We start from the raw sequence: 144,179 nt of genomic DNA on the forward strand, positions 1-144,179 counted from the left end.
TCAAGCACTTGAGACGTGAATTCTCTGTTGAGGATGTCATTGGTCATCTCAGTGTTGAGCAGAACTCGAGAGCAAAGGACTCACACGTGAAAGGGGCAGAGGGTTCTTCTAGCGCCATGTGGTGCAGAAGAACTTCCACAAGTTCAAGGGAAAGAACTCTGTCCAGCAGAATACTACCTTTAAGAAGAAGGGTAAGAAGAAAGACAAAAAGAGAGATGGCTGCTTTACTTGTGGTTCAGATGAACATTGGGCAAACAAGTGCCCAAACAAGTACAAGAAGCCAGCACAGGACTCCAAGTCTGTGAATGTCACTCTGAGCAACAATGATGCGGCATCTAGGTATGGTAATCTGTTTACCATACTTTCAGTTTGTCAGTCCACCGATTGGTGGATTGACACTGGGGCCAATATTCATGTGTGTGCTGATGTGTCTTTGTTTTCTTCCTACCAGGTCGCACGAGATTGTTCCGTCCTGATAGGGAATGCCTCGCATGCTTCTGTTCATGGTGTTGGCACGGTAGATATGAAGTTTACTTCGGGAAAGACCGTGCAACTGAAGAACGTGCAGCATGTCCCCGCCATAAATAAGAATCTCGTTAGTGGCTCCCTTTTATGTAAAGAAGGGTTTAAGTTAGTATTTGAGTCTAACAAAGTAGTCGTATCTCGATATGGACTATTTGTTGGAAAAAGATATGATTGTGGTGGTTTGTTCCGCCTTTTCCTGGAGGATTTCTGTAATAAAGTCGTGAACCAAATTCATTCTAATGTGAACGAATCTGAGGTTTGGCATTCACGTCTTTGTCACATAAATTTCGGTTGTATGATGCGGCTAGATAAGATGGATTTAATCCCGAGTTTCACTTTAGCTAAAGGCTCTAAGTGCCATGCGTGTGTGCAAGCTAAGCAACCTCGTAAGCCTCACAAGCTTGCGAAGGAGAGACACCTGGCACCTCTAGAGCTCATACATTCAGATCTCTGTGAGATGAATGGTGTGTTGACTAAAGGTGGAAAGAAATACTTCATGGCTCTGATTGATGATTCCACTAGATTCTGCTATGTGTATTTGTTAAATACTAAGGATAAGGCTCTACACTACTTTAAAGTCTATAAGGCTGAAGTTGAGAACCAACTTGAGAAAAAAATAAAACGAGTTCGGTCTGATCATGGTGGAGAGTACTTTTCTAATGAGTTTGATTTATTTTGTGCGGAACATGGTATTATTCATGAGAGGACGCCTCCCTACTCACCCCAGTCAAACGGGGTTGCCGAACAGAAAAACCGTACTCTAACTGATTTGGTTGACGCCATGTTAGATACATCGGGTTTATCCAAGGCATGGAGGGGGAGGCTGTATTGACATCTTGTCATGTCCTGAATAAAGTTCCCACAAAGGATAATGAGACTACTCCCTATGAGCAATGGGAAAAGAAAAGAACTACACTCTCTTACTTGCGCACTTGGGGCTGTTTGGCGAAAGTCAACGTGCCGATAATCAAAAAGCGCAAGTTGGGACCAAAGACCGTGGACTGTGTTTTTCTTGGCTATGCCAAGCATAGCGTTGGCTATAGATTTCTAGTGGTGAAATCTGAGGTACCTGACCAGAAGGTCGGTACAATTATAGAGTCTAGGGATGCTACATTCTTTGAGGATATTTTCCCCATGAGAGATATGCAAAGCAATTCTAGACTGGAATCTGATGAGACTCCTGAACCTGCTATTCCGATGGAATATTATGAACATAAAAGTGATAAGAGTTCCACGGAGGGTGACGAGGAAGCTCTTGTTAGGAGCAAGAGACAGAGGACTGCAAAGTCCTTTGGTGATGATTTCCTCGTGTACCTCGTGGATGATGATACTCCCAGCTCCATTTCAGAAGCTTATGCATCTCCGAATGCTGACTACTGGAAGGATGCGGTCCGTAGTGAGATGGATTCTATCTTGGCTAACGGGACATGGGAGATCACTGATCGTCCTTATGGTTGTCGACCATTAGGATGTAAGTGGGTGTTCAAAAGGAAGCTTAGGCCCGATGGTACTGTTGAGAAGTACAAGGCTAGGCTTGTGGCCAAGGGTTATACCCAGAAAGAAGAAGAAGAGGATTTCTTTGACACTTATTCACCTGTGGCTAGACTGACAACCATTCGAGTGTTACTCACTTTGGCTGCCTCGCATGGTCTTCTCGTTCATCAGATGGGCGTTAAGATGGCTTTCCTTTACGGAGAGCTAGACGAGGAAATTTACATGCAACAGCCGGATGGCTTTGTAGTAAATGGTCAAGAAGGAAAGGTGTGTAAGCTAGTGAAATCTTTGTATGGCCTGAAACAAGTGCTTAAGCAATGGCATGAGAAGTTCAACACTACTCTGACATCTGCTGGCTTTGTTGTGAACGAAGCTGACAAATGTGTATACTATCGCTATGGTGGGGGCGAAGGAGTTATACTGTGTCTGTATGTCGATGACATACTGATATTTGGGACCCACCTCAAGGTCATTGACGAGGCCAAGTCTTTTCTATCTCACAACTTTAAGATGAAGGACCTGGGTGTGGCTGATGTTATCCTGAACATCAAGCTACTGAGAAATTCTGAGGGTGGAATTACACTTTTGCAATCCCACTATGTTGAGAAGATTTTGAGCCGTTTTGGATATTCGGACTGCAAACCTTCTGCAACACCATATGATCCTAGCGTGCGGATTCAAAAGTTCGAAGGCACGGCTGTAGACCAATTGAGATATTCTCAAGTGGTTGGTTCACTGATGTACCTAGCATGTGCTACTCGTCCTGACATCTCATTTGCTGTGTGCAAAATGAGCCGGTTTGTTTCCAATCCGGGAGATGTGCATTGGCATGCTATTGAACGAGTGATGCGTTATTTGCAAGGTACTACGAACCATGGAATTCACTATTCTGGGTACCCGACGGTACTTGAGGGGTATAGTGATTCGAATTGGATATCTGATGCTGATGAGATGAAAGCCACAAGTGGACATGTCTTCACACTTGGTGGTGGTGCTGTTTCCTGAAAGTCTTGCAAGCAGACGATCTTAACCAGATCGGCTATGGAAGCAGAACTCACAGCATCAGACACATCATGTGTCGAAGCAGAATGGCTTCGAGAGCTGTTGATGGATTTGCCGGTGGTTGATAAACCAGTGCCGGCTGTCCTTATGAACTGTGACAATCAAACGGTGATTGCCAAGACTAAGAGTTCAAAGGACAACATGAAATCCACGAAGCACATAAGAAGAAGATTGAAATCTGTCAAAAAATCAAGAAACTCCAGAGTAATAGCGTTGGATTATATCCAGACGGCTAAGAATCTGGCAGACCCTTTTATGAAAGGGCTATCACGGATTGTGATAGAAAATGCATCGAGGGAGATGGGTATGAGACCCACGTAAGTTGACATGGGGGTAACCCAACCTATGTGATCGGAGATCCCGTGAACTAGGCCCTGGGAAAACAATCCAGCGGTCAACCGATGAGAGTATCTTTAATTAACCCACTCCGTTGGAGATACACAATACTCTCAATTCTGTAAGGCAGGATGACTTTTGTCTTAATGTGTTCCAAAGCTTGTGTAAGCAAGATGCTAACCTATAGAGCATTCTTTGGAGGAACACACCTATGTGAGCCCGACTGCTGGTCACAGTCTATGAGATTGGGTAATCTCTATTAAGCTCATGAGAAGGTACGGAGTATGACTAATAAGCTCCACCCGTGGGGTTTAGCCTTCGGCAGCCATGTATCAGCTGACAATAGGCGAAACTTCTGCACGCCAAACTAACAATTCAAGGCATAGTCCATTGTTTCGTTGTGAAGAAGTCTAATCCTATTGCTCTAGGTGGAAGTTCAACTTAACAGTCTCCATTGAAAATTCTGGTATATCAAACATTGTTTGGAATAGTTGACAAACTTATGTGCCTCGAGATCTGGTGGGGGATTGTTGGATTATGGATGGGCTTAGGCCCATATAAGACACTAATCCCTGGTTAATCTTGAGGCCCATGTATGAGATGGCAGGTGGTGGGAAGTTTAGTCCCACCTTGCTAGTTGAGAAGAGTTGAGACCCCTTTATAAGGGCTGCTCTACCACTTGCCATTGGGAGCTTGGGAAGAGGAGCAGTACACGCGCGCTCCTCCTTCTCCGCCGCCTGCCTCGTCACGACGCGCGCGCGCCGCGGGTTGCGGGTTGCGGGAATGACCCGAGCCGAAACTTATTTTTGCCGCTCAGAAATGAATTAATTAATCAGGGATTAATTAACGAGTCGCTAAAATGTGGGCCACTGTCCAAGACGTTGGACGGTGGGCTGACTTGCGTTGCCGGGATTCGTCGACTCCCTTGCCGGGGGTGCGACCTTTGCTGGGACCGCGTATTCGTCGACTCCCTTGCCGGGAGTGCGACTGAGGGAGTCCTGGATTAGGGGGTGTTCGGGTAGCCGGACTATACCTTCAGCCGGACTCCTGGACTATGAAGATACAAGATTGAAGACTTCGTCCCGTGTCCGGATGGGACTTTCCTTGGCGTGGAAGGCAAGGTTGGCGATGCGGATATTCAAGATCTCCTATCATTGTAACCGACTCTATGTAACCCTAACCCTATCCGGTGTCTATATAAACCGGAGGGTTGTAGTCCGTAGGCAATCAACTCCATACACAACAATCATACCATAGGCTAGCTTCTAGGGTTTAGCCTCCTTGATCTTGTGGTAGATCTACTCTTGTACTACCCATATCATCAATATTAATCAAGCAGCACGTAGGGTTTTACCTCCATCAAGAGGGCCCGAACCTGGGTAAAACATCGTGTTCCCTGCCTCCTGTTACCATCCGGCCTAGACGCACAGTTTGGGACCCCCTACCCAAGATCCGCCGGTTTTGACACCGACATTGGTGCTTTCATTGAGAGTTCCCCTGTGTCGTCGCCCTTAGGCCCGATGGCTCCTTTGATCATCAACAATGATACGGTCCAGGGTGAGACTTTTCTCCCCGGACAGATCTTCGTCTTCGGCGGCTTCGCTCTGCGGGCCAATTCGCTCGGCCACCTGGAGCAGATCGAAAGCTACGCCCCTGGCCATCAAGTCAGGTTTGGAAGCTTAAACTACACGGCTGACATCCGCGGAGACTTGATCTTCGACGGGTTCGAGCCACGGCCAAGCGCGCCGCACTATCTCGAGGGGCATGATCTAGCTCTGCCTCCGGACAGTGTCCTGGAGGCCGCACACGCATCGGTTCTGACCCCTAACTCGGAGCCTATTGCGCCAATCGAGGATAAGCGGTTGGACGTCACCTCGGGGGCTTCAATCTCAAAGGCGATCGAGCCGAACGCTAGCCCCGCACTCTGCATGATCCGTGACTCCGAGGATCCGGACTCCTTTCCGAACTCCGAACCCCCCGCGCCCCTGCCGATCGAATCCGATTGGGCGCCGATAATGGAGTTCATCGCCGCAGACATCTTTCAGCACTCGCCTTGTGGCGATATCCTGAACTCTCTCAGGTATCTCTCCTTATCAGGAGAGCCCTGGCCGAACTACGGTCAGCGAGGATGGGATACAGACGATGAAGAAATTCAAAGCCCACCCACCACCCACTTGGTAGCCACTGTCGACAATTTAAACGACGTGCTCAACTTCGACTCCGGAGACATCGACAGCATGGATGACGATGCAGGAGATACCGACGAACCAACGCCCATAGGGCATTGGACAGCCACCTCATCTCACGATGTGTACATGGTGGATACCCCTAGAGGAAGCGACAACGAGGAAAAAGGGGATGGGACGGGAGATCGACCCCCCGAAAAGCAATCAAAGCGTCGGCGTAAACGCCGACCCAAGCCCCGCCTCGACAAAAACCCAGCCGTAGAGCAGGACGAGCCGGTAGACGACGAGCAGGACTTAGAGCAACCGTCCGAACAGGGCAACACGGATAGAGAAACTGAACATCCCTCCTCCGGCGAAAACGGCATTCCGGATGACCTCACGCCGAATAAACCTATGGAGCAGAAGAATCTCCATGAGAGGCTCGTTGCAACTGCACGCAGCCTAAAAAAGCAGAAGCGGAAGCTAAAAACAGCGGAAGATGCACTCCGGATTAGATGGAGCAAAGTAATCAATACCGCAGATAAATACGGTGACAGTCGCCGCACTAAAAGCTATCCGAAAAGAAAGCTACTACCTGAATTCGAAGAAGAGGCCCTAGAGCCCTCGCATTCAAAAAATGAGAAAGCCACACGGTCGGATAGACGACCCCATAAAGCGGCAAGCGGCGCCGCACCTAAATCAGCATGCGACCCACTTAAGGATTCGCATCATGGCCCAGTCAGGTCCATTTATGGGCCAAGAAAGCAAGCTCTCGTAAGCAACGCTATGAAGCCATCATCAGAATCCGGCACACCCAAATACAGGGGCGCCGCACACCCCCTATGTTTCACCGATAAGGTCCTGGACTATGAATTCCCAGAGGGATTCAAACCCGTAAACATAGAGGCATATGATGGGACAACAGACCCTGGAGTTTGGATCGAGGATTATATCCTCCACATACACATGGCTAGAGGAGATGATCTCCACGCCATAAAATATTTACCCCTTAAGCTTAAAGGGCCAGCCCGGCATTGGCTTAAAAGCCTTCCCAAAAACACAATTGGAAGCTGGGAAGAGCTCGAGGATGCTTTCCGAGCAAACTTTCAAGGGACCTATGTCTGCCCTCCGGATGCAGACGATCTTAGTCACATAACTCAACAACCCAGAGAATCAGCTCGGCAGTTCTGGAATAGATTCCTCACTAAAAAGAATCAGATAGTCGACTGTCCAGACGCCGAAGCCTTAGCAGCTTTCAGGCATAACGTCCGAGACGAATGGCTCGCCAGACACCTTGGCCAAGAAAAGCCAAGAACAATGGCCGCACTAACAAGCCTCATGACCCGCTTTTGTGCAGGGGAGGACAGCTGGTTGGCAAGGTGCAGCCCCAGCGACCCAAGTACATCCGAAACTAGGGATGGAAACGGAAAACCGCGACGCAACAAGGACCGTCGCTGGACTAAGGACAAAAGTCCGAAGAGCACGGCAGTCAATGCCGGATTCAAAGGCTCACGACAAAATCAGGCAAAATTGCCCCCCCCAGGATAACAGGGACGATCCATCCAACCTAAATAAAATCCTGGACAGGATATGTCAGATACACAGTACTCCCGGGAAGCCTGCTAACCATACCCACAGAGACTGTTGGGTTTTCAAACAATCCGGCAGACTCAATGCCGAACACAAGGGGCTCGACACACCAAGCGAAGACGAGGACGAACCCCAAAAGCAGAGCACCAAGAAACAAAAGAACTTCCCGCAAGAAGTAAAAACAGTGAACTCACTTCACATAACAAAATGTGCAGCGCCCTTAAAGGTACGCACCACACGGCCCATCCCCAAAGGGTCCTGCCACTGGTTGTCAAAACCGATCATCTTCGATCAGCTAGATTACTCTAGAAATATCAAGAATGTAGGCTAGACTGCCTTGATACTCGATCCAATAATTGGCGGACTCCAGTTTTCAAATGTCCTTATGGACGGCGGCAGTGGACTAAACCTGATATATCAGGATACAATCCAGCACATGGGGATAAACCCAGCAAGAATCCGCCGCAGCAAAACCTCCTTCCAAGGGGTAATACCTGGTCCGGACACCCATAGTATGGGTTTCCTCCGGCTCGAAGTCATATTCGGCTCTGCCGATAACTTCCGCCGCAAAAAGCTGACCTTCCATATCGTCCCGTTCTCAAGTCGCTATCAAGCACTACTGGGACGCGAAGCTTTCGCTCGCTTTAACGCAATACCGCATTATGCATCTCTTACACTTAAGATGCCCGGTCCACGAGGCATCATCTCTTTGAAGGGGAAGCACTAAAGTGCGCCTCCCCAAGCGGAGGACTGTGCGGCCGCCTTGACAGCCCCATAGCAAAATGGCCTCACCGGCCGAAAAACTTCGAAATAGGTCATTCAAGACCACGAACGCGGATAGACGAGTTCGGTGCAAAATCATCATTGATGCAGGCCTAGTGGCCATATAATCCCGCACTAGGGGCTCCACGCATATACAATAAGAGACAATAGAGCTCAATCTTATATATTTTACTTTATACTTTGTTTATTTTTAACTTTTTCGGCATGACCCGTTTTCAACTCAGCTTCTCTCTTTTACAGATGAACGTCGTGCGGCGCCCGTCCAGGATACGGCACAACAGAGACACAGGCGCAGACGTGCAGTAGGGACCCGTCCTAAAGGATTCTTTTTAGATTAAGACCCTGCGTAAACCTTTTTTACTGTCTCTTGTTGCTACACATCCCCTGGTTTTTTCTGATATAACCAAGGAGGAGGCTGGCGTCTTGGCATGTGGCCACGTCAGAATTTTTGCACGTACCTGGACACTAGGGGCTTTTTTAATAAAGAGTGTTGTTTCGCCCGCACTCATAAAGACCAAACACCTTAGGGAGTGTTCGGCGTCGCGAGTTTTGGCATTATATGCATCGGCTCCGAATCATGTCTTTGGTCAAATGTTGGGTTGCCCGGCTCCTAAGTTCGGCTACCTTACGTTCCGCTCTATCGGCTAAGGTAGCACCAGGAGAACTACTACGATTGTTCCCCGGTTCGGCCGGGCGAGCACCTCGGTAGAGAAAGCCAAAAACTGACTGTCATGATGTAGCGTGAGACTGGTCAGCCACTCGATGACCTATCAGAATCTATCAGATTCCTCCGCTTTAACGAAGGGCCGCTTCCCGGTCAGGCACATACGCGCCCCGAACTCGGACGAGCGCAGTTGCCACCAAGGGGCTACCTAAATAGTCTCACTGTCAAACTCCTATGGCTAAGTGAAAGTGTTAAAGCATTATAGTCCGGTTGCCTGGCCCGCTGCGCTATCACCTCCTTTGTAGGACCAAGACGTTGGGTTAAGTGTGAAAATGCGTCTTCTGCGAGCACCCCCGCACTATGTGTGTGGGGGCTGAAGCCAACGACTGCCATCTTTCAGATTTTGTATATATATATATATATCTTAAACGGCCGCACAGGAGGTGTTCCCAATACTTGGAGGCACAAGTATAAAAAATGCCACTACAGTTTACCAAAATATTACTTTATAATTACATATGCTATCATAACATAGCATCTTTCGGGCACTGCGTCTCTATTACACGAGCGCCTTCAAGAACTTCCTGAAAATAGTGCTCGGAGGGCACTCGGCTTTTGTCCGAATCTCGGGATGCAACAACGGTGGTCTCCATCTCTGCCCAGTATGTCTTAACACGGGCAAGAGCCATCCTAGCGCCCTCTATGCATGCTGACCTCTTCATTGCATTTATACGCGGCACCGCATCAAGGAATTGCTGCACTAATCTGAAATAACTCTTCGGCTCCGATCTCCCCGGCCACAGGTGACCCATGACGTACTTCATGGCGAGTCCAGACAACCTATTCAGTTCGGCCCATTGAGCCAAACGATCATCCACTGCCAGTGGACGCTCTGGATTGTGAAACTGCGACCAGAAAAGCTTTTCCACTTCGCGATCTTTCTGATCTCGAAAGTGTTCGGTCGCATCAGCAGCACTCGCTGCCAAGTCCAAATAGGTATCCTCCACACTCCACATCCGGTCCAATGGAGCAAACTTCGGATCGCAAAATTTCCTTCGCAGCATAAAGGGCTTTCCAGGCCTGAGGCAGCTCCTCCTTCGCAGCTCTCATCGCAGAGCGCGCATCCTTGGCATTGGCAACGGCCTTCTCTAAGTCCGTCTGTTTCGCCTGGTCTTCTTTTTCAAGAAGTCTGCAACGGTCTGTAGCGCTTTTTAACTTTTCGGCCATCTCGGCCATCTCTTCCTTGCTTCGGCAAAGAGCAGCCTGTTCGGCTCTCAGCTCTTCAAGGGCTTTCCTGGTGGCCGCATCACTTTCACTGGCTTGTTCTTTAGCTCGGGCAAGTTCTACCCTAAGACTCTCCACGGCAGCCGCACCATCTGCGTCAAAGAGCACACATCGTAAGACACAGGCATAAAACTATTCTTACCTGATGCCGCCCGAGGAATTACATACCTTGAGCCTCATCAAGCCGCTTATTGACAAGCGTGATGTCGGCATCTGCCACGTCCAGTTGCCGCTTTAGTTCGGCAAAATCGTCAGTTCGGCTCGATTCCAGACACCCTGCCGCCTACATTCACAGGCGACATCTTAGACCTGGGATTATGATCCTCCGCGTGCCGTCATTTCTTGACGACGCGCAAAGTCTCAGGGGCTACTATCTACACAGGGCGCATCTTATTCATGCGCAACTGACAAAAGTATGCATTATCTAATGTACCTCGAAACCCGTCAGTAAACTTTTGACGGCCTCATACAATCCGCGCTCTGCGGATGAAATCCTTTCAATCACCGTGCCCATCAATGCGCGGTGCTCCTCTGAGATAGAAGCTCGCCCCAGCAGAATCTTTAGCTCCTCCGGCCGAGCACCAGACGGTGTCGGGCTCGTCCCATGACCTCTTTCGAAGGCCGGACGCGGAGAACCTCGGGGGGCCGCATAGCTACCTTCCGCCCCTGCCGGATTCGGAGAAACCCTCCGCGACGACACCTCAGGGTCGCCTGCCTCGCTAGGCGGCACGGCAGGGGGAGGCGTTCCGCTCTCCATCATCTCCGGAAGGAGATCCCCCGAAGACGAGCTCTGCTGAGAAGGGCTGAGGTCCGAGCTACAAGGTAAAGGTTTGGTTAATCTTCTCAGATATAAATCAAGGATTTCCCTCATCCCTCAAAAGGAAAATCTTTCTCCACTTACGGCTCGCTGGAGGGCTGATCCCCTTGAGGGCATAGTCCGGCCGAGGAACTCCCCGGCGTCGGACCCTCTGACGAGGATTTTCTCCCCCGCTTCAAGGCCATGGTTTCCGGGTCGTCAGAGGCGGCTCTCTTCTTCCCCTTAGGAGAGGAATTGTTGGTTCCTCCCTTCGGAGCAGCCTCCTTCGAGGAGGCCATAGCTTCCTTGTCCTCCCCCTCCAAAGGCATTATCTCCGGCATCCTGACCAGCACGGGATCCGGCCTGGTTTCAGGAAGGGGAGCCGGACACCTGATCAGCTTTGCCTTCGCTATCCACTCCTGTTTAAAAGGACGGCTCTTTTAGGGGCAAGTTTATGACAATTATACGGATGGAAGGTCCGGGCACAAGGTTGCTTACTTGAGTATCCGGGCGATTGCAGCTTAGGCCTGCGTCCTCGGTTAAATCCAGACACATCTCTTGTGATCCGAAGAACAGTCTATACATCTCCGCGGGCGTTGCGCCCATAAAGTTCTGGAGAGCTCATGGTCCCTCTGGATTAAACTCCCACAGGCGAAGGGGGCGATGTTTGCCGGGCAATATTCAGCGAATCAGCATGACCTGCGTCACCTTGACCAAGCTAAGGTCTCCTTCCAAGAGATCCTTAATTTGGCCCTGTAACAAGGGCACGTCTTTGGGCAAACCCCAATCTAACCCTCTGTTAACCCATGACGCTAGCCGTGGTGGGGGACCCGAGCGAAAGGCAGGAAGCGCCACCCACTTGGTGCTCCGGGGAGTGGTGATATAAAACCACTCTCGTTGCCACAAGCCTAGCTCCTCTTGAAAAGAGCCCTCGGGCCATGGAGCATCAACATTTTTGCTTATAACAGCGCCTCCGCACTCTGCGTGCCGTCCCTTGATCATCTTCGGCTCCACTTTGAAAGTCTTGAGCCATAATCCGAAGTGAGGGGTAACACGGAGGAACGCTTCGCATACAACGATAAACGAGGAGATATGGAGAATGGACTCCGGAGCTAAGTCGTGAAATTCCAGCCCGTAATAAAACAGCAGTCCCCTCACAAAGGGATCCATCGGGAAGCCTAACCCCCGAAGGAAGTGAGACACGAACACTACGCTCTCACCGGGCTGGGGACTGGGGATAGCCTGCCTTTGAGCAGGCAACCTGTGCGAAATTTCGGCGGTCAAGAACTTAGCCTCTCTCAACTTTAGCACGTCCTCCTCCGTGACGGAGGAGGGCATCTATAACACCCTCGATGCGACTATATCTCCCACGTGTCGAGGCACGAATTAGAGGCATAATCTGTCAGGACCCCGATTCCAAGTCACATCGATCTAGCCGGTAACACCTCATATCACTTTGCGGCCTCACGCATGGTATCCCACGGGTGTCGCCTTACCATGGCCTGGGACCGTTTGCGCCTTTTGGCTCACGTATATGATAGTGTCGCTAGCATCCATATGACAGAGAACCCGGGCCGACATGGCTAGTCGTGAATCCAAAGCGGCACAGACCTATGGAGACAGGCATACATGAATCACATCGAGCATGTCGGTCATCAACGAGTGATTCCGAGCTGTAGCACCGGGCTAATAGGACTCCGGGGAACCCGGGCTGTAGCAGGCTAGGCAGGACTCCGGAAGTCACCGCGTGACATTTCCCCGAAGGGACAGACATAGGAACGAAGTGAAACACATGCCGGCCAGTCAAGTGTCCTGAACAGTAGTGCTGGGCTAGCAGGACTCCGGTGAACCGGGCTGTAGCGGACTACTATGGCTCGAGGAACACTAGACTACATTTCCCCATAAGAAAGGCTGCCAAGGATAAACAACTAGATTGTCGGATCCCACTCACACCAAGCATTTCAATCATACACACAATATGCCCGATATGAGTACATACAACATGGCATCACAACAAAACTCTACAACTCAAGTACTTTATTTAAAGGCTCCAGAGAGCCATACATAACATGTCATACAGATAGGGGTCACATGACCCGACACTCAAGTCATACAATCATCCAAGCACATGCGGAAGCAACCGGTCTGAGTACAGACACTAGAAAGAAAGAAGGCTTCTCCAAGCCTGCCTATCTACATAGGGCCCTCCATGGCCAGGATCACCGCCTGGGTGGCTAGTCACTCGTCGACATCAAGGTCTACATAAAACCCATCGGAGGGGGCAGTGTTGTCATCTGAAAACAATAAATAAGCAAACATGAGTACAAGGTACTCAGCAAGTCTTACATCAGAACCTACTATACATGCTCATTCTCAAGAAGGTGGAGGGGTTATTGCAGCAAGCCAGCTTTGACTCTTGGCTAAGCTATCCTACGGAACTCCACCAGTAAAATAGTTTTCGCACACGAGTCCACTACTCACCAACACAATACTCCACCGGGGATCCTCCCTCGTCATCCTACGAGAGGGCCATCCTCGGTACTCACACTTATCTTGAGTTTTTTAGTAGTATCCATTAACTTGTCTATGAACTGTATAGGCAACCAAGTAGTCCTTTACCGCGGATGCGGCTATTCGAATAGTTTTATACCCTGCAGGGGTGTACTTCGTCATACACGCTTTCACCACTTACCGCCGTTTACACGACATGTACTCGGCAACCTTCAAGCGGAAGCCCGGCGAGGGTGTCGGCCACGGCCTACCTAAACACTTAAGTCTCTAGTCCAGGTTTATCGCCTATCCAGGTTCCATCCGCAGGGAGTCCGGCCGAGGTTTCCACATACGGACCCGAACGATGTGAACAGGGTCCCGAGACGCCAAACGGGCGCCCGGCATACCCGGCCACGGTGTATCTACCGCAACATAGCCCACCCCTAGGGTCAGCGCTACGCACGGCCGCCAACACATAACCTACAAACACCAGAAACTATTTGCAACTCCTGGACAGAGTACTAGGGTGATTAAGAAGCCGAGAGGGTCAATTAAGGATCCCAATGCATGGTAGTAGCTGAATCTTAAAATCACACATACAGATCTCAGTTCTTAGGGACGGCCTCAATGAAACAACCCACCATGTACTCCTACATGGCCTCTCATCGATACCTTTACCAAAACATGTTCCACACATCCCTCGCATTACCGACATAATCATTTCACTCTAGCCCATCACCCAGATGAACCAGACCTGACACAACTCTAAGCATAGCAGGCATAGCAAGGTAGGAATCACAAAACATGGCTCAATCAACTCCTACACATGCTAGTGGGTTTCATCTAGTTACTGTGGCAATGACAGGTCATGCAGAGGATAAGGGTTCAACTACCGTAGCACACAGCAGTTTGAAACGCGTTGTCTTAATGCAGTAAACAAGAGCAGAAGCAAGAACATGGGTTTGTATCGGAATGATCAATGGGTTGCTTGCCTGATGGAGTGGTAGCGGGATACTGCCCTTCAGTTGGATACTCGTGAATATCCTCGGAGGCAGAACCTACCACGAAGAACACATCGGGACACAATCAACACATGACGATATGCAACAATATGATGCATGCTATGACATGGCAATATGAATGTGTCTTGGCCTAATGCAAGCTAAAATAGAAAGGGATGAACTCATTTGAATCAAAGATTCGAATATTAGCTCATTAAACATGGCCTTAATAGTGCATTTCCTTATTCTGCTTTAAACAGCAAGGTAAACTTGTTTTGTCATGCATGAAACCATTACAGATGGATAGATTGAATTTTTCTGATAATTTTTCATATATAAATTATTTCATTTGGAGTTATGGTTGAATTTCTATGATTTTTAGAAGTTTTAAACATTTTCTGGAATTTCCTGAATAAAAATAAATCCAGAAAATGCATTACTGCGTCAGCATTGCGTCAGGGTGACGTCAGTGGTCAACGGGGACGTCCAGGTCAAACCTGACTGGTGGGTCCCGCGTGTCAGTAGATAATTAAGCTAATTGTCTTTAATTAAAACTAATCTGATTTAGTTAACAGAGGGGGCCCACTTGTCATTGACTCAGGGGAGTCAAACTGGGCCCACCCAGTCCACGTCAGTGGTCAAATCCACCGGTCAACAGGGCTAATCCCGCCGGCGTTGAGTCGCCGGCGAGGCCGAGACGGTGGAGGGCTTCGGAAAACGCCCTCAGGCGACCAAAACGACGGCGGAGATGTGCTACACGTAGCTGGGGCTCGCGCGCATCTAGTGGGGCAAGTGGGAGGAGCTGGGGTGGAGCGAGCTCGCCGGAATCGAGCTCGTGGCGGCGGCCGGAGTTCGGGCGAGGTTGGTTTCGAGGCTACGGTGCACGGGAGAAGGAGCTGGTGGTGGCTACGGGTTCCTGGTGCTGCGCTGAGCACAACTGCGAGCTTGGCCTCGAGCCACTGTGGCTCTGGCCACGACGGCGCCATGGCCGGCGGCGGGGAGCTCTCGGGCTCGAAGATGGCGGCGACTACACGGCGCAAACGAGCAAGGGGGAGGTGGGGATCGAAGGAGAAGCTCACGGGGAGTGCAGCAGTGGTCTTGGGGAGCTCGGGGAAGCAACGGAGCAGGCGCACGGTCACCGGCGATCTCGGCGGACCGAGGTTGAAGAAGACGGGGATGGCGGTGCTGCAGGGCCTCCGGCGAAGCGTGGCTCGGTGGGGAGGGCGAGGGAGTCGAGGCGGAGCTAATGGGCTCATTGGAGGGGCGAGGGGATGTCTCTGGCGGCGACTACGGCGATCGACGGCGAGGTCCGCGCTCGGCCATCGCGGGAGAGGATGAGGGAGACGAGGGGGAGAGTGAGGGAGGATGAGAGGGGGACGTGGGGGTCGCGTGGCGTCCCTGGGCATCTCCCGGGCGTCGGCAGAAGCAGGAGGTGGCCGGCGCGTGGCCGGCGAGCGGCGAGCACGCGCCCCTGCCTCCTGGCGTGAGGTAGGGGGTGACTGGCGCTGGCCAGTCGGCTGGGCCGAGCCAGGTGGGCTGGCCAGCACAGGTAAGGCCCAGGTGGGCTTCCTTCTCTTTTTTTTATTTTGTTTCTATTTTCTATTTAACTGCCAATGTTTAGCTTTATTAAAAATACTAAAACATTTCCAAAAATCCTGAAAATAAATGTGAGCTCTGTTTAGAATATTTCCAACAGGAAACATTTATTCCCAGAATTATTTGAGCATTTAAATTATTTTATGGTATTTAAATGCCCAAATTCAAATACTTATGATTTAATTCAATGACCTTCTGTTGACCTAGAAAATTGTGCACCAATTGTGCCAGAGGTTCTAACCTAAGACAAAGAGGGTGAACTTTTTAGAAGGGCATTTCAGGTTCACTGAAACTAATTTTAGTAAACCCTAGTTGTTTCTAGGGGGGTGTTGGGGGTTTCTGCTTTCCCCATTTCAAATTTAAGAGAAATTTAAACATGATGCACACCCTAATGCTTGAACTAGCTAGGGTGTGACATAATCACATTGAAGGCATATGTCGCAAGTCAGGTAATCATCACAAACATCCCATGTAACATAGAAAATAAAAGGGATAACATAGTTGGCTTACACTCGCCACGTCAATCAAGTACATAAATAACATACATCATCCAAACACTCATGGCCCGACTACGGCGCCAAAATGAAAGATAACCCAACAAGCGACATGGTCCCGATCACCCCCAACTGGGCACCACTACTGATCATCAGGAAAGGAAACATAGTAACATTGAGAGTCCTCGTCGAACTCCCACTTGAGCTCGTACGCGTCACCTGGAGCGGAATCACTTGGACCTACATCTGGTGTAATAGTAATCTGTGAGCCACAGGGACTCAGCAATCTCGCACCCTCGCGATCAAGACTATTTAAGCTTAATAGGAAGGGTAAGGTAAATATATGTGGAGCTGCAGCAAGCGACTAGCATATATGGTGGCTAACTTATTCGCAAAAGAGGGCGAGAAGAGGAGGCAAAGCGCGAGCGAGAAACTAGAGAGCAACCTGCACAAGCATTACTCCAACACCGTGTCCACTTCCCGGACTCCGTCGAGAAGAGGCCATCACGGTAACACACACGGTTGATTTATTTTAATTAAATTAGGGTTCAAGTTATCTACAACCGGACATTAACAAATTCCCATCTGCCCATAACCGCAGGCACGGCTTTCGAAAGTTCAATCCCTGCAGGGGAGTCCCAACTTAGCCCATGACAAGCTCTCACGGTCAACGAAGGAATAGACCTCCTCCCAAGACGTTCCGATCAGACTCGGTATCTCGGTACAACAAGACATTTCGACAGGTTAAAACAAGACCAGCAACACCGCCCGAATGTGCCGATAAATCCCGATAGGAGCTGCACATATCTCTTTCTCAGGGCACACTCAAATTGTCTTAGGTACGGGTAGGCCATCCCAGAGTTGCCCCTGGTGGCCACCGGCAGCTGACAGGTGGACCAACACTCAGAGGAGCACTGGCCCGGGGGGGTTTAAATAAGATGACCCTCGGGCTCCGGAAACCCAAGGGAAAAAGAGGCTAGGTGGCAAATGGTAAAACCAAGGTTGGGCATTGCTGGAAAAGCTTTAATCAAGGCGAACTATCAAGGGGTTCCCATTATAACCCAACCGCGTGAGGAACGCAAAATCCGGGAACATAACACCGATATGACGGAAACTAGGGCGGCAAGAGTGGAACAAAACACTAGGCGAGAGGCCGAGCCTTCCACCCTTTACCAAGTATATAGGTGCATTAAGATAACAAGATAATATGATGATATCCCAACAAGTAAATAAATGTTCCAACAAGGAACGGCCTCCAATCTTCACCTGCAACTAGCAACGCTATAAGAGGGGCTGAGCAAAGCGGTAACATAGCCAATCAATGGTTTGCTAGGACGTGGTGGGTTAGAGGTTTGACATGGCAATTTGGGAGGCTGACAAGCAAATGGTAGGCATCGTAGCATTGGCATAGCAAAAGAGCGAGCAAACTAGCATAGCAAAGATAGTAGTGATTTCGAGGGTATGATCATCTTGCCTGCAAAGCTGTCAAAGTTGACTGGATCCTCGAAAGCAAACTCAACGGGCTCCTCGTTAGCGAACTCGTCTCCCGGCTCTACCCAAACAAGACAAACAAGCAACAAGGATACAATCAACCACGTGCAAACTCAAACAACATGATGCAAAGATGATATGCTATGCGGGATGCGATGCGGGATGCATATGCAAGATATGACAGGAAATGCATGAACCTGGCCTCAACTTGGAAATCCAAGTGTGCCACTAGAAAGATGAGATGAAATCGCTTGAAAACGATATAAAGAACGTCGGAATCAGAGTTACGGTTTGGAAATGGCAAGCGATTCAGATATGACACCGGTGTGCGATTTACAGCAAGTAGGCATCTAAATGCAATGAGATGAACATGCTACAGCACTCAAACATGGCATCAAAATACATGGCAGGGAAGAATTCAAGATGCTTAACAAAAGTCTAGCACTGAGCCATGGCCAATTCATCCATTAACAGGTTCAAACAAGCATGGCAAAAACGCAAATGGTAAACAGATCTCAGACTTAGTGAAATTAACACTTGTCTGGAATTTCAGACCAAGTAGCTCTCTTCGGAGCAACAAAACAACATGCTACATGACCTGAACATGACAAAGTAAAACATGGCATGGAGCTACTCAAATAGCTTAACAAAAGTCCCTTAGTGACCTTGAGCCAAAAGGGATCAGAAAATATACTAACAAGCACACGAACATCGCAAAAACATAATCAGTTTTCAGACTTAGTGAAAACTGGCACATGCTGAAACATAACTCAAGTAGGCATGTTTACGAGCTCGATGCACTCACTACGGTGCAAGTCATGGCAAGACAAGCACACATCCATCAAGAACACATAAAATGCAAGCTAGACATGGCAAGAACAATGGCATAGCATGCACGGATCAACTACAACAACATCGGCAAAATCGCAAACAAGTTGACGATCTGCCCAGATTCACAAAGTAGCAAAAGTAGAGCTCGATTGACTCAAACTAGGGTGCTTCATAATTGCAAACAAAGACATGTATGGATAGAGCACTACAATATTAACAAAACTCCTTTACTGATCATCCTCAAAAGAGGCACGGATCACTAGGAAACAACATGAACATAAGGCATCATGAGATAAACGATCCCAGGACTTAGTGAAATTACTAAGTCCCTGAAAACAGAATTACCGAGTGCACCACTTTGCAAGCTTGCACTAGTCACCACACATATCACAAAAATACATGGGTTGCACCTCTGGAAAGATGACAAAACCCTTAAAAAAACATATGTAGAACTCAGGGCATATCATGCACACAATAATCATGGCAAAAATGACAAATGTCTAAGATGGAGTAGCAGATCTGACAACTAACTCAAGTAGCCTCCTTCTAACAGCATTTCGGGCATCAAGATGAACTCAAATGAAAATGATGCAATGGAATGAAATGATGTACTCTCTGAGACGAACATTTTGATATGCCATATGCATGAATCGGAGCTACGGATGCAAAGTTACGAGGCCTCGAACAGGAGCATATGGACTGAAAATTTAGGGACTTAGAGAAAAAAACAACCCCAGATCGTTTACTGTAGCCGCCGGGTTGCACTGTAGCAGATCGAACGTCGCCGGAGTTCGTCGCCGGAGATGGGGGCGCCGGTGGCCGGACTTGGCGAGGGGGAGGAGGAGGCGGCCGGATCTGGTCCCTGGGACGGCGGAGGAGCTCCGGGCGGGGAGGTGGGGCGGCGCTGGTGCGGTGGAGCGGCGACCGATGCGGCGGAGCGGCTCGCCGGCGACGTGGTTCCCGGGCGGCGCGCGGGCGGCGAGGTGGAGGAGGCGGCGGGGCGACGCGGAAGGAGGCGGCGCGGGCGACTCGGGCCGCGGGGGCTCTCCCCGGGCCGAGCGGGCCGGAGCGGAGGCGGGTGGCGGCGCGCCACGTGGCGCCACGCCACTGGCTACGGGCGGCGGTGGCGATTCGTCCGGTTGGAAACGGACGTGTCCGGTGACGGCGGGGGCGATTTCTAGGGTTTCGGGGGAGAAGGAGATCCGAAATTTCGGGGGTCCTATTTATAGGCATAGGAGGAGCTAGGAGAGTCCAAATGAGGTGCGGTTTTCGGCCACGCGATCGTGATCGAACGCTCTAGATGATGGAGCAGGTTTAGGTGGGTTTTGGGCCAAATTGGAGGGGTGTTGGGCTGCAACACACACGAGGCCTTTACGGTCCCTCGGTTAACCGTTGGAGTATCAAACGAAGTCCAAATGATACGAAACTTGACAGGCGGTCTACCGGTAGTAAACCAAGGCCGCTTGACAAGTCTCGGTCCAATCCAGAAATGTTTAATCCCCACACACGAAAGAAAGGTAGAAATGACCACCGGAGGAGAACGAAGCGCCGGAATGCAAAACGGACAACGGGGAAAATGCTCGAATGCATGAGATGAACACGTATGCAAATGCAATGCACATGATGACATGATATGAGATGCATGACAACGATAACAACACACGGAGACAAAAAACCTGAACCCGAGAAAATAAAATAACTTAACGCCGGAAACGGCAAGAGTTGGAGTACAAATTGGGAAAATCATATCCGGGGTGTTACAGCATCCATCGGCCTTGAAAGTCGAAACCGGACATTGTCGAAGGTCTGAGGCGCTCGGAATCTGGAGCCTAGGGTGTTGGAACTCGAGGCGACGGGCGAACTTGTTTTGGGATTGGAGAAAAGGAGTAAGGCCCTGGTCTCTTTATAAGAGGTTGAATACCAGGAGCCCTCCCCGTAACCGTTTGGGACTCGCCTTTAATCGAGAAAACATGCTAACAGGCACGATTGGGTTACCCACGTCCGTATTGATGAGAATCCCGTAAAAGGGGGGCACACGATCTCTGCTTTGACAAGACGTGCCAAGGAAACCGCCTCGCAAAACACGCTGAGGTGGAAAAGTGAAAACGATTCGAGTGAAGGACTTGGCTGTAGTGTGATGACGCACTGCGGAATACGTCAGCAGATTTGATTTGTGTTAATATTATTCTCTCTACGGCAATATGTGAAAGCTTATTTTGCAGAGCCGGACACTACTCTTGGTGTTTACAATCTTCTATGAAGGACTTGGAGGAGGAACCCGCCTTGCAATGCCGAAGACAATTTGCGCGCCGGACTCGTCGTCATTGAAGCCTGGTTCAGGGGCTACTGAGGGAGTCCTGGATTAGGGGGTGTTCGGGTAGCCGGACTATACCTTCAGCCGGACTCCTGGACTATGAAGATACAAGATTGAAGACTTCGTCCCGTGTCCGGATGGGACTTTCCTTGGCGTGGAAGGCAAGCTTGGCGATGCGGATATTCAAGATCTCCTACCATTGTAACCGACTCTATGCAACCCTAACCCTATCCGGTGTCTATATAAACCGGAGGGTTGTAGTTCGTAGGCAATCAACTCCATACACAACAATCATACCATAGGCTAGCTTCTAGGGTTTAGCCTCCTTGATCTCGTGGTAGATCTACTCTTGTACTACCCATATCATCAATATTAATCAAGCAGGACGTAGGGTTTTACCTCCATCAAGAGGGCCCGAATCTGGGTAAAACATCGTGTTCCCTGCCTCCTGTTACCATCCGGCCTAGACGCACAGTTCGGGACCCCCTACCCGAGATCCGCCGGTTTTGACACCGACAGCGACCCTTGCTGGGAACAACGACTCCCTTGCCGGGAGTGGGCCGACTCGGTCGTGGGCCTCGTCAAGGCCCACGACTTTCTTCCTTACGGACTATATAAGAAGTCTCTGGCCAGCGAAGTAACCTAGTTCGGTTCACTCATTCCCTCTCGCGTGACCTAGCCGTCATCTACTGTTCCTCACTCTGTGCTGCCTCCGGCGATCCCATCCCGACGACCGTGTGCACGGCTGGTCGGGAGAGCAGGTGCCTCCGGAACCCTGTCGTTCGAGATCCTGCCCGGGAGAACGGCAATAAGGTTTTTGGGGAGCGTCTCGACGCGACTGCTCCTGATCCGTCCCCAACTCTGTTCGCCTCTGCTTCCACTACTTCCTCTGCATCGACACCATGGCCGCCGACGATGCCGCTAAGAAGAAGGCCACGAACGACGCTGAGGCTGCTGCTGCAGCCGCCGCGTTGGCCTGGCCAACCGGAGGGTATGATCTGTTCATCCCTCGTTTACTCTTATTTATGCTAGCCGTATATGTGCTGCTCATAGAAGGTTCGGTTCTATGTTCTGCACGCGCTAGTATGCTTAGGTATCGCTGTGAGATGCATACCTTTTATGCCATGCTTACTGTTTACTCGTGGATAAGTCTAATTAGAAAAGTGCTAATATTTTCAACAAATATTTCATGTGTGATAGCTGCATTTGGACCAAACGTCCTCTGATTGATATCCTTGACTACACCTTGGCAGTCGGAGGCAATAACCACGGCCTGAGCTTGAAGATCTTCTGCAAGTGCTATCCCCGGTTGACCTTGGGCATGGCCCGTTTAGGCCCCGTTCGGAGCGAAGGATATTAAAACGTAGGAATTTGACAAACCGTAGGAATGGGAAAGGAGAAGAAGAGCGAAACAGAGGATCTAGAAAGCGTAGGAAGCTTGAGAAAAATGAGTTCGGATCGCTGTAGGGAAAACACAGGAGGCAGCTTATGCATGGGCTGTGAAGCATAGATTAAAGTATATTTTATTCGGCGTACAATGCCTTACCTCCAAACTGAAGCAGGCACACAAAGGTATTACTATATTTTACTTGGATCCTCCATGCCGAACGCAGTTCATGGTATTTCCTTCGTTTTGGATTCCTGTGACTTTTCCTTTAAATTCCCGCAAACCGAACAGGCCCTTAACTTTTTTTTTATCGTTCCCTCAATACGCATGCGTGGCGACTATATCACGCTTAGTGCGAGTGCCTTTCCGTCTAGCAGAAGGTTTTGCCCCTGCGCTGTAGCTACTGGCCTGACCCACTTTCATCGATTTTTTTCCTTCGCTGGGACTCGCTCGATCGAGCTGGTTGGTTCGTTCACCTCTCTGGGTGGGTTGGTTGCTGAATAGTTCGTTCCGTTTTCCTTTTTTTTTCCAAAAAAATAACCTTTTCGTTTTTCTTTGTTAGTTCATGGGTTTTTGGTTTTGTCTTTTCTTTGCTTTTTTTAATCCGTTTTCTTCATTTTTTCTTGGTTTTATTAGGCTTTCTTTTCCTTTCCTTTATTTCTTTCTTAGAAGTTTTTCTTTTTTTCTTAGTTTTCAGCATTTTTCTTTGTTTCTTTCTCAGTTTTCATTTTTTGAATTAGTTCCTTCGGGTTTTGCTTTTTTTTTATATAGAAAGACTGTAAGGGAACCCCCTACAGTATAATTGGTGTAACAAACCTAAATTGCAAGTATCATGCCTTAAATCTGGGTGGGTGGAAAGGCATCAGCCCCTTCCCACCACTAGGCTATGCCTTAGTCTGCGTTTTAGTTTTTTTAGTTTTCTTTGATTTTCTTTTTTTTTGGGGGGGTTCCTTTTTTTAGTTTTCTTTGCTTTTTCTTTTGGGGTTTTTTGTTGAGTTTCTTCATTTTTCTTTGTTTTTATCGTTTTCACAGGTTTCTTTTTAGAACACATGTTTCATTTTTGTCAGTACACATTCAATATTTTTTGTATATATCTAAAACATTTTTCACATGCACGTTAACATTTTGAAATACCCCTCCCCCCTATCCAGAATTACTCTTAGATTTGTCTACATATGAATGTATCTAGACACGTTAGTGTTAGATATATTTGTATCTACACAAATTTAAGACAATTAATTTAGGACATAGGTAATACATGATTAATATCTTTTGAGAACTTCTATTATTTGACCTTTTCCATACACATGGTGCATCTTATGTATATATCAACATATTTTTCTAATACACATTTAACATTTTTGAAATACAAGATTAAGATATTTGTAATACATGGTCAACATTTTTCTATACGCATTTAATATTTTTCAAATGCTTTATGGCCATTTCTCAAATACAAGATTGACATTTTCTTATTATGAGGTCAACATTTCTTCTATTCGCATTTAAAAAAATTCAAGTGCTTGATTTACATTTTTTAGTATACATGAGAAACATTTTCTCTATACACATTTACCATTTTCCAAATGCTTGGTTAACATTTTTAAAAATGTTTATATAAAGTGTTTTTTGTAATATATCTATAATGTTTGGAAGGATAAGTAAAACTAAAATAAAGCAAAAAAAACGAAAATGAGAAAATGAAAAACAAATGAGGTTGCGGCCTCCAGCGCTCCTGGGCTGGCCCATCTTGCGCTCCACCTTCACGTGAGGCTTCCCTACGTCTCGCTCTAACCATAACGCAGTTCTTTTCAGCCAGTCCTACCGGTTTTCGAAAACTTCTTAAAGGTAGAGGTTCCACCGGTTTTTCCTAGAATTATTTCCCTTTGTTTTTCTTCTTCTTATTTGTTCTTTTCTTTTTGTTTTTCATTTTCTCCCTTTTTGTGGATTTCTTTTCTAATTCATGATTTTCCCCCAAATTTATGAACTTTTATTTCAAATTTGTGAATTTTTAGCCCGTGAATTGTTTTTCAGATTCATGAACTTTTTTTGACTGCATTCAATTTTAGGTCTGAATTTTTTTCAACTTCGTGAACTTTGTTTTCAAACTTCATGGTATTTTTCAAAATTCCACAAAGTTTTCTCAAATCTCGTGAACTTTTTCAAATTTCCTGACCTTTACATTTGAACTATTTCCAAATTTGTTAACTTTTTCTATTTCATTTAGTTTCTCCCATTTTTGCAAACTTTTTTCGAATTTGTGAAGTTTTTTCAAATATCGTGATCTTATTTAAAAACAAACTTTTTCCCAATTTTCATGAAATTTTTTAAAATTTTGATTTTTTAATTATTCAAACTTGTTTGTTCAAATTTTTTAGAACTTAATGGTTGGTGATCAACCCATCAATAGGGGGCGGTCAAAGGTTGAGTCAAATCCGTGAATTTTTTTCTTTGTAGAATTTATGATTTTTTATATGTTTACATCTTACGAAACAAGATCCTGTTTTTTCTTTTAGCGAACAGTAATGGGACGGCCTGCAAGCACACACGTGAGCGCCAGGTCGCGCAAGTAGCGCTTAAGGCACTAAAGAGAGGCTCTCTGCGTTCGCACCATATTGCGCTCATCTCGTCTTCTCGAACTCATGAAAAATCGAACACGGCGGCCGACGGGATCCGCGCCACCTTTCCCCGCTGGCATGGCCGGAGAGAATTAGGAATGTTTGGCATCGAGGATGGAACGTGAAGGATTCTAGGATGGCCATGTCAGGCGCATGCCGGTGATGCGCTAATTGGCCTTTTCACTATTTATTTTAGGATGGCCATGTCTGGGTTCAAGTCTTACACTCGATATTGGTGCTTGCATTATTCCTGGATTTATTTTAGGCTTCCGGCGATGTGCATTCAATGGGAGGAGAATTTTCAGTCGACTACGAGACGTCTGTGATGACTTCGTAAAATCTCAAGATGTTATGCCGGCTCAGTCACTTGGAGGTGCTCAACTGCTCATAAGGTAGGGTGTGCATGTGTGCGTTCATAGAGAGTGAATGTATGCTCGTGTATGTCAATGACTTCAATTGTACCGTGTTAAAAAAAAGACTGGTATGAACAACAGTCGGTGAATTGTGCCATTCACACAGGGGAGGGCTTACTCCTACATTTTTCAGAATCCAGCGAAGCAAAGAAGCCCAAAGGTGCAGGTACCCATTTAAAAAGTTAAAAAATATCCAATTTTGTTAATCAATAGTCATTCTTGGATTAGAAGATTTTTCTTCATAGTGAAAAAGTAGAATGAGAAAGCTAATGAACCTTAAATCCACCCTCGGAATTTACAAAGTCGACGGATTTTCCTTTTGCTACGCTCTGCACGTGCAACCTCGGGGATTTTGCTAGTTCAATGTGGAAACAGGGCCTTTATGTCCAACAAAAAAATTTAGACACGATGCAACCGATCCACTGATTCAGCCACGTCATTCAAAACCATGAACATGTGCAGAAACAACCCAATCCATGTGCAGAAACAACGCATTGGATCCTATCTATACAATGGCATCCTTTCCTCCCAAGTTTCTTTCTCAAACAGATCACAGTGCTCTGTCTCCAGTGTACAAACAAAAGCAAATACTCCGGATATGCATCGCAATATAAATAGGCAAGGTGCTTTCCGTTGGAGAAATACATCGACAACTGAAACCAATCAGATATATTTACATTGCATAGCCTGAAACCTCATGTATAAAGTCGACGCATTCAGCACAAGCTTGCTAAGCTGCTGTAAATGATGAGGAAGTGAATGCACTATCTAGTCGACAAAGGACTTGACCAAACACGTATCTGAAACTCGTATCGCAGGCAGAGGTTGCAGATTTGAAGTCCCTCCAATTTAGCGTTCTATATTTTATTACTGGAGCAAGGAGAAATCTTCAGGGATTTACTCTGTTCAGCTTCACCAGTCCAGCGTATTGCACAGAATTTCTGGTAGCAATAGATATCAAACGAAATTTTCAGGAAACTGACCAATACTCATTGACCAGAGATCAATTCAGGGATTATTGTATATCTTCAGGCATAACACTTTTTCCTAAGAGCTGATTTATCAAGTGAGCAATCAAAATCTGCAGTCTCTTCTAAATATCTGTGTTCGATGTGTGTGACCGGTACTCCTCGACCAGCTTGCAAAAGAGAGATCCTTCAGTTTCCATGAGCTTTGTAGGTTTGTCATACTCCACTGCTTTCCCTGGAAGTGTTCATATATAACTCATTAGTATGGGAAAGATCCAGAATACATTTCGCTTCAACTACAGTTTGTACATTCCATATTAATTTCGGGTCAATAAGACGATGAGTTCTACAAACAGGTCACTGTATGTTTCTTATAAATTGCTGGTAAGAGAAACATACCGTCGCTCATTGCAAGTACCATATCGCAGTCCATAACTGTTGGTATACGGTGGGCCACTGTAATAACAGTGGAATATTTGAATTCTGTTCGGATCGTTTTCTGAAGGATAGCATCTGTTGCATTGTCTATAGAGGCTGTCGCTTCATCAAGAACCAAGATGCGGCATCTTCTCAGAAGTGCGCGTCCCAGACAGAAGAGCTGCCTTTGGCCCATACTCCAGTTCGACCCGTCTTGCACAACTATTATGATGAGATCTTGATCAGTACTATGAATGAGACAGTTCCAACACCATGCTAGCAAAAGGATATAGCTAAATATGTCTAGGATTACTAACATTTTGACATATTTATTGTCACATGTATTTTCACACCTATTTTCAGTTTCTAAAATCATTTGTTACAGCAGAGTTTTCTGTTTAGCCAATTTATTGTTTTAAAAAATAAACTACATAAACCAAAAAAAAAGATGAATTGAAGTTTCCTACCATGTGAATCCAATCCATGTTCCTTCTCCCGGACAGCTTCAAGAAGTTGACATTTGTCAAGAACCTGCAGCATAATAACAATTAGAGTAACCACATTAGTGACTCCCTTTGAAATGTACATATGCCATAAACTGAGAAACGGGGGCTCTAATCCTAAGCTCAGCTTCAAGAGGTGTAGCTTTACACTCCTACCAGGCCATCACCCTTGTTTGAGTTCTCCTGAACTAAAATTTGGGTACATATTTCTTCAATCAGTAAAAAATTGTCTAGTTCCTCCTAAGCAATCTAGTTTTACTTTCTGAAAGCGCTAGGTATATCAAAGTAACTGGGCTGAATTCATACTGAATTGCAACAATACTAAAAGAGGACTGCCTCATGATTAAAGATCACATCAGGTTCTTGTCAACGGCCTGTACATATATACATGTACATGTGGTAACTGTGCAGGAAACCACTGGGGAAAATACGCAGGCTATGCATGGAAAGTGATATAACTCTTGACACCCCCAGCCCCTGGCCTTGGATCCATAACACTGAGTTTGGAGAGATAAAATTACTGTTGAAAGCCACGAGCCACAAGACTAGCTTTGTAGCATTCAAGAGAACCATCAGAGAGAGTCTTAACCTTGTAGACCCACTTACAAATGATTGGACAAACATGGGGAGGAAGAGAAACAAGATCCCACGTGTCAGTACGCTTAAGAACAGTAACTCTGCCTTCGCAAGCTGCCATTTGGATGAACACCAACATCATGATAATAAGTTCGCTCTAGAACAACTACGCTAGTGCTAGAAAAAACACACCAGTCATCAGGCGGAAGCAGGCGATGACGTAAGCCACAAGTAGGCTGAGTCAAGGAAGATGGCACATGAGAAGCAGATGGCTTATTAGTAGAATCATCCACAACACATGGACAACGAGTATAATAATGAGAAAAGGAGGGAAGAATAGGAGGAGGAAGAGGTGCATCGATCATCGGCATTCTCAAGAAGATGACGATGCTTACGCTCAGCCACACCATTTTGAGCATGAGCACCAGGATAAGAAAACCGAGAAAGAGTATCCTACTCAGCAAGGACACCACGTAACATCTTGGAGATATATTCTCCAATAGAGTCAGCATGAAACAGGCGAATAGGCATAGAGAACTGATTGTGAACCATGGCAGCAAAACACTTATATAGAGAGATAAACTCACTGCAAGAAGGCATAAACTAAAGCCAAGTATAGCAAGAGAAATCATCTAAAAGATACCAAAGGAGTAATATAGTATTGATGGCCCCCTTTCGAAGCGAAGGGGGACAGACCCCATACATCAGAATGAACTAAATCAAAAGGACGTTGAGCACTGACTCACTAGTATGATAGGCTAATTGAATCTGTTTGCCAAACCTACAAACCTGACACTCTAAAGATATTTCTCCTAAGATAGACCCTAGAAGACCTCGAAGAACTAAAGATGATAGACAAGAACCAAAAAGATGACCTAGTCAGTGATGCCACTGCTGAAAGGAACCAGTAGGTAAAGCGACAGAAGCAAAGGGATTGGCGACAATGGTGGCAACAGAAGGAACGTGAAGCCAGTCTAACTCCGAAAGACCCTGGAAGTCATGGTGGCGACGCCCAACACCAAGCAGGGTACACGCGCGACCATCCTAAACAAAACAAGAATTAACGTTAAGAATGACATGACAACCATAATCAGTAAGTTGACCAATAGAAAACAGGTTCATGGTAAGTCAGGGAACATGAGCAACATCAGTAACAGAAAAAGAAGAAGTGTTTAGAGTTCCTTGACTAGCAACATAAAGAGGAGCACCATCATATGTGATAACATGAACAGGAAAATCGAGGGGTCTAAGAGAGGACAAGGTGTAAGCATCAAAAGACAAATGAAAAGAAGCTCCATAATCCAGAAACTATGGATGTACCTGACCTATGTAGGTGGTGCTCGCGGAGTGCCAGAAGCATTAGTCACAAAACCTATAGTACTCGCCAAAGAAGAACCTGAAGGGGCAAGCAAACGCTTAACTCTCACAATATCCTGCTCAATCAAGACAATGGGTGAGGGTCTCGCAGTAGAAGCACGGTCCCAGAAGAAGATGTGTGTGCTTTGTTGCACTTGTCCCGCTTCTTCGTGAAGCAATCAGACTCGGGGTGACCATCCTTGTTGCAGTAGCCACAATGAGCATGAGAGCTACCCTCACCACCACCCGGAGGAGTTGGCAGGAGTGCCAGAGCATTGGGCGAGAAAGAGCCGATGCACCATACATCATAACAGGAGCATGAACAACAAGCACAAAGGGAGAGCTCAAGTAAACCAGCACCACGTAGGCGAGACTCCTCAGCACGAATCTCAGAAAGCGACTCCACAAGAGAAACACAACCACGAGCAAACAGCTGAGCGTGCATTGTGGAGCCGAGACAAGAACTTGTAGACATGATGAAACTCCTTACTCCTGGTGTGATTGCACAACCTAGCCGCGCTGGAAAGTACCACGACGAGCAGTGCGAAGAGAGTCAAGTTGGCGCTAGATAACAAAACTTTGTGCATAGAAATCATTAACAATGGAGGCACCCTGCTAAAGAGCTAGCATGCTCCTGGCGGACCATAAACAAGTATAAGGCACCACCAGAGGGATGTTAGCGCTGGCGAAAACGGGTCCACATCTCGAAGACGGTAGTGAGGCCCATAAAGTAAGAGGCAAACTGAGGCAGAACACTATATGTGAGAGCAACCACGACATGAGCATCATCATTGAATCACTAAGTATAAGCAGATAGAGCATCATGGTAAGTGGGAAGAGCCTCCTCATATGTCAGCACCTTCTAGTCAAACCGCAACATCAATAGCAACCTTAGTTGCATCCGCGGCAAGAGCCGGTGTCACCGGCGGGGTAGGAGTCACAAGAGGAACCAGGTGCGGCGAACATGGGACCTCACCAGAAAGAACACCCTAGAGAAGAACGCCACGCATATGAATGCACATAAAGGCAACAACTGTTAGCACCACCAATAATTATCGGGCAATGAGGGATGGCAACATAGGCTGACGACGAAGGCATGGTACTTGTTTTTTGCGGGAGGAGTGGGCGACGCATCGAGAGGCCGACAGTTGGTGGCCAGGAGGCACGGCTGTGGACCAGATTGAACTGGGGGCAGAACGGCATGAGGAGGGTTTGGTGCAAAATTAGGAGATGACGAAGGCGGGTGGTGGTGTGTGTCTAGGAAGGCGACGGTGCAAGCCGGTGGGGATAGGGCAGTGCAGATCGAGGAACTGGTGAGATGGACCGGGGCGCGGTTGGCAAGACGGGGCAGATCGAGCAAGACACTTTGGGTCGAGCGAGGCAGGTTGGGTGGAGTTGGTTGAATAGGGGCAGGAAGAGAGGAAGCAGCCACAGAAGAGAACTGCCGCAGCCAGCAGCATAGCCATCGAAGACGAGGAAGCGACGGCGCGCTAGAGGATCAAGCACGAGTTGACCGTACAAAAAAAGAACTAGGGCTCTAATACCATGCATGTTAGTAAATATGCAACTTGTATTTCCTAGGAAACCCCTCGCACAACGGGGAAACACATGCTATACATGGAACATAATATAACTCTTTCGGTAATGATACCTTATCATCATAATCTTATCTTATCATTGAGTAAGATGAGAAAAGTCAACATTGTTAGTTGTGTATAATCTTACCTCCCATATTTGTTCATCTAAGAATTGCCCAAGAGGATCTAGATTGTATCTTATTGTGCCCTGAAAAAGTGTAGGATCTTGTGGAATGATACCCAAACGTGAACGCAGATCATGTAAGCCTATCATAGTGATATCCACAGAGTCAATAATTACTTTCCCTTCGGCAGGTTCAACAAGACGAAACAATGCACCAATTAAGGTTGTCTTCCCACTTCCTGTTCGGCCAACTATACCAATCTTATCTCCACCTTCAAACTTGCAAGTGATTCCATGTAGTACAAGTGGAAGATCTATCCTATACCTGATCTGTCAAATGAAAATCAATTGCATACATCTGTAAGAAGTGTTAATACAATTTTTTACCTTGGAAGGTGTACATGTAGATATTTATGTCAAATTACCTTCAAATCCCTAATCTCCACATTGCCATTTTGGGGCCAATCTGGTAACGGTCGATTTTCTTCAACAACTTCTGTTGCTTCACTTTGTATGTCCATGTACTGGTTCACCCGTTCGACTGATATTATTTGATTCCCAAGGTTGCATTGGAATTGAACAGAGGCAACAAACATAATGTTTAAGGAAAGACCATAGGACAATGCCATTCCCACAAAACCTGTGAAGGTACCAAAGCGAGGAATTAGTTCTACTATTTGTAATATTAATGCCCTTGGAATTAATTCTACTATGATAGTATCAAATACTTTATTTAGTTAATTTCGACACATGAGCATTAGGACTAAAACTGCATCTTCATAAAAGATACAAGCATATACATAAAATCATCAGAACAAGTGGTAGCTTGAGAACATATGGTGTTTTATATTCACCTTATTTTGCCTGGCAGAATGCAGCAAATGTATTTTTCTTGGAACAATAAACATTATTACCTCAGTTCATATATACAAGGCGTTATAGAACATATTCAGTCGAAAATTTATAACTTAGTACAACTTTGTACTAAATCAGTGGTACTTATTTTGGGACAGAGGAAGTATTATATAAGTAAAAAGTATTTGCACTCGTAGGTCAAAATACTATCATTAGATTTTTCATCAATATTATTTCCATACTATAACTCTCTTCTAGTTTTCTACAAACATATACATATAAAAAGTACGGTTCAAATAAGTTTGCCAGAACCCATGTCATGTGTGAAACGACATCTATTTACGAGTGGAGGAGTCAATGAAAAGGTACCAACATTTACGTGTCAGTGCATCTAAGATCTAACACCTTAATTTGCAAATCAGATACAAGCAACAATGGCCATAGAATGAGCTGGCTACTCAATTTTGTCCAAATATTTCAATCACCATGGTGTTCATATAATTGCTTACCGGGGCTAAAGGTTCCTTGAGGAAGAAGGGCCATGACAAAGGCAGAAAAAGAAAGAACTGCGGCGCTCATTATCTCCAGACGTTGAATCAACCATTCAGTTGCTGCAAAATTATAGAAATATGGACTAGCATTCATGTCAACAAGATCCAAATTTTTAGCAAAGAAACGATCTTCTTCCTCAAAGGCCCTGATTGTTATAGCCCCTGAAATCGATTCACCCAAGTGATTTGCTAGAGCAGACTTGGTAGTACCATTGATCCGCATCAATTCCTTGGCCGAGGCAAGATAGTACCTCTGCATGACCAAACATAACAGGTTCGGTTAATGAGAACACTTAATGCAAAACTGTAGGCTCATTCACTCACGGACTAAAATAGCAGCACAGAACATCAATTGGTGATTGAAATCGAATAATCTTACACATGAGCCTTACCCACAAAGAAAAAAAGTCATATCGATTACCTGCAACCAAATTGCCAAAACTATCATTGGTACGGCTATGAACAGAACTTGCCACATAATAACAACCAATACCCCTAGATTGCTATATGCAATTAGGCTGCCACCAAGGCTAAGCGCAAAGGCAAATGGAAAATCAAGGTCAATGATACTCAAATCTGAAGAGACCTGTAGTAGAAGAAAAAGAGAAGGAGTTAATCTATCGTAAGAAATATCTCTGGTGTAACACGTAACTGAAATTTAATGTATTTTCCATTCATTGAGAATTCTTACCCGGCTAAGAACCCTTCCTAGAGGAGTAGAGTCAAAAAAGGACATTGGTGCATGGAACAATGAATTGAGCAACTGGGAAAATATGGATCTTGATGTCTGGATCCCAAGAACCACGACCAGCAAATATCTTGATAGCAAGAAGAACATTGTGCAAACTCCGGTAATAATGTACACGGAAATTAACTTCAGCGCACTAACATGAGGATTCTGAACATTAGCAGCCATCCACCAATTCTGTAATATTTGCCCAGCTACAAAAAATGTGTGGGAAATCATTGACAACGAGAAATACAGGAGGCCTTTGTTCTGGCGCAGGTAAAGCATATAAGGCTTAACACCTGCATCCCCTGTTTCTCTTTCCTCTTTCTTGATCAGTTGATCTGCCGGCGATAGCTTCCCAGACTCTGTATATCTACTTCGATGAATATCAAGTGTCTCCTTTATTGATACTTCCTTAGGTCTTTGAGTGGGTTTGCTGTTATTAAGATCCGAAACTCCAATAATATCTTTATGGGCACTTACAAGGTCTTCAAATTCTTCACAATCTACCAATAGGTCTTGATAAGGTGCAGACCGAATAACCTCTCCATGTGACATAAACTGCCAAGAATCATCAATAGTTTTAGATGACACTAAAAATTAAATAAAGCTAATTACAGATAAATATCTAATTCTTCGAAGTGGAGAGAAGTACCAAAATGGAGTCAAATATGGGTAGAAAATCCACTTGGTGCGTCACCAAAAGAACAGTCTTCTCTGATAGTGCACTCATGACATATTCCTGTTAGAAAGAGCTTTGTAAAACAGTTCACGATCAAATAGAAATAGAAATAGAAATAGAATCCTTACATTGAAAAGACTTGTGGCTGTATGGGCATCAACAGCACTGAAAGGGTCATCAAGAAGATAGATGTCTGCATTTTGGTATAGTGCACGAGCAAGCTGGACGCGCTGCTTCTGACCACCACTAAGATTTACTCCTCTCTCCCCAATTTGAGTGCAATCTCCATATGGCAACATTTCAAGATCCTTGACCAACGAACACCTCATGAGTGTGTTGTGGTATCTTTCCTCATCCATCGACGATCCAAAGAGAATATTGTCTCGCACAGTTCCTGATTGGATCCATGCATTCTGAGAAATATATGCTATCTTCCCGCAGACTTGGATCTGGAAATTTTATGCAAAGATCATTAATTTTATATAAAGCTGTTACGAAAAAATGAATTCATTAACATACTTCATGTTGGAAAATATTGTCAAGCATAATTTTCATAAATTGCAAACCAAACATGATGCAGTTGTCAACATAACATGGATATGGCAGCTATTTCTTTAACATATGAAGTTAGTAAAAATTCATACCATGCCTTCAGTTTTTGGTACCTCTCCGAGTACAGCAGCCAAAAGCGTCGACTTTCCTGATCCTACCTCTCCACAAATCGCAATCTTTTCTCCACCTTTGACAATCAGATTTATATTATTTAGAGTTGGTTTTGATGTGTTCTCGTCCCACGAGAAGCTACACAGATTCATCTCTATAGGGTAATCAATGCCAACAAAGTATTTTTTCCTAACTTGCCCGTTTAGCTCAGGTGCATCAAGGAACTTTGATATCCGAGTGAACGCAACCTTAGCTTGTATCACAACTGCAATAACTTCTGGTACTAACCTTATTGGTTCTTGCACAAGACGTAGAGTTGCCACAAAGGTGAAGACATTGCTAGCATCAAGAGGGATTTTCAAAAGATAGCATGTCAGAAAGGTCGCTGCCGAAACCAAAACAGGTGAAGACCAGAACATGAAAGTGTTGTATGCCCTCATAAGCTGAAATGCTGACAACAACTTGTACTCAACCTTTCTCAGCCCCTCGATGACCTTCTTGAAGTGAACTTCCCAAGCATACAGTTTTAAGATCTTCATATGAACCAATGACTCAGACATGGCTTTCAATCTCACATCTTGTGCTTCCATAAGTTTAGTCTTGCATTTGTGTTGCAGTCTAGCCAATGGAACGTTGCACAGTACGGTCAGAATGATGACAACCAAAGATGAAATCATTGCAGCACCAACCGCATTGTATAGAATTGCCAGAGCAATGCAAAGCTGAACACTTGTTGTCCATGTTTGATGGAACCAGTATGGGGATTCTCCAATCCGATATGCATCGACAGTCACATAGTTTATAATGTTTCCAGAGGAGTGCTTCACTTTTGCTGCATTTGATAGCTTTTGTTGTTTCTTATAAATAGCTGCCGACAGGAGTGACCTCACCTGCAGTCCTAATCTCCGAGTGCGGAAATACCACTGTCTCTGTGACAAAGATTCACAGCATTTGCAAATGAACAGTAACGCAGCAAGCACATAACCTTCGTGTTTAAAGGTCCCTTTCCCAAGTGATACATTGATGAATGCCTTGAGAATAATTGGGCCCGTTGATACGGCAAGAACCCTGAGCAAAGCAAAGAAACCCGAGACCAAGATGGCACGCCTGTGACAGGAAACAATAGTCCAGAAGAATGATGGTGTGGCGTGTGACGACGACTGCTTCTTTCCATTCAGCTTCTCCATGAACATCGAGTACTGGTTGCATGCTCGATCTGTGGCGCCTAGAAGTGGCATGTCTTTGTCCTCAAGGGGTTTCTTGTAGCCCATCTTCATTAGAGGATTCAACCACCAAAATGACATCTTGCTGAAAACCCCAGCTTTAGCAAAGGGAGTCACCTGACTCTCAGAATCAGCTACCTCTTCGTCTGAAAAAATAATAGCTTTAGCAAAGGTAGCAGAAGTGATGCGGCTAGCTATGTAAGATGAGGAAATTGAAGAGAGGATTTACCTGTGAGGGAACCCATCTGTGTGCGCAATCTCTGTTGCTCCCAGGTGGACAAGCTCCTGTTGCAGCCCTGCACCAACCATGAACAGAGAACTAGTTAGGACTTAGGACAGAGAACAGATACTCTTTCTCTATGAAGGAGCAGACGAGGAACAGATACTACAAATACTGGTACAAGAGCAACCTCAGAGTCCAAAATCCAAATCCCATGAAATTATCTAGAGGGGACGCGCAGAAATTTGAACACTCGCTCGGAACACAAAGATCACATTGCCACATAAAAATAAAAGAAACCCAAAGCTGAAGAAGAAAACTGCACTGTTTTGTTTGGCTACAAGAACTGTTTTGTTTGGCTAAGAAAGATCGACAGGAAAAGCAACAAATTGCGCCCGTATTGCAACCTAACCTATGAAGCAATGGGCCGGTAGTAGCGCCTCAAGTTGGGAATGAGCCGGCCCGCTCTGGCCCGGACCTGGTCCCTGGTGGCCCCTATAATCTACACAGGGATATGGGACCGACCCAATGGTCCAGGAGTGACTCTGGCCCCATGTCCCATTGTGCGATATGGTCCGACCCAAATAATACATGAGAACTTTCATGATCACTATAATTCAAGAATATGTTTCATTACCAGAACATGTCTAATCAACAAAACATGCATGATTACATCACTAGGGCACACTGAAAAGAAAATCAGGACAAAATCCTCAGCCATGACATGATCACACGACAACAACCTGATGAACATAGATAAACATTTTATCGCTCTAAATCACCCCAAAATCAACTTCAGATTAATGAATCTACTTATGCTTCAAACCAACTGATACATACCTGTGCACAAAGGACACGGCGCCCTCCGCCTCCTCCTCCTCCTTGCCCCGAGCTTGTTGTCCGTCCAAGCTATATAAGCTGCAGGGCTCGGCGCCGCAAGCTCTTTTATTGCCACGACCACGAGGACGTCGCTGACAACGTGCGGACTCGATATGTTCGTGTGTGCAAGTTTTGTAATCTCCTGTGATACGTTGAGATCGGCAGCTTGAGAATCAAATCTTCTGCAAATGATTCCGGTGGTATCAATATACACCACACGCAGGGGCCTCCATATTAATATAGTACTAGTATGCAGATTGCACAAGGGATCACCTCACATGCCACATTATGTACTCCTGTTCCACTGCACAGAGACGAAGCAGCATCCACCAGGTCAACTCTTAACAGCCATCCATTCAAAAATAACCAGCTGAAGCAGCATCCATCCATCAGCGGCGCTGGTGCAGAGGAACTTGGCCACGAGGGCGGCGCATCAGCGGTGGAGAAGCCGAGGCCGGGCCTTGAGTGCCTGGGCTCAGGTGAGGCCGCAGGTTCGGAGGAGGTAGTCATCGAAGGAGGCGGTATGGTGATGGGAGAAGAGAAGAGGCAGGCCATGATGCAGCTTCGGAGGCGGAGTATTATTTCTAGTAGCAGCAACGGCACCGCCTCATACCTCTGCTGCACTTCTCGCCGGAACCAGCCAGCCGCCGTCGCCCCGTCGCACAGCTGCCACTCCACACCATGCTGTGAGAGGAGACATACCAGCAACAGCTCGATGGTGAGTTGCGGCGCGCTGGGGCAGACACACTTGTGCCCTCCAAGATCATCAGAGCCACTTGATAGAAATGGGACTGGGCCTCATGGGCCAATAGGGATACACCAAATACAGTTTCAACTATCTTTGTGGCTCTGTAGGAACTCGCAGCCCGTTATGCCAGCCGCAACATAAAAGACATCGAAGCATATCCATTGATGAAATACAAACGCAAAGCAAAGCAAAGCTGCTTCCCATCGATGAAATACATTGAAGCATATCCAAAAATGAAACCAACACAAAGGCAGTTCTTTACATTGCCTAATCTTGAACCTCAATCATAAAGCCAATGCATTCAGCATAAACATGCTAAACGACTCGACCATGACACTGTCAGCAAAACACATATGCTCAGCTTGTATCGCAGGCAGAGGTTGCAGATAGCGGGGAAATCTTCAGGGTTTGATTACTGGAGCGCGGAAATCTTCAGGGATTTACTATCTTCAGCTTCACCAATTCCAAAGAGCAGCAGCAGTCCACCATGTATTGCACAGAATTTCTGGTACCAATACATAGCAAAAGAAATCCAGACAGTACCGTCTTTAATTCCTATTCCAAACAGATGGATCCCTCTGAGGTAGCATAGAGTATCATTATTTTCAAAAAGCTGATTTATCTTTTATCTCTTGGAAAGCTGCAGATGAAAATTGGCAGTCTCTTCTAAATATTTCCGTTCGATGTGTATGACCAGTACTCGTTGACCAGGTTGCGGAAGAGAGATCCTTCAGTTTCCATGAGCTTTATAGGTTTGTCATACTCCACTACTCTCCCTGGAAGTGTTCATATATACCTCATTAGTATGGGAAAGATCCACAATAAATATTTGGTTCCAAGTATTTTTTTTTTAGAAAAGGAGGATGACCCCCGGCCTCTGCATCTGGGTGATGCATACGGCCACTTTATTAATTATTCTCACAAGACCTTACAAAGTATTTGGTTCCAAGTATAATTCAAATATTTCATATTGATTGGTTCTGCTCAATAAGACAACGAGTCCTATAAGCAGGTCACTATATTTCTTATAAGTTGCCGGTAAGAGAAACATACCATCGCTCATTGCAAGTACCATATCGCAGTCCATAACTGTTGGTATACGATGTGCAACTGTAATAACAGTACAATATTTGAATTCTGTCCGGATTGTTTTCTGAAGGACAGCATCTGTTGCATTGTCTAGAGGCTGTGGCTTCATCCAGAACTAAGATGCGACATCTTCTCAGAAGTGCACGTCCCAGACAGAAGAGCTGCCTTTGGCCCATACTCCAGTTTGACCCGTCTTCCACAACTATTAAGACAAGATCTTGATCAGTACTATGAATGAAATAGTTCCAAACATCATGCTAGCAAAAAGATGAGAGCCATTAAGGGTCCGATTCATGGTTGGAGATTAATCCATTGGTGGGTTCGAAGTACTTGGGTCTGCACCCTCCTCTATTGGCGGGGAATACGCCTAGGACTAATAACAGTTTGACATATTTAGTGGCACATGTACTGTCACAGCTATTCAATTTCTGAAATGATTAGAGCAGAGTTTCTGTTTGCGCAAGTTATTAGTATCCAAAATGAACTCCAGAAAAGAAACTATAGATGTAAGTGAAGTTTCCTACCATGTGAATCCAATCCTTGTTCCTTCTCCTGGACAGCTTCAAGAAGTTGACATTTGTCAAGAACCTGCAGCATAATAATAGATGAAGCAACCACTTTAGTATATTAATTTTGAGAAAGGGGGCTCAGTTGTTCAACCAATGTGTTTTGAGTCCTCAACTCGAATTTGGGTGCTTACTATAAACAAAAGTCTGAACTGATGGAGAAGGTTGGGTAATTCAAATATACTTCAACACTTATTTCTTTGATCAACAAAAATTTATCTAGTTCTTCCAATTAACTTTATTGTGAGAAATGCAACTTGTCTTTTGAGATTCCTCTAATTCACTTTATTCGGCCCATTTTGATAATGTGCTGAACTTTCTAAAATCTTAGGTATATATCAAAGTAACTGAGCTGAACTACCACAGTACTACGAGGACCACCTCATGATTATTAAACAATAAACATACATCAGGTTCTTTCAGTGTGATACCTTTTCATCATTATCTTATCTGATCATTGGGCAAGAGAGAAAAAGAAACATAGACGTGCACATCTTACCTCCCATATTTGTTGATCTGAGAATTGCCCAAGAGGATCTAGATTGTATCTTACTGTACCCTGAAAAAGTGTTGGATCTTGTGGAATGATACCCAAATGCGAACGCAGATCATGCAAGCCTATTGTACTGATGTCCACGGAGTCTATAATTATTTTCCCTTCGGCGGGTTCAACAAGACGAAACAATGCACCAATTAATGTTGTCTTGCCACTTCCTGTTCGACCAACTATACCAATCTTATTTCCAGCTTCAAACCTGCAAGTGATTCCATGTAGCACAAGGGAAGCATCTTTCCTATACCTGATCTGTCAGATGAAAATCAATTGCATACATCTGTTAGAAGTGTTAATAGAATACTTTTTTTACCTTGCAAGGTGCACGTGCAAATATTTATATCTGTTACCTGCAAATCCCTAATATCCACATTGCCATGTTGGGGCCAATCTGATAACGGTCGATTTTCTTCAACAACTTCTGCTGCTTCACTTTGTATGTCCATGTACTGGTTCACCCGTTCCACCGAGATTATTTGATTCGCAAGGTTGCATTGCATTTCAATAGAGACAACAAACGAAAAATTTAGGGAAAGACCATAGGACAATGCCATTCCCACAAAACCTGTGCAGGTATGAAAACAAGGAATTAATTCTACTATTTGTAATTAATATTCATAAACTGTACATCTGTGAAGTATCAAATACTTTATTTAGTTAACTTAGGCACATGAGCATTAGAATTTAATCTGAAGTCACTGAAAAGGTAGCAACATTTACATGTGAGCAAATACTTTTTGCAAATCAGATGCAAGCAACGCTGACTACTCAACTTTCTCCAAATATCTGAAGCACCATGGTGTTCATACAATTGCTTACCAGGGCTAAAGGTTCCTTGAGGAAGGAGGGCCATGACGAAGGCAGAAAAAGAAAGAACTGCGGTGCTCAGTATCTCAAGACGTTGAATCAACCATTCAGTTGCTGCAAAATTACAGCACAAAACATGAATTGGTGAATGAAATTGAATAGCCATAGACATGCAAGCTTAGGGAAACTCCAAGGCGGATCACCTAATGGACATTATCAAATGTCCACGGACACGTCCACACGTGCCCGCAAACAGACCATCCATCCAACCGTAGTCAGCAAACCCGGACAATGGGCTATGGCTGGGCCAGGTAGTAGACAGAGAGGAAAAAGAGATGAGTGCACATGGGCTGTGGGGAGATGTGGACCAACTAACAGTGGGTCAGGCAGACGTCCGGACTCCTCCAAAACTCCCCAGTTTGAGGAAATTCGGACGTCCGGACCAGTCCGCGGATATTTGGTGACTAGCGATGGATGGCTAAAATTGTCCAGAGCATTCATGTCCGGGCATTAGGTGATCCGCGTTGGAGTTGCCCTTAGCCACAAAGAAAGAAAGTCATACCAATTACCTGCAACCAAATTGCCAAAACTATCACTGGCACAGATACAAACAGAACTTGCCATGTAATAACAACCAATACCCCTAGATTGCTAAATGCACTTAAGCTTGCACCAAGACAAAACGCAAAGGAAAATGGAACATCAAGGTCAACGATACTCAAATCTAAAGAGACCTGCAGTAGAAGAAAAAGGGAACGAGTTAATCTATCATGAGAAAAATCCTTGGGTGTAACACGTAACTGAAATATATTGTATTTACCATCCGATTAAAAATTCTTACCCGGCTAAGAACCCTTCCAAGAGGAGTAGAATCAAAAAAGGACATTGGTGCACGGAACAATGAATTGAGCAACTGGATAAATAAGGATCTTGATGTCTGGATCCCAAGAACAACAACTACAAAAGATCTTGATAGCAAGAAGAACATTGTGCAAACTCCGATGATAATGTACACAGAAATTAACTTCAGCGTACTGACATGAGGATTTTGGACATTAGCAGCCATCCACGAATTCTGTAATATTTGCCCAGCTACAAACATTGTGTAGGAAATCATACACAAAGAGAAATACAGGAGACCTTTGTTCTGGCGCAGGTAAAGCATATAAGGCTTAACACCTGCATCCCCTGTTTCTCTTTCCTCTTTCTTGATCAGTTGATCTGCCGGTGATAGCCTCACAGACTCTGTATATCTACTTCGATGAATATCATGTTTCTCCTTTATTGATACTTCCTCAGGTCTTGGAGTGGGTATATTGTTATTAAGATCCGAAACACCAATAGTATCTTTATGGGCATTTACAAGGTCTTTAAATTCTTCACAATCTGCCAACAGATCTTGATACGGTGCAGACCGAATAACCTCTCCTTCTGACATTAACTGCCAAGAATCATCAGTAGATTTAGATGACCTCAACAAATAAATAAAGATAATTACACATAAATATAGATCATAGAGGCACGTATATCAGCATATGGTGACTTCATCAAAGTGGAGAGAGGTACCAAAATGGAGTCAAATACGGGTAAAAAATCCACTTGGTGCGTCACCAAAAGTACGGTCTTGTCTGATAGAGCAGTCATGACATATTCCTGTTACAAAGAGCTTTGTCAAACAGTTCATAATCAAATAGAAATACAATCTGCATCTGCTGATATGATCCTTACATTGAAAAGACTTGTGGCTGTATGGGCATCAACAGCACTGAAAGGGTCATCAAGAAGATAGATGTCTGCATTTTGGTATAGTGCACGAGCAAGCTGGACGCGCTGCTTCTGACCACCACTAAGATTTATGCCTCTCTCCCCAATTTGGGTACAATCTCCATATGGCAACATTTCAAGGTCCTTCACCAACGAGCACCAAACGATTGTGTTGTGGTATCTTTCCCCGTCCATCGGTGATCCAAAGAGAATATTTTCTTGCACAGTTCCTGATTGGATCCATGCATTCTGAGAAACATATGCCATTTTCCCGCAGACTTGGATCTGGAAAGTTTATGCAAAGATCATGAATTTGATATAAGGCTGTTATGAAAAAATGAATTGATTAACATACTTCATGTTGGCAAATATAGTCAAGCATGATTTTCATAAATTTCGAACCGAACATGATGCTTGTCAACAGGATATGTTTCTTTGCGAACATGGCATCTATTTCATTAACATATGAAGTTAGTAAAAAATCATACCATGCCTTCAGTTTTGGGGACCTCTCCGAGTACAGCAGCCAAAAGTGTCGACTTTCCCGATCCTACCTCTCCACAAATTGCAATCTTTTCTCCACCTTTGACTATCAGATTTATATTATTTAGAGTATGTTTTGATGAGCTGTCATCCCAAGAGAAGCTACACGAATTCATCGCTATAGGGTAATCAATGCCAACATAATATTTCTTCCTAACTTGCCCGTTTAGCTCAGGTGCATCAAGAAACTTTGATATCCGAGTGAACGCAACCTTAGATTGTATCACGGCTGCAATAACTTCTGGTACTAACATTATTGGGTCTTGCACAAGATGTAGAGTTGCCACAAAGGTGAAGACATTGCTAGCATCAAGAGGGATTTTCAAAAGATAGCATGTCAGAAAGGTCGCTGCCGAAACCAGAACAGGTGAAGACCAGAAAATGAAACTGTTGTATGCCCTCCTAAGCTGGAATGCTGACAACCACTTGTACTCAACCTTTCTCAACCCCTCGATGACCTTCTTGAAGTGAGATTCCCATGCATAAAGTTTTAAGACCTTCATATGAACTAATGACTCAGACATGGCCTTCAATCTCACATCTTGTGCTTCCATAAGTTTACTCTTAGATTTGTGTTGCAGCCTGGCCAATGGAATGTTGGACAGTACGGTCATAACAATGACAACCAAAGATGAAATCATTGCAGCACCAACCACGTCATATAGAATTGCCAGGGAAATGCAAAGCTGAACACTTGTCGTCCATGTTTGATGGAACCAGTATGGGGATTCCCCAATCCGATACGCATCGACGATCACATAGTTCATAATATTTCCTGAAGAGTGCTTCATTTTTGCTGCATTTGATAGCTTCTATTGTTTCTTATAAATAACTGCCGACAGGAATGACCTCACCCGCAATCCTATTCTCCGAGTGCGGAAATACCACTGTCTCTGTGACAATGACTCGCAACATTTGCAGATGAACATTAACCCAGCAAGCACACATCCTTCGTATTTAAAGGTCCCTTTCCCAAGTGACACATTGATGAATTCCTTAAGAATTATTAGGCCTGTTGATACGGCAAGAACCTTGAGCAAAGCAAAGAAACCCGAGACCAAGATAGCACGCTTGTGACAAGAAACAATAGTCCATAAGAATGATGGTGTGGCATGTGATGGCGACTGCTTCTTGCCATTCAGCTCCTCCATGAACATCAAGTACTAGTAGCGTGCTCGATCTGTGCCGCCTAGAAGTGGCATGTCTTTGTCTTCAAGGGGTTTCTTGTAGCCCACCTTTATTAGAGGATTCAACCACCAAAATGACATCTTGCTGAAAAACCCAGCTTTAGCAAAGGGAGTCACTTGACTCTGAGAATCAGCTACCTCTTCGTCTGAAAAAAAATTAGCTTTAGCAAAGGTAGCAGAAGTGATGTTCTTTTCTACTGCGGCACAAGGGGCTGCCGGCGACGGTGGGGGCACGCGGCACTGTTCCATGTTTATGCCTTTATGTTCTCTTATTACGGAGGCAGCGTTATTTGGATTACCTCTAACCATGGATCAAATTATCCTTACAAAAATAAAATCAAAATAGAAATACCTAAAGATGAGTTGCCCAGAATAACCCTATAATCAACGGTGGATATCATCTAATACTTCTAGCATATATAACTAGTAAATTGCACAGTAAAAGTCGTCAAAAAATATTTAGCTTTAGCAAAGGTAGGAGAAGTGATGCGGCTAGCTATGAAGCAGGAGGAAGTTGAGAGAGGACTTACTTGTGAGGGAATCCATCTGCGCGTGCAACCTCTATTGCTTCCAAATGGATCAACTCCTGTCGTATCACTGCGCTAATCATGCATTAACGTGAAACTAGTTAGGACAAAGAACATATACTCTATCTTTATGAAGAAGCAGACAAAGAACAGATACTACAAATACTGGAACTGGAGCAACATCAGAGAGTCCAAACCCCAGGAAATTATCCAGAAATTTGAATGTTTGCTCCGAACACAATGATCATCAACTACCTTGTTAAGCCATGGGAGAAGAAGCGCAACTGCAAGAACTTTTTTTTTTTGCCTAGAAAAGATCGACAGTGCTGGCCTCTCTAGGCTGCTGCTAGCTGGTGAGTAGTAGCGCCCTCCTCCTCCTCATCCAAGGTCCGTCAACGACCCATCCAAGATCTTTTTCTTACTATAAGAACAGCAATGTTAACGTGCCATATTTTCCGGAATCTCAGTCGTATGCTGAGAATCAGATCTTATTTAACCGATTCTGGATTTCCGGTGGTAGCCACCAGCCTTATATTAATATACACCAAGTGGCTCCATATTTTTTATATAGACTAGAGAGGACTAGCAAGATGTTGCTTACTGAATTTAGTTGTCTTCTAGCAGTTATGCAAACGCTCACTAGTAGACTTGTTAATTGCGACTTGCGAGTCTTGAATATACTTGCAAATGGAATCCCTCCAGTGCCACATTTTGTAGATCAGAAGGATTTTTGCCCTGTTCCATTTCGTAGAAGCCGAGCAACATCCAAGTCCACTCTTACATGCCTTTGACAGGCAACTATCACATCTATCAAAGCAAAACCAGCTAAAGAAGCACCCTTCAACTTCGAAGAAATAGAAAATCCTACAGCCGAGGTGACACACAGCAAGCAGAGATAAATGTGAGCATAACAATGCCGCGCCTCGCTGCCGTGATCACCGGCGTCCCCGGCCACAGCTGGAGTGTGGTTTCTTCGTTCCTTCATCGTCACCTGAGCTGCGAAGCCTCCACTATCTTTGCTCACATACGGAGCAGGAACTTGTCCAGGATCTGCGGTCGGTGATACATCACCTGTAAACCAGACCATGATAATCGAGCAAAAAAAAAGTCATTACGCAATTTCTAGGTAGCCCACAACATATCAGCAGTAGTCATATTCAAAGCAGCATTCTTGGTACTACTGGGCCAAAATCTAGCCACCTATTCAAAATTAGCAAATTCAGAGCATTGACAATTTCTTTCCACACCACCTACTCCACATGACAACAAACGAATAGTGGTTGGCAGGTCTCTTTCTCACAACACAACAAGCAAGATTTGTCATGAATTTGCTGTTTTTTGTATCAGGGTAGTCAGGAGTTGTTATGGGATAAAAGCCACAGCAATACATGTATCCTATAGGTTCGAATCAGCCGGGGAGAAAAACTGACATAACTCCCCCAAATTTAATAACCACACAAAGGGAGGAAGCATTGTACACGCCAGAACTGTGCATCTTCCGAAACGTCGGATCTGGTTCAGTTGTCAGGGTTTAAGCCGCTGGCATTCATTAACACAATCCAACACGGAATTGCATCACTAGAGACAGAAATTTGCCACTTATGGGGTGGACAACAGGACTAAGGTCATGGAGCGACTTACATAGCTCAGCATAAAGCAACAAAGTGGACTAAAATTTTCAGATTTACAAAGTTGATCTTCGATTCCACGAGTTTGCTGCCAATATATACATGTACAGTTTTGTGGATGGATACAGTTTCATGCGATCTCCACTGATTAATTTCTGATGATTTAGGACAGATGCAAATGATAAGACAGATCTATTTGTTGATCATGCTTCAGCCTCAGATAGGTCAGATTTTCACAATTAGAAGTTTCCCAGCAAAGTTAAACTATATAATTTAACACAGGGAAAGAATCAAAAGGTAAACATAGACCCAACAGAAGGCGAGACGCGGGGCTGCCATGCAACGCGGCGAGCACGACGAGATGCCGATGATGCCGTGTGATACGGCGAGGCCGTGAGAAGTGGCGAGACGCGACGAAGTTGGAGTGCAACGGGCTACGATCATGTTGAGCCGGTCGTGTGCATGCTAGTTGGGCTGGGTCCGTGGTCGTTGGTGTGGCTGCGTAAAGACTGAACTTGGCCGTGCAATTAGCTAGGAGCAGTTAGCTGCATGGGTGTCATTAGCCTAGTCGTTAGGATCCTGATCCTGGAGATATTCCTGGACAAGGATAAGATTGTGGGTTAGTGGGACTAATGGCCGAGTGTGGCGGCTGGGCTATGGGTGAGAAAAACCCTTGTGTATATATGATGCATTGAGTGAATGAGAAAGGAGGCCGAGAGGGCTGGGCAAAAACAATGTAGCATATGTGTTTCACCAAGGAGAGAGCCACTAGCAAAGCCGTTGTGTCTTCTTCCTTGGTGCAGTGTGTGTGCGTGTGTGTTCTGGTCATGTGAGTTTATGAGAGTGTTCTTGTGAGAAGAAGATAAAAACCACAAGCGAGTTGTGAGAGGAGGAAGAAGAAGCGGCGCTGCGAGGAGGCAGTGCCAACAGCGAAGCTATAGCGGGCTATTTGTGAAGGTGATCATTTAGCGGCACCCTGCTGAAAAGGCTATAGCGGAGCTTTATTTTTTTAGAAAAGGAGGATCACCCCCGGCCTCTGCATCTGATCGATGCATGCAGCCATTTTATTAATTATTCTCAGAGACCTTACAAAGCATTACATCAGTACAAGCCTGGAACCACCATCCTGGCGACACCTGTCGCTACTCCTATCCCCTTGATGCAGGGGTGCCGAATGTCCGAGCCTAATACCAAACAGACATTGCACCAAAACCTAACATCTAAAGCCGGATGCCCCATCCCAGCCACATACCGGGAATGGGTACTATAGTCGGCTATTTAAAACTATGCTAAAAACTGACGTAGGATGGAACAAAGAAGACGTACGATGAAACGAAAATGGAACATGCTGTTAAAATTCGGGTTGAAAACAGACCATATACTGATACTAATATCTGTATATTCAATCTCTACTCAGTTGATAGCCTGGGTGAGGCAAAAGCTTATAAATCGGTGGAAAACGTTGTCAATGTGGGACTAAAAGCATCCAGTACAGTTGAGTTTGTCTTACCAGCGACCAGAGCCGGCCGGCGCACCCTCCCGCGGCTGCTGCACTCTTCTCCGGAGTGGGGAGGGATGGAGATGCACGAACCCTGTGCTCCTCCGCCTCGTCCTCCATTGCTCACCGACCCCAAGCTGCCCGTACACTGTGCGCGGAGTGGCGCGACTTAAGAGAATATAAATCCTCGCGTCGGTGATTCGCAAGGTCCAAGCGTGACTGTAGCATTCTTACAATCGGCACTGTTGTGCGTCTCCCAGTAGGACTTAAGAGAGGTTTATGGTAAATGAATCTTCAGTATGTCCATTACTCTTACATCGTAGTAATATAAATAGTCGGTTCTTAACGTCAAAAGCAAGCTGCTTTCCATTTGAGAAATACATTGAAGCATATCCAACTGAAACCAATGGCATCTCTTTACATAGCACAGTCTGAAACCTCATTTAAAGTCAATGCAGTCAGCATAAACTTACCAAGCTACTGTAAAATGTAAATAATGCAGAAGTGAATGTGTTAGCCAATTTACAAAACCTCGACCATAACACTGTCAGCAAACACAGGCAGAGTGCAAAACTCAAGTCCCTCCGGTTTAGCCTTCTAGTATATCTGATTACTTGAGCAAGGAAATCTTCAGGGATTTACTCTGTCCAACTTCGCCAATTCTGAAAGGGCAGCGGCAGTCCACAATGTATTGCACAGAATTTCTGGTAACGATACATAGCAAAAGAAAATTTCTTCGGATTCCAAATTGTTGAATTCCACTTGAGGTAGCATAGATTACTACTGTATATCTTCAAGCATACCATTTTTTTCTTTCTAATAAAAGCTGATTCATCTTTTATCTCTTGGAAAGGTGAAGCAAGTAAACAATCAACATTGACAGTATCGTCTAAATATTTCCGTTCGATGTGGACCAATACTCCTTGACCAACTCACAAAAGAGAGATCCTTCAGTTTCCATGAGCTTTGTAGGTTTGTCAAACTCCACTACTTTCCCTGTAAGTGTTCATACATAGTCCATTAGTATGGGAAAGATCCACAATACATTTGGCTTCACGCATAATTCATATAATCCATATTAATTGGTTCAGTTCAATAAATGATGAGTTCTATAAACAGGTCCGGTAAGAGAGATACCATCGCTCATTGCAAGTACCATATCGCAGTCCATAACTTTTGGTATACGGTGGGCCACTGTAATAACAGTGCAATATTTGAATTCTGTCCGGATCATTTTCTGAAGGACAGCATCAGTTGCATTGTCTATAGAGGCCGTAGCTTCACCAAGAACTAAGATGCGGCATCTTCTCAAAAGTGTGCGTCCCAGACAGAAGAGCTGCCTTTGGCCCATACTCCAGTTCGACCCGTCTTCCACAACTATTGTGGCAAAATCCTGATCAGTACTATGAATGAGATAGTTCCAACGCCATGCTAGCAAAACGATACAACTTCGAGTCTCCCAAAAGACACAAATTGACATGATTTTATCTTTGAAGAGTCGCATTCATGGTTGGATCTGAATCCGTTGGTCAATTCGAAGTACTTGGATCTCCACCTCCTCTACTGCTGAAGAATAAACCTAGGACTACTAAAGGTTTGGCGTATTTAGTGGTACATATATTTTCACATATGTTTGAATTTCTGAAATGAATCGATCTGAGTTTCTGTTTGCCCAGTTTATTAGATCAAAAAATGAAATACAGAAACCAAAGCATAGATGAAGCTAAGTTCCCTACCATGTGAATCCAATCCCTGTTCCTTCTCCTGGACAACTTCAAGAAGTTGACATTTATCAAGAACCTGCAGCATAATAACAAATGGAGCAACCACTTTAGTGATTCCTAGAAAAGTAGATATGCCATAATATAAGAAAGTGGGGCCTAAACCAAAGTAGAAGTGTGGCTGTACACTCCTACAAGGTCAACACCCATGTTTGAGTTCTCAACTCAACTTTGGGTGCCTATTTATTTGACCAATGAAAAGTTGTCTAGTTCCCCTAGGCAATCTAGTTTTTTTATGAGGCAACTTGTCATTTGAGATTCCCCTAATTCAAATTATTCCGTCCGAATTAAATTCATTTGCCCCATTTTGGTATGTGCTGAACTTTTTGAAATCTTTAGGTATATATCAAAGTAACTGAGCTGAATTGCCACGGTATTAAAGAGGGAGGCCTCGTAATTAAGCATTGCATCAGGATCTTTACTGAAAAAGGCTTTCGCCCCGCTTTATAAATAAAGCAAACCGCCACAGAGCACACATACAAGGACTAGTCCACAACACACACACCCAAGTCTCACAAAAGGAAGTACAATAGGTTCTGCTGAGGGCACAACTCAAAGATAAAAGAGAGGCCGGAGAACACGGCCGGCCCCTAATCCTGCTCCGGAGGTGGCGGAGGGAGCGGCGGCGACAATCGGACAACATCGAGCGAAGGTTGGTGATGAAGGCGGAGATGGCGTCCCGGTCCTGGGGGAGGCTAAGCGGCCGCCAAAGCTGCAAGTAACTAGGCAGTTTGAAGGGAGCGTCATTAGCCAGTCGAAGTGGAATGCACTGGATCACAAGTCTATTGCGGATCGTCCAGAGGGTCCATGCGAGGGCCCCAATATCCAGCCACCTAATGTGGCGAGAAGGCATGGGGGATTTCTGGAGTTCGGCGAATAGGTCGGGGAAGTTGGTGTGACACCAATTACCACCAACCACCTCTCTAAAGCAGCTCCAAACAAATTGAGTGGACACACAAGATAAGAAGATGTGATTCGAATCTTCGGGGATACCCCAGAGCAGGCAAAGGCTAGTACCAGGCCATTGCGCTTGTGAACCTCCACCCCAGACAGGGTCCGCCCGTGAATCCACTACCACATGAAGATCTGAATGTTCAGCGGCAGGCGGATGGACCACACCGCCGTAAGGAGAGGGGAGTGGAGGGGGGCATTGGCCTGGTAGAGGGACTTGGTGGAGAATTGGCCCGATGGCTCAAGGCGCCACCTAACCAGATCCGGGCCAGCGTCCACCACCGGCTCGTGAAGGGCGACACAGTCCGCCAACTCATGCCAGGCGGCAGAGTCCGGAGGCCCAAATGGCCTCCGGAATGCGAGGCGCCCTAAGTCAATAAGGGCCCTCTCTACAGAGATCCAAGGATCAACGGCGATGGAGAAGAGGTCAGGGAAGCGCGCGGCGAAGGGGGTGTCTCCCGCCCACTGGTCGAACCAGAACAGGGTCACAGCCCCAGATCCAACCAAAATGGAGGTCCCAATGCGGAGGACCGGGAGTAGTTGGATGACCGACTGCCAAAACTAGGAGCCGCCAGATCTCTGACAGAAGGCTAGGGGTTGCCCATGCAGGTATTTGTTCCGGATGATGTCTAACCAGAGGCCGCCTTGCCCTTGAGAAATGCACCACAACCAGCGGGATAAGAGGGCGATATTCATGCGCTTAGAGCACATGATCCTGAGGCCTCCTTGTTCCCGAGGCTTGCAGATGTCTGGCCAGCTAACCATATGTATTTCTGCTTATTGTTATCGCCTGCCCAGCAGAAACGAGACTGGACTTTGGCGATCTCATGATGCAGAGTCTCGTGAAGGCTATAGAAGCTCATGAGGAACAAGAGGAGGCTGGATAGGGAGGAGTTGATGAGAATCGCCCTTGCCGCCTTCGACAGCCACCTACCAAGGCTCTATGCGCGTTTGCAGCTTGGCCACGGTCGGACGCAAGTGAGCGACGGTTAGCCGAGAGTCACTAATGGGCGTTCTCAAGTATGTCGTGGGGAAGGAGCCCAAGCGGCAGTTAAGCCGGTTGGCAATGTCCAGGCATTCCGCCGGAGACTAGCCCATCACCATCACATCACTCTTGTCAAAGTTGATCTTGAGGCCAGACATTTCTTGGAAGCAGAGGAGGAGGAATTTAAGATTAGAGATGTCCGCCTCCGAGCCTTCTACCATGATGATGGTGTCTTCGGCGTACTGGAGAAGGGAGATCCCGGAGCCGCCGGCCAGGTGGGGGGTGATCCCACGAATATGGCCCGCCGCCTTAGCCTTGTCCAAGATAGTGGCGAGCGCGTCCACCACCATGTTGAACAATAATGGGGAGAAGGGGTCGCCTTGTCTAACCCCACAAGGGGTGGGAAAGTAGGGGCCGATCTCCCCATTGATGCTCACGGCGGTGCGACCGCAGGACACCATCTGCATCACTCGGGTGATCCAACGGTCGTCGAAGCCCTTCCGGAGCAAAACTTCCCGAAGGAAGGGCCAGCTGATAGTGTCATACGCCTTATGGAAATCGATCTTCAGGAAGACCACCCTGAGGTGTTTAGACCGGACCTTATGGAGGACTTCATGAAGGACTAGCACCCCATCCAGGATATACCGCCCTTGAATGAAGGCGGACTGGTTGGGGTGGGTAATGTGATCCGCAAGCAGGTGAAGGAAATATGCCCTAGAGGCAATAATAAAGTTATTATTTATTTCCTTATATCATGATAAAAGTTTATTATTCATGCTAGAATTGTATTAACCGAAAACATAATACATGTGTGAATACATAGACAAACAGAGTGTCACTAGTATGCCTCTACTTGACTAGCTCGTTAATCAAAGATGGTTATGTTTCCTAACCATGGACAAAGAGTTGTCATTTGATTAAACGGGATCACATCATTAGTTGAATGATCTGATTGACATGACCCATTCCATTAGCTTAGCACCCGATCGTTTAGTATGTTGCTATTGCTTTCTTCATGACTTATACATGTTCCTATGACTATGAGATTATGTAACTCCCGTGTGCCGGAGGAACACTTTGTGTGCTACCAAACGTCACAACGTAACTGGGTGATTATAAAGGTGCTCTACAGGTGTCTCCAAAGGTACATGTTGGGTTGACGTATTTCGAGATTAGGATTTGTCACTCCGATCGTCGGAGAGGTATCTCTGGGCCCTCTCGGTAATGCACATCACTTAAGCCTTGCAAGCAATGCAACTAATGAGTTAGTTGCGAGATGATGTATTACGGAACGAGTAAAGAGACTTGCCGGTAACGAGATTGAACTAGGTATTGGATACCGACGATCGAATCTCGGGCAAGTAACATACCGATGACAAAGGGAACAACGTATGTTGTTATGCGGTCTGACCGATAAAGATCTTCGTAGAATATGTAGGAGCCAATATGGGCATCCAGGTCCCGCTATTGGTTATTGACCGGAGACATGTCTCGGTCATGTCTACATTGTTCTCGAACCCGTAGGGTCTGCACGCTTAAGGTTTCGATGACAGTTATATTATGAGTTTATACGTTTTGATGTACCGAAGGTTGTTCGGAGTCCCGGATGTGATCACGGACATGACGAGGAGTCTCGAAATGGTCGAGACATAAAGATTGATATATTGGAAGCCTATGTTTGGATATCGGAAGTGTTCCGTGTGAAATCGGGATTTTACCGGAGTATCGGGAGGTTACCGGAACCCCCCCGGGAGCTATATGGGCCTTAGTGGGCCTTAGTGGAAAAGAGAAGAGGCAGCCTGAGATGGGCTGCGCGCCCCTCCCCTCCCTTGGTCCGAATAGGACAAGGAGAGGGGGCCGGCCCCCTTTCTCTTTTCCTCCCTCCGCGAATCCTATTCCAACTAGGATTGGGGGGGGGGGGGTCCTACTCCCGGAGGGAGTAGGACTCCTCCTGGCGCGCCTCTCCTAGGCCGGCCGCACCCCCCTTTGAGCCTTTATATACGGAGGCAGGGGCACCCCAGAGGAACACAAGTTGATCCACGTGATCATATTCTTAGCCGTGTGCGGCGCCCCCTGCCACCATAGTCCTCGATAATATTGTAGCGGTGCTTAGGCGAAGCCCTGCGACAGTAGTACATCAAGATCGTCACCATGCCCTCGTGCTGACGGAACTCTTCCCCGACACTTTGCTGGATCAGAGTCCGGGGATCGTCATCGAGCTGAACGTGTGCTAAAACTCGGAGGTGCCGTAGTTTTGGTGCTTGATCGGTCGGGCCGTGGAGACGTACGACTACATCAACCAAACACTTCCGTTGTCGATCTACATGGGTATGTAGATCACACTCTTCCCTCTCGTTGCTATGCATCACCATGATCTTGCGTGTGCGTAGGAATTTTTTTGAAATTACTACGTTCCCCAACAGCATGGTCACCCTATTGGCGTACCCTTTTGCCAGAATCCGGAAGATCACATTGATCACCGTGATCGACCAGAACTGGCTGATGTCAGATGCCCCAGGCACTTTAGGGATGAGCGAAATGATCCCATAGTTTGATGCGACCGAGGTCCATGGAACCAACGTAGAACTCGTCGAAGATGGCCATGATCTCAGGCTTAATCACATTCCAGAAGGTCTGGAAGAATTTAACTGGGAGGCTATCAGGACCCGGGGCCGAGGCAGGGTTCATGCCTCTAATGGCAGCCCAGACCTCGCCCTCGGAGAAAGGAGCCGTAAGGGCCGTGTTCTCCGCAACGGAAACTAGCTGGGGGCCGACCCAACAGCCATGGGCCAGAGATAGTCTGCTCCTAGGAGCGGAGGAAAAAAGGGTCTTGTAGAACCCGTCGACATGGGCCCGAATGTCACATGGGGACTGCAGAAGGGTCGCGCCATCCCAAAGGAGGGGGATGATGTTGCATCTACGGCGGCCATTCGCAATGGCCTGAAAGTAGGCCGTGTTCGCGTCGCCCTTCAATACCCATTTCTGGGAGCCCCGAGACACCAATAGGCCTCCTCGTCGGTGTAGATGATGGAGAGTTGGTCTTCCAGGTCGTACCGGGAGAGCCACTTCTCAGGGGAGAGGCCAGTCGCGTCCGCCCAAAGGTCCAGGGCCTGGATGGCGGTCAACAGAGCCTTCTTGCGTTTGTGGAGATCACGCCCAAGGTTGACGCCCCATCCCTTCATGAACTGCCAGCCACGTTTGGCACAGAGCTGCCACGAGTCAATGGCCGAGGGAGGACGGGGTGGGGGTGAGCACGAGCCTCCACCCAGCGAGCGCCCATGACCGCCACGAATCCAGTTTGGGACAGCCAAAATGTCTCAAACTGGAAGCGGGGGGGGGGGGATCGGCGGTCGCTCGTCGGTGGAGGACGGGAGGAGGGGGACGTGGTCGGAGCCAACCCGGGTGATGGCCCGGAGGGAGGCTAGCGAGCAGCGGAGGTCCCATTCCGGAGAGACTAGGACCCGGTCCAGGACGGACTGGGTCGGCGACGCCCGGCGATTGGTCCAGGTAAACCTGACACCAATCCTATCTATCTTGCGAAGACCAAGATCAGCAATGCAGTCATTAAACATTTGCATCCATGCAAAGTTGACATGCGCATTGCTCTTGTCTTCCGCAAATCGAAGGAGGTAGGTGTCAAACCTTCTTAATAATCTTATCTGAACACTTTGTAAGGCGAGAAAAGGCAAAATAAATATCTCTGTACATCTTACTTCCATATTTGCTGATCCGAGAATTGCCCAAGAGGATCTAGATTGTATCTTACTGTACCCTTAAAAGTGTTGGATCTTGTGGAATGATACCCAAACGTGAACGCAAGTCACGTAAGCCTATTGTACTGATGTCCACAGAGTCTATAATTATTTTCCCTTCGGCAGGTTCAACAAGACGAAACAATGCGCCAATTAATGTTGTCTTGCCACATCCTGTTCGACCGACTATACCAATCTTATCTCCACCTGCAAACTTGCAAGTGATCCCATGTAGTACAAGTGGAGCATCATTCCTATACCTGATATGTCTAATGAAAATCAATCGCATAAATTTGCTAGAGGTGTTAATTGGATTTAACCTTGTATGTTGTACATGTAAATATTATATTTGATTACCTTCAAATCTCTAAGATCTAAATTGCCATCTTGGGATCAATCTGGCAATGGTCGATTTTCTTCAACAACTTCTGCTGCTTCACTTTGTATGTCCATGTACTGGCTCACCCGTTCCACTGAGATTATTTTATTCGCAAGGTTGCATTGGTTTTGAATACATGAAACAAATGACGTATTTAGCGTAAGACCATAGGACAATGCCATTCCAACAAAACCTGTGCAAGTTTGAAAGCAAGGTATTAATCAATTCTACTACTTGTAATGTTAATATCTATAAACTAAAAATTGTCAGATACTGTATTTAGTTGACTCCAACACATAAGTGGACTAGAACTGCATCTGTTATGTACTAAAAGTACCTGATGGGCTACATAGAAGAAGAAAATAGACTGGAAAATCCCACAAAATCAGAAACACTTAATCATTAATGCGATAGACATTCTCTTGTCAATTACTCTAGATACTAAAAGTGTTTTGATGGCCTAAGCAGAAAAATATGCTTAAAAAATCCCACAAAAATCAGAAACATCTGAGAACTTATTTGATCGACCTATTAGTCAACAAAGCACAACCCTTAGCTTTTCATAAAGAACATTGATTAACTATGCAACCCAGATCTCATGTGGTGGGCACTGTATCCTAACCAGCATCCACCTCACCTATCCTAACCAGCTCAAACACGTTTGTTTTTTCCTTCCATACTTTCATCACACGTGACTTCCAGCTTTAAATCACAGTAGACTATAAACACATTTCTCCCCTTCCATACTGATTATATGGCATGAGAAGTAATTGTTGGATGCATTTGTCGATGAAATTTAATGGACCTTCAACGAAAAAAATTGTGATAGATTTTTTGTTTTTGATCTTTCCACGGACCACACCTGGTGTGGGAGCTTCTAGCACTAGATCTGTCGTTTTTTATTGAATTTTTTATTGCAATATATTGAGGTGCATAGTAGTAATTGTTATTCTCATGGTGTGCGTGGATGAGTTGTCAGTTATAGGAAGCAGAGGACAACAAAGACATGGTTTGCTTGTGTGTGCATTTGTTGAGCTTGCCATGTGCTTAGATAGATCGTGAAAATAACTTGATGTAGAATTTCCTTAAGATTATTTACATGAAAAACATGTGGGTTAGTGCAACCTACGTGTAGGTTCTATCTTGGTCAAATGAATTTAGTATTCTTAAAACTCACTTGAGGAACAAAAATTTATATGGTGAGGAGCCAAAATACATGGTATCAAGTTAAAGCGCCAAAGTATCAGTTTAGTAGTGCAAGGACCAAAATATGCACATAAACAACGAACAAAATTCAAGAATTTTTAAGTACTACCTTTTGTTATCCAAGACACTGATGTGTTGCATGTGGAAGTGCATCTAGGCCCCTACTTATCCTTTTGTATTGACGGTGGAAAATTAAAGGAGCTAGTGAGGCTAGTAAGTGTATGATCGGATTTTAGTTCCTTGTGCGAAGGTTGCCCCCCCCCCCAAATTTAAAGGGCTAAAGGACTTCATGAAGGCTAGTTTTGTAGTCTTTATTTCTTGTTCTTGAACTATAAGGATCCCTCACTATTAAGAGGGGGTCAAGGGATGTGAAGTTCAAGCACATGAAAGTTATTCTACATCTAAAATCCTTCCTATCCACCAAAAGGTCCAATGCCAAATAGCCAACCATCCTAGGTCAAAGGCAATCAAAAGGCGGCTTTTAGCTGGCTGGACCATTTGTGCCAATTCTGACCAGACAGTTTGAGTCTGGGTCTATTACTATGCACATGGTATTGCGATGATTCTTAAGCCAGACAGACAGTCGCACTGTCCGGTAGCTTTCAGTTTTAGTTGGACATTTTTTGGACTCTGGTACTTACTCGACTGCTCTTGATTTTGCCCAGATAGAGGACAAACTGCCCGGGACATTCCCAATAGCTCTGGGTCCTGGGGTGATTCCCAGGCTTGATTGTCTAACCCTGAGGTTGTTCTTTGCTGGGTTGGAATATCTGACGCTACTTTTTCAGCCTAAAAATAGCTAGTTTTTTCCAACCCGTCCACCGCTTCGGGATAGGGGTGACGATTCATTCTAAGCATATCAAATGTAGCTAAGAACGCTCCCCACGCTTTCCCAACCCTAATCCTTTGGTTCCTTGAGAGGTTTGTGACAGATTTTTTTAGAGGAGCTAATAACCTTAGCCAAGATTAGCTATTCGACTGATAACTTGCGTGATTTTAGCAAGTTCTGAGAATTCCCCTCTGATCTTGTTATTCTTAGAAGTTGGAGAGATGAGGACCCAAGCTTGTGGATTGCCCGATCATTTGCATTCTACAAAGCTTAATTTGTAAAAAGAGCTACAAAAATTAGTAGGCCCATTAGCCTCCTTAGGTCCATCTCAATCCTTTCAATTGGTAACAGAGTAAGGACTATTTTAAGGGCTTCACCACCTTAGAAGGCGCAGAGGGTACCTCTTCTAGTGATGCCGAGAAGTTGTACACCGTCACAGATCTCGCCAAGTTCACAGTGGAGCATAAATCCCAATCGGATGCTTCTACGAAGGTATTCGTTAACAAAAGGATAGCTAAAGCTCTTGCACTAGCGAATAGTGTTCCCGCCACCTCACAACTTGCGGAGACACAACCGTTGGGTTTGAGTAACAGTGGTGCTACACCTACTAGCTTCAACCAAGCATCATGGGCCTATCCCCCACCTCTACCAGCTTCCACTACTAAATATCACTATGCCGGCTCACCACCCGTCCTTGAAGGAAGAGACTACTCTCATTGGAAGTTTCCTATGGAGTCTCATATTCATAGCTCTTTGGCGGTGCTTTGGGAGATTGTGGAGCATGGATTCAATCCGGTGGATGCCGGTAATGTGACTCCGCGTGAAGTGATTGACCAAGAACTCAATGCCACCACTATCCATTTGATTTAAAGTGCCTTTCAAGAGATATCTATGCCCAAGTCATCCTCATCAAGTGCACAAAAAGCTCTATGGGATCATTTGGTTGTCATCAATGAAGGCACCACAGGCATTCAAAGGTTAAAGTATCAAATGGCCAAGCATGACATGAAATTGTTTGTGATGAACCCCTACAAAACACCTCAAACACTATTCATGACTCGCCGCTCTTGTGGTCAAGTTGCAAGGCTTTAGGTGTGAGAAGATCAATGATGGATTCATTGTGAGAAAGTTCATTGGAGTACCAGCACCTCACTTCCTATCTATGGTGTTACACATTCATCAAAAGAGTGATTATGCAACCTTGGTGCCCAATGATGTTCTTGCTTATTTCGTCACCTATAACGACATGACTGAGGATGGAAAGAGGACTCCTATGACTCACAAGTTGTCCAAGCCTCTTGCATTAAAGGAATACATGTTTAAGAGGAACAATCAAGTGAAGAGGAGGAAGAAGAAGAATCTTGAGTTCTAACTATCAAGATTGATGCGGATTTTCATAACGAACTAGATTGTTCCCCTCGTGTCACTCCCCAAGCGATGCCAGAGGAAAATTTGTGTCACCGCCTCGATCCCGCCATAGTGGCCTCAGGTCCCATTGCCAAGGTGGTGGTAAGCTCTCCTTGAATGGTGCTAGTAGTCGGCTATGTGGTATGGAGCGATGGCGGTCGGCCTACCGGCTCTAGGATGTCGGTAAGGGGGAGGGGCTCGGGTTGAGCTCACTGTCACGCCGTGAGGCGTTGGGCGGTAGCTTGGGTGGCTAGGACGAAGGTGCAATACAGTGTGCACCCTTCACAGGTGGTGGTTGGCGGGTTCGTCCACAAGGTTGGAGTGGAGACCACCCTGGTGGTGTGGATTTATGTTCGTTGCATCTGGGCCAATGTGTCTGGATACGTGTGCAAGGCCATAATGCATGTGTGCCTATAGCCTGTGTTGGTTCTAGATTGGCAATGAGTGGTGTGGTGGTATGTTGGATTGTGCGGGTGACTAGCTCCGGCTAGATCTGGATCGTACAGTCTCGGCAACGCCGATGTCGTTGTTGTATGGGCGGTGATGGCTTCGGTGAGCGGGTGTGCAACTCTACAGCAATGGTGACGAACCAAATATGGAGGATGGTGGTGCGGCGAAGTTGACATTCAGTGGTTGGAATGTGGACAGCCATGGCGATCTGAGGAGCCATGATGGTTTGCATGCCGTGTTGGTAGTGGATGGTGGGGCAAGTTGTCTGGCGCATATGTCTACCTAGCTCGGGCAATGATGGCAGGTAGGCCGCTAATGGCAGTCGGTTGGGTAGGCTTACAATGAGGATGGGTTTGGTGGGCTCTAGGTGATAGCCTAGAGCAATCTTGGTCGATGTGAGCATCGTCGGCATCCTATGCCATCATTCCTCCTTGTAGATGTCACCGTGGAGGTCCTTCACCCCCCTTGACATTGCGGTTTTGAGCTCTTCGGGTGAAGACTCAAGTTTCGACCTTAGTTGGAGTGGGCGTCAACGGCATCCCATCTCTTCTCTCTTGGGGGTGATCCTGGTTCGTCGGGCATTGTAGCTTCATAGTTGGTCAAGCGGGTGTGCAGCCTCAAGACTGGCATTGAAGTCAAAGCAATGACTCTCGAGAATAGCATGCATGAAACATGTTTACTTTGGTCAATTGGGTGACATAGTTGTCGGCTTGGTTGGTACACTGCCCTCGGGGCTAGCGTGGAAGCCAGAGAGGCGGCTCCAGAATCCGTTGGTGTGTTGTAGGGTGTCGATTTTGGTCACTTTGGTTACAAAATATTAGTAAACTGGTGTAGAAATGTACTAATTTTTTGAAAAAATATAGTAAAATATTGACTTGGATAGTAAAAATTATATTCCAATATTACTATCTTTTGTATATAATTTTACTAAGGGTGTAGAATATTACTAAGTGTGTACAATATTCTATGCTCTAGCTTAGAATAGCGGTATTGTATATTATATATATAAATACAAATATTCTGCCCGGCAAAAGGCAGAAAATGTAACTTTCTTGCAATAACTAACATTACTACCTTAATTCACAAATACAATGCATTCTAGAAAGCATTTGGTCGAACTTTTATAACTTTCAGTTAAAGAAGGATAAACCTCCTGGCCTCCGCATCTTGAGATGCACAGAACCAAATATTATTGAAGTTGATGCAAGGCAACGCGAGAAAAGCCATCAACAAGCGAATCTTGCATCTTCTCTCCCCTCCCGCGACGCGCCCGTGCGCGCCGGGGGGGGGGACTGATGGAGTCCTGGATTAGGGGGTCTCTGGACAGCCAGACTATATCCTTTGGCCGGACTGTTGGACTATGAAGATACGAGATTGAAGACTTCGTCCCGTGTCCGGATGGGACTCTACTTGGCGTGGAAGGCAAGCTAGGCAATACGGATATGTATATCTCCTCCTTTGTAACCGACCTTGTGTAACCCTAACCTCCTCCGGTGTCTATATAAACCGGAGGGTTTTAGTCCGTAGGACAACATACAATCATACCATAGGCTAGCTTCTAGGGTTTAGCCTCTCTGATCTCGTGGTAGATCAACTCTTGTACTACTCATATTATCAACAATAATCAAGCAGGACGTAGGGTTTTACCTCCATCAAGAGGGCACGAACCTGGGTAAAACATCGTGTCCCCTGCCTCCTGCTACCATCCGCCTTAGACGCACAGTTCGGGACCCCCTACCCGAGATCCGCCGGTTTTGACACCAACATTGGTGCTTTCATTGAGAGTTCCTCTGTGTCATCGTCATTAGGCTTGATGGCTCCTTCGATCATTGATAGCGATGCAGTCCAGGGTGAGACCTTTCTCCCCGGACAGATCTTTGTATTCGGCGGCTTCGCACTGCGGGCCAACTCGGTTGGCCATCTGGAGCAGATCGAGAGTTACGCCCCTGGCCACCAGGTCAGGTTCGGAAGCTTAAACTACACGGCCGACATCCACGGAGACTTGATCTTCGACGGATTCGAGCCCCAGCCGAGCGCGTCGGACGGTCACGATGGGCATGATTTAGCTCTACCATCGGACAGTGTTCAGGAGACCGCACTGGCGACCGCTCCGACCCTCAATTCGGAGCCAATTGCGCCATCCATGGACGGGCGGATAGACCCCGCCACGGAGGCCGTATTCTCAGCGGCGATCAAGCCGAATATCGACCTTACCCTTCACGGGAGCCGTGACACCGAACTGCCGGATTCTTCCCCGGCCACGGACTCCAAACCGCCTGCGCCTGTGCCTATCGAATCTGACTGTGCACCGATCATGGAGTTCACCTCCATGGATATCTTTTAGCACTCACCCTTCGGCGACATGCTGAGCTCATTAAGGTCTCTCTCCCTGTTAGGAGAGTCCTGGCCGAACTATGTTCGGCAGGATGGGGATGCGGATGACGAAGAAATTCGCCGCCCACCCACCACCCACTTAGTAGCCACTGTCGACGATTTGACCGACATGCTCGACTTCGACTTCGAAGACATCGACGGTATGGACGACGATGCAGGAGACGAACAGGAACCACTGCCCACAGGGCACTGGACACCCACTTCATCATATGATGTATACATGGTGGACACACCCAAAGAAAATGACGACGAGGAATGGAAAGACGCAGGGAAGGGTTGTTCGCTCGAGAAGCAGACAAAGCGGCGGCGCAAGCGCCGCTCCAAATCCCACCTCGGCAGAAAAAGCGGTCATATAGACCCAGCGTTAGAGCAGGGTGAACCATCGCCCGACCACGGCAACACGGAGAATCAAACCGAACAACCCGACTCCGTCGAAGATAATAGTCCGGACGACATCACACCGGACAGGCGCCCGGAGCAACAGAATGCCCATCAAAGGTTTGTTGCCACTGCGAGGAGCCTGAAAAAGCAGAAGCAAAGGCTCAGGGCTGCACAAGACACACTCAGAATCAGATGGAGTGAAGTACTCAACACTGCAGCGAAGTACGGCGGTAATCGCCACACCAAGAGCTACCCGAAGCGAAAGTTGCTACCTGAATTCGATGAGGAGGCCTTAGATCCCCCGCAATTGAAAAAAAACGGCCATCCGATCGGATAGACGACCTCGTGGCCAACATAGAGCGGCAAACGACACCGCACATAAGGCAGTACGTGATCCACGCGAGGGCTCGCATCAAAAGGATGGCGCAACCAGATCCATATACGGGCCACGCAAGCGCGCTCCAGCATGCAATGCAACACAACAAACATCCGAACACCATGGTACACCCAAATACAGGGGTGCCGCACACCCCCTACTACTAGGAAAAAGCCTAGTAGTAGCACGGGTTAAAAGCTAGTAGTAGTGCGGGTGCCTACGCTACTACTATGGCGCTACAGCTAACTAGTAGTAGTAGCGCGGTGCATCCCGCGCTACTACTACTAACTATCTGTAGCGCGTGTCTGTTACCCGCGCTACTACTATTAATTTGAAAAACAAAAAAAATCTCGACCCCGTGCATGCTGTCAATGGTGTCAATGGTTCGTTCGACGGCGCCGACGTCCATGGCAACGGGGCGGCGGCCGGCGGCGATGCGCACTTTGGCCAGGAGCAGGGAGATCTCAGCCATGACGCGCGCCTCGTGGAGGCCGCGGAGGCCAGCCCGGCATTGGCCGGGAGCTGGAGGACCTGGATCTTGGTGTCGTGTGTGGGGAGCAGCACCTCACGGCGGCCCTCGTGCTGTCGGAGGAGGAGGGGGATGGGTCAGCTAGGGTTCCGGATCGAATCGGAGAGGGGGGAGGTGGAGGAGGAGGAGGGCTGACCTGGAGCGAGAAGAAGACGGCGAAGGCGGTGAGGAGGAGGATGCCGAGGTCGTGCTTCCGCATCTTGGCGGCGGCGAGGAGCTCCGGCGACCTCCCACCGGAGGGATCTCGGAGAGGGAGGGAGGAAGAAAGCAGAGTGTACCAGCGGCGGCCACCGCTGGAGTACGAGGAAGAGAGGAGGAAAGTGAGAGAGGGGAAAAGTGAGGGGGAGAGGAGGGATTCGGCCGAGGATATGGGAATTTAACCTACCTCGTACTTAGTAGTAGCGAGGGGTATAAAACCATGCTACTACTATCAACTTAGTAGTAGCGCGGGTTTGTACCCCTCGCTACTACTATGGCATGTCCCAGGAGGGCACGGTAGAGACCGCTTAGTAGTAGCGTGGGTTAAAAACCCGTGCTACTAGTATCAACTTAGTAGTAGCGAGGGGTAAAAACCCGTGCTACTAGTAAGTAGCAGCAGCGAGGGTTATAAACCCGCGCTACTAGTAAGCGTCTGCCTATAAGATTTTCCCTAGTAGTGACCGATGAGGTGCTGGACCATGAATTTCCAGAGGGATTCAAACCCGTAAACATAGAGGCCTACGACGGAACGACAGACCCTGGGGTCTGGATTGAGGACTACATCCTCCATATCCACATGGCTCGAGGAGAGGATCTCCATGCCATCAAGTATTTACCCCTCAAGCTCAAAGGACCAGCTCGGCACTGGCTTAAAAGCCTCCCCGAAAACTCCATTGGAAGCTGGGAAGAGCTCGAAGACGCTTTTCGGGCAAATTTTCAAGGGACCTATGTCCGACCATCGGATGCGGACGATTTAAGTCATATAACTCAACAGCCCGGAGAGTCAGCCCGAAAGCTTTGGAATAGGTTCCTCACTAAAAAGAACCAAATAGTCGACTGTTCGGACGCCGAAGCCTTAGCAGCTTTCAAGCACAGCGTTCGAGACGAATGGCTCGCCAGAAACCTCGGCCAAGAAAAGCCGAGAACAATGGCAGCATTAACAAGCCTCATGACCTGCTTTTGCGCGGGCGAGGACAGCTGGTTAGCCTGGTGCAGCACCAGCGACCCAAGTACATCCGAAGTCAGGGATGAAAACGGGTAACCACAACGCAGCAAAAACAAGCACCGGAATAAAGAAGACAGCCCGAAGACCACGGTGGTAAACGCCGGATTCAGAAGCTCTCGGCCAGGTCAGCAAAAACTGCCCTTCAAAGGCAACAGAGACGAACTGTCCAGCCTAAACAAGATTCTGGACAAAATATGTCAGATCCACAGCACCCTCGATAAACCTGCAAATCATGCCCATAGAGAATGTTGGGTCTTCAAGCAGTCCGGCAAGCTCAACGCCGAACACAAGGGGCAGGATACACCAAGCGAAGAAGAGGATGAGCCTCGCAAGCAAAGCACCGGGGAACAAAAGAAATTCCCACCAAAAGTTAAAACAGTAAATGTGTTACACGTGACAAAGGGGAGAAACAAAGCGGCACTCCTAGAGACACATGTCCCAGGGCCTATCACAGCGGAGTTCTGCCACTGGTCGTCCCAACCGATCACCTTCGACCATCGGGATTACTCGGCAAGTATCCGGCATGCAGGATGGGCTGCCTTGGTGTTAGACCCGATAATTGATGGATACCACTTCACACGAGTCTTGATGGACGGCGGCAGTAGTTTAAACCTGATATATCAGGACACAGTCCGCAAAATGGGGATAGACCCAACAAAAATTAGCCATAGCAATACTACCTTTAAAGGAGTAACGCCAGGCCTAGAATCCCATTGCACGGGCTCCCTACTACTTGAGGTTATATTCGGCTTCTCCGATAACTTCCGCAGCGAAAATTTAACCTTCCACATCGCTCCGTTCCAAAGTGGCTATCAAGCACTACTCGGACGCGAAGCTTTCGCTCGCTTTAACGCAATACCGCATTACGCTTCCCTCATGCTTAAAATGCCCGGTCCACGTGGCATCATTACAGTAAATGGAAATATTGAGCGCTCCTTGCGCGCGGAAGACTGCCCGGCTGCCTTGGCAGCCGCACACTAAACGGCCTCACCAACTAAAGCATCTGACAGGTCGTTAATACCACGGACACGGTTGGACGAGTCCGGTGCAGCTATATGTAATTGATACAGGTTTGATGGCTATACTCCTATTACAATACAAGGGGCTCAACGCGCGCGCACAAATGGCAATTAGGCTCAACTTTGCTCATTTTGAACTATATATTGTTTATTTAGTATAACTTACCTTTTGCACAGCAACTTTTCAATTAAGTTCCTCTCTTTTTCAGATGACCATCGTGCTACATCCGTCCAGAATACGGCACAACGGAGACACACGCGCAGACGTGCAGCAGGGACCCGTTCCAAGGATTGTTTTTAGATTAAGACCCTGCGTAAACCTTTTTTACAGTCTCTTGTTGATACACATCCCTCGGATTTTCAGTACAATTGAGAAGGATGCTGACGTATTGGCATGTGGCCACGTCAGAATATTGCACGTACCTGGACACCAGGGGCTTATTACAAAGGGCACTGTTTAGGCCCGGTTTACATCATAAAGACCGAATACCTTAGGGAGTGTTCGGCGTCGCGAGTTTGGCCTTATATGCATCAGCTCCGAATCATGTTTTGGTCAATTGTTGGGTTTTCCCGGCTCCTGTGTTTTGCTGCCTTATGTTCTGCTCTAACGGCTAAGGCGGCACCGGGAGAACTACTGCGATTGTGCCCTGGTTCATCCGGACGAGCACCTCAGTAGAGAAAGTCGAAAACTGACTGTCATGATATAGCGTGAGACTGGTCAACCACTCGATGACCTAGCGGAATCTTCGGGGTTCCTCTGCCTTAACGAAGGGCCATTTCCCGACCAGGCATGTACGCGCCCCAAATCCGGATGAGCGCGGAGCCACCAGGGGCTATATAGTAGCCCCACTTTCAAACTCCTCTGGCTAAGTAAAAGTGTTAAAGCATTATAGTCCGGTTGCCTAGTTCGCTGCGCTATCACCTCCTTCATGGACCAAGACGTTGGATCAAGTGTGAACATGCATCTTCTGCGGACACCCCCGCATTATATGCGTGGGGGCTGAAGCCGACGACTGCCATCTTTCAGGTTATATACATATATACATAAACGGCCGCACAGGAGGCATCATAGTACTTTCGGGCAAAAAGTATAAATACAGCCTTGATAAACTCAATAAAACATTGTTTGTACAATGGGAATACATGTCACTAAAACATAATATTCTTCGAGCAGTGAGCCTCTATCGAACGAGCGCCTTCAAGAACTTCTTCAAAGTAGTGCTCGGCAGCCACTCGGCCTATGGCCGAACCCTGTGCCGCAACAGTGGTGGCATCCATCTCCGCCCAGTATGTTTTGAAACGGGCAAGGGCCATCCGCAAGCCTTCTATGCACGCCGACCTCTTTACAGCATCGATGTGTGGCACAGCGCCAAGGAATTGTTGCACTAAGCTAAAATAGCTATTCGGCCTTGGCCCTCCTGGCCACAAATGATCCACAACGGACCTCATCGCCAGTCCGGACAACCTATGGAGCTCGGCCTAACCGGTCAATCGCTCATTCAGCAGCAGCGGACGGATCGGAGCGTGAAACTGTGACCAGAATAGCTTCTCCACTTCGGGACCTTTCTGATCCTTGAAGTACTCGGCGGCATCAGCAGCGCTGGCAGCCAAATCCATGTATGCGTTCGTAGAACTCCATAGCTGGTCTAGAGGAGCATACTTCGGATCTTCGAACTTAGTCCGCAACAAGAAGGGCTTCCCAGACACGATATCTGCAGCTTGATTCAGCTCCTCCTTCGTCGCTCTAATTTTGGAGCGGGCTTCCTTGGCAGCCACCCGGGCCTTCTCCAGGTCCGTCGCTTTCACCCGGTTTTCCTCTTCAAGAAGCCGGTAACGGTCAGCAGCATCTTTTAACTCCACGATCATCTTGGCAATTTTTTCTTTGCTCTCGCAATGTGCGGCCTGTTCGGCCCTTAACTCTCCGGCCGCCTGCAAAGCGACCGCATTGCTACTCCCTGCTTGCTCCTTGGCTCGGGCAAGCTCCGCCTGAAGGGTCTCCACGGTGGCAGCTCCATCTGCAGTCACAACATATTAAAGATACAGGCATCATGCTGCTCTTACTATGTGACATTCACCAGAAAAATCACCTACCCTGTGCCTCGTCAAGCCTCTTGTTGACAAGCACGATGTCGGCATATGCCGCATCCAGCTGCCGCTTTAGTTCGGCATACCCATCAGTCCGGCTAGCCACCGGAGCTTCCACCACCTGCACATAAAGGCAGTCTGGTTATTAACTGGGACTATGATCCTCTGTTTGCCGCCATTTTCAACGACAACCAGAGTCTCAGGGGCTACTATGTACACAGGGCACATTTAAAAATATGCGGTATCGTAAAAAATGTACATCATTTCACGTACCTCAAAACCCGTCAGTAGACTCATAAAAGCTTCATGCAACCCGCTTTCAGTGGACGTAATCCTTTCAATCACCGTACCCATCAAGGTGTGGTGCTCTTCTGAGATGGCCGCTTGCGCCAGCAGATCGCTCCGTATGTCCGACCGCACACCGGACGGTGCCCGGCTCTTTTGATGACTCTCTTCGAGAGCCGGGTGCTGAGGACTTCGGGTGGCCATGAGATTACCTTCTGGACTTGCCGGATCCGGAGAAACCCTCCGCGATGACACCTCGGGGTCGCCCGCTTCGTGATGCGGTGTGGCAGGGGGAGGCGTTTCGCTCTCCATCATCTCCGGAAGAAGATCCCCTGAAGATGAGCTCTGCTAAGAAGGGCTAAGATCCGAACTGCAAGATAAATACTTCGGTTATTTTCCTCAGAAGTAGAGCAAGATATCTTCACTATTAAGTACTTTTTGATTACTTACAGCTCGGTAGAGGGAAGATCCCCGCACGGACATTATGCGGCAAGAATACCCTTCGAGGCAGGACCCTCTGGCGGAGATTTTTTCTCCCGTTTGGAAACCTTAGTTTCCGGATCTTCAGAGGTAGTCCTCTTCCTCCCCCGGGGAGACAGAATGTCATATTCCTCCCCTTGGTTATCCTCCCTCGCGGAGGCGCTCATTCCCTCGATTGGAATAGGTAGCGATGGAGGCCCGCTTTCGCCCTCTTTATTCCCCCCTTCGTCTTCCTTGGAGGGCACTAGACAAGGTGTTGTCTCGAGCATCTTTTCCAGCACCGGATTGTCCAAGCCTTCAGGAAGGGGGGCCGAACACCGGATCATCTTCGCCTTTGCTATCCAGTCCTGGTCAAAGAGCGATTCTTCAGAATGATTTCATGATAAATAAAAGGACAGTGTGTTTGACCATGGGATTACTGTTGGAAATATGCCCTAGAGGCAATAATAAAAGAATTATTATTATATTTCCTTGTTCATGATAATTGTCTTTTATTCATGCTATAATTGTGTTATCCGGAAATCGTAATACATGTGTGAATACATAGACACCAACATGTCCCTAGTAAGCCTCTAGTTGACTAGCTCGTTGATCAACAGATAGTCATGGTTTCCTGACTATGGACATTGGATGTCATTGATAACGAGATCACATCATTAGGAGAATGATGTGATGGACAAGACCCAATCCTAAACATAGCACAAGATCGTATAGTTCGTTTGCTAGAGTTTTTCCAATGTCATGTATCTTTTCCTTAGACCATGAGACTGTGTAACTCCCAGATACCGTAGGAGTGCTTTGGGTGTACCAAACGTCACAACGTAACTGGGAGACTATAAAGGTATACTACGGGTATCTCCTAAAGTGTCTGTTGGGTTGACACGGATCAAGACTGGGATTTGTCACTCCGTATGACGGAGAGGTATCTCTGGGCCCACTCGGTAATGCATCATCATAATGAGCTCAAAGTGACCAAGTGTCTGGTCACGGGATCATGCATTACGGTACGAGTAAAGTGACTTGCCGGTAACGAGATTGAACGAGGTATTGGGATACCGACGATCGAATCTCAGGCAAGTAACGTACCGATTGACAAAGGGAATTGTATGCGGGGTTGCTTGAATCCTCGACATCGTGGTTCATCCGATGAGATCATCGAGGAGCATGTGGGAGCCAACATGGGTATCCAGATCCCGATGTTGGTTATTGACCGGAGAGCCATCTCGGTCATGTCTACATGTCTCCCGAACCCGTAGGGTCTACACACTTAAGGTTCGGTGACGCTAGGGTTGTATGGATATGAGTATGCAGTAACCCGAAAGTTGTTCGGAGTCCCGGATGAGATCCCGGACGTCACGAGGAGTTCCGGGATGGTCCGGAGGTGAAGAATTATATATAGGAAGTGCAGTTTCGGCCATCGGGAGAGTTTCGGGGGTCACCGGTATTGTACCAGGACCACCGGAAGGGTCCCGGGGGTCCACTGGGTGGGGCCACCCATCCCGGAGGGCCCCATGGGCTAAAGTGGGGAGGGGAACCAGCCCATAGTGGGCTGGTGCGCCCCCCTTGGCCCACCCCATGCGCCTAGGGTTGGGAACCCTAGGGTGGGGGGCGCCCCACCTGGCTTGGGGGGCACTCCACCCCTTGCCCCCCCCTAGGAGATCCCATCTCCTAGGGCCGGCGCACCCCCTAGGGGGCCTATATAAAGGGGGGAGGGAGGGGCAGCCGCACCCTTGAGTCTTGGCGCCTCCCTCTCCCCTGCTACACCTCTCCCTCTCGCAGAAGAACGGCGAAGCCCTGCTGCGGTGACTGCTGCATCCACCACCACGCCATCGTGCTGCTGGATCTTCATCAACCTCTCCTTCCCCCTTGCTGGATCAAGAAGGAGGAGACGTCACACTGACCGTACGTGTGTTGAACAAGGAGGTGCCATCCGTTCGGCGCTAGGATCTCCGGTGATTTGGATCACGTTGAGTACGACTTCCTCATCCCCGTTCTTTGAACGCTTCCGCACGTGATCTACAAAGGTATGTAGATGCAATCCTATCACTCGTTGCTAGATGAACTCATAGATGGATCTTGGTGAAACCGTAGGAAAATTTTTGTTTTCTGCAACGTTCCCCAACAATTACTTACTTGGGCAGCGGTGCGGTTGCTACTCAGGCCCACGTCCTCGGTAGTGTTCGGACACTCTATTTGGGGTCCGAAGAACGATTTGTACATCTCCTTGTGCGTCATCCCGAGGAAATTCTGAATAGTGTGCGGTCCTTCCGGGTTGAATTCCCACATGCGGAGGGGCCGGCGTTTGCAAGGCTGGACCCGATGAACCAGCATAACTTGCATTACCATAACCAGACTGAAATCTCCCTCGAAGAGATCTCAGATACGGCTCTGCAGTATTGGCACATCCTTGGCTGGACCCCAGCTCAGCCCCCTGCTAATCCATGACATCAGTTGTGGTGGAGGGCCCGGGCGAAAGGTGGGGGCAGCTACCCACTTGGCACTTCGGGGAGCTGTGACGTAAAACCACTCCTGTTGCCACAATCCGGACACCTCTGGAAAGGAACCCTTTGGCCATGGAGCGTCAGCAATTTTGCTTATTAGAGCACCTCTGCACGCTGCATACTGCCCCTCGACCATCTTCAGCTTCACATCGAAGGTCTTGAGCCACAGGCCGAAGTGAGGGGTAATGCGGAGGAAGGCCTCACAAACGACAATAAGGTGGCTGGCGGGTGTCTGTCTCTCCCACTTTAGTTGGAGCGGATTCGGTGAAAAGGGTCCTTATGAAGGGTAAATAGAAGTTGACAAATCACGTTGTGGCTTTCACGTAGGTAAGAAAACGTTCTTGCTAGAACCCTATTGCAGCCACGTAAAACTTGCAACAACAATTAGAGGACGTCTAACTTGTTTTTGCAGCAAGTGTTTTATGATGTGATATGGCCAAAGTTGTGATGAATGATGAATGATATATATGTGATGTATGAGATGTTCATGCTATTGTAATAGGAATCACGACTTGCATGTCGATGAGTATGACAAACGGCAGGAGCCATAGGAGTTGTCTTTATTTTTTGTATGACCTGCGTGTCATTGAGAAACGCCATGTAAATTACTTTACTTTATTGCTAAACGTGTTAGCCATAGTAGTAGAAGTAATAGTTGGTGAGAAACTTCATGGAGACACGATGATGGAGATCATGATGATGGAGATCATGGTGTCATGCCGGTGACAAGATGATCATGGAGCCCCAAGATGGAGATCAAAGGAGCTATGTGATATTGGCCATATCATGTCACTATTATTATTTGATTGCATGTGATGTTTATCATGTTTTTGCATATTGTTTACTTAGAACGACGGTAGTAAATAAGATGATCCCTCATAATAATTTCAAGAAAGTGTTCCCCCTAACTATGCACCGTTGCGACAGTTCGTTGTTTCGAAGCACCACGTGATGATCGGGTGTGATAGATTCCAACATTCACATACAACGGGTGTAAGACAGATTTACACATGCAAACACTTAGGTTGACTTGACGAGCCTAGCATGTACAGACATGGCCTCGGAACACACAAGACCGAAAGGTCGAGCATGAGTCGTATAGAAGATACGATCAACATGAAGATGTTCACCGATGTTGGCTAGTCCGTCTCATGTGATGATCGGACACGGCCTAGTTAACTCGGATCATGTTATACTTAGATGACTAGAGGGATGTCTATCTGAGTGGGAGTTCATTGAATAATTTGATTAGATGAACTTAATTATCATGAACTTAGTCTAAAATCTTTACAACATGTATTGTAGATCAAATGGCCAACGTTGTCCTCAACTTCAACGCGTTCCTAGAGAAAACCAAGCTGAAAGACGATGGCAGCAACTATACGGACTGGGTCCAGAACCTGAGGATCATCCTCATAAATGCCAAGAAAGATTATGTCCTACAAGCACCGCTAGGTGAAGCACCTGCTCTCCTTGCAGAACAAGACGTTATGAACGCTTGGCAGACACGTACCGATGATTACTCCCTCGTTCAGTGCGGCATGCTTTACAGCTTAGAGCCGGGGCTCCAAAAGCGTTTTGAGAGACACGGAGCATATGAGATGTTCGAAGAGCTGAAAATGGTTTTTCAAGCTCATGCCTGGGTCGAGAGATATGAAGTCTCCGACAAGTTCTTTAGTTGTAAGATGGAGGAAAACAGTTCTGTCAGTGAGCACATACTCACTATGTCTGGGTTACATAACCGCTTGACTCAGCTGGGAGTTAATCTCCCGGATGACGCGGTCATTGACAGAATCCTTCAGTCGCTTCCACCGAGCTACAAGAGCTTTGTGATGAACTTCAATATGCAGGGGATGGAAAAGACCATTCTTGAAGTATTTGCTATGCTGAAATCAGCAGAGGTAGAAGTCAAAAAGGAACATCAGGTGTTGATGGTGAATAAAACCACTAAGTTCAACAAAGGCAAGGGTAAGAAAAACTTCAAGAAGGACGGCAAGGGAGTTGCCGCGCCCGGCAAGCAAGCTGCTGGGAAGAAGCCAAAGAATGGACCCAAGCCCGAGACTGAGTGCTTTTATTGCAAGGAAAGTGGTCACTGGAAGCGGAACTGCCCCAAATACTTAGCGGACAAGAAGGCCAGCAAAACAAAAGGTATATGTGATATACATGTAATTGATGTGTACCTTACCAGTACTCGTAGTAGCTCCTGGGTATTTGATACCGGTGCAGTTGCTCACATTTGTAACTCAAAGCAGGAGCTGCGGAATAAGCGGAGACTGGCGAAGGACGAGGTGACGATGCGCGTCGGGAATGGTTCCAAGGTCGATGTGATCGTCGTCGGCACGCTACCTCTACATTTACCTACGGGATTAGTTTTGAACCTCAATAATTGTTATTTAGTGCCAAGTTTGAGCATGAACATTGTATCAGGATCTCGTTTAATACGAGATGGCTACTCATTTAAATCCGAGAATAATGGTTGTTCTATTTATATGAGAGATATGTTTTATGGTCATGCTCCGATGGTGAATGGTTTATTCTTAATGAATCTCGAGCGTAATGCTACACATATTCATAGTGTGAGTACCAAAAGATGTAAGGTTGATAATGATAGTCCCACATACTTGTGGCACTGCCGCCTTGGTCACATAGGTGTCAAACGCATGAAGAAGCTCCATGTAGATGGACTTTTAGAGTCTCTTGATTACGAATAATTTGACACGTGCGAACCATGCCTCATGGGTAAAATGACCAAGACTCCGTTCTCAGGAACAATGGAGCGAGCAACCAACTTATTGGAAATCATACATACTGATGTGTGCGGTCCAATGAGTGTTGAGGCTCGCGGTGGCTATCGTTATGTTCTCACCCTCACTGATGACTTGAGTAGATATGGGTATGTCTATTTAATGAAACACAAGTCTGAGACCTTTGAAAAGTTCAAGGAATTTCAGAGTGAGGTTGAGAATCAACGTGACAGGAAAATCAAGTTCTTGCGATCAAATCGTGGAGGAGAATACTTGAGTCACGAGTTTGGCACACACTTAAGAAAATGTGGAATAGTTTCACAACTGACACCGCCTGGAACACCTCAGCGTAATGGTGTGTCCGAACGTCGTAATCGCACTCTATTAGATATGGTGCGATCTATGATGTCTCTTACCGATTTACCGCTATCATTTTGGGGCTATGCTTTAGAGACTGCCGCATTCACTTTAAATAGAGCTCCATCGAAATCCGTTGAGACGACACCGTATGAATTATGGTTTGGGAAGAAACCTAAGCTGTCGTTTCTAAAAGTTTGGGGATGCGATGCTTATGTCAAGAAACTTCAACCTGAAAAGCTCGAACCCAAGTCGGAAAAATGCGTCTTCATAGGATACCCTAAAGAAACTATTGGGTATACCTTATACCTCAGATCCGAAGGCAAGATCTTTGTTGCCAAGAATGGATCCTTTGTAGAGAAAGAGTTTCTCTCGAAAGAAGTAAGTGGGAGGAAAGTAGAACTTGATGAAGTATTACCTCTTGAACCGGAAAATGGCGCAGCTCAAGAAAATGTTCCTGAGGTGCCTGCACCAATTAGAGAGGAAGTTAATGATGATGATCAAGATACTTCTGATCAAGCTCCTACTGAAATTTGAAGGTCCACAAGGACACGTTCCGCACCAGAATGGTACGGCAACCCTGTCTTGGAAATCATGTTGTTAGACAACGGTGAACCTTCGAACTATGAAGAAGCGATGGCGGGCCCGGATTCCGACAAATGGCTGGAAGCCATGAAATCCGAGATAGGATCCATGTATGAAAACAAAGTATGGACTTTGACTGACTTGCCCGTTGAGCGGTGAGCCATAGAAAATAAATGGATCTTTAAGAAGAAGACAGACGCGGATGGTAATTGTGACACCCCCGATTTAATCGTACACTAATCATACACGCAAACGTGTACGATCAAGATCAGGGACTCACGGGAAGATATCACAACACAACTCTACAAATATAATAAGTCATACAAGCATCATATTACAAGCCAGGGGCCCCGAGGGCTCGAATACAAGAGCTCGATCATAGACGGGTCAGCGGAAGCAACAATATCTGAGTACAGACATAAGTTAAACAAGTTTGCCTTAAGAAGGCTAGCACAAACTGGGATACAGATCGAAAGAGGCGCAGGCCTCCTGCCTGGGATCCTCCTAAACTACTCCTGGTCGTCGTCAGCGGGCATCACGTAGTAGTAGGCACCTCCGGTGCAGTAGGAGTCGTCGTCGAAGGTGGCGTCTGGCTCCTGGGCTCCAACATCTGGTTGCGACAACCAGGTAGAAGGGATAGGGGGAAAAGAGGGAGAAAGCAACCATGAGTACTCATCCAAAGTACTCGCAAGCAAGAAGCTACACTACATATGCAAGGGTAAATGTGTAAAGGGCCATATCGGTGGACTGAACTGCAGAAAGCCAGAATAAGAGGGGGGATAGCTAATCCTTTCGAAGACTACGCTTCTGGCAGCCTCCGTCTTGCAGCATATAGAAGAGAGTAGACTGAAGACCTCCAAGTAGCATCGTATAGCATAATCCTAACCGATGATCCTCCCCTCGTCGCCCTGTGAGAGAGCGATCACCGGTTGTATCTGGCACTTGGAAGGGTGTGTTTTATTTAGTATCCGGTTCTAGTTGTCATAAGGTCAAGGTACAACTCCAAGTCGTCCTGTTACCGAAGATCACGGCTATTCGAATAGATTAACTTCCCTGCAGGGGTGCACCACATACCCCAACACGCTCGATCCCATTTGGCCGGACACACTTTCCTGGGTCATGCCCGGCCTCGGAAGATCAACACGTCGCAGCCCCACCTAGGCACAACAGAGAGGTCAGCACGCCGGTCTAAACCTAAGCGCACAGGGGTCTGGGCCCATCGCCCTTAGCACACCTGCACGTTGCGTACGCGGCCGGAAGCAGAACTAGCCCCCTTAATACAAGAGCAGGCTTACGTTCCAATCCGGCGCGCGCCACTCAGTCGCTGACGTCACGAAGGCTTCGGCTGATACCACGACGCCGGGATACCCATAACTACTCCCCCGTAGATGGTTAGTGCGTATAGACCAAATGGCCAAACTCAGATCAAATACCCAGATCTCGTTAAGCGTGTTAAGTATCCGCGAACGTCGACCAGGGCCAGGCCCACCTCTCTCCTAGGTGGTCGGAACCTGCCCTGTCGCTCCGCCTCAAAGATCCACACAGAGGGCCGTTGGGACAAAGGTCCTTTCAGCCCCCAATCCATGAATCACTCGCGGGTGCTCCACAAGCCGACCCGTCTTTAGTCACCACATGTATCATGTATAAAGCATATAGTATATTCCCGTGATCAACTCCCGAGTGATCACGGCCCGATAGTATAGCAAGGCAGACGGACAAGGATGAAGGGCCACTGATGAAAATACTAGCATCCTATACTAAGCATTAGGATTGCAGGTAAAGGTAACAACAGTAGTAGCAAGGACAGGCTATGCATCAGTATAGGATTAACGGGAAGCAGTAACATGCTACACTACTCTAATGCAAGCAGTATAGAGAAGAGTAGGCGATATCTGGTGATCAAAGGGGGGGCTTGCCTGGTTGCTCTGGCAAGAGAGAGTGGTCGTCAACTCCGTAGTCGTACTGGGTAGCAGCGGCGTCGGTCTCGGTGTCTAGCGAGAGAAGAGGGGGGAGAAACAATAAATATTTAAGCAAACAGATGCATAGCGTTTCATGACATGACAAGTAGCGGTGCTAGGGGTGCCCTATCGCGGTATGAGGTGATACCGATGAAGGGGGATGACATCCGGGGAAGTATCCCGGTGTTTCGCGTTTTCGGGCAAAGGGGCCGGAGGGGGAAAGTTGCGAGTTGGATAGGTTAGGAATGTGTGGCGGACGAACGGGCTGCGTATCCGGAATTGTCTCGTCGTTCTGAGCAACTTTCATGTTGAAAATATTTTAATCCGAGTTACGGATTAAAAGATATGATTTTCTAAAGATTTTAATAATTTCTGGAATTTAATTAATTATTTAAATCTAACATTATCCAAAACAGTGTTTGCTGACGTCATCATGACGTCAGCATGACGTCAGCAGTCAACAGGGGCGTTGACTGGTCAAACTGACGTGTGGGTCCAGCGGGGCCCACCTGTCATACCCTGTTTAGGCTAATCAGGTTTTAGCTAAACTAATCACAGTTTAATTAGACTAATTAGTTAATTTGATTAATCTAATTATGATTAATTAACTTAATTAATTCCTTAATTAATTAATTAATTAATTAATTTTATTATTATTAATTTTAATTCCTTTTTTTAATAAAACGTTCTGGGGCCGTGGGGCCCCCATGTCATTGGCACTAGTGGCCAGAGTGGTTTCGGTGTTAGCGGGCGCTGGGCACCCGCCCGAACTGGTGCAGCGGGCGCCCGTCCGCGGCCAACGGGGAAGGGGGGGCACGGCGAGCCGGGGCGCAGGCTCGCCGGCGGCGGCGACGGCGCACAGGGCGGAGCGGGGGAAACAGGGGCGCCACGGGGCCGGGCGCCGTGTGCAGAGGAGGCGGGGCACAGGCGGGTGAGGCCGGCAGGTAGCGGTGGTGGCCGGCCGCGGGCGTCGGCGACCAAAGCCACGCGCAGGCCGGCGTGGAGAGGCGAGGCCAAGGCGAGGGGAGACGAAGCGGGACGCAGGCCACGGCGAGGGAGGACGGCCGGGGCGCGCGAGGCCATGGCGCAGTCGGCACGGAGGGGGGGCGAGCAGGGAGGAGGGGCGCCCGTGCGGGCGGTTAACCAGGCGAGACGCGTCGGGACGGGGCGACGGCACGCGGCCAGGGCGCGGCGACTGGGTGCGGACGTCGCCGGCGACAGAGGGGAAAGGGAGGAGAGGAGCTCACGGGGAGGGACGCGTAGGGTCTCGGGAGCGAGCTCGGGGGAGGTTGGGGAGGCCGTCGGGGACGAGCGGGCGACGGGGAGCAGGCCGGCGGGGTAGGAGCTCCGGGCGGCGGCGTCGTTCCACGGCGAGGAGGACGGGGGCAGGCCGGGGCGCGGCGCCGTTATCCTCCCGATCCAATCGGGAGGGAGGGGGGAGAGTGAGGAGTGCGAGGGGGGGAATGGGGATCGTGCTAGGGTTCGGTGCCCCCACGGGGTTATAGGCCAGGGGAGGGAGTGGGCCGGCCTGGCAGGCCACTGGCCGGGCCGAGGGGGGGCGGCCCGTTCGGTCGACTGAGGCCAGCTGGGCCACTTGGCCCAGCGGGGGGGGCTTTCTCCTCTTTTTTTGTTAGTTTAGTTTTTTATTTATTTATTTTCTTTTCTGTTTTAATTCATTTTAAGTATTTAGGTCTTTTACAAAGGCATGGATCCCACACCATAAATTCCTAGGCATTTATTTGCACACCCCGAACATTTTGTCTTAAATTTTGAAAAGTTTTTATTCTTTGGTTGATTTTGAATTTGAATTTGAATCAGTTTCAAACTAGCACGATACTAGGAACAGTAATCGAGGTGACGTGGCATCATTAGCAGAGGTTCACTGTAGCTTAATTACCCGGGCGTTACAGTAATGTGACCATCTATAAAGCTCGGCTTTTTGCTAAGGGTTATCGACAAGTTCAAGGGGTTGACTACGATGAGACTTTCTCACCGGTAGCGAAGCTGAAGTCCGTTCGAATCATGTTAGCAATTGCCGCATTCTATGATTATGAGATATGGCAAATGGACGTCAAAACGGCATTCCTTAATGGTTTCCTTAAGGAAGAATTGTATATGATGCAGCCGGAAGGTTTTGTCGATCCTAAAAATGCTGACAAGGTGTGCAAGCTCCAACGCTCGATTTATGGGCTGGTGCAAGCATCTGGAGTTGGAACATTCGCTTTGATGAGATGATCAAAGCGTTTGGGTTTATGCAGACTTATGGAGAAGCCTGCGTTTACAAGAAAGTGAGTGGGAGCTCTGTAGCATTTCTCATATTATATGTAGATGACATACTTTTGATGGGAAATGATATAGAGCTTTTGGACAGCATTAAGGCCTACTTGAATAAGAGTTTTTCAATGAAGGACCTTGGAGAAGCTGCTTATATATTAGGCATCAAGATCTATAGAGATAGATCAAGACGCCTCATAGGTCTTTCACAAAGCACATACCTTGATAAGATATTGAAGAAGTTCAATATGGATCAGTCTAAGAAGGGGTTCTTGCCTGTGTTGCAAGGTGTGAAATTGAGCTCAGCTCAATGTCCGACCACGGCAGAAGATATAGAAGAGATGAGTGTCATCCCCTATGCCTCAGCCATAGGTTCTATTATGTATGCCATGTTGTGTACCAGACCTGATGTAAACCTTGCCGTAAGTTTGGTAGGTAGGTACCAAAGTAATCCCGGCAAGGAACACTGGACAGCGGTCAAGAACATCCTGAAGTACCTGAAAAGGACTAAGGAAATGTTTCTCATTTATGGAGGTGACGAAGAGCTCGTCGTAAAGGGTTACGTCGACGCTACCTTCGACACAGATCTGGATGACTCTAAGTCACAAACCGGATACGTGTATATTTTGAATGGTGGGGCAGTAAGCTGGTGCAGTTGCAAGCGGAGCGTCGTGGCGGGATCTACATGTGAAGCGGAGTACATGGCAGCCTCGGAGGCAGCGCATGAAGCAATTTGGGTGAAGGAGTTCATCACCGACATAGGAGTCATACCCAATGCGTCGGGGCCGATCAAACTCTTCTGTGACAACACTTGAGCTATTGCACTTGCCAAGGAGCCTAGGTTTCACAAGAAGACCAGGCACATCAAGCATCGCTTCAACTCCATTCGTGAAAATGTTCAAGATGGAGACATAGATATTTGTAAAGTACATACGGACCTGAATGTAGCAGATCCGTTGACTAAACCTCTCCCTAGAGCAAAACATGATCAACACCAGAATTCCATGGGTGTTCGATTCATCACAATGTAACTAGATTATTGACTCTAGTGCAAGTGGGAGACTGTTGGAAATATGCCCTAGAGGCAATAATAAAAGGATTATTATTATATTTCCTTGTTCATGATAATTGTCTTTTATTCATGCTATAATTGTATTATCCGGAAATCGTAATACATCTGTGAATACATGGACACCAACATGTCCCTAGTAAGCCTCTAGTTGACTAGCTCGTTGATCAACAGATAGTCATGGTTTCCTGACTATGGACATTGGATGTCATTGATAACGAGATCACATCATTAGGAGAATGATGTGATGGACAAGACCCAATCCTAAACATAGCACAAGATCGTATAGTTCGTTTGCTAGAGTTTTTCCAATGTCAAGTATCTTTTCCTTAGACCATGAGACCGTGTAACTCCCGGATACTGTAGGAGTGCTTTGGGTGTACCAAACGTCACAACGTAACTGGGTGACTATAAAGGTATACTACGGGTATCTCCTAAAGTGTCTGTTGGGTTGACACGGATCAAGACTGGGATTTGTCACTTCGTATGACGGAGAGGTATCTCTGGGCCCACTCGGTAATGCATCATCATAATGAGCTCAAAGTGACCAAGTGTCTGGTCACGGGATCATGCATTACGGTACGAGTAAAGTGACTTTCCGGTAACGAGATTGAACGAGGTATTGGGATACCGACGATCGAATCTCGGGCAAGTAACGTACCGATTGACAAAGGGAATTGTATACGGGGTTGCTTGAATCCTCGACATCGTGGTTCATCCGATGAGATCATCGAGGAGCATGTGGGAGCCAACATGGGTATCCAGATACCTCTGTTGGTTATTGACCGGAGAGCCGTCTCGGTCATGTCTACATGTCTCCCGAACCCGTAGGGTCTACACACTTAAGGTTCGGTGACGCTAGGGTTGTATGGATATGAGTATGCAGTAACCCAAAAGTTGTTCAGAGTCCCGGATGAGATCCTGGACGTCACTAGGAGTTCCGGAATGGTCCGGAGGTGAAGAATTATATATAGGAAGTGCAGTTTCGGCCATCGGGAGAGTTTCGGGGGTCACCGGTATTGTACCAGGACCACCGGAAGGGTCCCGGGGGTCCACCGGGTGGGGCCACCCATCCCGGAGGGCCCCATGGGCTAAAGTGGGGAGGGGAACCAGCCCATAGTGGGCTGGTGCGCCCCCCTTGGCCCACCCCATGCGCCTAGGGTTGGGAACCGTAGGGTGGGGGGCGCCCCAGCTGGCTTGGGGGCACTCCACCCCTTGCCCCCCCTAGGAGATCCCATCTCCTAGGGCCGGCGCACCCCCTAGGGGGCCTATATAAAGGGGGGAGGGAGGGGCAGCCGCACCCTTGAGTCTTGGCGCCTCCCTCTCCCCTGCTACACCTCTCCCTCTCGCAGAAGAACGGTGAAGCCCTGCTGCAGTGACTGTTGCATCCACCACCACGCCGTCGTGCTGCTGCATCTTCATCAACCTCTCCTTCCCCCTTGCTGGATCAAGAAGGAGGATACGTCACGCTGACCGTACATGTGTTGAACACAGAGGTGTCGTCCGTTCGGCACTAGGATCTCCGGTGATTTGGATCACGTCGAGTACGACTTCCTCATCCCCGTTCTTTGAACGCTTCCACGCGTGATCTACAAAGGTATGTAGATGCAATCCGATCACTCGTAGCTAGATGAACTCATAGATGGATCTTGGTGAAACCATAGGAAAATTTTTGTTTTCTACAACGTTCCCCAACAATTACTTACTTGGGGAGCAGTGCGGTTGCTACTCAGGCCCACGTCCTCGGTAGTGTCCGGACACTCTATTTGGGGTCCGAAGAACGATTTGTACATCTCCTTGTGCGTCATGCCGAGGAAATTCTGAATAGTGTGCGGTCCTTCCGGGTTGAATTCCCACATGCGGAGGGGCCGGCGTTTGCAAGGCTGGACCCGATGAACCAGCATAACTTGCATTACCATAACCAGACTGAAATCTCCCTCGAAGAGATCTCAGATACGGCTCTGCAGTATTGGCACGTCCTTGGCTGGACCCCAGCTCAGCCCCTTGCTGATCCATGACATCGTGGTGGAGGGCCCGGGCGAAAGGTGGGGGCAGCTACCCACTTGGCACTTCGGGGAGCTGTGACGTAAAACCACTCTTGTTGCCACAATCCGGACACCTCTGGAAAGGAACCCTTTGGCCATGGAGCGTTAGCAATTTTGCTTATTAGAGCACCTCCGCACGCTGCATACTGCCCCTCGACCATCTTCAGCTTCACATCGAAGGTCTTGAGCCACAGGCCGAAGTGAGGGGTAATGCGAAGGAAGGCCTCACAAACGACAATAAATGACGAGATGTGAAGAAGGGAATCCAGGGCCAGATCATGAAAATCCAGCCCGTAATAGAACATAAGACCCCTAACAAAGGGATCCAGAGCGAGGCCTAGTCCTCGAAGGAAGTGGGAGACGAACACGACGCTCTCGTTAGGTTCGGGAGTTGGGACGACCTGCCCTCGGGCGGGCAGCCTATGCGAAATTTCAGCGGTCAGATATCTGGCCTCCCTCAACTTCTTGATATCCTCCTCCGTGACAGAGGAAGGCATCCACCGGCCTTGAAGGCTGGACCCGGACATGATTGAAGGTCCGAAGCACCTGACCTGGGCTTTGGGTGTTAGAACTCGAGGCGGGGGAAGGATTCGATTGAGCACGGGAGGGAAAAAGGTAAAAGCCTTGTCCCTTTATAAAGAGGGTGAATATCAAGCGTCCTCCTCATGGTTGTTTGGGACTTGCCTAAGATCTAGGAGTCCTAGGCATGGTTGGGTTACCCACGTCCGTATTAATGAGAATCCCGTGATAAAGGGAACACGATCTCTGCTTTGACAAGACGTGTCAAGAAACCATCTCGCGTTATGTGCGGGGCTGGTTAAAGAAAAATAGTTCGAATAATTACCAGGCCATGGCATGATGTCATGCTGCCAAAACGTGTCAGCAGATTAGATTTGTGGAAATATTATTCTCTCTACGGTGGTATGGGTGGAACTTATTTTGCAGGGTCGGACACTATCCTTGTATTCAAAATCTTCTGTGGTGTATTCGGAGGAGGAACCCGCCTTGCAATGCCGAAGACAACACTGCGCACCGGACTCATCGTCATTGAAGCCTGGTTCAGGGGCTACTGAGGGAGTCCTGGATTAGGGGGTCTCTGGACAGCCGGACTGTTGGACTATGAAGATACGAGATTGAAGACTTCGTCCCGCGTCCGGATGGGACTCTACTTGGCGTGGAAGGCAAGCTAGGCAATACGGATATGTATATCTCCTCCTTTGTAACCGACCTTGTGTAACCCTAACCTCCTCCGGTGTCTATATAAACCGGAGGGTTTTAGTCCATAGGACAACATACAATCATACCATAGGCTAGATTCTAGGGTTTAGCCTCTCTGATCTCGTGGTAGATCAACTCTTGTACTACTCATATTATCAAGAATAATCAAGAAGGACGTAGGGTTTTACCTCCATTAAGAGGGCCCGAACCTGGTTAAAACATCTTGTCCCCTGCCTTCTGTTACCATCCACCTTAGACGCACAGTTTGGGACCCCCTACCCGAGATCCGCCGGTTTTGACACCGACAGGGACCCTAGCCACCGCTCCCCCATCCCCCTGCTCCCCTCCCTCCCCCGCCGTCGTCGGCAGGCGTCGATGGGCAAAGCCCGATCGGCGCGGTGGCAGCAGGGCCTTTCCTTCCTCCTCTGCCTTCAGGGTCCGTCGCGGGGCGAAGCTTGCGGGTGGCGGCGCTGGGCTTCCGCAGGGCCCAACGGCACGGTGGCGATGGTGCGGCCGTCTGGTGGCGGCGCGGCAACGGCCTAAGCCCCGGTGGTGGTGCGGCGGCTGCTGGGTGGTCCGGCTCGGGTGGCGGCGCCCTGGTGGGCGTCTGGCCAGATCCGCCTGGATCTGGCGCCTGGGGTCCGGCTGGCGACGCAGGAGGGTGGAGGGATCTCGCCTGAGCTCCCGTGTGCTGCTGGTCGGCGGCATCTCGTGTGGGGCAGCAGGAGGTTGTGGCGGCCGGCAGCGCGTGATGGTGGATGCGTGTCCAGCCGGGGGATCTCGAGCTCCTTATTGGATGGCGCGGGCTGCGCTGGTCTTGGACTGCGGCCGGCTGCCTCCTCCATCTCCGGGGAGGCAGCGGCGTGGTGGTGGTGGTGCCCTGGGAGGAGTGTGGCCGGCGACTCCGACGCGTGGAGCTCGCCGGGCGGCGCGGGTTGGGCAATGGCAGTGGTGGTCGCTGCTCCGGCTGTGGATGGCTCCACGGTGGCTTGGCAAGTCGGCTTTGGTGACGGTTGGCACGTCCTGGCGTCGGTTCGTCCGTAGGCGGCTTGTATCGACCTTTGACCCCTCCTCCTCCTCGTCCGGTCGCTATGATCAGCGAAGGTCTGGCCTTCTCCTAGCTGCGGTCCATTGCTCGTTTCGCGCCCGGTGCGCAGGTCCGAGCTCATCTCGCGCATAGTGTCGCAGGACTAAGCTCGTCTCGCACACGGTGCTGCAGGACTGACCTCGTCTCGCGCACGGTGTTGTGGGACCGAGCTCGCCTCGTGCCCGGTGCTGCAGGATGGGTAGATGGAGGCCAGGTGGCCAGCCTATTGGGTCTCAGCACTGGGGGTCGCCCAGAGGTGCTAAAGGTGGGACCTTTCTGCTCGTCCCTTTAGTTGGGATAGCGGCAGGTCTGGGTGAGGTGGTGTCAAGGTCTTGGATGCCGGGGTGCTGGCCCTGGTGGTGGTTGCGCGGTGCTCTCAGGCGGAGGCCGTGGCTTGGTGCTGCTCGGTGGCCATGGCCTTGTGGGCGGCATGGTCACCGGGGTGTGGCGTTCGATGGCTGTGAGTTTTTGGCCGGGGTGAAAACATGTTCTATCTTCGGACGGACCGATGGCGGTGAAGCTCGTTCCCTTCTTGAAGGCGTCGTCGTGGCTCTCATTGCTCATCGTGCAGCTTCGGGGGAAACTCTGATCCTTGGATTGGGAGGTGGTGATGCTCCGGTGTCGTATCCTTCCTGAAGGCGCCGCCTTGGAGCCCACGGTTCGTCATATGCGGCTTCATCTCTTCGCGGTGGTAGTGCTAGGGGTGGTGTTGCCGTGCTCAGCACCTATGTATCATGCCTTGGGTGTGTGCGTGTGTTGTGTTGGCGTGCGTTGTACTGGGGTGTGAGGATCGTGCTTTATATATAAAGCGGGGCGAAAGCCTTTTTCGGCAAAGCCATCGACAAGCAGAGAACAAGACATAGATAACTATGCTAGAACCATTACAAGATATGAAGAGTACATGCCTAAGATTAAGTCGACTTCTTCTGCAACAATGCCTTCAAGAAAGGATAACACCCTCGCGCCACCATCGTCGTATCCGACTGGAGACAACCAAGACAAGGAGTTTCATCTTGAATGCCAAGACCGGCCAATCAAGGTTAGAACATGACATGGAGACAACGCCTTCAACAAGGTAACAATGCAAGTTCAGCCGCTGCTAAGTCTAACCAATGAAGGCCAAAACAATAGTTTTTACCACGGATATGACGCGATGTTCTAAGCATGATCTTGCAATAGATCTTTCGAAAGCTGCACAATCAGTGCTACACACAAAACCACCATGGTGTCCATCGGATAGGTCGCACCCCTCTCACAACACTGCTCAGAAGTATGCACCAAAGAAGCACATGCCCCACAAAGCCACCTAGCCGACCACCTCATGAGGAGGAGTGTTCCCGCCATTGCCATCAGTGACAAGAGGTTGTAGTGGCGCTAGTAGATGGGTGAGACATCTTCCCACATATCACCGCCAAGACCATTGAGGAGCCGCCAAACTCGTGCCACGAATCTGGCCGCTGCAACCGAAGCTCGAGCCATCCATGTCCGGGCCATCAATCTGCCTACGCGTTGAACCGTGTCAGGCACACAACATGCCATATCCAACGCACAACCACTGAGCACCCAATCTAGCGCAAGCCCCCTTGACAAGCCGAATCCAACTGCAGGGCAGCGCCCGCTGCCACCACAACCATCTGCAACTAGTGTCTTCGCCCCAGCCATGGGAGTACTTTAGCAGCTAGATTTAGGCGAGTATGCCTAAATCTGCCACCATCAACACTACTAGGAAAAGGCCTACTAGTGGCGCATCAGTTTTGCCTACTAATGGCGCACTACTGGTACGCCACTAGTACCACGCCATTAGTATTTTTTACTAATGGCGCACCACTGGTGCGCCATTAGTATCTGGTATACTAATGGCGCACCACGCCGTGCGCCATTAGTATAGGCCACCACGCGCCATTAGTATCTGGCATACTAATGGCGCACTGTGGGGTGATGCGCCATTAGTATGAATATTAGTTTTTTTACTTTTCTGAATTTTGCACAGGTTACAAAATATATTATTGGACAGAATATAGACAGCACCCCACAGCAAGAGCAGATTCATCGAATATAATAGAAGATTAGTCTCCAAATACAATTCATCATATTAGTCTCCGAATTCAAAAGACCGAACAAAGATAGAACATTACAAGTCTCGAGACCGCGAGTAGCGAGTTTGTCGGAAGTAATACTAAGATAGAACATTACAAGTCTTGAACCAACCCTACTTAATTGTTCTTAGCACATGATCATCAGTATTAGACAGGACCTAAATACCCTATTTAAGGTAAAATAGCATAAAACAATATAGACCCTGACTCTCCATTATGGAGAATGGAGATCATCCTGTCTCCAATTCTTGCGCTTCGCTTCCTTTTACTTCCAAGAACCTCCTTACGACTGTCCATACATTTTTTCCATCCTTTGATTTTCATGTCTCCACTTCTTTTAGAAATCTCGTATGGACAGATGAGATTGTAGGATGAACTGGTTGTATGTTCAAAAGATTAAGACTACCTTTCTTATACATCAAATGAGGCACACAATTCTCTGGGATTATCTGTTGAAAAACATAGTAATAACTTCATCAAATGAGGCACCCTAAAACCTATGGTTTAATGCAGCAAGAATAAAGGGGCAGTTGATCCTACTTAATTAAGTACTAAGATACCCCGGCCCATGCATTAGTCACAAGTACCCCATATGTCCTATTTTTAGCAAAGTCATGCTAAAATTTACGGAAAATTTCAGCATGACCTTTGCTGAAAATAGGACATATATGGAGTACCCGAATTTGCCGGAACGGAAGTTAATCGACATTCCAGCAAACTCAAGGGCCTCTCTGGGTACCTGCAAAATCATTATCCCCGCGTAATGAAGTCGCCAATGGGTCATTTCAGAAGATCACAAGTAGCATCATCACAAGTACAAGATCATCACAAGTAGCATCATCAGAAGATCACAAGTAACACACTTTGGTCTTCTAGTTACAAAACAAAACTGACATAATTCTAGATGTCATAATCAGATCAAAATTTCAAACCACACACTTACTTTCAACTATAAACAAAACTGACTTGCTGTTAATGAACAGTGGCTAAAGATATATAAAACTCCATTGCAAATGTGCCATGTCAATAAAACAACTCATGGAAGTAACTACTAGCAGCATGTCATTATCATGGCACTCCACTATATATTTTTATGACAAAATACATCATTATCAGGGCACATTATGGCCATTTTCTTACATGATGCTAACTGTACCTAACTGAATTTTTTGACAGTAGGGCACATTATGGCCATTAGAAGGTTATCCACCTTTGTGAAATTCTGAAGATGCCAAACTACAGTCACCTCAAATCTGTCCTTTGTAAGGTTGACAAGGCAGAATGGAATTACCTCAAACATCATTCGGGAAGCTTGAGGAGGGGTGGTAGTGGAGAGGAGGAACTAATCTGGGATGGCAGTGGAGAGGGCGGCGAGGAGGAGGGGTGGTGACCTTCACGGAGGATCTCTCAACCTCTTTGGAGGAGGGGACCTGCTTCCAAAAGCAAGAAAAACACAATTAATGTGGCTGGCGATCTTACTGCCCAAAATCCACACATGGAGGCTGCTGAATTGAAGATAAAATACAGTTAACGGGAGACAAACGAGGAGGAGGACTTACCCTTGTCGTTGCCGATGAGCGGTGCCTCCAGGTCACGCTGCCGTCGGGGCGGGGGGCGCAGGGCGCGGGGACGTGAGCGGCGGAGGGGGGAAGGTCTGTAGCCAGCATCAGCGGCGGCGCCGCCGCCGTCGTTCACCAAGACGGAGGGGGTAGCGGGGTAGGACCCGACCGAGACGCCGACAAGGGAGTCGGAGGGGGAGGAGAGCAGGTCGGAGTGCAGCGTCGGCGGCCAAAAGGGGGAGGGCAGGCGGCGTCGGCGGCCAAAACCCTAATGTCGGTGGCGAAATGGAGGAGGGCGGCGGCGGGTGGGGCACGAGGCCGAAGGCGATGGGCGAACGGAGGAGGAGGGGGCTTACGGGCGGAGGAGATCGGGCGGCGGCGCAGTGGGTGGGGCGGCGGCGCAGTGGGTCGGCAGCGAGGCCCGAGACGGCGAGGCGGGGCGCGGGGGTCGTCGGAGCGGCCGGGTGTGGAGCGAGGGGGAAGTGGAGGGAGGGACGAAGGGATCGGGCGAATTAGGGGGAAGATTACTAATGGCGCACCCACTGGCGGTGCGCCATTAGCTAGAGGGAAATAAACTTAGTAATGACGCACCTAACTAGTAATGGCGCACTGTCTACATGATGCGCCATTAGTATGTTTGGGAAAATGAAAAAAATTGTTACTAATGACGCACCATGTATCTGATGCTCCATTAGTGTCTTCCACAGTAATGGCGCACCTGCACATGGTGCGCCACTGCTATATTATAGTGATGCACCACATGTCAGATGCGCCATTAGTGTTAATTCCATCTATAACCCTTTTCCTAGTAGTGCAACCACCATAGGTGAGCACCGCTTTATCCTTGCAGCCATGACGATGCGTTGTATGCGCTTGGGTGCCAGCCAGGGGATCCCCTCTGAGTGAAGAGATGAGCCCACCGCCAGATGGGCTTTGACCGATGGACTCATCCGGCGGTGACAGAAAGAGAAGAGGGAGGAGACGGGGGTGACGGTGGCTAGTGTTTCGCTTGAGCCATCCCTGAAGCGACACAGATGTCTATTTAGAAGTGATGAGTAATAGTCAAGTAAGTTTTTTGGAGACCCGTGTCAGGTCTAAAACACCATCTACTCCCTCCGTCCTCAAGTAAGTGGATGTTTAGCATTCGAGATTTGTCCAAAAAAGAGTGTACTTCTATCTTCCCAATGCACCTTGAAGTACAAAAAAAATGCTACCCTCCCATCACACAGGAATCAAACCTAATAACATTTAACACATGGTCTCCTCATTTTCTACATGCGCTTAGCTCATTAGAGGTGGGGGAATTAAAGAGGAGAGAGATAGTGGTCGGCACCTTTCCAATGCATTTTCTACTCCACTCCATAATCTGTCTTAAAATTTCTATGTGTCGACTTAATTGAGGACGGAGGGAGCATCTACTAGTGGAGGGATTATCAAGAAAATTGTCTTATAACAAAAGCTTATTAGAAATCACTCAAAAGGCAATGGAAAGGTAGCAACATTTACATGGCATGAGTCTAACATTTTTCGCAAATTAGTTGCACATTGATGGCCAATAAAACAAGCTAGTTATCAAAAATTTCCAATATTTGAAGCATGGTGGTATGCATATAATTACTTACCAGGGCGAAAAGTTCCTCGTGGAAGGAGGGCCATGACAAAAGCAGAAAAAGAAAGAACTACAATACTCATTATCTCTAGACATAGAATCAACCATTCAGTTGCTGCAAAATTATAGAAATATGGACTTGCATTCTTGTCAACAAGATCCAAATTGTTAGCGAAGAATCGATCTTCTTCCTCAAAGGCCCTTATTTTTATAGCCCCTGAAATTGATTCACCTAAGTGATTTGCTAGGGCAGATTTGGTAGTACCATTGATCCGCATCAATTCCTTGGCCGAGGCTAGATAGTACCCCTGCATGACCAAATATAACAGGTTTCAGAAAATGAGAACTTTGAATGCAAAACTGCATGCTCATTCACTCTCGGTCAAAACATCACTTGGTGAATGAATTCAAATAATTATATATATGAGGCTTACAATAAAGAAACATAGTTTAGCCACAGAGAAATAACTTCATACCAATTACCTGCAACCTAATTGCTAAAACTATCATTGGAATGGATACAAATAGAACTTGCCATGTAACAATAGCCAATACCACTAGATTGATATATGCATTTAAGCTGGCACCGAGGCTAAACATGAAGGCAAATGGAACATCGAGGTCAACGATACTCAAATCAGAAGAGACCTGCATTAGAAGAAAAAGGGAACGAGTTAATCTATCCTGAGAAGAATCTTTTGGTGTAAAACAGAACAAAAAAATAGTTGTATTTGCCATTGGTTTAAGAATTTTTACCCGGCTAAGAACCCGTCCTAGAGGAGTAGAATCAAAAAAGGACATTGATGCACGGAACAACGAATTGAGTAACTCAAAAAATAAGGATCTTGATGTCTGAATCCCAAGAACAACACCTGATAAAGATCTTGATAGAAGAAAAATATCGAGCTAACTCCGATAATGATGTACACAGAAATTAACTTCAGTGTAGTAACATGAGGATTTTGGACATTGGCAGCCATCCATGAATTTTGTGATATTTGTCCAGCAATGAAAATCATGTGAGAAATGATGCAAAAGGATAAATACAGGAATCCTTTGTTCTGGCGCAAGTAAAGCATATAAGGCTTAACACCTGCATCCCCTGTTCCCCTTTCCTCTTTCTTTATCAGTTGATCCGCCAACGATGGCTTCACAAACTCTGTATGAATGTCATCTGTCTCCTTTATTGATACTTCCTTAGATCTTTGAGGGGATATATTGCTATTAAGATCTGAAACACCAATAGTATGTTTATGGGCATTTAGAAGGCCTTTAAATTCTTCACAATCAGCCAATAGATCATGATAAGGTGCAGACTGAATGACCTCTCCGTCTGACATTAACTGACAAAAACATCATTGTGTTAGATGACATCAACAAATAAATCAAGCTAATTACAGATAATATAAATCACAGGGGCACAAATATCATCAGATGGTGACATCAAGTGGACAGAGGTACCAAAATGGAGTCAAATACAGGTAGAAAATCCACTTGGTGTGTCACCAAAAGAACAGTCTTGTCTGATAGAGAACTCACGACATATTCCTGTTACAAAGAGATGTGTAAAACAGTTCACACTCTAATAGTAATACAGTCTGCATACACTGTTTCATCAACAGCGCTGAAAGGATCATCAAGAAGATAGATGTCTGCATTTTGGTATAGTGCATGAGCAAGCTGAATGCGCTGCTTCTGACCACCACTAAGATTTACTCCTCTCTCCCCAATTTGTGTGCAATCTCCATATGGCAACATTTCAAGGTCCTTGACCAATGAGCACCTCGCGACTGTGTTGTGGTATCTTTCCCGGTCCATCGGCGATCCAAAGAGGATATTGTCTTGCACAGTTCCTGTTTGGATCCATGCATTCTGAGAAATACATGCTATTTTCGCACATATTTGGATCTGGAATGTTTATCCAAAGTTCAAGAGTTTGAAATGAAGTTCTTATGAAAAAAATGAACTTTAATTCATATATGCAACATTGTCGAGCATAATTTTCAACAACTTTGCAAACTGAACATGATGTTGTTTGTCAACTGGCTATGTTTCTTCATGTCTAAATGTCTCAATTCTGAATATGACAGATATTTCACTAGACAATGAACTTCTAATAAAACATACCGTGCCTTCAGTTCTGGGGACCTCTCCGAGTACAGCAGCCAAAAGCGTCGACTTACCTGAACCTACCTCTCCACATATTGCTATTTTTTCTCCAGCTTTGGCTACCAGATTTATAATCTTTAGAGTTGGTTTTGATGTATTCTCTTCCCAAGAGAAGCTACAGGAATTCATCGCTATAGGATAATCAGTGCCACTATTGTATTTCTTCCTAACTTGTCCATTTAGCTCAGGTGCATCAAGGAACTTTGATATCCGAGTGAAAGAAACCTTAGCTTGTATCACAACAGCAATAACATTCGGCATCAATATAACAGGGTCTTGCACAAGACGTAGAGTTGCCACAAAGGTGAAGACATTGCTAGCATCAAGAGGTATTTCCAAAAGATAGCATGTTACAAAGGTCGCCGCTGAAACCAAAATAGGAGATGACCAGAATAGGAAACCTTTGTAGGTCCTCCTAAGCTAGAATGCAGACAACCACTTGTACTCAACCTCCCTCAATCCCTCGATGACCTTCCTGAAGTGAGCTTCCCATGCATAAAGTTTCAAGATCTTCATATGAACTAATGACTCAGACATGGCCTTCAATCTCACATCTTGTGCTTCCATAAGTTTACTCTGAAATTTGTGTTGCGGTCGGGCCAATGGAACGCTGCACAGTATAGTGATAATAATGACAACTAAAGATGAAATCATTGCATCACCAACCGTATTGTATAGAATTGCCAGAGCAATGCAAAGCTGAACACTTGTTGTCCATGTTTGATGGAACCAGTATGGGAATTCCCCAATCCGATACGCATCGACGGTCACATAGTTCATAATTTCTCCAGAAGAGTGCTTCATTTTTGCTGCGTTCGATAGCTTATGTTGTTTCTTATAAATAGCTGCTGACAGGAGTGACCTCACCTGCAGTCCTAATCTCCGAGTGCGGAAATACCATTGTCTCTGTGACAATAATTCACAACACTTGTAGACGAACATTAACGTAGCAAGCACATAGCCTTCGTGTTTATAGGTCCATTTCCCAAGTGAGACATTGATGAATGCTTTGAGAATTATCGGGCCTGTAGACAAGGTGACAACCTTGAGCAAAGAAAAGAAACTTGAGACCAAGATGGCATGCTTGTGAGAAGAAACAATAGTCCAGAAGAATGATGGTGTGTCATGTGACTTCTTGCCATCAGCTTCTCCATGAACATCATGTAATGGTTGCGTGCTCGATCTACGGCGCCTATAAGTGGTATGTCTTTGTCCTCAAGGGGTTTCTTGTAGCCCATCTTCAATAGAGGATTCAACCACCAAAATGAGGTCTTGCTGAAAACCCAGCTTTAGCGAAGGGAGTCGCCTGACTTGCAGAATCAGCTGCCACACCATCTGAAAAAAACAGCTTTAGCATAAGTAGCGGATGTGGTGTACTCCCTACATTCCAAATTATTGAAAGTTCTAGGTTTGTCACAAGTCAAACTTGTTTAAGTTTGACCGAGTTTATAGAAAAATATACCAACATCTATAATACCAAATTAGTTTTGTAAAATTCATCATAAACTATATTTTCATACTATATGTACTTGATGTTGGAGATATTAGCAAATTGTTCGATAAACTTGGTCAAACATAAATAAGTTTGACTTAAGACAAACAACTTCAAGTAATTTTAAACGAAGGTAGTAGCAAGCTATGTAACATGAAGAAGTTGAGGAGAGGATTTACTTGTGAAGGAACCCATATGGGCATGCAATCTCTATTGCTGAATTGCACTTCGAGGTGGATAAGCTCCTGTTGCAGCCCTGCACCAATTATGAACAAGAAACTGTAGTTAGGACAATGAACAGATGCCCTTGTTCATGAAGGAGCAGACAAACAAAAGATACTAAAAATACCGGTTCTGGAGCAAACATCAGGAAGTCTGAATGCTATGAAATTATCTTGAGCGACATACAGAAATTTGAACGCTTGCTCGGAACACAAAGATCACAATGCCTCATTAAAATCAAGGAAACCCAAAGCTGAAGCAGAAACTGTACTCGCTAGTGATCATCAACTGTACCTTGTTGAGCCAGAGGAGAAGAAACTAGAAGAACTGCTTTGTTTGGCTATAAAAGGCCGCACCCATATTCAAGAATTTCCTCGAAGAAAAGAAAGGCCAGATATCCAAAAATAAGTTCCCCAAAACGGCACCCGTTTTCCCTCTTAAGTGATGATGGCAGTGTTGAGTGTTGACCTCTCTAGGCTGCTGCTAGCTGGTGAATAGTAGCACCAAGCTAACAACGTGCCAAATGTTTGGTGTGTACAAGTTTTGTAATCTTCTGTGCGAAAATATTTTGTGATATGTTGAGAATCAAAATTTCTGTAACCAACTCCGGTGACAGCCGGCCATATTAATATACACCGAGTGGCCACCAGATCAATATACTATGCAAAAGAAATCACCTAATGTCACATTTTGTAGATCTGAAGGCCTTTCGCCCTGCTCGCTTTCATAGAAACGAAACAACATCCAAGCCCACTCTTACATCCATCAAAATAAAACCAGCTGAAGCAAGATCCACCACCATCAGCTTAACAGGACATAGGCAGAAATAAATCTGACCATAACAGCGCCGCGTCTTGCCATAGTGGTCATCGGCCCCAGCAAAAGTGTGGTCCTTCGTTTCTTCGTTGCCAACTGAGCTGGGGAGCTTCCACCATCTTTGCTTCCGTAAGGGAGCAGGAACTTTTTGCAGGATCTGCAAGTTCAGTTAGGGACACAACGGTCTCATGCATTTGAGTAACCCCGATGGTCACCGACACATCACCTGTAAACCATACCATGGTAATCAAGCAAAAAAACATGTCATTACATAATTTCCAGGTAGTCGACAACATACCGGCAGTAATCTTATTCAAAGCAGCATTATTGGTATTGTTGAGCCATAGATTCAAAATTAACAAATTCAGAGCATTGAAGCACATTGACAGTTTCTTTCCACACCACTTGTACCACGTGACAACAAGAGAATAGAGGTTGGAAGGTCTCTTTCTCACAACACAACAAACAAGATTCCTCATGCAGGTATATATCACGGGTAAGGAGTTTATTATGGGATAAAAGGCAGACAAAAAACATGTGACAGCCGGGACAAAAAAGCAATGTTTTAAATAGCGGGCTATGACATTTAGCGGCCGCTTCTCCAGGAGCTATGAGAAGCTATAGCGGGCTAAGCCACATTTAGCGGTTTTGCATAAATCATGAAAAAACAAAAAATACTCATACAATTAGCCATCATGTATATTTATAAGAAGTCACAATCTTCTAGTAGTCACTACTTTTGAACCATATAACGCAATTCCAGTCTGTAAATTACTGCTAAGCATTGTGAAATATGGACAACATGCACATGAACATGACTGCTTGATCAATCTAGTCAGATAGAGTCGAACTTAATTACTAGATCTACCATGTTTGCGTCTGCCATCTAGCCGGGCCACGGAAACTGGTCTGCTGCAACACCAATCCAACTCTGAATACAACATGTAGGTACTAGTTCAGTTTACAGATTCAGAAAAAGAACAGAAATGAACCAAGGAAATAACACAGGGATCGATTCAGATTTTACTGCACATCTGAATCAGTCAGATGGGGTTATTTTCATATGCATCGTGTATTCGTGTATTCATCAGCCATCAACCAATCACTTATCCATACCAGTCCATACATTGCTTGTTGTATCAAGAATAGAGGACAAGACAGAGGATAGATGAGCTTGCCTGGCGATGTAGTTTAGCTCGCGGTCGGCCGAGCTCGCGAGCAGCGGGAGAAGCTGCGAGGAGAGGTGGCCGAGCGAGCCACCGCCCGCCAAGATGCATCGCCGGAAGCTGCGGGAGGAGAGGCGACTGTTACGACCTCGTGTCTGCCAGAAGCCATCAAGATTCAGAAGAGAACAGATGAAAGGCAGTGACAACGTGAGGCCCAAGTGGACTCCAAAGCCTAGCGGCGCAACAAGGCCAAGCCCAGTCCAGAGCCACTGGACTAGAGTATTTAGTCAGGGTCCGCGAGTGGATGAGGCATCGCTGATGAAAACATGAGACAGTGTCTCTTATCCTCCTTTTCCTTCCCCTCCAAGCTGCTGCATCAGCCTTCTATTCCCCAATTCCAGCGAGACGTCGCGAATCTTGTAACTAGAGTTGAGTAATTCAGGCTAGGGTCGTGACATCTGGTATCAGAGCCACTTTGATCCGCTCGATTCTCTTGGATTACCGGGTAAGTCCCTAAGCAAGGCCGAGGCGGAGAGTTCTTTCTCTGCTTCATCAGTCTGAACAAAGGGTCGGTAATTTCGGAGTGAGTGATCTCGGGTGTAGTGAGCCATGGAGGCGTTGACAGCGGAACTGGCGCAGATGCGCAAGGAGAGTGAGGCCACAATGGCATCGATCCAATTGCTGCTGACCACAGCGAAGAACCTGGGCACCTGGATGCCGACTGTCGACTCGTCCATGGACGCGATGCGCAAGTCCTTGGAAGAGGTGACAGGGCGTGTGACGGCTTTGGAGTCCGAGGTGCTGATGAGCACACCAGATCCGGCGAGAGGAGCGGGAATCGGCGACCAATTGGGGGACGCCTCCCGGGCGGCCATGGCACCAGCACCGGGTCTGAACAAAAGTAAGAAGCAATTCCCTCAAACTCCTGTTCATTTCGAGATGGGAGATTACACAGGCATGGAGGACGGCGAAGGATCAGGCAACAAGGGCCGATTCAGGTCATTGCGAATGCCAAAAACTGATTTCCCTCGATTTGATGGAGAGAATCCGAGATGGTGGAAGGGAGTTTGTGAGAAGTACTTTTCCATGTACCAGGTTCCCCGCAATTCTTGGGCGGCATTTTCTACCATGCATTTCACCGGGAACGCGACATTGTGGTTACAAACCTATGAGGCAGACCATGAGGTGGAGAGCTGGGAAGAGCTGGTGGTGGCCATACACACCAAGTTTGGCAAAGATAAACACCTAAAATATCTGGAAGCATTGGAGAGATGCAAACAAATTGATACCATGGAAAACTACCATCACAAATTTGAGGAGCTCAGACACAAGGTTTTAGTGCATAACAAGCACTATGATGAGGCGTTCTTCGTCACCAAGTTCGTGGGAGGGCTGCACCTGAACATCCAGAAAGCCATCAGGTTGCACAACCCAAGAACTGTTACATATTTTGATGCTATAGTCTAACTCCGACAATGAAAATGATCAGCAGGAGTCTAGCAGTGGAGGAGAGGAAGATGTAATGTTGATATCTCAATGTGCCACTGGTGGGGGTGTCGGTAAGAAAACAATCAGGCTACAAGGGTGGATGCATGGCAAGCAAGTGCTGATCCTAGTCGAATCTGGCAGCTCCGGGAGTTTCATTAGCGATAACACTGTAAAAGATCTAGGCCTGGAGAAAAAGGAGGTGAGCCCAATCACTGTAACTGTGGCAGATGGGGCAAAACAGTGTGCGGCGAAATGGTGGAAAATTCAGTATGGAAATGCCAAGGACAGGTGTTCCAAACACAATTAAGGGTGTTTGGGTTGTCTGGGTATGACATTATATTGGGAATGGACTGGCTCTCTGAATTCAGTCCAATGTGGATTGACTGGAAGAAAAAGGTCATAAGGTTCAGATATGGGACCAAGAGAATTACACTTAAGGGAGTCAAGGATAACACAACCAAATGTGCCCCAATTTCAGCAGTGGAACTGCAGAAGCAAATTCAGGAAAGAGCGGTGGTTCAAGTTGTGCAGCTGTGCTCATTAGATGATGCTGGGAAAGAGGTGTTGCTGCCACCTGAAGTAGAACAAGTGTTGTCAGAGCATACCAAAGTGTTTCAGGAGCCACAAGGCTTACCTCCGCACAGGGCTTCGACCATAAGATTGTGCTTGTTCCGGGGGCACAACCCGTGAATGTGAAACCCTACAGGTACAGTCCCCAGCAGAAGGACGAGATGAAAGGCAGATCACTGAGATGCTCAAACAAGGAATCATCAAGCCCAGCCATAGTCCATTTGCTTCTCCGGTGTTGCTGGTCAAGAAAAAGGGCGGCAGTTGGAGACTATGTGTGGACTACAGGCATCTGAATGCCATTACTGTCAAGGACCGATATCCCATGTCGGTGGTGGATGAGCTATTGGATGAACTGTCTGGGGCCAAGTACTTCACAAAACTAGACCTCCGAGCTGGGTATCACCAAATAAGAATGGCAGAAGAAGATGAGCCAAAAACTGCCTTCAGGACACACCATGGTCACTTCGAATTCAGGGTCATCCCTTTTGGACTCTCTTGTGCTCCAGCTAGATTCCAATTTGCAGTCAACACTATATTCAGCCCGAGAAACAGAAAGTTCATTTTGGTATTTGTAGATGACATTTTGATTTTCAGTTGTTCACTGGAAGAGCATGTACAGCATCTCAAGTATGTCTTTCAGACTCTAGAACAAAACAACTTGTATGTGAAGAGAAGCAAGTGCTCCTTTGCCCAGCCGGCTCTTGAATACTTGGGACATATCATCAGTGCACAAGGTGTTTCCACGGATCCTGCCAAGGTGTCTGCAGTAGCCAAGTGGCCACAACCTACTTCTGTCAAGCAGCTAAGAGGATTTCTTGGTATGGCCGGATATTACAGGAAGTTCATAAGAAATTTCGGAGTCATTAGCAAACCGCTGACCAACTTGCTCAGAAAAAATGTGTTGTATATATGGACCTCCCTAGAAGAGCAAGCTTTTCAAACACTCAAGCATGCCCTAGTACAGGCGCTGGTGCTCGCACTGCCAGATTTTACGAAAGAGTTTGTGCTGGAAACAGATGCCTGCGCAACAGGGGTGGGAGCAGTATTCATGCAACAAGGGCATCCCTTGGCATTCTTCAGTAAGGCACTGGGCCCTAGGAATCAGGCACTTTCCACGTATGACAAGGAGTGCCTAACTATCATCCTGGCCATTGACAAATGGAAAGCCTATATGCAGCACAACCCCTTTGTCATTCACATGGATCAGAAAAGCTTGGTCTAATTGGGAGACCACAAATTCAACACACACATCCAACAAAAAGCATTTTTCAAACTCATGGGGCTGCAGTACAAAATCTTCTACAAGCCTGGCATCACCAACAAAGCTGCAGATGCACTATCAAGAAGAGAGCATGACCAGGAGGTTCATGCCATATCTGTTGTCCAACCAAAATGGCTCGACACCGTGATAGAAGGCTATCAGCTAGACCCAAAAGCACAACAATTCCTTACAGAACTGAGTTTGAGCAACACAAATGATAAGGGGTTTCCCAGGTGAATGGCATCATCAAATACAAAAACAGGGTTTGGCTGGGTACTCACAAAGCAACTCATGCATCAGTGTTGTTGGCCCTGCACAGCAGTGCAATGGGAGGGCACTCTGGTTTTCTGGCAACATATCACAGAATCAGAAAACTCTTTGCTTGGCCACACATGAAGGAGGACATCCAGAAATTTGTGCAAACCTGTGAGGTATGTCAGCAGGCCAAGACCGAGCACAACAAATCTCTGGGGCTGCTCCAACCCCACAACATTCCACCTGAAGCCTGGCACACTGTCAGCCTAGACTTCATCGAGGGACTACCAAAGTCGGGCAAGTTTGACGCCATCATGGTGGTGGTAGACAAGTTCTCGAAAGTGGGACACTTCATTCCGTTGAAACATCCCTTTACTGCTGCCACGGTGGCCCAGATATACATGGATCAGATTTATAGGCTGCACGGTATGCCAGAGGTGCTTATCTCTGACAGGGATAAAATCTTCATTAGCAGTTTTTGGCAACAAATGTTCAATTTGGCGGATATCACCCTCAACATGAGCTCGTCATATCACCCGCAGACGGATGGTCAAACGGAGAGGCTCAACCAATGTTTGGAGATATACTTGCGCTGCATGATACACTCCAAGCCAAGTTAGTGGGAGAAGTGGCTGCCTCAAGCGGAACATTGGTACAACACAACTTTCCATTCCTCTCTTGGAAGATCACCATTCGAAGTTCTGTATGGGCGCTCCCCCAGAAATTTTGGAGTACCCACAACACCAGAAGGCACAAACCCAGATCTGGCTAGCTGGTTGGAGGAGCGCGGAGAAATGATGCCTCTGTTCAAACAACATATAGAGAGGGCCCAACAACGCATGACTTACCAAGCCAACAAAAAACGCCTGGAACACAGCTTTCAAGTGGGGGATCACGTTTACTTTAAACTGCAACCCTATGTGCAGCAATCATTGGAATCCCGCAGCTCCCAGAAGCTATCCTTCAGGTATTTCAGGCCGTACACCATTTTGCAGAGAATTGGACTGGTCACATACAAGCTGGACCTGCCTCCCACATCACGCATTCACCCAGTGGTTCACGTCTCGCTGCTGAAGAAGGCGCTTCGAGCAGGGGATATAGATGCCGCACCACTGCTGGTGGCAATGATTGCAGAACAAAAGTTGTGCCAACCAGTTCGGATTTCGGGCGAGAGGTTTGTGAAGCAAGGGCACAAGCTCAAGGCACAAGTTCAGGTGTAGTGGGAAGGCTTGCAAGAAGATCACACTACCTGGGAGGAGGTGTTCTCCATCGTCGCTGCTTATCCTACGGCACCAGCTTGGGGACAAGTTGTCTCTCCAGGAGGGGGTATTGTCACGACCTCGTGTCTGCCAGAAGCCATCAAGATTCAGAAGAGAACAGATGAAAGGCAGCGACAACGTGAGGCCCAAGTGGACTCCGAAGCCCAGCGGCGCAACAAGGCCAAGCCCAGTCCAGAGCCACTGGACTAGAGTATTTAGTCAGGGTCCACGAGTGGATGAAGCATCACTGATGAAAAACGTGAGACAGTGTCTCTTATCCTCCTTTTCCTTCCCCTCCAAGCTGCTGCATCAGCCTTCTATTCCCCAATTCTAGCGAGACGCCGCGAATCTTGTAACTGGAGTTGAGTAATTCAGGCTAGGGTCGTGACAGCGACGAGCTCGGGAGCGACAGGAGAATGGGCGGCCAGGAGCAGCGTGGCCGAGACGCTGCGTCACCCTGAGCACTCGCCGGTGGGTAACCGGGAGGAGTAGCCGAGTGTGGCCGCCGTTCGCGGCCGTCCGTAGCGTGGTATGATTAGGGCGGGCTAGGTTAGACTATTCGACCCGCTCACGCGATGTTGGGCCGGCCGGTGGGACAGATAGCGCTAAATGAGGTCCAATTTTAAGCATCTCTAGCAAATCCTTAAAAAAAGTCATCCGGTAAAATAACCGCCGGTTTACGGGACGAGGGCGTTTATTTCACTCCGAATAGATCCCACAAAATCATCCATCCTGTAAAAAGAAAATCCGAAATTCTGCATATTCTGGGTCATTTCCTCTATATCTATAAGATTTGGGACAATTTTTGCTGGGACCTGGAAAATAAAGAACAGTTGGCGGGAGGAAACTTTTAGCTCCCGCCACGGTCGTCCTTGAGCGCGACCTTGCCGAAACACCTCGACACCGACGACCACCGGACCCTAGCTGTCGCCGCTACTGGACCTGCCCCGCGAGCGTCGTGAGGTGTGCGGCTGCAAGCTACACGAGCGAGCTAGCTAGCTAGCTGTTGTTGCCGCCGACGCGAGTGCACGCTCCTCCTCGTGCTGCGGCACCTCCGTCCCAGCCTGCACCTTGTCTGTGAAGGACCCAATTGCAATCTTCATTTTGCTTGTAGGGGGCTTGATGCTATTTTGCAGGGACCTGAAACTATTTATGCATGATTTGTTCTGCCAACACACACATCATCCCATAAAAATGTTGTATAAATGTTTTATAGTACCCTTTAAAATGATTTTACATGACGATGGTTTACGGAATCTGCTAGAGATGTTCTTGGCGCTATTAATGTTTCATTTTGCTATTCATACCAGGAGCATTTGTGCTCGGGAGTAAAAACTCCACATCGACCTATAGCTCGCTATTTAAAACTTTGCAAATAAAGTGGCATAATTAATTCAAAATGCGCATCTTCCAAACAATCTGATCTGGTTCAGTTGTCCGGGTTAAGCCACTGACAATCTTCTGTAGGTCTCTCCATTTCAGTAATAATCAGATGAAAATGTTGGTCTTACCCGTAGCACAGCAGGATGGCGTCCCATCCCACCACTTCTGCACTCGTCTCCGACGTGGGGATCAACGGGGATGCACCGATGCGTGAAGCCGTGCTCCTCCTCTCATGGTGGCCGCCTCCTCAATTGCTCACCGACCTATACTCCGCGTGGGTGGCCCAACCTAAATCCAACCAATGCAAGATTGGCAGCGTGGAGAGGAAAGCGGCTACATTTCATGGCACGACGGCGGAGGGAGAAGGCGTGAATCGATAGTAGGAGCAAAAAAGAAGGGAAGGGCTCGACAATTTATAGTCGCGGAGCTAGCCCAAAAGATGCCGACCCATGTTGTAAACCAAAAGGCGGAAACAAAAGAGTAAGTTCGCGCCAACTCCTGTTCCATGAAAGCCACTAATCAGCGAGTACTCCTTTAGGAGCCCCTGTAAGAGTCAGTTTTAGTGGGCTGTGAGCGCGCCACTCAGCCGCCACCACATGTTGCGCTCTGGACGCTCCCTTCAGATTTTGTTCTTTTTTCTGTATGTTTTTTCGACTTTTAGACTTTTCGGTTTTCCCTCGGTTTTTCTTTGGTTTTGGACCCAAAAAAATTGGCAACAAAGTGCATTATCTTTTTTTCCTGCGAGAGCACAAATTTACTTCTCGTGGAGGCACGGATTTGCTTCCGCGAGAGACACAGTCGTGCCTTTTAGAAAAAGAAAAAATAAGTATTTTTTCTTTTGGAGATGCACGGATTTACTTCTTGTGAAGGCATGGATTTTTCTTCTGCGAGACACACAATCGTGCCTCTTGAAAAATGAAAAAAACGCATTTTTTTGTGAGAGGCACAGGTTTACTTCTCATATATGAAAAGATTCGCGAGAGGAACAGATTTGCTTCCGCAAGAGGCACATCCAAAAAGGAAAACGTGTCTTTTAAAAAAAACTTCAGGGAGAGGCACTAATTTACTTCTCATGTATAAACAAATTTGTTTTTGCAAGAGGTATAATCGTGCCTATCGTAAAAGAAAAAAAGAGCTTTATTTTCTTTTTCTTTTTCTTTTCCTTTTTCTTTTTCTTTTTCCGTGAGAGGCACAGGCTTACTCTCTCTGTTCCATAATACTCCACGAGAGGCACATGTTCTTTTGAAAAAAGTTCGTCGAAACCTATCAACATGGGATCAAGTTTTGAAAATCTCAACGCGAGGAATCCAACGGTGAAAATAGTTTGAGATTTGAACACACGGTTTAAGAGATAAAACATTGAAATAAACGAATCTACAAAAAAACTCACAGGTTACGACAAGTGGCGCACATGTAGTGCACCACTTGTCGCAATCTAGCGAGGTGTGAGCCACCTTTGCAAAGAGTATTTCTTGATTAGTGATTTCGTTGCTCCGCGCTTAAGCACACTCTTTTTTTCCTTTTCCTTTTCCTTTTCCTTTTTTAAAGAAGCGTCAATTTTAGTTTTTTTTAGTAATCTCGCAAACTTTATTGAATCAAAGTAATGTCCATAGGTACAATAGTTGGGTCATGAGGATTGCCCAACCAAACATGCCTACCTAAGGGAAGATTACATGCATACTTTGCGAGATTGTGTGCCTCAAAATTGAAGTTTCTACGCTCAAATAAAAACTTGCAAGAGGAAAAAGTAGAGCTACAAGCTAATATTGTTGGATTATGGATGGGCTTAGGCCCATATAAGATACTAATCCCTGGTTAATCTTGAGGCCCATGTATGAGATGGCAGGTGGTGGGAAGTTTAGTCCCACCTTGCTAATTGAGGAGAGTTGAGACCCCTTTATAATGGCTGCTCTACCACTTGCCATTGGGAGCCAGGGGGACTATATAAGAAGGCTCTGACCAGTGAAGTAACCAACGACCGCGTGCACGGTTGGTCGGGAGAGCAGGTGCCTCCGAAACCCTGTCGTTCGAGATCCTGCCCGGGAGAACGACAATAAGGTTTTTGGGGAGCGTCTCGACACGACTGCTCCCGATCCGTCCCCAACTCTGTTCGCCTCTGTTTCCACTACTTCCTCTGCATCGACACCATGGCCGACGACGCCGCCGCTAAGAAGAAGGCCACGGACGACGTCGAGGCTGCTGCTGCAGCCGCCGCGTTGGCCTGGCCAACTGGGGGGTATAATCTGTTCATCCCTCGTTTACTCGTATTTATGCTAGCTATATATGTGATGCTCATAGAAGGTTCGGTTCTATGTTCTGCACGCGCTAGTATGGTTAGGTATCGCTATGAGATGCATACCTTTTATGCCATGCTTACTGTTTACTCGTGGATAAGTCTAATCAGAAAAGTGCTAATATTTCCAACAATCCAAAAACCTTATTTTAGGCACTTTTCGATTCAAGGCTTTGCTGCTACTCTGAAACCGGAAAAGTTTACTGGGACGCATTTTAAGCGTTGGCAGACTAGGACCACCTTGTGGCTCACAGCGATGAACGTGTTCTGGGTTGGTGGTGTGTCCCTCACAGAAATGATTGCTCCTGAACAGGAGAAGGCGTTTAGGGAGGCAACCACAATCTTTCTGGGAGCAGTTCTGAGTGTGATTGGAGACAAGTTGGTTGACGCCTATATTCATATGGGTGTTGCCAAAAACTTGTGGGATGCGCTTGAAGTCAAATTCAGCGCAACTGATGCTGGCAGTGAGTTGTATGCCATGGAGCAGTTCCATGATTACAGGATGGTTGATAACCATTCTGTATTGTACCAGGCTCATGAGATACAGTGCATTGCTAAGGAGCTGGAGCTCCTGGAGTGTGAGTTACCGGACAAGTTTGTCGCGGGTTGCATTATTGCAAAACTCCCTCCTAGTTGGAGGAACTTTGCTACTTCTCTCAAGCACTTGAGACGTGAATTCTCTGTTGAGGATGTCATTGGTCATCTCAGTGTTGAGCAGAACTCGAGAGCAAAGGACTCACACGTGAAAGGGGCAGAGGGTTCTTCTAGCGCCATGTGGTGCAGAAGAACTTCCACAAGTTCAAGGGAAAGAACTCTGTCCAGCAGAATACTACCTTTAAGAAGAAGGGTAAGAAGAAAGACAAAAAGAGAGATGGCTGCTTTACTTGTGGTTCAGATGAACATTGGGCAAACAAGTGCCCAAACAAGTACAAGAAGCCAGCACAGGACTCCAAGTCTGTGAATGTCACTCTGAGCAACAATGATGCGGCATCTAGGTATGGTAATCTGTTTACCATACTTTCAGTTTGTCAGTCCACCGATTGGTGGATTGACACTGGGGCCAATATTCATGTGTGTGCTGATGTGTCTTTGTTTTCTTCCTACCAGGTCGCACGAGATTGTTCCGTCCTGATAGGGAATGCCTCGCATGCTTCTGTTCATGGTGTTGGCACGGTAGATATGAAGTTTACTTCGGGAAAGACCGTGCAACTGAAGAACGTGCAGCATGTCCCCGCCATAAATAAGAATCTCGTTAGTGGCTCCCTTTTATGTAAAGAAGGGTTTAAGTTAGTATTTGAGTCTAACAAAGTAGTCGTATCTCGATATGGACTATTTGTTGGAAAAAGATATGATTGTGGTGGTTTGTTCCGCCTTTTCCTGGAGGATTTCTGTAATAAAGTCGTGAACCAAATTCATTCTAATGTGAACGAATCTGAGGTTTGGCATTCACGTCTTTGTCACATAAATTTCGGTTGTATGATGCGGCTAGATAAGATGGATTTAATCCCGAGTTTCACTTTAGCTAAAGGCTCTAAGTGCCATGCGTGTGTGCAAGCTAAGCAACCTCGTAAGCCTCACAAGCTTGCGAAGGAGAGACACCTGGCACCTCTAGAGCTCATACATTCAGATCTCTGTGAGATGAATGGTGTGTTGACTAAAGGTGGAAAGAAATACTTCATGGCTCTGATTGATGATTCCACTAGATTCTGCTATGTGTATTTGTTAAATACTAAGGATAAGGCTCTACACTACTTTAAAGTCTATAAGGCTGAAGTTGAGAACCAACTTGAGAAAAAAATAAAACGAGTTCGGTCTGATCATGGTGGAGAGTACTTTTCTAATGAGTTTGATTTATTTTGTGCGGAACATGGTATTATTCATGAGAGGACGCCTCCCTACTCACCCCAGTCAAACGGGGTTGCCGAACAGAAAAACCGTACTCTAACTGATTTGGTTGACGCCATGTTAGATACATCGGGTTTATCCAAGGCATGGAGGGGGAGGCTGTATTGACATCTTGTCATGTCCTGAATAAAGTTCCCACAAAGGATAATGAGACTACTCCCTATGAGCAATGGGAAAAGAAAAGAACTACACTCTCTTACTTGCGCACTTGGGGCTGTTTGGCGAAAGTCAACGTGCCGATAATCAAAAAGCGCAAGTTGGGACCAAAGACCGTGGACTGTGTTTTTCTTGGCTATGCCAAGCATAGCGTTGGCTATAGATTTCTAGTGGTGAAATATGAGGTACCTGACCAGAAGGTCGGTACAATTATAGAGTCTAGGGATGCTACATTCTTTGAGGATATTTTCCCCATGAGAGATATGCAAAGCAATTCTAGACTGGAATCTGATGAGACTCCTGAACCTGCTATTCCGATGGAATATTATGAACATAAAAGTGATAAGAGTTCCACGGAGGGTGACGAGGAAGCTCTTGTTAGGAGCAAGAGACAGAGGACTGCAAAGTCCTTTGGTGATGATTTCCTCGTGTACCTCGTGGATGATGATACTCCCAGCTCCATTTCAGAAGCTTATGCATCTCCGAATGCTGACTACTGGAAGGATGCGGTCCGTAGTGAGATGGATTCTATCTTGGCTAACGGGACATGGGAGATCACTGATCGTCCTTATGGTTGTCGACCATTAGGATGTAAGTGGGTGTTCAAAAGGAAGCTTAGGCCCGATGGTACTGTTGAGAAGTACAAGGCTAGGCTTGTGGCCAAGGGTTATACCCAGAAAGAAGAAGAAGAGGATTTCTTTGACACTTATTCACCTGTGGCTAGACTGACAACCATTCGAGTGTTACTCACTTTGGCTGCCTCGCATGGTCTTCTCGTTCATCAGATGGGCGTTAAGATGGCTTTCCTTTACGGAGAGCTAGACGAGGAAATTTACATGCAACAGCCGGATGGCTTTGTAGTAAATGGTCAAGAAGGAAAGGTGTGTAAGCTAGTGAAATCTTTGTATGGCCTGAAACAAGTGCTTAAGCAATGGCATGAGAAGTTCAACACTACTCTGACATCTGCTGGCTTTGTTGTGAACGAAGCTGACAAATGTGTATACTATCGCTATGGTGGGGGCGAAGGAGTTATACTGTGTCTGTATGTCGATGACATACTGATATTTGGGACCCACCTCAAGGTCATTGACGAGGCCAAGTCTTTTCTATCTCACAACTTTAAGATGAAGGACCTGGGTGTGGCTGATGTTATCCTGAACATCAAGCTACTGAGAAATTCTGAGGGTGGAATTACACTTTTGCAATCCCACTATGTTGAGAAGATTTTGAGCCGTTTTGGATATTCGGACTGCAAACCTTCTGCAACACCATATGATCCTAGCGTGCGGATTCAAAAGTTCGAAGGCACGGCTGTAGACCAATTGAGATATTCTCAAGTGGTTGGTTCACTGATGTACCTAGCATGTGCTACTCGTCCTGACATCTCATTTGCTGTGTGCAAAATGAGCCGGTTTGTTTCCAATCCGGGAGATGTGCATTGGCATGCTATTGAACGAGTGATGCGTTATTTGCAAGGTACTACGAACCATGGAATTCACTATTCTGGGTACCCGACGGTACTTGAGGGGTATAGTGATTCGAATTGGATATCTGATGCTGATGAGATGAAAGCCACAAGTGGACATGTCTTCACACTTGGTGGTGGTGCTGTTTCCTGAAAGTCTTGCAAGCAGACGATCTTAACCAGATCGGCTATGGAAGCAGAACTCACAGCATCAGACACATCATGTGTCGAAGCAGAATGGCTTCGAGAGCTGTTGATGGATTTGCCGGTGGTTGATAAACCAGTGCCGGCTGTCCTTATGAACTGTGACAATCAAACGGTGATTGCCAAGACTAAGAGTTCAAAGGACAACATGAAATCCACGAAGCACATAAGAAGAAGATTGAAATCTGTCAAAAAATCAAGAAACTCCAGAGTAATAGCGTTGGATTATATCCAGACGGCTAAGAATCTGGCAGACCCTTTTATGAAAGGGCTATCACGGATTGTGATAGAAAATGCATCGAGGGAGATGGGTATGAGACCCACGTAAGTTGACATGGGGGTAACCCAACCTATGTGATCGGAGATCCCGTGAACTAGGCCCTGGGAAAACAATCCAGCGGTCAACCGATGAGAGTATCTTTAATTAACCCACTCCGTTGGAGATACACAATACTCTCAATTCTGTAAGGCAGGATGACTTTTGTCTTAATGTGTTCCAAAGCTTGTGTAAGCAAGATGCTAACCTATAGAGCATTCTTTGGAGGAACACACCTATGTGAGCCCGACTGCTGGTCACAGTCTATGAGATTGGGTAATCTCTATTAAGCTCATGAGAAGGTACGGAGTATGACTAATAAGCTCCACCCGTGGGGTTTAGCCTTCGGCAGCCATGTATCAGCTGACAATAGGCGAAACTTCTGCACGCCAAACTAACAATTCAAGGCATAGTCCATTGTTTCGTTGTGAAGAAGTCTAATCCTATTGCTCTAGGTGGAAGTTCAACTTAACAGTCTCCATTGAAAATTCTGGTATATCAAACATTGTTTGGAATAGTTGACAAACTTATGTGCCTCGAGATCTGGTGGGGGATTGTTGGATTATGGATGGGCTTAGGCCCATATAAGACACTAATCCCTGGTTAATCTTGAGGCCCATGTATGAGATGGCAGGTGGTGGGAAGTTTAGTCCCACCTTGCTAGTTGAGAAGAGTTGAGACCCCTTTATAAGGGCTGCTCTACCACTTGCCATTGGGAGCTTGGGAAGAGGAGCAGTACACGCGCGCTCCTCCTTCTCCGCCGCCTGCCTCGTCACGACGCGCGCGCGCCGCGGGTTGCGGGTTGCGGGAATGACCCGAGCCGAAACTTATTTTTGCCGCTCAGAAATGAATTAATTAATCAGGGATTAATTAACGAGTCGCTAAAATGTGGGCCACTGTCCAAGACGTTGGACGGTGGGCTGACTTGCGTTGCCGGGATTCGTCGACTCCCTTGCCGGGGGTGCGACCTTTGCTGGGACCGCGTATTCGTCGACTCCCTTGCCGGGAGTGCGACTGAGGGAGTCCTGGATTAGGGGGTGTTCGGGTAGCCGGACTATACCTTCAGCCGGACTCCTGGACTATGAAGATACAAGATTGAAGACTTCGTCCCGTGTCCGGATGGGACTTTCCTTGGCGTGGAAGGCAAGGTTGGCGATGCGGATATTCAAGATCTCCTATCATTGTAACCGACTCTATGTAACCCTAACCCTATCCGGTGTCTATATAAACCGGAGGGTTGTAGTCCGTAGGCAATCAACTCCATACACAACAATCATACCATAGGCTAGCTTCTAGGGTTTAGCCTCCTTGATCTTGTGGTAGATCTACTCTTGTACTACCCATATCATCAATATTAATCAAGCAGCACGTAGGGTTTTACCTCCATCAAGAGGGCCCGAACCTGGGTAAAACATCGTGTTCCCTGCCTCCTGTTACCATCCGGCCTAGACGCACAGTTTGGGACCCCCTACCCAAGATCCGCCGGTTTTGACACCGACATTGGTGCTTTCATTGAGAGTTCCCCTGTGTCGTCGCCCTTAGGCCCGATGGCTCCTTTGATCATCAACAATGATACGGTCCAGGGTGAGACTTTTCTCCCCGGACAGATCTTCGTCTTCGGCGGCTTCGCTCTGCGGGCCAATTCGCTCGGCCACCTGGAGCAGATCGAAAGCTACGCCCCTGGCCATCAAGTCAGGTTTGGAAGCTTAAACTACACGGCTGACATCCGCGGAGACTTGATCTTCGACGGGTTCGAGCCACGGCCAAGCGCGCCGCACTATCTCGAGGGGCATGATCTAGCTCTGCCTCCGGACAGTGTCCTGGAGGCCGCACACGCATCGGTTCTGACCCCTAACTCGGAGCCTATTGCGCCAATCGAGGATAAGCGGTTGGACGTCACCTCGGGGGCTTCAATCTCAAAGGCGATCGAGCCGAACGCTAGCCCCGCACTCTGCATGATCCGTGACTCCGAGGATCCGGACTCCTTTCCGAACTCCGAACCCCCCGCGCCCCTGCCGATCGAATCCGATTGGGCGCCGATAATGGAGTTCATCGCCGCAGACATCTTTCAGCACTCGCCTTGTGGCGATATCCTGAACTCTCTCAGGTATCTCTCCTTATCAGGAGAGCCCTGGCCGAACTACGGTCAGCGAGGATGGGATACAGACGATGAAGAAATTCAAAGCCCACCCACCACCCACTTGGTAGCCACTGTCGACAATTTAAACGACGTGCTCAACTTCGACTCCGGAGACATCGACAGCATGGATGACGATGCAGGAGATACCGACGAACCAACGCCCATAGGGCATTGGACAGCCACCTCATCTCACGATGTGTACATGGTGGATACCCCTAGAGGAAGCGACAACGAGGAAAAAGGGGATGGGACGGGAGATCGACCCCCCGAAAAGCAATCAAAGCGTCGGCGTAAACGCCGACCCAAGCCCCGCCTCGACAAAAACCCAGCCGTAGAGCAGGACGAGCCGGTAGACGACGAGCAGGACTTAGAGCAACCGTCCGAACAGGGCAACACGGATAGAGAAACTGAACATCCCTCCTCCGGCGAAAACGGCATTCCGGATGACCTCACGCCGAATAAACCTATGGAGCAGAAGAATCTCCATGAGAGGCTCGTTGCAACTGCACGCAGCCTAAAAAAGCAGAAGCGGAAGCTAAAAACAGCGGAAGATGCACTCCGGATTAGATGGAGCAAAGTAATCAATACCGCAGATAAATACGGTGACAGTCGCCGCACTAAAAGCTATCCGAAAAGAAAGCTACTACCTGAATTCGAAGAAGAGGCCCTAGAGCCCTCGCATTCAAAAAATGAGAAAGCCACACGGTCGGATAGACGACCCCATAAAGCGGCAAGCGGCGCCGCACCTAAATCAGCATGCGACCCACTTAAGGATTCGCATCATGGCCCAGTCAGGTCCATTTATGGGCCAAGAAAGCAAGCTCTCGTAAGCAACGCTATGAAGCCATCATCAGAATCCGGCACACCCAAATACAGGGGCGCCGCACACCCCCTATGTTTCACCGATAAGGTCCTGGACTATGAATTCCCAGAGGGATTCAAACCCGTAAACATAGAGGCATATGATGGGACAACAGACCCTGGAGTTTGGATCGAGGATTATATCCTCCACATACACATGGCTAGAGGAGATGATCTCCACGCCATAAAATATTTACCCCTTAAGCTTAAAGGGCCAGCCCGGCATTGGCTTAAAAGCCTTCCCAAAAACACAATTGGAAGCTGGGAAGAGCTCGAGGATGCTTTCCGAGCAAACTTTCAAGGGACCTATGTCTGCCCTCCGGATGCAGACGATCTTAGTCACATAACTCAACAACCCAGAGAATCAGCTCGGCAGTTCTGGAATAGATTCCTCACTAAAAAGAATCAGATAGTCGACTGTCCAGACGCCGAAGCCTTAGCAGCTTTCAGGCATAACGTCCGAGACGAATGGCTCGCCAGACACCTTGGCCAAGAAAAGCCAAGAACAATGGCCGCACTAACAAGCCTCATGACCCGCTTTTGTGCAGGGGAGGACAGCTGGTTGGCAAGGTGCAGCCCCAGCGACCCAAGTACATCCGAAACTAGGGATGGAAACGGAAAACCGCGACGCAACAAGGACCGTCGCTGGACTAAGGACAAAAGTCCGAAGAGCACGGCAGTCAATGCCGGATTCAAAGGCTCACGACAAAATCAGGCAAAATTGCCCCCCCCAGGATAACAGGGACGATCCATCCAACCTAAATAAAATCCTGGACAGGATATGTCAGATACACAGTACTCCCGGGAAGCCTGCTAACCATACCCACAGAGACTGTTGGGTTTTCAAACAATCCGGCAGACTCAATGCCGAACACAAGGGGCTCGACACACCAAGCGAAGACGAGGACGAACCCCAAAAGCAGAGCACCAAGAAACAAAAGAACTTCCCGCAAGAAGTAAAAACAGTGAACTCACTTCACATAACAAAATGTGCAGCGCCCTTAAAGGTACGCACCACACGGCCCATCCCCAAAGGGTCCTGCCACTGGTTGTCAAAACCGATCATCTTCGATCAGCTAGATTACTCTAGAAATATCAAGAATGTAGGCTAGACTGCCTTGATACTCGATCCAATAATTGGCGGACTCCAGTTTTCAAATGTCCTTATGGACGGCGGCAGTGGACTAAACCTGATATATCAGGATACAATCCAGCACATGGGGATAAACCCAGCAAGAATCCGCCGCAGCAAAACCTCCTTCCAAGGGGTAATACCTGGTCCGGACACCCATAGTATGGGTTTCCTCCGGCTCGAAGTCATATTCGGCTCTGCCGATAACTTCCGCCGCAAAAAGCTGACCTTCCATATCGTCCCGTTCTCAAGTCGCTATCAAGCACTACTGGGACGCGAAGCTTTCGCTCGCTTTAACGCAATACCGCATTATGCATCTCTTACACTTAAGATGCCCGGTCCACGAGGCATCATCTCTTTGAAGGGGAAGCACTAAAGTGCGCCTCCCCAAGCGGAGGACTGTGCGGCCGCCTTGACAGCCCCATAGCAAAATGGCCTCACCGGCCGAAAAACTTCGAAATAGGTCATTCAAGACCACGAACGCGGATAGACGAGTTCGGTGCAAAATCATCATTGATGCAGGCCTAGTGGCCATATAATCCCGCACTAGGGGCTCCACGCATATACAATAAGAGACAATAGAGCTCAATCTTATATATTTTACTTTATACTTTGTTTATTTTTAACTTTTTCGGCATGACCCGTTTTCAACTCAGCTTCTCTCTTTTACAGATGAACGTCGTGCGGCGCCCGTCCAGGATACGGCACAACAGAGACACAGGCGCAGACGTGCAGTAGGGACCCGTCCTAAAGGATTCTTTTTAGATTAAGACCCTGCGTAAACCTTTTTTACTGTCTCTTGTTGCTACACATCCCCTGGTTTTTTCTGATATAACCAAGGAGGAGGCTGGCGTCTTGGCATGTGGCCACGTCAGAATTTTTGCACGTACCTGGACACTAGGGGCTTTTTTAATAAAGAGTGTTGTTTCGCCCGCACTCATAAAGACCAAACACCTTAGGGAGTGTTCGGCGTCGCGAGTTTTGGCATTATATGCATCGGCTCCGAATCATGTCTTTGGTCAAATGTTGGGTTGCCCGGCTCCTAAGTTCGGCTACCTTACGTTCCGCTCTATCGGCTAAGGTAGCACCAGGAGAACTACTACGATTGTTCCCCGGTTCGGCCGGGCGAGCACCTCGGTAGAGAAAGCCAAAAACTGACTGTCATGATGTAGCGTGAGACTGGTCAGCCACTCGATGACCTATCAGAATCTATCAGATTCCTCCGCTTTAACGAAGGGCCGCTTCCCGGTCAGGCACATACGCGCCCCGAACTCGGACGAGCGCAGTTGCCACCAAGGGGCTACCTAAATAGTCTCACTGTCAAACTCCTATGGCTAAGTGAAAGTGTTAAAGCATTATAGTCCGGTTGCCTGGCCCGCTGCGCTATCACCTCCTTTGTAGGACCAAGACGTTGGGTTAAGTGTGAAAATGCGTCTTCTGCGAGCACCCCCGCACTATGTGTGTGGGGGCTGAAGCCAACGACTGCCATCTTTCAGATTTTGTATATATATATATATATCTTAAACGGCCGCACAGGAGGTGTTCCCAATACTTGGAGGCACAAGTATAAAAAATGCCACTACAGTTTACCAAAATATTACTTTATAATTACATATGCTATCATAACATAGCATCTTTCGGGCACTGCGTCTCTATTACACGAGCGCCTTCAAGAACTTCCTGAAAATAGTGCTCGGAGGGCACTCGGCTTTTGTCCGAATCTCGGGATGCAACAACGGTGGTCTCCATCTCTGCCCAGTATGTCTTAACACGGGCAAGAGCCATCCTAGCGCCCTCTATGCATGCTGACCTCTTCATTGCATTTATACGCGGCACCGCATCAAGGAATTGCTGCACTAATCTGAAATAACTCTTCGGCTCCGATCTCCCCGGCCACAGGTGACCCATGACGTACTTCATGGCGAGTCCAGACAACCTATTCAGTTCGGCCCATTGAGCCAAACGATCATCCACTGCCAGTGGACGCTCTGGATTGTGAAACTGCGACCAGAAAAGCTTTTCCACTTCGCGATCTTTCTGATCTCGAAAGTGTTCGGTCGCATCAGCAGCACTCGCTGCCAAGTCCAAATAGGTATCCTCCACACTCCACATCCGGTCCAATGGAGCAAACTTCGGATCGCAAAATTTCCTTCGCAGCATAAAGGGCTTTCCAGGCCTGAGGCAGCTCCTCCTTCGCAGCTCTCATCGCAGAGCGCGCATCCTTGGCATTGGCAACGGCCTTCTCTAAGTCCGTCTGTTTCGCCTGGTCTTCTTTTTCAAGAAGTCTGCAACGGTCTGTAGCGCTTTTTAACTTTTCGGCCATCTCGGCCATCTCTTCCTTGCTTCGGCAAAGAGCAGCCTGTTCGGCTCTCAGCTCTTCAAGGGCTTTCCTGGTGGCCGCATCACTTTCACTGGCTTGTTCTTTAGCTCGGGCAAGTTCTACCCTAAGACTCTCCACGGCAGCCGCACCATCTGCGTCAAAGAGCACACATCGTAAGACACAGGCATAAAACTATTCTTACCTGATGCCGCCCGAGGAATTACATACCTTGAGCCTCATCAAGCCGCTTATTGACAAGCGTGATGTCGGCATCTGCCACGTCCAGTTGCCGCTTTAGTTCGGCAAAATCGTCAGTTCGGCTCGATTCCAGACACCCTGCCGCCTACATTCACAGGCGACATCTTAGACCTGGGATTATGATCCTCCGCGTGCCGTCATTTCTTGACGACGCGCAAAGTCTCAGGGGCTACTATCTACACAGGGCGCATCTTATTCATGCGCAACTGACAAAAGTATGCATTATCTAATGTACCTCGAAACCCGTCAGTAAACTTTTGACGGCCTCATACAATCCGCGCTCTGCGGATGAAATCCTTTCAATCACCGTGCCCATCAATGCGCGGTGCTCCTCTGAGATAGAAGCTCGCCCCAGCAGAATCTTTAGCTCCTCCGGCCGAGCACCAGACGGTGTCGGGCTCGTCCCATGACCTCTTTCGAAGGCCGGACGCGGAGAACCTCGGGGGGCCGCATAGCTACCTTCCGCCCCTGCCGGATTCGGAGAAACCCTCCGCGACGACACCTCAGGGTCGCCTGCCTCGCTAGGCGGCACGGCAGGGGGAGGCGTTCCGCTCTCCATCATCTCCGGAAGGAGATCCCCCGAAGACGAGCTCTGCTGAGAAGGGCTGAGGTCCGAGCTACAAGGTAAAGGTTTGGTTAATCTTCTCAGATATAAATCAAGGATTTCCCTCATCCCTCAAAAGGAAAATCTTTCTCCACTTACGGCTCGCTGGAGGGCTGATCCCCTTGAGGGCATAGTCCGGCCGAGGAACTCCCCGGCGTCGGACCCTCTGACGAGGATTTTCTCCCCCGCTTCAAGGCCATGGTTTCCGGGTCGTCAGAGGCGGCTCTCTTCTTCCCCTTAGGAGAGGAATTGTTGGTTCCTCCCTTCGGAGCAGCCTCCTTCGAGGAGGCCATAGCTTCCTTGTCCTCCCCCTCCAAAGGCATTATCTCCGGCATCCTGACCAGCACGGGATCCGGCCTGGTTTCAGGAAGGGGAGCCGGACACCTGATCAGCTTTGCCTTCGCTATCCACTCCTGTTTAAAAGGACGGCTCTTTTAGGGGCAAGTTTATGACAATTATACGGATAGAAGGTCCGGGCACAAGGTTGCTTACTTGAGTATCCGGGCGATTGCAGCTTAGGCCTGCGTCCTCGGTTAAATCCAGACACATCTCTTGTGATCCGAAGAACAGTCTATACATCTCCGCGGGCGTTGCGCCCATAAAGTTCTGGAGAGCTCATGGTCCCTCTGGATTAAACTCCCACAGGCGAAGGGGGCGATGTTTGCCGGGCAATATTCAGCGAATCAGCATGACCTGCGTCACCTTGACCAAGCTAAGGTCTCCTTCCAAGAGATCCTTAATTTGGCCCTGTAACAAGGGCACGTCTTTGGGCAAACCCCAATCTAACCCTCTGTTAACCCATGACGCTAGCCGTGGTGGGGGACCCGAGCGAAAGGCAGGAAGCGCCACCCACTTGGTGCTCCGGGGAGTGGTGATATAAAACCACTCTCGTTGCCACAAGCCTAGCTCCTCTTGAAAAGAGCCCTCGGGCCATGGAGCATCAACATTTTTGCTTATAACAGCGCCTCCGCACTCTGCGTGCCGTCCCTTGATCATCTTCGGCTCCACTTTGAAAGTCTTGAGCCATAATCCGAAGTGAGGGGTAACACGGAGGAACGCTTCGCATACAACGATAAACGAGGAGATATGGAGAATGGACTCCGGAGCTAAGTCGTGAAATTCCAGCCCGTAATAAAACAGCAGTCCCCTCACAAAGGGATCCATCGGGAAGCCTAACCCCCGAAGGAAGTGAGACACGAACACTACGCTCTCACCGGGCTGGGGACTGGGGATAGCCTGCCTTTGAGCAGGCAACCTGTGCGAAATTTCGGCGGTCAAGAACTTAGCCTCTCTCAACTTTAGCACGTCCTCCTCCGTGACGGAGGAGGGCATCTATAACACCCTCGATGCGACTATATCTCCCACGTGTCGAGGCACGAATTAGAGGCATAATCTGTCAGGACCCCGATTCCAAGTCACATCGATCTAGCCGGTAACACCTCATATCACTTTGCGGCCTCACGCATGGTATCCCACGGGTGTCGCCTTACCATGGCCTGGGACCGTTTGCGCCTTTTGGCTCACGTATATGATAGTGTCGCTAGCATCCATATGACAGAGAACCCGGGCCGACATGGCTAGTCGTGAATCCAAAGCGGCACAGACCTATGGAGACAGGCATACATGAATCACATCGAGCATGTCGGTCATCAACGAGTGATTCCGAGCTGTAGCACCGGGCTAATAGGACTCCGGGGAACCCGGGCTGTAGCAGGCTAGGCAGGACTCCGGAAGTCACCGCGTGACATTTCCCCGAAGGGACAGACATAGGAACGAAGTGAAACACATGCCGGCCAGTCAAGTGTCCTGAACAGTAGTGCTGGGCTAGCAGGACTCCGGTGAACCGGGCTGTAGCGGACTACTATGGCTCGAGGAACACTAGACTACATTTCCCCATAAGAAAGGCTGCCAAGGATAAACAACTAGATTGTCGGATCCCACTCACACCAAGCATTTCAATCATACACATAATATGCCCGATATGAGTACATACAACATGGCATCACAACAAAACTCTACAACTCAAGTACTTTATTTAAAGGCTCCAGAGAGCCATACATAACATGTCATACAGATAGGGGTCACATGACCCGACACTCAAGTCATACAATCATCCAAGCACATGCGGAAGCAACCGGTCTGAGTACAGACACTAGAAAGAAAGAAGGCTTCTCCAAGCCTGCCTATCTACATAGGGCCCTCCATGGCCAGGATCACCACCTGGGTGGCTAGTCACTCGTCGACATCAAGGTCTACATAAAACCCATCGGAGGGGGCAGTGTTGTCGTCTGAAAACAATAAATAAGCAAACATGAGTACAAGGTACTCAGCAAGTCTTACATCAGAACCTACTATACATGCTCATTCTCAAGAAGGTGGAGGGGTTATTGCAGCAAGCCAGCTTTGACTCTTGGCTAAGCTATCCTACGGAACTCCACCAGTAAAATAGTTTTCGCACACGAGTCCACTACTCACCAACACAATACTCCACCGGGGATCCTCCCTCGTCATCCTACGAGAGGGCCATCCTCGGTACTCACACTTATCTTGAGTTTTTTAGTAGTATCCATTAACTTGTCTATGAACTGTATAGGCAACCAAGTAGTCCTTTACCGCGGACGCGGCTATTCGAATAGTTTTATACCCTGCAGGGGTGTACTTCGTCATACACGCTTTCACCACTTACCGCCGTTTACACGACATGTACTCGGCAACCTTCAAGCGGAAGCCCGGCGAGGGTGTCGGCCACGGCCTACCTAAACACTTAAGTCTCTAGTCCAGGTTTATCGCCTATCCAGGTTCCATCCGCAGGGAGTCCGGCCGAGGTTTCCACATACGGACCCGAACGATGTGAACAGGGTCCCGAGACGCCAAACGGGCGCCCGGCATACCCGGCCACGGTGTATCTACCGCAACATAGCCCACCCCTAGGGTCAGCGCTACGCACGGCCGCCAACACATAACCTACAAACACCAGAAACTATTTGCAACTCCTGGACAGAGTACTAGGGTGATTAAGAAGCCGAGAGGGTCAATTAAGGATCCCAATGCATGGTAGTAGCTGAATCTTAAAATCACACATACAGATCTCAGTTCTTAGGGACGGCCTCAATGAAACAACCCACCATGTACTCCTACATGGCCTCTCATCGATACCTTTACCAAAACATGTTCCACACATCCCTCGCATTACCGACATAATCATTTCACTCTAGCCCATCACCCAGATGAACCAGACCTGACACAACTCTAAGCATAGCAGGCATAGCAAGGTAGGAATCACAAAACATGGCTCACTCAATTCCTACACATGCTAGTGGGTTTCATCTAGTTACTGTGGCAATGACAGGTCATGCAGAGGATAAGGGTTCAACTACCGTAGCACACAGCAGTTTGAAACGCGTTGTCTTAATGCAGTAAACAAGAGCAGAAGCGAGAACATGGGTTTGTATCGGAATGATCAATGGGTTGCTTGCCTGATGGAGTGGTAGCGGGATACTGCCCTTCAGTTGGATACTCGTGAATATCCTCGGAGGCAGAACCTACCACGAAGAACACATCGGGACACAATCAACACATGACGATATGCAACAATATGATGCATGCTATGACATGGCAATATGAATGTGTCTTGGCCTAATGCAAGCTAAAATAGAAAGGGATGAACTCATTTGAATCAAAGATTCGAATATTAGCTCATTAAACATGGCCTTAATAGTGCATTTCCTTATTCTGCTTTAAACAGCAAGGTAAACTTGTTTTGTCATGCATGAAACCATTACAGATGGATAGATTGAATTTTTCTGATAATTTTTCATATATAAATTATTTCATTTGGAGTTACGGTTGAATTTCTATGATTTTTAGAAGTTTTAAACATTTTCTGGAATTTCCTGAATAAAAATAAATCCAGAAAATGCATTACTGCGTCAGCATTGCGTCAGGGTGATGTCAGTGGTCAACAGGGACGTCCAGGTTAAACCTGACTGGTGGGTCCCGCGTGTCAGTAGATAATTAAGCTAATTATCTTTAATTAAAACTAATCTGATTTAGTTAACAGAGGGGGCCCACTTGTCATTGACTCAGGGGAGTCAAACTGGGCCCACCCAGTCCACGTCAGTGGTCAAATCCACCGGTCAACAGGGCTAATCCCGCCAGCGTTGAGTCGCCGGCGAGGCCGAGACGGAAGAGGGCTTCGGAAAATGCCTTCAGGCGACCAAAACGACGGCGGAGATGTGCTACACGTAGCTGGGGCTCGCGCGCATCTAGTGGGGCAAGTGGGAGGAGCTGGGGTGGAGCGAGCTCGCCGGAATCGAGCTCATGGCGGCGGCCGGAGTTCGGGCGAGGTTGGTTTCGAGGCTACGGTGCACGGGAGAAGGAGCTGGTGGTGGCTACGGGTTCCTGGTGCTGCGCTGAGCACAACTGCAAGCTTGGCCTCGAGCCACTGTGGCTCTGGCCACGATGGCGCCATGGCCGGCGGCGGGGAGCTCTCGGGCTCGAAGAGGGCGGCGACTACACGGCGCAAACGAGCAAGGGGGAGGTGGGGATCGAAGGAGAAGCTCACGGGGAGTGCAGCAGTGGTCTTGGGGAGCTCGGGGAAGCAACGGAGCGGGCGCACGGTCGCCGGCGATCTCGGCGGACCGAGGTTGAAGAAGACGGCGATGGCGGTGCTGTAGGGCCTCCGGCGAAGCGTGGCTCGATGGGGAGGGCGAGGGAGTCGAGGCGGAGCTAATGGGCTCGTCGGAGGGGCGAGGGGATGTCTCTGGCGGCGACTACGGCGATCGGCGGCGAGGTCCACGCTCGGCCATCGCGGGAGAGGATGAGGGAGACGAGGGGGAGAGTGAGGGAGGATGAGAGGGGGACGTGGGGGTCGCGTGGCGTCCCTGGGCGTCTCCCGGGCGTCGGCAGAAGCAGGAGGTGGCCGGCGCGTGGCCGGCGAGCGGCGAGCACGCACCCCTGCCTCCTGGCGCGAGGTAGGGGGTGACTGGTGCTGGCCAGTCGGCTGGGCCGAGCCAGGTGGGCTGGCTAGCACAGGTAAGGCCCAGGTGGGCTTCCTTCTCTTTTTTTTATTTTGTTTCTGTTTTCTATTTAACTGCAACTGTTTAGCTTTATTAAAAATACTAAAACATTTCCAAAAATCCTAAAAATAAATGTGAGCTCTGTTTAGAATATTTCCAACAGGAAACATTTATTCCCAGAATTATTTGAGCATTTAAATTATTTTATGGTATTTAAATGCCCAAATTCAAATACTTATGATTTAATTCAATGACCTTCTGTTGACCTAGAAAATTGTTAACCAATTTTGCCAGAGGTTCTAACCTAAGACAAAGAGGGTGAACTTTTTAGAAGGGCATTTCAGGTTCATTGAAAATAATTTTAGTAAACCCTAGTTGTTTCCAGGGGGTGTTGGGGGTTTCTGCTTTCCCCGTTTCAAATTTAAGAGAAATTTAAACATGATGCACACTCTAATGCTTGAACTAGCTAGGGTGTGACAACTCACCCCCACTCAAAAGAATCTCGTCCCGAGATTTAGGATCCTTTGGAAAGAAGGTGGGGTACTCGAGTCGAAGACGATCCTCCCTTTCCCAAGTGGCTTCTTCCTCGGAATGGTGTGACCATTGAACCTTGATAAAATTGATATTATGACGTCGAGTGGTACGCTCGGCTTGATCAAGGATACGAACGGGATATTCCCGATAAGAGAGGTTATCTTGTAGATCAAGCGTTTCGTGGTCCACTCCACGGATAGGATCCGCGAAGCAACGCCTGAGTTGTGAAACGTGGAAGACATCGTGAACTCTAGAAAGATGCGGAGGTAGTTCCAATTGGTAGGCAACTTCTCCTCGTTTGGCAAGAATGCGAAAGGGTCCAATGTAACGAGGAGCCAATTTGCCTTTGATACCGAAACGATGGGTTCCCTTTAACAGAGTAACCCGAAGGTAAGCCTTCTCGTTGACTTCATAAGTCATAGGCTTATGTTTACGATCATATTGACTCTTTTGATGAGATTGGGCTGTTTTCAATTTGTCACGAATAACGCGAACCTGCTCTTCTGCTTCCTGAATCATATCCGGGCCAAAGAGTTGTCTTTCCCTGGTTTCTGACCAGTTAAGAGGTGTTCGACATTTTCGTCCATAAAGAACTTCGAAAGGAGCTTTGCCCAAGCTAGCTTGATAACTATTGTTATAAGCAAACTCCGCGAATGGAAGGCATTTCTCCCAACTCATTCCGAATGAGATAACAGAAGCTCGGAGCATATCTTCCAGAATTTGATTGACTCGCTCCACTTGACCACTTGATTGAGGATGGAAGGCGGTACTAAAAGAGAGACGAGTTCCCATAGCATTTTGGAAACTTTCCCAAAATCGAGAGGTGAAGAGACTCCCACGGTCTGAGTTAATTTCCAATGGGACACCATGAAGAGACACTATTCGGGAGATGTATAAATCGGCTAGCTGGCTAGCGGTGATACTCTCACGAACAGGTAGAAAGTGGGCTACTTTGGAAAGTCGGTCGATCACAATGAAGATGGCATTATTCCCTCTCTTCGTCCTGGGAAACCCAATGATGAAATCCATACTGATTTTATCCCATTTCCATTCAGCAATAGCCAAAGGTTGAAGGGTGCCAGTAGGCCGTTGGTGCTCTGCTTTAACACGACGACAGACATCGCAGCTAGCAATGTATTGAGCGATTTCTTTCTTCATCCTAGTCCACCAAAACCTCTGGCGTAGGTCTTGATACATTTTAGTACTACCGGGATGAATGGTGAGAGGGGATTCATGAGCTTCCTTAAGGATCAACTGGCGCAGATGTTGTTTCTTGGGAACCACCAGACGGTTCTCAAAGAAGACAGCACCTCGCTCATCCATGGAGAAACATTTAGCAACTCTGCTAGCAATGTTTTCCTTAATCCGGGATATGCCCTTGTCATACCGCTGGGCGGTTATGATTTGATCCATAAGGGTAGGTTTCGCCACCAGGGTGGATAGGAATCCTCGAGGAACAATGTGAAGATTTAGCTTACGAAATTCCTCATGGAGAAGTGGTTGACTTTGTTGTAACATCAGGTTGTTACAATATGACTTACGTCTTAGCGCATCAGCCATGACATTGGCTTTGCCCGGGGTGTAAGTTATTCCTAAGTCGTAGTCCGAGATCAACTCAACCCAACGTCTTTGCCTGAGATTCAAATCTGGTTGGGTGAAGATATATTTCAAGCTTTGGTGATCGGTGAAGATCTCTCAACGATTACCGAGAAGGTAATGTCGCCAAGTTTTAAGTGCATGGACTACAGCTGCAAGCTCTAGATCATGTGTGGGATAATTTTCCTCATGTGGGTGTAATTGTCGTGAAGCATAGGCAATTACCTGACGATCTTGCATGAGTATGCAACCTAGTCCTTGTCGCGAGGCGTCGCAATAGATAATAAAATCCTTGGAGAAGTCTGGTGATACCAGTACAGGGGCAGATGTCAGGCGTCTTTTCAGTTCCTGAAAACTGATCTCGCACTGTGGAGTCCACTCGAACTTTTTATCTTTCCTGAGGAGTTCAGTTAGAGGTTTAGCAACCTTGGAGAAATTCTCGACGAAGCGGCGGCAATAGCTCGCTAAGCCAAGGAAGCTCCGAACTTGCTTAACCGTCTTAGGTGGAGTCCAATCAAGGACGGCTTGAACTCGCTCGGGATTGACAGCAATACCCTTACCAGAGATTACATGGCCTAGATAGGTTACTTCTGGCAACCAAAATTCACACTTGGAGAATTTGGCATAAAGGCGATGCTCTCGAAGTTTCATCAATACCAGCCTTAGATGTTCGGCATGTTCCTCTTCATTCTTGGAGTAGATGAGTATGTCATCGAGGTATACTACGACGAATTTATCCAAGTACTCCATGAAGACCGAGTTCATTAACCGAGAGAAGGTAGCCGGGGCATTGGTTAAACCGAAGGACATGACGGTGTACTCGTATTGGCCATAACGAGTAACAAAGGCCGTTTTGGGAATGTCCCCGTTTTTTATTTTGATTTGATGGTACCCAACCTCAAATCCATCTTGGAGAAGACTGAGGATCCAGCGAGCTAATCATACAGGTCGTTGATCCTGGGAAGCGGGTATTTGTTCTTGATGGTGACCAAGTTGACAGGTCAGTAGTCCACAACCATTCGATCCGTTCCATCCTTCTTCTAACGAAGAGGACGGGGCAAGCCCAAGGAGAGGAACTAGGACGGATGAAACCCTTTTTCAAGGACTCATCGAGTTGGTTCTTAAGCTCGGCTAGTTCTAAGGGTGCCATCTTGTAGGGTCTTCTAGAAATTGGAACGGTTCCTGGAACAAGGTCTATCACAAACTCGACATCCCTGTCAGGTGGAACACCTGGAAGTTCTTCTGGAAAGACATCCGGGAAGTCTCGGACTACCGGAACATCCTCAAGGTCTGGAAGGGGGTTGGCATTTAGGGAGTAAAGTTGGCGCTTGGCCACTCGAGTTAAGACATTAACTGTCTTGCCCGAGGGGTGAGTAAGTTGAACGGTTCTAGTGGCACAATCGATCTTACCATAATGAGCTGACATCCAGTCCATACCCAAGATGATGTTAATGTCAGAGGACTTGAGAGCTATTAAGGATGCAAGGAAGACAAGTCTATCGACAAGAATTTCGTTCCCATGGCTTACTCTAGAAGTTTGCCATCTAGAGCCAGGGGTTTGAATTTCCATGGTAGAGGGCATGTCACAGAATGTCGTGTTGTGCAATCGAGCATAGTTCTCGGATATGAATGAATGAGATGCTCCAGTATCGAAAAGAACAGATGCCGGATGGCAGTTAACAAGGAGCGTACCAAGGACGACGCTAGGATCCTCATGAGCCTCCTCGGCTGAAACATAATTGACATGGCCACGTGCAGTGGTGGCCGTCTTGGCGTAGAAAGTCTTTCCCGGTGGCTTACCACGGCCAACGGACTTTCCAGTTTGATTGGGGTTGTTGTTCTGGGGACACTCTCGGCTATAGTGACCCGGCTCTCCACACTTGAAGCATGTCACCACATTGGGGCATGGAGCAGCATTAGCAGCGGGGCCACCATAGGGCTTGGGCGGTGCAAATTGCTGGTTGGGACGAGGCGCCTCAAAGGATGGCCTCGGGATGAACCTGGGTGGCAGTGCCGTGCTTGGAATCCACACCCGGCGCTTCTGAGCTCCAGAGCCGGATGAAGAGCCAAAATCACGGGAGTGCTTGCGTGAAGCGTCATAATCAGTCTGGCCTGTCTCAGCACTGATGGCTTTATTGACCAACTTCTGAAAGGACGTGCACTCGTGCAGACGGAGATCGCGGCGAAGCTCAGGGCTAAGTCCCTTGCGGAACCTTGCCTGCTTCTTAGCGTCAGTAGATACCTCTTCAGGGGCATAGCGTGCCAGATTCCCAAATTCACGACTATATGCATCCACAGTCAGTCTTCCTTGGGTGAAGTTGCAGAACTCCTCCCTCTTGCGATCCATGAGACCTTCCGGAATGTGATGCTCACAGAAAGCCTCACTGAATTCAGCCCAAGTAGTGATTTGGCCGACCGGGCGCATAGCTTCAAAATTTTCCCACCAGAGGCTAGCAGGGCCTTCGAGGTGATAGGCAGCATAAGTAACCTTGTCGGCTTCGGCTACGTTGGCAGAACGTAGCTTGTGGGTGATGCTGCGAAGCCAGTCATCCGCGTCGAGGGGCTCGACGGAATGGTTAAACTTTGGTGGGTACAGCTTGATAAAGTCATTGATTGACACCAAGTCATTTCGTGGGTGGCGTGCAGTGTTCTGCTCAATCCGCTCCAGCAGGCGGTTAGTCTCACACTTGTTTCTTTCCGCTTCCAGCATCACTTCGGCCAGAGAAGGCGGGTGAGGCAGATTTTCACCTCTAGCTGCACTGGCTTCCCCCTGCTCTGGAGCAGCAGGGTTGCTGCGGGTGTTGACCATCCTAGGAGAAAACAAGACAACGGTTTAGACAAAGATGGCTCAAACTTAGCAAGGGAGTGCAGAATGTAATGGATAGCACGGAATGCAGAGATGTTCATCCATATGTCATGGTAATATAAAACTGCCATATATATACCAACGGTCATACACATCATACATAGTTTAGTACAAGCCCAGGCTACAGTACAACTATGATGAAAGACGTTACATCTCATCGGAGGCATTCCAAGCTCCTATACATTATTTGTCTACACCTCTGGAATCGATTACACGCAAAGTCATATTCCACAAGTCACGCAGGACAGTGGAGATACAACTACTACAATACTAGTGGTACTACTACTAACTCAGACAGCTCCGTAGTAGTCCTCATAGAAGTCACCTCCATAGCCTGGAAGTTCAACGTGACCATCCGGGAACAGACGGTCCTGAGGAGCCTGTGGACCATAGGGGCTAGGATGAGGTCTTGGACCAACAAACGGTGGCCTGCGGGGACCACAGGGTGGGGTGATGCCTCCCACATCACGCCAATCCACCATGTCTGGCAGAGCTAATCTCACAGGATACAGATCCCTTGTATCCATACATCTAGCTTGCACCGCAGGTGCAAACCGAGTCAATGTGGCCCAATGATCAGCACGGGTATTAAAAAGCTCCAGCCTCAAGGCCCGATTCTCTCGGTCCTTATCTTCGAGCATCTCGGCAGTGCTACGAGTTAATGAGTCCTCCTGAGTGGAGTCAGCATAGATAGCTTGAAGATACCCTTGCGCTCCCGGAAGTGAAGCTGGCATGTAACGGAAGTCAGTGTTCCGAAGCAGGCCAGTCTGGACTCGCATGATGGTCATCATGGAATAGGCAGCATCCTGCACAGCCATCTCAACGGTAACCCCGAGTCCATAGGAACAGTGAAGGGGCTCGGTAGATCCAGGATAAGAAGGAAATATCCTGACGGTGCAGAAATACTGGCTTTGATTAAAGTCGCAGAACTGCTCTTCGACGGTGTATTCGGGATTCCAGCGGTAACCCGTCTCGATCATGACCCGGACTAACATAGCAGTATGACCGGGCACGACGAGGCACCGGGTCAGGCGAACCACTTGGTTTTGAGCATGGTTGGCCATCTGAAAGCACAACCACAATGCAAAGACATTAGAATTTCTAGGGAAAATTGGACAGCATAACAGCTGTAAATGCTCAGAAAAAGAATTGAGACATCCACAACAGTTCGCAATACCACTCAACAACATTATATCAAGGTTCTGATCCAATTAGCAACATACTAGGAATAGTAGAAACTGAACTGGGACTTGTAACAATAATCCTATAAGCTACTACGGATTAGTAACACGTGAACCTGATAGAAGAATAGAGCCTAGTCCTTAACCCACGTTGAATGAGAAGAGAATGACTCAGATCGGAGGCATAGAGTAAAGGAGTAAAAGAGCCTTACGTTCCCTCCCACAATCAATTCCCCTACATATAACTAAAGCATTTCTAGACTCGACATTGACCAGTTTGGCTCAACGAACCTACAGGCAGTCCGGCTCTGATGCCAACGCTGTCAGGACCCCGATTCCAAGTCACATCGATCTAGCCGGTAACACCTCATATCACTTTGCGGCCTCACGCACGGTATCCCACGGGTGTCGCCTTACCATGGCCCGGGACCGTTTGCGCCTTTTGGCTCACGTATATGATAGTGTCGCTAGCATCCATATGACAGAGAACCCGGGCCGACATGGCTAGTCGTGAACCCAAAGCGACACAGACCTATGGAGACAGGCATACATGAATCACATCGAGCATGTCGGTCATCAACGAGTGATTCCGAGCTGTAGCACTGGGCTAACAGGACTCCGGGGAAACCGGGCTGTAGCAGGCTAGGCAGGACTCCGGAAGTCATCGCGTGACATTTCCCCGAAGGGACAGACATAGGAACGAAGTGGAACACATGCCGGCCAGTCAAGTGTCCTGAACAGTAGTGCTGGGCTAGCAGGACTCCGGTGAACCGGGCTGTAGCGGACTACTATGGCTCGAGGAACACTAGACTACATTTCCCCATAAGAAAGGCTGCCAAGGATAAACAACTAGATTGTCGGATCCCACTCACACCAAGCATTTCAATCATACACACAATATGCCCGATATGAGTACATACAACATGGCATCACAACAAAACTCTACAACTCAAGTACTTTATTTAAAGGCTCCAGAGAGCCATACATAACATGTCATACAGATAGGGGTCACATGACCCGACACTCAAGTCATACAATCATTACAAGCACATGCGGAAGCAACCGGTCTGAGTACAGACACTAGAAAGAAAGAAGGCTTCTCGAAGCCTGTCTATCTACATAGGGCCCTCCATGGCCAGGATCACCACCTGGGTGGCTAGTCACTCGTCGACATCAAGGTCTACATAAAACCCATCGGAGGGGGCAGTGTTGTCGTCTGAAAACAATAAATAAGCAAACATGAGTACAAGGTACTCAGCAAGTCTTACATCAGAACCTACTATACATGCTCATTCTCAAGAAGGTGGTGGGGTTATTGCAGCAAGCCAGCTTTGACTCTTGGCTAAGCTATCCTACGGAACTCCCTAGTAAAATAGTTTTCGCACACGAGTCCACTACTCACCAACACAATACTCCACCGGGGATCCTCCCTCGTCATCCTACGAGAGGGCCATCCTCGGTACTCACACTTATCTTGAGTCTTTTAGTAGTATCCATTAACTTGTCTATGAACTGTATAGGCAACCAAGTAGTCCTTTACCGCGGACGCGGCTATTCGAATAGTTTTATACCCTGCAGGGGTGTACTTCGTCATACACGCTTTCACCACTTACCGCCGTTTACACGACATGTACTCGGCAACCTTCAAGCGGAAGCCCAGCGAGGGTGTCGGCCACGGCCTACCTAAACACTTAAGTCTCTAGTCCAGGTTTATCGCCTATCCAGGTTCCATCCGCAGGGAGTCCGGCCGAGGTTTCCACATACGGCCCCGAACGATGTGAACAGGGTCCCGAGACGCCAAACGGGCGCCCGGCATACCCGGCCACGGTGTATCTACCGCAACATAGCCCACCCCTAGGGTCAGCGCTACGCACGGCCGCCAACACATAACCTACAAACACCAGAAACTATTTGCAACTCCTGGACAGAGTACTAGGGTGATTAAGAAGCCGAGAGGGTCAATTAAGGATCCCAATGCATGGTAGTAGCTGAATCTTAAATCACACATACAGATCTCAGTTCTTAGGGACGGCCTCAATGAAACAACCCACCATGTACTCCTACATGGCCTCTCATCGATACCTTTACCAAAACATGTTCAACACATCCCTCACATTACCGACATAATCATTTCACTCTAGCCCATCACCCAGATGAACCAGACCTGACACAACTCTAAGCATAGCAGGCATAGCAAGGTAGGAATCACATACATGGCTCAATCAACTCCTACACATGCTAGTGGGTTTCATCTAGTTACTGTGGCAATGACAGGTCATGCAGAGGATAAGGGTTCAACTACCGTAGCACACAGCAGTTTGAATCGCGTTGTCTTAATGCAGTAAACAAGAGCAGAAGCGAGAACATGGGTTTGTATCGGAATGATCAATGGTTGCTTGCCTGATGGAGTGGTAGCGGGATACTGCCCTTCAGTTGGATACTCGTGAATATCCTCGGAGGCAGAACCTACCACGAAGAACACATCGGAACACAATCAACACATGACGATATGCAACAATATGATGCATGCTATGACATGGCAATATGAATGTGTCTTGGCCTAATGCAAGCTATAATAGAAAGGAATGAACTCATTTGAATCAAAGATTCAAATATTAGCTCATTAAACATGGCCTTAATAGTGCATTTCCTTATTCTGCTTAAACAGCAAGGTAAACTTGTTTTGTCATGCATGAAACCATTACAGATGGATAGATTGAATTTTTCTGATAATTTTTCATATATAAATTATTTCATTTGGAGTTATGGTTGAATTTCTATGATTTTTAGAAGTTTTAAACATTTTCTGGAATTTCCTGAATAAAAATAAATCCAGAAAATGCATTACTGCGTCAGCATTGCGTCAGGGTGACGTCAGTGGTCAACGGGGACGTCCAGGTCAAACCTGACTGGTGGGTCCCGCGTGTCAGTAGATAATTAAGCTAATTGTCTTTAATTAAAACTAATCTGATTTAGTTAACAGAGGGGGCCCACTTGTCATTGACTCAGGGGAGTCAAACTGGGCCCACCCAGTCCACGTCAGTGGTCAAATCCACCGGTCAACAGGGCTAATCCCGCCGGCGTTGAGTCGCCGGCGAGGCCGAGACGGTGGAGGGCTTCGGAAAACGCCCTCAGGCGACCAAAACGACGGCGGAGATGTGCTACACGTAGCTGGGGCTCGCGCGCATCTAGTGGGGCAAGTGGGAGGAGCTGGGGTGGAGCGAGCTCGCCGGAATCGAGCTCGTGGCGGCGGCCGGAGTTCGGGCGAGGTTGGTTTCGAGGCTACGGTGCACGGGAGAAGGAGCTGGTGGTGGCTACGGGTTCCTGGTGCTGCGCTGAGCACAACTGCGAGCTTGGCCTCGAGCCACTGTGGCTCTGGCCACGACGGCGCCATGGCCGGCGGCGGGGAGCTCTCGGGCTCGAAGATGGCGGCGACTACACGGCGCAAACGAGCAAGGGGGAGGTGGGGATCGAAGGAGAAGCTCACGGGGAGTGCAGCAGTGGTCTTGGGGAGCTCGGGGAAGCAACGGAGCAGGCGCACGGTCACCGGCGATCTCGGCGGACCGAGGTTGAAGAAGACGGGGATGGCGGTGCTGCAGGGCCTCCGGCGAAGCGTGGCTCGGTGGGGAGGGCGAGGGAGTCGAGGCGGAGCTAATGGGCTCATTGGAGGGGCGAGGGGATGTCTCTGGCGGCGACTACGGCGATCGACGGCGAGGTCCGCGCTCGGCCATCGCGGGAGAGGATGAGGGAGACGAGGGGGAGAGTGAGGGAGGATGAGAGGGGGACGTGGGGGTCGCGTGGCGTCCCTGGGCATCTCCCGGGCGTCGGCAGAAGCAGGAGGTGGCCGGCGCGTGGCCGGCGAGCGGCGAGCACGCGCCCCTGCCTCCTGGCGTGAGGTAGGGGGTGACTGGCGCTGGCCAGTCGGCTGGGCCGAGCCAGGTGGGCTGGCCAGCACAGGTAAGGCCCAGGTGGGCTTCCTTCTCTTTTTTTTATTTTGTTTCTATTTTCTATTTAACTGCCAATGTTTAGCTTTATTAAAAATACTAAAACATTTCCAAAAATCCTGAAAATAAATGTGAGCTCTGTTTAGAATATTTCCAACAGGAAACATTTATTCCCAGAATTATTTGAGCATTTAAATTATTTTATGGTATTTAAATGCCCAAATTCAAATACTTATGATTTAATTCAATGACCTTCTGTTGACCTAGAAAATTGTGCACCAATTGTGCCAGAGGTTCTAACCTAAGACAAAGAGGGTGAACTTTTTAGAAGGGCATTTCAGGTTCACTGAAACTAATTTTAGTAAACCCTAGTTGTTTCTAGGGGGGTGTTGGGGGTTTCTGCTTTCCCCATTTCAAATTTAAGAGAAATTTAAACATGATGCACACCCTAATGCTTGAACTAGCTAGGGTGTGACATAATCACATTGAAGGCATATGTCGCAAGTCAGGTAATCATCACAAACATCCCATGTAACATAGAAAATAAAAGGGATAACATAGTTGGCTTACACTCGCCACGTCAATCAAGTACATAAATAACATACATCATCCAAACACTCATGGCCCGACTACGGCGCCAAAATGAAAGATAACCCAACAAGCGACATGGTCCCGATCACCCCCAACTGGGCACCACTACTGATCATCAGGAAAGGAAACATAGTAACATTGAGAGTCCTCGTCGAACTCCCACTTGAGCTCGTACGCGTCACCTGGAGCGGAATCACTTGGACCTACATCTGGTGTAATAGTAATCTGTGAGCCACAGGGACTCAGCAATCTCGCACCCTCGCGATCAAGACTATTTAAGCTTAATAGGAAGGGTAAGGTAAATATATGTGGAGCTGCAGCAAGCGACTAGCATATATGGTGGCTAACTTATTCGCAAAAGAGAGCGAGAAGAGGAGGCAAAGCGCGAGCGAGAAACTAGAGAGCTACCTGCGCAAGCATTACTCCAACACCGTGTCCACTTCCCGGACTCCGCCGAGAAGAGGCCATCACGGTAACACACACGGTTGATTCATTTTAATTAAATTAGGGTTCAAGTTATCTACAACCGGACATTAACAAATTCCCATCTGCCCATAACCGCGGGCACGGTTTTCGAAAGTTCAATCCCTGCAGGGGAGTCCCAACTTAGCCCATGACAAGCTCTCACGGTCAACGAAGGAATAGACCTCCTCCCAATATGTTCCGATCAGACTCGGTATCTCGGTACAACAAGACATTTCGACAGGTTAAAACAAGACCAGCAACACCGCCCGAATGTGCCGACAAATCCCGATAGGAGCTGCACATATCTCTTTCTCAGGGCACACTCAGATTGTCTTAGGTACGGGTAGGCCAGCCCAGAGTTTCCCCTGGTGGCCACCGGCAGCTGACAGGTGGACCAACACTCAGAGGAGCACTGGCCCGGGGGGGTTTAAATAAGATGACCCTCGGGCTCCGGAAACCCAAGGGAAAAAGAGGCTAGGTGGCAAATGGTAAAACCAAGGTTGGGCATTGCTGGAAAAGCTTTAATCAAGGCGAACTATCAAGGGGTTCCCATTATAACCCAACCGCGTGAGGAACGCAAAATCCGGGAACATAACACCGATATGACGGAAACTAGGGCGGCAAGAGTGGAACAAAACACTCGGCGAGAGGCCGAGCCTTCCACCCTTTACCAAGTATATAGGTGCATTAAGATAACAAGATAATATGATGATATCCCAACAAGTAAATAAATGTTCCAACAAGGAACGGCCTCCAATCTTCACCTGCAACTAGCAAAGCTATAAGAGGGGCTGAGCAAAGCGGTAACATAGCCAATCAATGGTTTGCTAGGACGTGGTGGGTTAGAGGTTTGACATGGCAATTTGGGAGGCTGACAAGCAAATGGTAGGCATCGTAGCATTGGCATAGCAAAAGAGCGAGCAAACTAGCATAGCAAAGATAGTAGTGATTTCGAGGGTATGATCATCTTGCCTGCAAAGCTGTCAAAGTTGACTGGATCCTCGAAAGCAAACTCAACGGGCTCCTCGTTAGAGAACTCGTCTCCCGGCTCTACCCAAACAAGACAAACAAGCAACAAGGATACAATCAACCACGTGCAAACTCAAACAACACGATGCAAAGATGATATGCTATGCGGGATGCGATGCGGGATGCATATGCCAGATATGACAGGAAATGCATGAACCTGGCCTCAGCTTGGAAATCCAAGTGTGCCACTGGAAATATGAGATGAAATCGCTTGAAAACGATATAAAGAACGCCGGAGTCGGAGTTACGGTTTGGAAATGGCAAGCGATTCAAATATGACACCGGTCTGCGATTTACAGCAAGTAGGCATCTAAATGCAATGAGATGAACATGCTACAGCACTCAAACATGGCATAAAAATACATGGCAGGGAAGCATTCAAACATGCTACAGCACTCAAACATGGCATAAAAGTCTAGCACTGAGCCACGGACAATTCATCCATTAACAGGTTCAAACAAGCATGGCAAAAACGCAAATGGTAAACAGATCTCAGACTTAGTGAAATTAACACTTGTCTGGAATTTCAGACCAAGTAGCTCTCTTCGGAGCAACAAAACAACATGCTACATGACCTGAACATGACAAAGTAAAACATGGCATGGAGCTACTCAAATAGCTTAACAAAAGTCCCTTAGTGACCTTGAGCCAAAAGGGATCATAAAATATACTAACAAGCACACGAACATCACAAAAACATAATCAGTTTTCAGACTTAGTGAAAACTGGCACATGCTGAAACATAACTCAAGTAGGCATGTTTACGAGCTCGATGCACTCACTACGGTGCAAGTCATGGAAATACAAGCATACATCCATCAAGAACACATAAAATGCAAGCTAGACATGGCAAGAACAATGGCATAGCATGCACGGATCAACTACAACAACATCGGCAAAATCGCAAACAAGTTGACGATCTTCCCAGATTCACAAAGTAGCAAAAGTAGAGCTCGATTGACTCAAGCTAGGGTGCTCCATAATTGCAAACAAAGACACGGATGGATAGAGCACTACAATATTAACAAAACTCCTTTACTGATCATCCTCAAAAGAGGCACGGATCACTAGGAAACAACATGAACATAAGGCATCATGAGATAAACGATCCCAGGACTTAGTGAAATTACTAAGTCCCTGAAAACAGAATTACCGAGTGCACCACTTTGCAAGCTTACACTAGTCACCACACACATCACAAAAATGCATGGGTTGCACCTCTAGAAAGATGACAAAACCCTTAACAAAACATATGTAGAACTCAGGGCATATCATGCACACAATAATCATGGCAAAAATGACAAATGTCTAAGATGGAGTAGCAGATCTGACAACTAACTCAAGTAGCCTCCTTCTAACAGCATTTCAGGAATCAAGATGAACTCAAATGAAAATGATGCAATGGAATGAAATGATGTACTCTCTGAGACAACATTTTGATATGCTATATGCATGAATCGGAGCTACGGATGCAAAGTTACGAGGCCTCGAACAGGAGCATATGGACTGAAAATTTAGGGACTTAGAGAAAAAACAACCCCAGATCTAGGGTTTACTGTAGCCGCCGGGTTGCACTGTAGCAGATCGAACGTCGCCGGAGTTCGTCGCTGGAGATGGGGGCGCCGGTGGCCGGACTTGGCGAGGGGGAGGAGGAGGCGGCCGGATCTGGTCCCTGGGACGGCGGAGGAGCTCCGGGAGCTCCGGGCGGCGAGGTGGGGCGGCGCTGGTGCGGCGGAGCGGCGACCGGTGCGGCGGAGCGGCTCGCCGGCGACGTGGTTCCCGGGCGGCACGCGGGCGGCGAGGTGGAGGAGGCGGCGGGGCGACGCGGAAGGAGGCGGCGCGGGCGACTCGGGCCGCGGGGGCTCTCCCCGGGCCGAGCGGGCCGGAGCGGAGGCGGGTGGCGGCGCGCCACGTGGCACCACGCCACTGGCTGCCGGCGGCGGCGGCGATTCGTCCGGTTGGAAACGGACGTGTCTGGTGACGGCGGGGGCGATTTCTAGGGTTTCGGGGGAGAAGGAGATCCGAAATTTCGGGGGTCCTATTTATAGGCATAGGAGGAGCTAGGAGAGTCCAAATGAGGTGCGGTTTTCGGCCACGCGATCGTGATTGAACGCTCTAGATGATGGAGCAAGTTTAGGTGGGTTTTGGGCCAAATTGGAGGGGTGTTGGGCTGCAACACACACGAGGCCTTTACGGTCCCTCGGTTAACCGTTGGAGTATCAAACGAAGTCCAAATGATACGAAACTTGACAGGCGGTCTACTGGTAGTAAACCAAGGCCGCTTGACAAGTCTCGGTCCAATCCGGAAATGTTTAATCCCCACACACGAAAGAAAGGTAGAAATGACCACCGGAGGAGAATGAAGCACCGAAATGCAAAACAGACAACAGGGAAAATGCTCGAATGCATGAGATGAACACGTATGCAAATGCAATGCACATGATGACATGATATGAGATGCATGACAACGATAACAACACACGGAGACAAAAAACCCGAACCCGAGAAAATAAAATAACTTAACGCCGGAAACGGCAAGAGTTGGAGTACAAATTGGGAAAATCATATCCGGGGTGTTACAACACTCCACCACTACGAAAGGATCTCGTCCCGAGATCTAGGACTGAAAGAACGTCGGGTACTCAGAACGGAGGTGATCCTCGCGTTCCCATGTAGCTTCACGGTCGGAATGGTGTGACCACTTGACTTTGAGAAATTTGATTTACTTGTTGCGAGTCTTGCGTTCAGTCTCTTCAAGAATAGCAACTGGGTGCTCACGATAGGAGAGATCTTCTTGGAGCTCAATGTCCTCGAAGTTGACAGTGCGGTCAGGAGTCTTGAAGCACTTTCAAAGCTGAGAGACATGGAACACATCATGAACATTTGCAAAGTTTGAAGGAAGCTCGAGTTGATAGGCGAGGTCGCCTCTCTTGCTGACAATCTTGAAAGGTCCCACGTATCTAGGGGCAAGCTTCCCTTTGATACCGAAGCGACGGGTACCTTTCATAGGAGAGACGCGGAGGTAAACATGATCTCCGATCTCGAAAGCCAGATCACGGTGCTTACTATCATAGTAGCTCTTCTGGCAGGATTGGGCTGCTTTGAGGTTATCACGAATGACTTTGCACATTTCTTCTGCCTCTATGATTAAGTCATTACCCAAAAGCTGACGTTCACCGGTTGCAGACCAGTTGAGAGGGGTACGGCACTTCCTGCCATGCAGAATTTCAAAAGGGGCCTTGCCCGAACTTGCTTTAAAACTGTTGTTGTAGGAGAATTCAGCATAAGGAAGACAATCCTCCCACTTCATGCCGAAGGAGATCACACAAGCCCTGAGCATATCTTCAAGAATCTGGTTGACACGCTCGACTTGACCGCTTGTTTGAGGATGGAAAGCTGTGCTGAAGCGGATGTTGGTGCCCATGGCCTTCTGAAAAGAATCCCAGAACTTGGAGGTAAAGATGCTGCCATGGTCTGAAGATATCACTTGAGGGATACCGTGCAGAGAGACAATTCGAGAGGTATAGAGTTCTTCCAATTGAGCTGCAGTGATCGACTCTTTGATAGGCAGAAAGTGAGCCACTTTGGTGAGTTTGTCGATGACAACGAATATAGCATCATTTCCACGCTTGGACTTTGGAAACCCAGTCACGAAGTCCATTTCAATGTGATCAAACTTCCATTCTGGAATGGCAAGAGGTTGGAGGAGACCTGCTGGCCTTTGGTGTTCTGCCTTCACTCTTCTGCAGACATCACATTCATTCACGAACTGAGCAATCTCGCGCTTCATTCGAGTCCACCAATAAGCTTGCTTGAGGTCCTGATACATCTTCGTGCTCCCAGGGTGGATGGAGAGGAGAGAATTGTGAGCCTCATTCATGCTCACTTTACGGAGGTCACCTTTGGGTACAACAATTCGATCCTCGAAGAAGAAAGTGTCCTTGTCATCAAGGCGGTAGCACTTGTACTTGGGTTGACTCTTGGCAATCCCAATCTTCACCTTTTTTACCATGGCATCAAGAAGCTGGGCTTGGCGAATCTGGTCTTCCAAGGTAGGAGATACTTGAAGGTTGGCGAGGAAACCTTGAGGAACAACTTGCAGATTAAGTTTGCGGAAAGCTTCACAAAGCTCGGGTTGATAAGGCTTAAGAATCAGACTGTTGCAATAAGCCTTTCTGCTCAATGCGTCAGCAATCACATTGGCCTTGCCTGGAGTATACTCGATACTCGGATTATACTCTTGAATCATTTCGACCCATCGAGTTTGCCTGAGGTTGAGATTAGGCTGAGTGAAGATGTACTTGAGACTCTTGTGATCAGTGAAAATGTCCACTTTTCTTCCCAATAGAAGATGTCTCCAAGTCAAAAGAGCATGCACAACTGCCGCCAACTCGAGATCATGAGTGGGGTAGTTCTTCTCATTAGGCTTCAACTGGCGAGATGTATAAGCAACAACTTTCTTCTCTTGCATTAATACTGCGCCAAGACCTTGGAGAGAGGCATCACAAAAGACCTCGTACGGTTTGGATTCATCAGGAGGAGTCAGAACTGGAGCAGTGATCAATTTCTCTTTCAAAGTGTTGAAAGCAATGTCACACTCCGGAGACCAAACGTACTTGACGTGCTTCTGGAGAAGATTAGAGAGAGGCTTCGCGATCTTAGAAAAGTTTTCAACGAATCTTCGGCAATAGCTTGCGAGACCGAGGAAGCTACGGAGTTGCTTCACGTTCTGAGGAGGTTCCCAATTCACAATTGTAGACACCTTCTCAGGATTCACGGCAATGCCCTTGGCAGAGATGATATGGCCAAGATAAAGAACCTCATCGAGCCAAAATCCACACTTGGAGAACTTGGCGTAGAACTGATGTTCCCTGAGCTTATCAAGCACCAAACGCAAGTGCTTGGCATGATCTTCCTTGTTCTTCGAGAAAACCAGAATGTCGTCGAGATAGACCAAAACGAAGTCATTGGTGTAGGCGTTGAAGATGAAATTCATCATGCGAGAGAACGTCGGAGGAGTGTTAACGAGGCCAAAAGACATGACAGTGTATTCGTATGAACCAAAGCTTGTCCTGAAAGCCGTCTTGGGAATATCTTGCTCACGGATTCGAATCTGATGATAACCCATACGGAGATCAAGCTTGGAGAATACTTGGGCACCCTTGAGTTGTTCGAACAGCTCATTGATGTTGGGAAGTGGGTATTTGTTCTTGATGGTCTTCTTGTTCAATGGACGGTAATCAACACAAAGTCGGTCCACTCCATCCTTCTTCTTCACAAAAAGAACACCACAACCCCACGGAGAAGAACTAGGCCGGATGAGACCCATTCTCTCTTGCTCATCGAGTTGCTTCTTCAGCTTCCTCAACTCTTCAGGTCCGAGCTTGTAAGGGTGTTTGCACATAGGTTCCGTGCCGGGCTCAAGATCAATAACGAATTCAACTGGCCGGTGCGGAGGCATTCCTGGGAGCTCTTCTGGAAAGACGTCTTGATATTCGCAAACGACTGGAATCTGCGAGATAGCATCCAGTTCACCCTTCTCATTGAGAGAAAACAAACGGATGGTATTATCCTGAGCGGCAAAGACAATTACATCCTCAGACGAATGAGTCAATTGAATCTGCCTGGCTGCACAATCAAGATGTGCCTTGTGCTTAGAAAGCCAATCCATTCCGAGAATACGATCAATATCCGAGTCACCAAGAACCATAGGAGAAGATAGAAATTTTTAGTCGCCCAAGGTGATAGTCACATCCGGAGCAATGGAGTTAGCATGCATGCGCCTACCAGGAGAGACAACTGCTAATGGACTAGGCAAAATTTGCTGAGCCAAACCATGCTTAGATGAAAACGGTCTCGAGATGAAACAATGCGATGCACCTGTGTCAAAAAGAACTTTAGCTAGAATATCATTAACAGGAAGGTTACCCATGATGACATCTGACGAATCCTCTGCCTGAGCTGCATTCATCAAATTGACCTTGGCGTGCTTGGGGTTATGCTTGACCACATCTGTACTTGCCGATCTCACAGGAGGAGGAGGAGGAAGACGCCTCTGGTTGAAACACTTGTTGGCATAGTGACCCTTTTCTTGGCACTTGTTGCACGTGACCTCTGAAAGCGGACGGTGGTACGGAGCACTCGGTCTTGGAGCTTGAGACGAAGTCTTGTTCTGAAAGCCAGGGTTGGGTGGGTGGGAAGAACCACTGCCACCTTTGCTCTTCTGCTGATACGGCTGACGGAACGGAGGAGGAGGAAGCCAATACTTCTGCTGCTTGGCCACTTGAGTAGAGGAAGAAGGAGTAGCATCTCTGACTCGCTTCTTGGAAGCATCACACCTCAACTGAGCAGCCTCTTGCTTCAATGCCATGTTGTAGAACTCATCGTACCTCAAGGGCTCAAAGAGGACAAGAGCGAGCTGAATTTCTTCTCTGAGACCACCCTTGAACTGGTATATCATGCTCTTCTCATTAGGTACGTCCTGCTTGGCAAAGCGGGCGAGCTTCTGGAACAACTTGTTGTAGTCATAGACAGACAAAGAGCCTTGCTTCAGGTTGCGGAATTCCTCACGCTTACTTTCAACCACGCTCTGAGGGATGTGATGAGCTCAGAAATCTTGACGGAAATCATCCCAAGTGATCAGACGTCCACCTCTGGAATCCTTGTACTGCTGGAACCATTCTACAGCTTGATCTTTGAGTTGGAAGGAAGCGAACTTGACGAAATCTTCAGGCCTAACATTGCTGCACTCAAAATGCTTTCACAGATCCACGAGCCAATCGTCAGCATCGGTTGCCTCAACACAATTGCTGAAAGTCTTTGGCCCATTAGCAAGGAACTGGTTCAGTGTAGCAAAATGATTCTGATTGTTGCCTTGATTCCCTTGGCTGCCTTGATTGCGCTCTTGGAGAATTTGCATGATCAACTGTGTGTTTGCATTGGTTGCGGCCATCACAGCTTGCCATGCCTCCGGAGGAGGTGGAGGTGGTGGCGGATCTTGATTCTGATTCTGACTGGTGCTCTTAGTGGGAGCCATCCTGAAGAGGTTGACCACCGTTAGCACATAGACAGATAAATGAAGCTAAAACCAACGGAATGAAAATTGCAACATAAAGTCTTCACATCCGAACAAAATGGACGAATGCATTCCTCTTGAAATGGTCACATATCCATAAATTGCGAAGCCACGTAGAATTAAAGGTAGAAAACTAAATCAACAAGGTACGGATCAAGAACGAATAATTGGTAAGAAATCCCAATCTCAAACCAATATCCGTGGAAGAAGAAACTAGAGCTACAAGAATTCCCACCTATGAAACTCCCGAACCTTTCCGGTTATGCAATCAGGTGTTGGGGATACAGGGGAAGCATAATATCTCACCCAAACTAGCAATTCCTACATCCAGCTGTATCCATCCTTCAACACATAACCAAGAAAACTTTGGAAACCATCTACCTCAACCTTCGAAAAGCATCCGTTATACAAGTTATGGCGATACTCCCGAACTCCCGCCCCAGTACTGGGTGGCATCGAGGTTATCTCACCAACGAACTGCATAAAAGAGATTTTCGATGTCGGCGTACTAAACTCAGGTATTCCAGAATTGCAACGATAAAATTATGATGACAACATCTCAGAGCTCAACTCCCCGGGACACTTCCACTAAACCCCTGACAGGAGGCACCAAGACAATGTTCTCATCATAAAACCATCGGAACGATTCCAAGATACCCGCGTGATCCTAAAAAAAATTTGTGAAATTTGAGAAGAGAAGAGTCAAAACTCTACGTCAGGATGCCTTACCAGAGCGATGAGGAGACTGGGAAGTAAAAAGAATTCCTAAATGACTCAAAACATTTTTCTAGACACAACTCGGCCGCTAAAAACGATCAAGCAATGGGGCTCCTAAGGTCGGGGAAGGCTCTGATTACCAACTTGTAACACCCTCGATGCGACTATATCTCCCACGTGTCGAGGCACGACTTAGAGGCATAATCGCATTGAAGGCATATGTCACAAGTCAGGTAATCATCACAAACATTCCATGTAACATAGATAATAAAAGGGATAACATAGTTGGCTTACACTCGCCACGTCAATCAAGTACATAAATAACATACATCATCCAAACACTCATGGCCCGACTACGGCGCCAAAATGAAAGATAACCCAACAAGCGACATGGTCCCGATCACCCCCAACTGGGCACCACTACTGATCATCAGGAAAGGAAACATAGTAACGTTGAGAGTCCTCGTCGAACTCCCACTTGAGCTCGTACGCGTCACCTGGAGCGGAATCACCTGGACCTGCATCTGGTGTAATAGTAATCTGTGAGCCACAGGGACTCAGCAATCTCGCACCCTCGCGATCAAGACTATTTAAGCTTAATAGGAAGGGTAAGGTAAATATATGTGGAGCTGCAGCAAGCGACTAGCATATATGGTGGCTAACTTATTCGCAAAAGAGAGCGAGAAGAGGAGGCAAAGCGCGAGCGAGAAACTAGAGAGCAACCTGCGCAAGCATTACTCCAACACCGTGTCCACTTCCCGGACTCCGTCGAGAAGGGGCCATCACGGTAACACACACGGTTGATTCATTTTAATTAAATTAGGGTTCAAGTTATCTACAACCGGACATTAACAAATTCCCATCTGCCCATAACCGCAGGCACGGCTTTCGAAAGTTCAATCCCTGCAGGGGAGTCCCAACTTAGCCCATGACAAGCTCTCACGGTCAACGAAGGAATAGACCTCCTCCCAAGACGTTCCGATCAGACTCGATATCTCGGTACAACAAGACATTTCGACAGGTTAAAACAAGACCAGCAACACCGCCCAAATGTGCCGACAAATCCCGATAGGAGCTGCACATATCTCTTTCTCAGGGCACACTCAGATTGTCTTAGGTATGGGTAGGCCAGCCCAGAGTTGCCCCTGGTGGCCACCGGCAGCTGACAGGTGGACCAACACTCAGAGGAGCACTGGCCCGGGGGGGTTTAAATAAGATGACCCTCGGGCTCCAGAAACCCAAGGGAAAAAGAGGCTAGGTGGCAAATGGTAAAACCAAGGTTGGGCATTGCTGGAAAAGCTTTAATCAAGGCGAACTATCAAGGGGTTCCCATTATAACCCAACCGCGTGAGGAACGCAAAATCCGGGAACATAACACCGATATGACGGAAACTAGGGCGGCAAGAGTGGAACAAAACACTAGGCGAGAGGCCGAGCCTTCCACCCTTTACCAAGTATATAGGTGCATTAAGATAACAAGATAATATGATGATAACCCAACAATTAAATAAATGTTCCAACAAGGAACGGCCTCCAATCTTCACCTGCAACTAGCAACGCTATAAGAGGGGCTGAGCAAAGCGGTAACATAGCCAATCAATGGTTTGCTAGGACGTGGTGGGTTAGAGGTTTGACATGGGAATTTGGGAGGCTGACAAGCAAATGGTAGGCATCGTAGCATTGGCATAGCAAAAGAGCGAGCAAACTAGCATAGCAAAGATAGTAGTGATTTCGAGGGTATGATCATCTTGCCTGCAAAGCTGTCAAAGTTGACTGGATCCTCGAAAGCAAACTCAACAGGCTCCTCGTTAGCGAACTCGTCTCCCGGCTCTACCCAAACAAGACAAACAAGCAACAAGGATACAATCAACCACGTGCAAACCCAAACAACACGATGCAAAGATGATATGCTATGCGGGATGCGATGCGGGATGCATATGCAAGATATGACAGGAAATGCATGAACCTGGCCTCAACTTGGAAATCCAAGTGTGCCACTGGAAAGATGAGATGAAATCTCTTGAAAACGATATAAAGAACGCCGGAATCGGAGTTACGGTTTGGAAATGGCAAACGATTCAAATATGACACCGGTCTGCGATTTACAGCAAGTAGGCATCTAAATGCAATGAGATGAACATGCTACAGCACTCAAACAAGGCATAAAAATACATGGCAGTGAAGCATTCAAGATGCTTAACAAAAGTCTAGCACTGAGCCATGGCCAATTCATCCATTAACAGGTTCAAACAAGCATGGCAAAAACGCAAATGGTAAACAGATCTCAGACTTAGTGAAATTAACACTTGTCTGGAATTTCAGACCAAGTAGCTCTCTTCGGAGCAACAAAACAACATGCTACATGACCTGAACATGACAAAGTAAAACATGGCATGGAGCTACTCAAATAGCTTAAAAAAAGTCCCTTAGTGACCTTGAGCCAAAAGGGATCATAAAATATACTAACAAGCACACGAACATCGCAAAAACATAATCAGTTTTCAGACTTAGTGAAAACTGGCACATGCTGAAACATAACTCAAGTAGGCATGTTTACGAGCTCGATGCACTCACTACGGTGCAAGTCATGGCAATACAAGCATACATCCATCAAGAACACATAAAATGCAAGCTAGACATGGCAAGAACAATGGCATAGCATGCGCGGATCAACTACAACAACATCGGCAAAATCACAAACAAGTTGACGATCTTCCCAGATTCACAAAGTAGCAAAAGTAGAGCTCGATTGACTCAAGCTAGGGTGCTCCATAATTGCAAACAAATACATGGATAGATAGAGCACTATAAGATTAACAAAACTCCTTTACTGATCATCCTCAAAAGAGGCACGGATCACTAGGAAACAACATGAACATAAGGCATCATGAGATAAACGATCCCATGACTTAGTGAAATTACTGTCCCTGAAAACAGAATTACCGAGTGCACCACTTTGCAAGCTTGCACTAGTCACCACACACATCACAAAAATGCATGGGTTGCACCTCTGGAAAGATGACAAAACCCTTAACAAAACATATGTAGAACTCAGGGCATATCATGCACACAATAATCATGGCAAAAATGACAAATGTGTAAGATGGAGTAGCAGATCTGACAACTAACTCAAGTAGCCTCCTTATAACAGCATTTCGGGCATCAAGATGAACTCAAATGAAAATGATGCAATGGAATGGAATGATGTACTCTCTGAGACAACATTTTGATATGCTATATGCATGAATCGGAGCTACGGATGCAAAGTTACGAGGCCTCGAACAGGAGCATATGGACTGAAAATTTAGGGACTTAGAGAAAAAAAACAACCCCAGATCTAGGGTTTACTCTAGCCGCCGGGTTGCACTGTAGCAGATCGAACGTCGCTGGAGTTCGTCGCCGGAGATGGGGGCGCCGGTGGCCGGACTTGGCGAGGGGGAGGAGGAGGCGGCCGAATCTGGTCCCTGGGACGGCGGAGGAGCTCCGGGAGCTCCGGGCGGCAAGGTGGGGCGGCGCTGGTGCGGCGGAGCGGCGACCGGTGCGGCGGAGCGGCTCGCCGACGACGTGGTTCCCGGGCGGCGCGCGGGCGGCGAGGTGGAGGAGGCGGCGGGGCGACGCGGAAGGAGGCGGCGCGGGCGACTCGGGCCGCGGGGGCTCTCCCCGGGCCGAGCGGGCCGGAGCGGAGGCGGGTGGCGGCGCACCACATGGCACCACGCCACTGGCTGCGGGCGGCGGCGGCGATTCGTCCGGTTGGAAACGGACGTGTCCGGTGACGGCGGGGGCGATTTCTAGGGTTTCGGGGGAGAAGGAGATCCGAAATTTCGGGGGTCCTATTTATAGGCATAGGAGGAGTTAGGAGAGTCCAAATGAGGTGCGGTTTTCGGCCACGCGATCGTGATCGAACGCTCTAGATGATGGAGCGGGTTTTGGGTCAAATTGGAGGGGTGTTGGGCTGCAACACACACGAGGCCTTTATGGTCCCTCGGTTAACCGTTGGAGTATCAAACGAAGTCTAAATGATACGAAACTTGACAGGCGGTCTACCGGTAGTAAACCAAGGCCGCTTGACAAGTCTCGGTCCAATCCGGAAATGTTTAATCCCCACACACGAAAGAAAGGTAGAAATGACCACCGGAGGAGAACGAAGTGCCGGAATGCAAAACGGACAACGGGGAAAATGCTCGAATGCATGAGATGAACACGTATGCAAATGCAATGCACATGATGACATGATATGAGATGCATGACAACGATAACAACACACG

The 144,179-nt window shown here is 47.6% G+C and overlaps 1 protein-coding gene and 2 pseudogenes across 1 annotated transcript; all 3 read right to left on the reverse strand.

Moving 5' to 3' along the window:
- Positions 1 to 25,840: 25,840 nt before the first annotated feature.
- LOC125522352 (ABC transporter C family member 10-like) lies at positions 25,841 to 36,736 on the reverse strand. The gene is made up of 13 exons (XM_048687415.1): positions 36,620 to 36,736; positions 35,789 to 35,855; positions 34,318 to 35,705; positions 33,802 to 34,122; positions 33,647 to 33,733; positions 32,953 to 33,552; positions 32,683 to 32,847; positions 32,220 to 32,514; positions 31,281 to 31,495; positions 30,880 to 31,185; positions 27,187 to 27,250; positions 26,702 to 26,941; positions 25,841 to 26,537 (listed from the first exon to the last, which is right to left on the reverse strand). Exons 2-13 carry the CDS (start codon positions 35,802 to 35,804, stop codon positions 26,428 to 26,430), a joined length of 3,807 nt encoding a protein of 1,268 aa, XP_048543372.1. The 5' UTR covers positions 35,805 to 35,855; positions 36,620 to 36,736; the 3' UTR covers positions 25,841 to 26,427.
- A 1,308-nt stretch (positions 36,737 to 38,044) lies between these two features.
- On the reverse strand, positions 38,045 to 47,688 carry LOC125518397 (annotated as a pseudogene).
- A 769-nt stretch (positions 47,689 to 48,457) lies between these two features.
- Positions 48,458 to 94,341, reverse strand: LOC125518398 (annotated as a pseudogene).
- Between the last annotated feature and the right edge of the window lie 49,838 nt (positions 94,342 to 144,179).

Source organism: Triticum urartu, chromosome 7 (genome assembly GCF_003073215.2).
Source record: "Triticum urartu cultivar G1812 chromosome 7, Tu2.1, whole genome shotgun sequence".
NCBI lineage: Eukaryota > Viridiplantae > Streptophyta > Magnoliopsida > Poales > Poaceae > Triticum > Triticum urartu.

Excerpts from the sequence above, each read along its gene's own strand:
- LOC125522352 (XM_048687415.1), bottom strand. Across the intron at positions 33,734-33,801 it reads CAGCCACAAGTCTTTTCAAT|GAATATGTCATGAGTGCACT; the intron begins GTAAGGATTCTA and ends TCTTTCTAACAG. Across the intron at positions 26,538-26,701 it reads GGTACTTGCAATGAGCGACG|GGAAAGCAGTGGAGTATGAC; the intron begins GTATGTTTCTCT and ends GAACACTTCCAG.